This window comes from Loxodonta africana, chromosome 13 (genome assembly GCF_030014295.1).
Source record: "Loxodonta africana isolate mLoxAfr1 chromosome 13, mLoxAfr1.hap2, whole genome shotgun sequence".
Lineage (NCBI taxonomy): Eukaryota > Metazoa > Chordata > Mammalia > Proboscidea > Elephantidae > Loxodonta > Loxodonta africana.
In genome coordinates, this window is record NC_087354.1 from 49,143,601 (window position 1) to 49,287,779 (window position 144,179).

At 49.4% G+C, this 144,179-nt stretch overlaps 1 protein-coding gene across 1 annotated transcript; it reads right to left on the minus strand.

Moving 5' to 3' along the window:
* Window positions 1-27,021: 27,021 nt before the first annotated feature.
* On the minus strand, window positions 27,022-114,018 carry SMAD6 (SMAD family member 6). The gene is made up of 4 exons (XM_003418424.4): window positions 111,194-114,018; window positions 102,688-102,744; window positions 98,893-98,970; window positions 27,022-27,873 (listed from the first exon to the last, which is right to left on the minus strand). Exons 1-4 carry the CDS (start codon window positions 112,008-112,010, stop codon window positions 27,332-27,334), a joined length of 1,494 nt encoding a protein of 497 aa, XP_003418472.1. The 5' UTR covers window positions 112,011-114,018; the 3' UTR covers window positions 27,022-27,331.
* Between the last annotated feature and the right edge of the window lie 30,161 nt (window positions 114,019-144,179).

Here is a 144,179-nt window from a genome sequence, read left to right on the forward strand (position 1 = left end):
ACAAATCTTACATTTTTGAGGAGCCTGCTGCACCCAATCCTGCACCCTTTGCCAGGGAGTATGAAGCATCCAAGGGAGAGTACATCCTACCCTTCTCCTGGGAGCTGATCACTGAGGGCAGCAGCCACTCCATATTCCCATTACCTGGAGCCTGGAAGCCTGAGGTGTCTCCCCTGCACAGTGGGAAGGATCACAACAGCAAACTCACTGACCCCTCTCTGTACTCCTCACAACAACATGCATTGCTCAAGGGAAGTAATGCAGTTACTGCTCCCATTTTACAGAGGAGGAAACCGAGTGACTGCTAAGTGATGAAGCAAGCCAGTTCTGCGCCCCACAGAAATAGCCAAATAACCCGCCCAAACCAACCCAGGTGATGGAATACTGAGCAGCACCGAGCTCTGGGGTCAACCGCTCTGTGCATGGCAGAGAAGTTAGGGGAAAAGAATCTCAGGCTTGAAGGGTGGGCAGAGATGTCTCATCTCAGGTTCTTAGAGCCATGATGGGCCCCCAGTGTCTGCAGCGTTCAAAGTCCCCCATCCTGACCATCTCTCAAGACTGGAGTTGCCAATACTCATGAAGCCAGCTCATTCGCCGCCTCAGCCTGGACTGCAGTCACCCCTAGGGGGTGTCTTGGTTATTTTTGCTGACCACAAATGTTGACAGATAGGCATGATGGTCTTGGATTATTTAGAAATAGGAAATGAGGATTTAATCAATAAGTCTGGGAGTAGCATTAACTGGCCTCTATTGAGCCTCTGCTCCACCCCTTTCATGCACAACTTATAGCCCCTCAGGTGAGGATCATTATTTCCACTCGGCAAAGGGGAAACCTCAGGCTGGAGATCTTAAATCATTGGCCCAAAGTTACCTAATGTGATGGTTAAGATTGTGTGTCAACTTGGCTGGGCCATGATTCTCAGTGGTTTGGCAGTCATATGATGTTGTGATCACCTCCATGACGGGATCTGCTGTGAGTAGCCAATCAGTTGAAAGGGAGTTTCCTTGGGCGTGTGGTCTGCATGGAGTATAACTGACATTCTAGAAAGGCTCATGGGCCTTTTGCTCATGCTCGATCCTGCAGCTGCCTCCCATTGATCTGACTTCTGCTTCTTGGGACTTGAGCTAGCAGCTTACCTGTGGTCTTGTCAGCCGATCTTGGGATTCATCAATCTTTGGAGGCTGTGAGCAAAAGCCCTGCTCTCTGACCTGCCCATCCTGGGTTCGCCAGGACCTGTGGCTACATGAATCAGGGGAAGCTTCTGTATCCTGACCCACAGACTTGGAACGTCCCAGCCTCTACAACTGTGTGACCCATTTCCTTGAAATAAATCTCTATATATTTATACACTGTACCGGTTTTGCTTCTCTAGAGAACCCAGCCTGAGACACACAACTAGGCAGTGATGGAACCTGCGGTGTCATAAATGTCAATGACTTTGGAACCATTTTTTGCTCATTTGTGCAAATTTAGTTACTTGGGGTAGGGAAAGAGCGCATTCCCTTTCAGTGGAATTTTTCGTCTTCAGTTTGCTTGGCAGGCTTAAAGTTTTCAAAATCATAGCTCACATGTAGGGGAGAAAGATAAAATGGCTCCTTGGTTGTTGTCCAGCCCTCACTCCATGCTCAAGGCCATTTGTAAGAGCCTCACTACTAGGCCCCTGGCCTCTGCTCGTTTACTCTGGAAACAGGAAGCCCACCACTCCAAGGTCATCCCCTCATTATGGCCATGTCCCCTGGACGTGCTCTCCCTGAGGCTCCCACACACTGTCTTAAGTGGGGCGGCAAACATGTTCTCCACAGAGCCAGTGGCCTCAAACGTCCCTCTCATCTCCTGAGGCCAGTCGGCCTCTGTCCTCCCAGGGAGATCATATGTGCTCCGTAACAGAGCTGTGGTTTCCACTCTGGGCTCCAAAGCCAAACTCTGTGGAGTTTCAAATATCGCCAAGGCCTCCAAGAGGAAGGTCTCTGAGTGTGTCGCGGGAAAGGGCTGCATCTGGTCTGCGTTAACTGGTAGTGGCTGCTGCCTCGAACCCTGTCAGGGACCGGGACCCAGATTGTGGGGAGCCTCGAGGGAGAGGGCTCAGTTCTCTGCTCACCCTCCTCCAGCTGTCTCAACCCGTCCCGTAAGACCAGAAAGCTGAGGAGGTCCTTTGAGACCAGATAGGCCTAAAGCCCCATTTCACAGGAGTGGAGGCTGAAGCCTGAGGTGGCACAGTCAGCTTCATAGCAGACCCATGAGGCACTTGGGACTTCTGATACCAACCAAGAGTTTTTTCCACCACCCCACCCAGCTGCTTAAACCGTGGCAAACCCAGGGCAGGGCCTTCTCTCCAGAGTGGGACATGGCTCCGCAGTTTCCTCATCTCGCTGACTCAGATGTACAGAGACCAGCCTGGGAGGAAGCAGAAACTGGCACCAAGGGTTTACATGACTTCAAGATGAGGTGGGGAAAACATACGCCAATACTGCCAGAAGACGAAATAGTTCACAGAAGGCCTGAGCTTCACAAGCCAAGAACGGAATGAGGGTTTCTCAATACACATGCTTTGTGACCTGCAAAATCTCCCTGTACCCCAGGTCCATCTTCGAAGACTGGGCTCAGCTCACACTTCCTCAGCTCCCGCCCCAGCCTGCTTGTCCCTCCCACTGGACCCACGTGTCACCCCAGTGGATGGGTACACACAACAGCCTCCGTTCAGAGACAACGGAAGTGAGGCCTTCCTTGCGGAGCGGGGACCCTGTGCTGGGTGGAAGGGGAGGGACAGCATCATAGGCCTGGCTGTGGGCATCTGGCTACTTGCCTCAACAGCTCGCCTGTTCTTCTGAGCCAGGGCACAGGGCACAGGGAGCCCCCCATGGTGTATGCTGGCTCTGCACCTTGGTACCCCTCAGGACTTTGTCCTGGGGCTCCACCCAGGGTCAAGCTGGGTAAGCAGAATGGTTATGACCTGGTTTTGTTTCTGTACTTGTTCATTGGCCCTGAGACGCCTTCAAAACAAAGTTTTATATAAACAAGAAGAAAGAAGATGTAGTTTCTGAAAGAAAGGACGTATTCTTTCACCTCCCAATCCACACCCCACCAATCTAATGACTTAATCTTTAAGTGAAAAACTGTAAGCAGTGCTGAGAAAATTTAAGCAATGCTCATTCATTATTCTTGCTTTCTAGCAAAGTGAAAAAAAGAAAGATAGAGAGGAGGAAAGTAGGGAGGGAGGGAAGGAAGAAAACAAAACAATGAATGAAAACTTCCTGAAACTCATGAGAGCACAGAACAGAGAATAAGGGGATCAGGAAATCTCGACATTGTGTTGTTCAGGCTGCATGTTTGGAGTACAGAACTACACATGCACTCCCCTAACCCCAACGCACCTCCCCCCCATCCCCACTTCCCCCACCTCTACCCCCAGCCACCCCCAGCCTCAACCATAGGATCCTTTAAAAAGTGAGGCCTTCTCACTAGGGTGGCTAAGATTCAAAAACATCTTGCATTGGTGTGGTACATTCCTTACAGTTAATGAACCAATAGTGATACACTATTATCAACTAAAGTCCACAGTTTACATTAGGGTTTGCTCTTTGTATTGTACAGTCCTATGGGTTTTGACATTGGTATAATGGCATAATGTCATCTGTCCGCCATTACAGTATCATGCAGAATTGTCTCACTGCCCTGAAAGTCCCCTGTGTCTCACCTATTCATCCCTTCCAGGCAACAACTTCTCTTTTTACTGTCTCTACAGTTTTGCCTTTTTCAGAATGTCATATGCTTGGAATCATACTGTATGCAGCAGCTTCAGACTGGCTTCTTTCTCTTAGCAATATTCATTTAAGGTTCCTCTCCATCTTTTCATGGTTTGACAGCTCATTTCTTTTTACCGTTGAATAATACTCCATTACATTGAGTTCCTGGGTGGTATAAGCGGTCAGTACACTTGGCTGCTAACTGAAAGGTTGGAGGTTCAAGTCTACCCAGAGGTATCTTGAAAGAAAGGCCTGGAGACCTGCTTCCCCAAAATTAGTCATCGAAAACCCTATAGAACATAGTTCTACTCTGACACGCATGGGTCGCCATGGATTGGAGTCAACTTGAGGGCAACTGGTTTTTATATGGATGTACCACAGTAAAAGAGCTGAACAGAAGATTTCAAAGGGCAGCTCGAGAAGACAAAGTAAAATATTATAATGAAATGTGCAAAGACCTGGAGTCAGAAAACCAAAAGCGAAGAACACCCTTGGCATTTCTCAAGCTGAAAGAATTGAAGAAAATATTCAAGCCTCAAATTGCAATTTTGAAGAATTCTATGAGAAAATATTAAATGACCAGGAAGCAGCAAAAGCAGATGGAAAGAATACACAGAGCCACTGTACCAAAAAGAATTGGTCGATATTCAGCAATTTCAGGAAGTAGAATATGATCAAGAACCGATGATACTGAAAGAAGAAATCCAAGCTGCTCTGAAGGCATTGGCGAAAAACAAGGCTCCAGGAATTGATGGAATACCAATCGAGATGTTTCAACAAATGGATGCAGCGCTGGAGATGTTCACTCATCTGTGCCAAGAAATTTGGATAAGAGTTACCTGGCCAACTGACTGGAAGAGATTAATATTTGCGCCCATTCCAAAGAAGGATGATCCAACGGAATACAGAAATTATCAAATAATATCATTAATATCATGCTTGGTAAAGTAGAGGGTCAGTGAAAAAGAGGTTGACCCTCCACAAGATGGATCGACATGGTGGCTGCAGTAATGGGGTCAACGTAACAAGGACTGTGAGGATGATGCAGGCCCGGGCACTCTTTCATTCTGTTGTATGTAAAGTCATTATGAGTTGGAGTCAACTCGACAGCACCTAACAACAACATCATTAGTATCACACACAAGTAAAATTTTGCTGAAGATCATTCAAAAGCAGTGACAGCAGAACATGAACAGGTAACTGCCAGAAATTCAAGTCAGACTCAGAAGAGGACATGGCACAAGGGATACCACTGCTGATGTCAGATGGATCATGGCTGAAAGCAGAGAATACCAGAAATATGTTTACCTGTGTTTTATTGACTATGCAAAAGGCATTCAACTGTGTGGATCATAACAAATTATGAATAACATCACAAAAAGTGAGAACTCTAGAACACAATTGTGCTCACGCGGAACCTGTACATAGACCAAGAGGCAGTCATTCGAACAGAGCAAGGGGATTCTGCATGGTTTAAAATCTAGAAGGGTTGCATCCTTTCACCATACTTATTCAATCTGTATGCTGAGTCAATAATCTGAGAAATTGGACTACATGAAGAAGAATGTGGCATCAGGATTGGTGGAAGACTCATTAACAACCTGCAGATGATACAACCTTGCTTGCTGAAAGCGAAGAGTACATGAAGCACTTACTGATGAAGATCAAATACCACAGCCTTCAGTATGGATTACACCTCAACATAAAGAAAACAAAAATCCTCGCAACTGGACCAATAAGCAACATCATGATAAAGAGAGAAAAAATTGACATTTGTCAAGGATTTCATTTTACTCGGATCCACAATCCATGCTCATGGGAGCAGAAGTCAGGAAATCAAATGACACATTGTATTGGGCAAATGTGCTGCAAAAGACCTCTTTAAAGTGTTCAAAAGCAAAGACGTCACTTTGAGGACTGAGGTGCACCTGACCCAAACCATGATATTTTCAATTGCCTCACATGCAAATGAAAGCTGAACAACGAATAAGGAAGACCAAAGAAGAATTGATGCCTTTGAATTACGGTGTTGGAGAAGAATATTGAATATACCAGGAACTGCCAGAAGAATAAACAAGTCTGTCTTAGAAGAAATACAGCCAGAGTGCTTCCTGGTAGCGAGGGTGGGGAGACTTCAGTTCATGTACTTTGGACGTGTTATCAGAAGGGATCAGTCCCTGGAGAAGGACATCAGGCTTGATAAAGTAGAGGGACTGTGAAAAAGAGAAAGACCCTCAACAAGATGCATTGACACAGTGGCTGCAACAATGGGCTCAAACGTAACGACTGTAAGGATGGCGCAGGACTGGGCAGTGTTTCATTCTGTTGTACATAGGGTCGCTATGAGCTGGAACCAAGTCAATGGCACCTAACAACAGCAACGACACAGTTTGTTTATCCATTCACCCATTGAAGGACACCTTGGTTGCTTCCCGTTTTTGGTGACTGTGGATCTTGCAATAAACATTCTTGTGTAGGTTTTTGTGCAGACTGAAGTTTTCAGCTCAGATGGGTAAACACCTAGGACAGTGATTGTTAGATCATACAGTAAGACCGTGTTTAGCTTTGTGAGAAACTGCCAGGCTGCCTTCCACTAAAGCGGCAGTACCGTTTGCATTCCCACCAGCAATGAATGAGAGCTCCCACTGCTCCTCATCCTCGCTACCATTTGATATTGTCAGTTTTTGGATTTTAGCCATTGTATTTTTAAATTTTTTTATTTTAGCCATTTTAATAAGTGTGTAGTGATATCTCATTGCTGTTTTAACTTGCAACTCCCTAATGATAAATGATGTTGAACATCTTTTCTTATGCTTATTTGCCATCTGTGTATCTTCTTTGGTGAGGCTTCTGTTCAGATCTTTTGGCCATTATTCAATTGGGGTGTTTGTTTTCTTAATGTTTATTTTTAAGAGTTCTTTGTAAATTTTGGATACACATCCTTTATTGGATATGTGTTTTGCAAGTATTTTCTCCCCATTTGTGTCTTCACTCTTTTTAACAGTGTCTTTCACACAAAGCAGAAGTTTTCCAATTTAATAAAGTCCAACTTGTCAGTTTCTTCTTTGGTGTATCAAAAACCATTCTCTAAATTCAAGGTCACCTAGATTTTTCTCCTATGTTATCTTCTACAGGTATTATAGCTTCTGTTTTACATTTAGATCTATGATCCATTTTGAGTTAATTTTTATGAAAGGTGAAAGGTCTGTGTCAATTTTCTTTTTTTTTGCATATGGATGTCCAATCTTTCTAGCACCATTTGTTGAAAAGACTATCCTTTCTCCGTTGAATCGCTTTTGCTTCTTTGCCAAAAATCGGTAGACTACATTTTTGTGGCCTATTTCTGAGTTCTCCGTTCTATTCCATCGATCAATTTTTCTATCTGTTCCCAGCACCATGTTCTTTTGGTTACTGTGGCTTTATAGTAAGTCTTGAAGTCTGACTTAAGCTTTAGCTCTTATTTGCTGAATGGATAACCAGTCAGATGTGGGTTTGAACTTAACTTACAGGGATCTTCAAACTTGAGTTTGCATCAACCTCACCCACAGGGCCTGTTAAAACACAGATTGCTGGATCCCACCTTCAGAGTTTCTGATGTCGTACACCTGGGGTGGGGCCAAGAATCTGCATGTCTGACTAGTTCCCCGGTGATGCTAATGCTGCTGGTCCAGGAAGCAACTTTGAGAACCTCTGATCAAGAGACAACTTCTGTCCCTGACCCATGAGGAGAAGCCTGAAGGTCAGAATGGGCACTGCTAGGCCAGGTCATACAGGGAGTTAGGTGCCTTCCCAGTAGCCTGAGCTCCAAAGACCACAGAGGGTTCATCTACAGCCCAAGGCCCCTACTCCGGGCCTCTCCTCTAGGCCAGCTCCTCCTGCCTGGCCCACAGCTCCAGCCCTCAGAAGGCCCCTCCACCCAGCTATGTTTGCATTCCTGGAGCCTGTGTCAGCCTGGGCAGCGGGCGTGTCTATGCAGGCCGGCCTGGCGTGGACCTCAAGGCTGTCCCTGAGCTCCAGGCCTCCTGGGCCTTGGCTGCAGTGGCCATGCAGGGCGCACTCAGCAGGCCCAGTGATTCACGCTTCCTCCTGGATTCGGGGAGATGCCTTCCCACTGCTGCTGCTATTTTCTTATTTACTGAGAAGTTCTCTGCTGACTTCCACAGCAACCTAGTGATGGGGAGGCAGGGGGAGGAGGGAGAGCGGTCTCTGGGGCCAAATCCACTCCCAGAGGGACCCCAAGAATCCCATCTCTCTCTCAAACACACACACAGACATTCCACCCTCTTGCCAGCCCAGGGCTGAGCCCCCAACCTACCACGGAGCACTGGTCCAGGAGGGCCAGCCCCAGAAATGCTTGCTTTTATTAAAAAGGAATGGCCTCACAAAGGCACGACTGTAGGAAAGGTTGTAATTTGCCCAAATAAAACTTAATTTGATCCATGAAATAGCTGTGGTTTATTGTGTAATAGATGTGCTATGTGTTTCAATTTAATAGAACCCAATATAATAGGGGTCCAGTTGGGTCCTCGAGAGGCCGGCTGCTTTCCCACCACAAACAGTAGGGCCACACAGCCCGCCTTGACAGTGGGACCCTCCACCAGGAGAGAATGAGAAGGCTGGCTGCAGCCCCCTGGCCCAGACTACACAGGCTCGTGGGAGAGACAGTCCGGGGAGACAGTGAGCAAGAGAGCTTGAAGGAAAAAAAAAGGAAGAAGGAAAGAAATGAAAACCACCCTTTTTCCAAAGCAAGGCTTCGGGCATGTGAGTCTGAGCAGGGGACTGTGGGGGCTGAGTCACTTTCCTGTCCCCTGCTGGGATGGGAGGGCCTCTGCCAGGGGCTATAGGAGAAAGGATGGATGGATGGGTCTGTCACCGGGAGTGCATGGTGGGGGCACTCCCTCTGGAGAAGGCAGCCCTCAGCCCCCAGAGCCTCTCCGTGAGACTGTGCTCAGGCCCAGAGTGAAGGCAGTACAGGCCACAGGAGAGCGAGCGACCAGGGATGGGGCTCACTTGGGTATGGATGGCGAGGTCGCCAGAGATCGTGCACCCTTGCTCCCAGCTCGCCTAGCAGTACAGGCATGTCTGAGGCCCAGAGAGGGTAAGAGTTTGTACAAGGTCAGTGTCCCTTCATGTTCCATAAACCCTGACTGTGCACCATGCGGCATGCCAGGCTGGTCTTATAGATCCCCCAGCAGTGGAACCCGGTTGATAACTGCCAAGGACCAGTAGGGAAAGGAGACGTGGGTAGGAGCAGAGGGTTCTCCCAAGAGTTCGGCTCTACTCTAGGCTCGTGTGCACTATTATCTCATTTAATCCTTGTGACAACCCTGAGCTTTATCCGTGAGCCCATTTTTCAGATGAGGAAATTGAACCTGGAGTGGTGACTTGTCCAAAATCACAGTGACCCCCCCCTTGGCCCTCTGCTGCCCCCTATGGGTAGAGACAGTATCCACTCAGCAGCCCCATTCAACTCCCAGTCCAGAAAGGCCCTGCGGCTCTGACACCTTAGGTCCAAGAGCTTCTCATATTATTCTCTCCATTGTTGCTTCCCTAAGAAGAGATTTATTTGGCTCGGTGTGACTTTGAACAAATTTCTGAGCCTCAGTTTTCTCATTTCTGAAATGAGGATCATTATTCATACCCCCAAGGAGCCCTGGTGGCACAATGGTTAAGCAATAGGCTGCTAACCAAAAGGTTGGGAGTTCAAACACAACAAGCTGCTCTGTGGGAGAAAGACCTGACAATCTGCTCCCAAAAAGATTACATCCTAGGAAATTTTATGGGACAATTTTACTCTGTCACATGGGGTCGCTATGAGTTGAAAATCTACTCAACAGCACCTAACAGCAACAACATACATACATACCCGTCAAAGGCTGTTCTAAACATTAAAGCACCTAAGTCAGGGCTTGGCATTCAGTAAGTGTTCCTTAAATCCATCTATCTCAAGCAACCCTCGCTGAGAAGACCATGTGCTAGGTAAATTCTGGACCTTAGTTTGGGAGGGAGAACAACATGGACTTGCATTTCAACTCTGCCATTTACTTGTCATGTAACTGAACGGGTAATTTCACCTCTCTGAGTCTCAGTTTTATCGTCTGTAAAATGGGCACAATACTACCTCCTTCACAGAAATGAGATAACGGATGGCACATAATAGGCAGTCAGTATGGTACTTGTTATATTATTCTCTTTCTACACTCCCTTCCATGCTGTGGCCTCCAGTGTGTACACCGACTCGCCTATACAATCCTGCCTCCATTGCCTTGCTTATGCTGTACCCCTGTCCTCCCAAAGGAAGAGTCTTAGTCTATGTGTGAACTGGGGTTTCTGCACTGAGGCTCAGAGAACCCTCTGGGCCCCAACCTGTCCCAGTAACAAATTACACATGAAAACAGCAACTGAAAAAAAACAAAAGCAGTTCCTCCTGAAGCATTTACAGGACATGACCTTCTCCTTTGTTCTTCCAAGGATATGCCACTCATTGCCAAACTCACTGAGGGGCTGAGAAGAGTGGGTGTGGGGGCTATTAGGAGGGCCAGGGCGCCTTGTTGGTCAGGGTATAAGGTCTTCTGGGGACAGCAGCCAGGAGGCCTTCTCGGACAGCCAAATGACAGATGAGTTGCACCTATCACCTGGGCTCTGCGAGGGCTGTGGGGGGCTCCTCACCTCCCATTCTGCCCTCCCAAATTCTGCTTGGACCTACTGCACCGCGAGGAGGCCAGGAAGCCCAGTTAGAAAGCCCTGCTGCAGCCTGTTCATCTAACGCTGCAAAGGAGGACAAGTACCAGCTGGGTGCCTGGGGTCCTGGTTCAAGGCTTGGCTCTGGGACTGGTGGCTTGTATGAGGTTGGAGCCCATGAGGACTATGACTTGTCCAAGGTCATAGCAGGTCTGCGTTTGCAAAATCCTGTACTTTTTCCATTATGTCTTGTTGACTTTCCTTAATCTCAGGACCTGGACAGGGTGCTAGAGAGATCAAGGGAGGTGGTCAAGTGTGAAAGTACAGAATTAAATGATACAAGTGTGAGGATTCATTATTGTCATCTAATACAGTCGAGCTTCCACTAAGCATAACACTGGCAGTTAGAAATGTTTAATTGAGGCTTAACACCAAATCCTTTTTGGTTCAGCATTTATTGTAGGTCATCTGTTTTTATAATTATAAAGTATAACAAAATTTAATATAACATAATACAACTAATACATGTTCATTATAGAAAACTTGGAAGCGTGGGCAAGTATAAAAAACTCAAAAATCATTCATAACTTCACAACCCAGAAATATTCGCTGGTATTTTGTATATATACAACCCTATTTTTTTTTATATATAGGACAGAGTAGAATAGAACTGCCCATAGGGTTTTTAAAGTTATAATCTTTATGGAAGCAGACTGCCACATCTTTTTCCCACAGAGCAGTGGGTGGATTCGAACCGCTGACGTTTTGGTTAGCGGGGGAGTGCTGTAACCACTGTGTCACCAGGGCTCCTCATTATATGCATGTATGTATGTATTAATATTATATATATATGCATCAGTATGCATGCATGGATTCAGCCCTTTATATGTGCCAGGGACTGAATTCAGTGCTTTCCTGCCTTCCAGACCCAGTGCTGTCGATTCCGACTCTTACCTGTGTGTATATGTATAAAAGGTATCACATTATATACAGACATGTGCTGATTCATCGCCTGCTTTTTTCCATTCATCATTATACAATGATAAGTTTTACGTGTAATTAAAAAATTTCTAAAATATGATGCTTTTCTTTACAAAAATAACGGCTAATTATGGTAAGGTATTGAAATAGTGCAGAAAAACAGAAACGGAAAAGGAAAAGACCCCAGTGTGTCCGCAACTCCCCTCCCGTTCCCTTGGAGCAATTGTTATTAACAATTAAGCGTGATTTTTAATGGATGCGTAATATTCTGTCATACAGATATGTCATTCCTTCTGTAAATAATTCCCTATCATTGGACATTTGAGGAGCCCTGATGGCCTAACGGTTAAGCCCTGGGCTGCTAGACAAAAGGTTCGTGCTTTGAAGGAACGCTAAGGCTCCTCGAGAGGAAGGTCTGGTGCTGTCAGGGGCCTAAGGAGAGTAGGGAGTCCCCAGGGGCAACAGCCCTTCCCTCAATTCAAGTGCCCAAGGGCCATCTCTAAGTAGCGCTCCCCCCTCCCCTCCGCGCGCACACACAGTTTCAAGGTGAATAGACATTGATTGCAGCTACGGGTCTGCAGAAACGCCTTCCCTTGTCTTGCCCGGCTGCCTCCCTCAGGCACCTTTCATATTTGTGACACTTCGGCATGTCATTCCGCGCCCGCCTTAATCCCCTCCCCTCGCTAAACCTCTGGATTCTGTCAAGATTACAGACAAGAAAACCCTATGAGGGTAGTTCTATTCTGTCACATGGGATCGCTGAGTCAGAATCAACTCAACGGCACCCAACAACATTTGACATGTAGGCCGTTTCAGAATTTTTGCTCTCATAAAAGATGAACATATCTCAGGGAAGATCCCCAGAGGCAGGCTTGCTGCAACAAAGGGCAGAGACAACTTTAAGGCTCTAGATCCCTACTGAGAAACTGATTTCCTAACAAAAAAAACCCCGTTTATGGTCTCATCCGCATGGAAGGAGAAGGCTCCGCTCGCTCTTCTCCCTGCATCTCAGCCACACCACACCATCTTTTTTGTTTTTTAAGTTTGGCCAAAGTGATAAGTGAAAAATGACACTTTGAATCGTTTTGTTTTCTAATAAGTTTAAACATTTTTCCATAGATTTGTTTACCCGTTGCCATGGAGTCGATTCTGACTCATAGCGACCCTGTAGGACAGAGTAGAACTGCCCCATAGGCTTTTCAAGGCCATAATCTTTACTGAAGCAGATCTCCAGGCCTTCCTCCTGAAAAGCTGCTCTGGTGGGTTTGAATTGCTGACCTTTTCAGTTAGCAGCAAAGTGCTTAACCACTGGTGCCATCAGGGCTCCTTATATACTTGTTTGCCATCTAAATTTTACCTTTTGTTAATTTTCTTTCTTCCCTTTTCTTAATGGACTTTATTTTTAGAGCAGTTTTAGGTTTACAGAAAAATTGTGCGGAAAGTACAGGGAGTTCCCATATACCTTCCTCCCTTCTGCACACAGCTTCTCCTACTGTGACCATCTTGCATTTCTGTCCTAACGGTACATTTGTTACAACTGATGACCCAGTGCTGATACATTGCTCTTAGTGCATAGGCCATAGTTTGACAAACATGAGGGCAACTATTGTCTGTTGTTTACATTGTCGTTGTTGTTAGCTGCTGTGAAACCCATCCCCTGACTTATGCCAACCCACACACAGTGGGATTGGACCGTTGTGAACCACAGGGTTTTCATTAGCCTGTTTTTCAGAAGTAGATTGCTGGGCCTTTCTTCCTAGTCTCAGTCTAGAAGCTCCACTGCAACCTGTTCGGTGCCACAGCAACACGAAACCCCCGTTGACAGACAAGTAGTTGCTGCACTTGAGGTGCCTGAGCCGGGAATCAAACCCAAGTCTCTGGCATGGAAGGGGGGAATTCTACCACCGAACCGCCACTGGTCCTTCTAGTTTACATTAGGGTTCACGATTTGTGTTGGGCAGTCCTATCAGTTTCAACTTAATTTTCTTTTCCTGTCCACCGCCTATTTTTTTTTCTATTGAAGGTTTTTTCTTTTTGATTTGTAAGTGCTCTTTACATATTTGTTTTTATTTTATTTTAATTCTGCTTATCGTGTGTTTTGATGTTCAGAAGTTTCACCTTTAAGCACACAAATATATAAATATTTTCTTTTGTAATGTCTTCCGTTACTCTTGTGCTGAGAGAGGTCCTCCCCACCCAGAGATCAAAATCACGAACATTTATTCTAGTTATTTTATGGTTTTATTGTTTTCACATTATGTGCTCTCACCCACCTGGAATTTATTCTGGTTTATGGTGTGAGGTGAACACATGGCTATGCTCTCCCCACACACCACCACTGACACCGCGTCAGTCTCCCCAGCGCCACTTGTTAACAAGCTATTCTCTCGAGGGTGTTTATGATGTGCACAAGTCCCTGGTTGGTGCAGTTAACACACTCAGCTGCTGACCGAAAGGTTGGAGGTTTGAGTCCACCCAGAGGTGCCACAGAAGAAAAGCCTGGGAATCAACTTCTGAAAAATCAGACATTGAAAACCTTATGGAGCACAGTTTTACTCTCACACACAGGGGGTTGCCATGAGTCTGAGTTGGCTGGACGGCAACTGTTTTTGTTTGTTGTTGTTGCTTATGAAGTACAGCAGCCCCAGAGCACTGCAGCCTCACAACCTGAACACACCCCTGATTCTCTAGCAATACCTTTAGCCCATATTTACTGAGCACTCACTATGAGCCAGGGACCTCTCCAGAAACCAACAAAACACAACAGAACACAGTCACCACCCTCAAGAAGTGCCTAGGCTAGGAAGAAAATCAGACCCTAAACAACCAGTCACAATAAAAGGTGCTGAAGACTATTCTGAAGAGGGATGTCTGGGGCAGGGATGCTTGAGCTGTAGCATTGATGAGTGAACACATGAGAAAAGACAAAGGTGTACCACAAACAGGTAAGGGAGTACCTGTGAAGGGGAGGTGCCGGCTGGGACCTAGAGGGAGGAGACAGTCTCACCACACGCCATTTTGCATCATGGGCGGGTACTTCCCATCTAACTGTCTTAGTTATCTAGTGCTGCTATAACAGAAAGACTACAGGTGGGTGGCTTTAACAAAGAGAAATTTATTCTCTCACAGTCTAGGAGGCTGGAAGTCAATTTCAGGGTGCCAGGTCTAGGGGAAGGCTTTCTCTCCCTGTCGCTCTGGGGAAAGGTTCTTGACATTAATCTTCCCCTGGGTCTAGGAGTTTCTCAGCACAGGGACCCCAGGAGCCGCTCTTCTTTCTTAGTAGTACAAAGTCCTTCTCCTCTCTGCTCACTTCTCTCTTTTATATCTCAAAAGAGATTGACTCAAGATACAACATAATCCTGTAGATTGTGTCCTGCCTCATCAACATAACTGCCTCTAATCCTGTCTCATTAATATCATAGAGGTTAGGATTAACAACACAGAGGATAATCACATAGATCACAAAATGGAGGACAACCACTCAATGCTGGGAATCATGGCCTAACCATTTTGTGGGGGACACAATTCAATCCATAACACTAACCAATCCGTGAAGTATTAGTAAGAATTACTACTGTGAATGGACAGAAAGGAGTTTGACAAGTAAGCAGTAGAGCGAGCGAAGGGCATTCTAGAAAGAGGGAACAGCATAAGCAGGGACGTGGGGTCACACATCAGTACAGCCTCTTCAGGGATCACTGTTGGCTCAGCCTGGGCAGCACAAGGGGACTGCAGACCATGTAGGGCCTTATAGGTCCATAGGGACTTGAACTTGGATGGGGAGACAAGGGATGGTTTTACACAGGCTGATGACTTCGCCAGGCCTGCATTTTAGGAAGACCCACCTGGCTCTGGGGGAGAAAAGACCTGATAATCTGCTCCTGTAAAGATTACAGCCTAGGAAACCCTATGGGGCAGTTCTACTCTATCCTATAGGGTTGCTATGAGTTGGAATCAACTTGACAGCACCCAACAAACAACACCTACATCTGGCTGCAGTGTAGAGAGGGGAACAAATAGACAACGGCAACCTGAAGGGTTGGGTGGGAAGTTTAGGGGGCAGTGAGTTTAAGAGAACAGTAGTGGAATAATATGGAAAAGGATAGCAAGAATGGTAGCACAACTCGAAGAATATGACCGATGTCACAGAATTGTACGTGTAGAAGTTGTTAAAATGGTGTATCTTTGGCTGCATACACTTTCACCAAAAAAAAGGAACCCCTGGAGAAAGGAGGAGCAACCCATAATAAGACATCTGTGATGATGTCTCAGAGAGATTACAATGTACCCAGAGCCCTGGTGGTCTGGGGCTGCCCCTTCCAGCCTGGAACCTCCTGGGAGAAGCTGAGCTGTGTGAATCCATCCATAGGAGAGGATTCTGGGTTCCCTCTGCCCAGCCTCCCCCCTAACCCTGCCCGTGCTTGGCTTCTCTGGGGGTGAAAGCCAGGATATAAAAAACCCCATTTGCTCTGAGGTACTCAAAGACAACCAGACCTGTAGCCAGAGAGATCTCAGTCCAAACCCTGTCTCTGTTCCTTACTGCCAGTGAGGCCTGAGCCTCGTTTTTCCTTGTCTATAAAATGGGATAAAAGGGATTAGTGTGAGTGCCTGGGGTGAGTATTCCATTAGATACTGCATGTATATTACATGGTAGGGTCTCATTATATGTAAAGTACAATGTCATAGCTCTGAAGATGTTGTTTTAAAAGGAGATTGTAGAAAAGGCACTGCTTAGCCCGAAAGAATGTCCGCCATGATGGTGGAATTTCAGGCCCAGGAAAGCGGGAGGTATAGCAGCTGACAATCAATAGCTCATCAGGGAGCCCTGGCCCAGGCTCCCTGTCTGATTGGTCCTTTCCACTCTGCTCTCTTTCCAGACTCTCTAGCAAGCCCCTCCATTCATTCTGTCCTCCTGGGCCATGTCTCAGACCACATCAATGTTCACCAGCACCCCTGGTTATCCAAAGCACTTTTTTGCTCCTGAGTTCTTTTGTTCCTTGCAACCACACTGTTGAAGCAGGTCTTAGACCCATTTTACAAATGAGAAAACTGAGACCCCGATATGAGGAGAGAGTGTTAGGTAGCCCACTGGTTGTTTGCTCCATGATTTTCCAGTCTTCTAATTCTCCGAACCAGAGTATCCAGAACCAGGGCGCAGACTGAGAGGCATGTAACTCTCTACGGCAGGGCCTGTGGGGCACAGGAAAGAACCTAACGCCTTGGAGGAGGAAAAGCTATCCAGCTGGAACCTAGAGAGCATTGGAGAAGTAGCCAGACAGACCTGGTCACAATCAAGCACCACCACTCAGGTGTGTGATCCCAGCCATTGCTTGCTTTCTCTGAGCTTCTGCTCAGAAGCTTTCGCGTCTTATTTGTAAAGCAGGCATCAACCCACAGATGATAAAGTATTGCTGTAAGCATGGAACGAGAGAATTTATGGTGTATTAGTTAAATCAACTCCATGGCAACGGGTTTTTTTTTTGTTAGTTATCTATCGCTGCACAACAAATTACCTTGTTTTGTTTTGTATGGCCTAAGGGCAGTCCTGGACAGAAAAACAACATTCTGATAAATGAGGAAGAAACTGAAGTTGTCAATGATTTCATTCTACTTAGACCACCAATGAACTTCCATGAAAGTAGCAGTCAAAGAATCAAATAATGTAATGCTCGCAATCGCTAGCCATGAAAGAAATGCAAATCAAAACTACGTTGAGATACCATCTCACCCCAACATTACTGGCACAAATCAAAAAAAGAAAATAACAGATGTTGGAGAGGTTGTGGGGAGACTGGAGCTCTTATGCACGGCTGGTGGGAATGCGAAATGGTACAACCATTTTGGAAAACAATACGGTGCTTCCTTAAAAAGCTAGAAATAGAAATACGACCCAGCAGTTCCACTCCTAGGAATATATCCTAGAGAAATAAAAGCCATCACACAAATAGACACATACACATCGTGTTCACTGCAGCATTATCACAATAGCAAAAAGATGGAAACAACTTAACTGCCTTTCGACAGATGAACGAATAAACAAACTATGGTACCTGTACACAATGGAATACTATACAACAATAAAGAACAATGATGAATCTTTGAAACATCTCACAGCATGGATGAATCTGGAGGGCAGCATGCTGAGTGAAATAAGTCAATCACAAAAGGATAAATACTGTATGAGACCACTGTTGTAAAAACGCATGAAAAGGTTTACACACAGAAAGAAACTATCTTTGATGGTTACAAGGGAGGGGAGGGGTAGACAATACACAAGTGGTAACTTTGGTGAAGGGTAAAACGTATACAATACTGGGCAAGTCAGCACAACTTGACCAGGGCAAAGTCATGGAAGCTTCACAGACACATCCAAACTCCCTGAGCGATCAAGCTACCGGGCTGAGGGCTGGGGACCACAGCTCGGGGGACATCTAGCTCAAGTGACATAACACAGCCTATAAAGAAAATGTTCTACTCTGACTGTGGTGAGAATCAACTGGGGTCTTAAAAGCCTGGGAGCGGCTATCTAAGATACATCCACTGGTCCCGTCCCTGCTGGAGTAAAGGAGGATGAAGAAGACCAAAGATACAAGGGAAAGATTAGTCCAAAGGACTAATGGACTACAACTACCACAGCCTCTACCAGACTGAGTTGGGAACAACTAGATGGTGCCTGGGTACCACCACTGACTGCTCTGGCAGGGATCACAATAGAGGGTCCTGGACAGCGGGAGAAAAATGTAGAACAAAGTTCAAATTCGCCACAAAAAAAAACAAAAAACTAGACTTGCTGATCTGACAGACCCTGGAGAAACCCCAAGAGTATGGCCCCCAGACACCCTTTAACTCAGCACTAAAGTCACTCCTGAGGTTCACCCTTCAGCCAAAGATTAGATAGGTCTATTGGGCCAATAATAACACATGTGAGGGATGTGCTTCATAGTTCAATCATGTATATGAGACTAATGGGGACACCAGCCCAAAAGCTAAGATGAGAAGGCAGGAAGGGACAGGAAAACTGTACGAATGGAAACAGGGAATCTAGGGTGGAGAAGGGGAGAGTGTTGACACATCAGGGGATTGGCAGCCAATGTCACAAAAATAGTTTGTGTATTAACTGTTTAATGAGAAACTAATTAACTCTGTGAACTTTCACCTAACTCACAATTAAAAAAGAAAAGAGAAGAAATCAAATCATGTGTTGCATTGAGCAAATCTGCTATAAAAGACCTCTTTTAAAAAGCAAAAATTTCACTCCGATGACTAAGGTGTGCCTGACTCAAGCCATGGGTCGGAACAGACGCAGTTAGTAACCCTGCTTGTAAGACATGCAAATACATGAGAGACCCATGAAGGATCATCTCTCAAGGGTATAGGCTGTCTCATTTGATCCTTACAAGATAGAGGTATCATCCCCATTTTACATAAAAAAGAGTCAAGGCCCAGAAGTAGATAAATGCCCAAGTTTGTGCAAACTGGAAAAGGATGAAGTCAGGATTCAAACCTATATCCACAGGACTTGACTCTTCTCCAAAGCTGGCCTCCACCCTTGCCAGCAGCAACTCAGGAATAAAGCTTGGTTCAAAAATGGTTTTCAGAGGTTCTGTAAACTTCATGGATTGGCTCCGATTCTTCATAGGTTGAATTGCATGTCCTAAAAATATGTATCAACTTGGCTAGGCCATGATTCCCAGTATTGTGTGGTTGTCCTCTGTTTTGTGAGCTGATGTAATTATCCTGTGTGTTGTAAATCCTAGTCTCTACAACGTTAATGAGGCAGGACACAATCTACAGGATGAGGTTTTATCTTGAGTCAATATCTTTTGAGATATAAAAGAGAGAAGTGAGCAGAAAGGAGGGACTTTATTACCACTGTCTTAGTCATCCAATGCTGCTATAACAGAAATACCACAAGTGGATGGCTATAACAAACAGAAATTTATTCTCTCACAGCCTAGGAGGCTAGAAGTCCGAATTCAGGGTGCAAGATCCAGGGTAAGGCTTTGTCTCTCTGTTGGCTTGGGTGGGGGGGAGGCGGGGCGGGGAAGGTCCTTGTCATCAATCTTCGCCTGGTAGAGAAGCTTCTCTGTGCAGGAACCCTGGGTCCAAAGGATATGGTATGCACCCAGTGCTTCTTTCTTGGTCATATGAGCTCCCCATGTCTCTCTGCTCACTTCTCTCTTTTATATCTCAAAAGAGATTGTCTTAAGACACAATCTAATCTTGTAGATTGAGTGCTGCCTTATTAACATAACTGCCACTAATCCCATGTCATTAACATCATAGAGGTAGGATTTATAAAAAAAAAAAAATAGGAAAATCAAATCAGATGACAAAATGGTGGACAATCACACAATACTGGGAATCATGGCCTAGCCAAATTGATACATATATTTTGGGGGGACACAATTCAATCCACGACAACCACCAAGCAAGAAGAACCAGGAGCCGAGTGCATCCTTTGGACCTGGGGACCCTGTGCTGAGAAGCTCCTAGACTAGGGGAAGATTGATAACAAGAACTTTCCCCCAGAGCCGACAGAGAGAGAAAGCCTTCTCTTGCAGCTGGCCCCTGAATTCGAACTTCTAGTCTCCTAAACTGTGAGAGAATAAATTTCTGTTTGTTAAAGCCATCCACTTGTGGTATTTCTGTTACAGCAGCACTAGATGACTAAGACACTCCCCAATCATGGAAAATTCGAGAACAGGCTCACCTCAAAGTCTTTTGATCTGTCCTGATCACTTGGAAGTCCACCCCCAAGACCTAGAAACTGTCACAGAAGATGTCTGATGACATCACCTGCTCAGCCTGGGGTCAGGCCAACAAGAGTCCTCCCAAGCTGAGCACCCCTGGGAATTACCAGACTCAGACTAAGACTCAGACAAAACAAACCCTTCCAGACATATGGACAGATAATTCCTCAATGTAAAACCCGGTGTGGCCCAAAGCTGACTCTTCCCTGCCAGCTGTGGCAGGACACCCCTCCCCATGGCGGTGGCAAGGCAGGGATGCTGGCTGTGGGCCTGGATTGGGCTGTGGCCCTCAAGTCAGCCCTGGGCCCCCTGAGTCCCAGAGTGAAAAGAGCCCAGGAGCAGGCAGAGGCCCCAGCACCACCCGGCTTCCTGGGGATCTGTGTGGCTTTTGACATTCACCAACATTATATTTTGGGCAGCACAAAGCAGGAGAGCCTTAAAGAATTAAAATTGTCATCCATTGGGGCCAGGAATGGCAAAGATCCGTGCTGCATGGGTAGAGGAGGGAAGGAAAGAAGGAGCCGGGAGTGGGGTGGGATCGCCATTTGCAAAGGGTCAGTTTCTAATACCCATACTTACGGAACACCAACATGCTGCTTCCTTTAGGCAATGTAGGGAACTTGGCCAACATGGAATGACCTATTTTGGAAGAGTCTTTTCTTCTGTCCTCTACAAAAACTCATGAATAGATGTGTTTCTGTTAAAATGTTAATGAAAGCGGATCTTGGGCTGCACGCACATATGCAATGGTGTTTTGCGTGTGTTTTTCCAGGCATCCCGAAAACTCCAGTTTGTTCATTGCTCAACGATGAGAAATAGAAAGCGAAACTATTAAAAATAAACATTTCCAATTAATTTGCTGGCTCAAACAAAACTGACAAAAAGAAATAAGTGGCAATAAACATATTTTTTAAACATTCGACAAATATTTAAACAGCACTCACTATGGGCTAGGTCTTGTTCTAAATGCTTTGCAAATATTAACTCATTTTTTTTTCTCCATAACAACCCTATGATGCAGTTGCTTATGCCCATTTTAACAGTTGAGGAAACCTAGGCTCAGAGACCTTAACTTGATCAAGGTCACTCAGCTTGAGGCAGAGCTGGGCCTGGAGCCCTGGTAGCTGGCTCCAAAATCTATGTATTTGGTAGGTTAAGAAGGTCAAGTTCAGCAGTGGGGAGTGGGGGTGGGAGTGGGGGGCAGGGGTGTGAACCCCAGCTCTGGAGCCAGAGAGATCCGGGTGCGGATCCTGGTTCTGATACTTACCAGCTGTGTGACTTCGGTCAATTTCTCTGAGTCTCACCTATAAAATGGGGATAAGGATGAAACTAGCTGATCTAAAGCACCTAGTACATAATAAGCACCCCAGAAAGTGATAACTATTATGATTATTACTAAACAAACAAAGCAAGAATTCTGTTACTAGCAATTGTCCTGGCTTCTCTCAGCAGGTTCAGCAGGAAAGCCCACCCTAAGTGCCTCTCTCAGGGTATTAGATTTTTGGGTGACAGGCAGGATCCCTGGTCTCCCCCAGAAGGTACCACCCCGTCTTTTGATTCAGACCTTTCCTTTTTGACGGGAGATTGATACCCAGAGAGGGAGCAGACTCTCCCAGCAGTACACAGTCATGTCTCCCGTGGCGCCCCCGGGTGTCCCAGAGGGTCAAGTTGGAAACTGACTCTCCTCTTTGCTCAGACCGGGGATGCCCATCCTCAGGTGCAGAAATTCTGGGCCCTTCACAGCCCACTAGCCTCACTCTTGCTTACCTTGAAACAGGGAGGCTGCTTCAGCCTACGTCCCTAGTGATAGCACTCAGCCGGAATGGAGAACCCTTCCCCATCACCTGCGCCGTCCCCGCAACTGGGTCAACAGAACAGGCAGCCTCCTCTGATTGTTTGAGCAAGGGGCTCAACATCCCAGGTGAAAAACACTTTGTCTGCAGGCCCCTTTTATCCAGAAGCAGGATTCTGCACCGATACCCTTCTTTGCCACTAAGCTGCTCAGCCCAATGCTGGCTTCACAGGAGCCTTTACAGCACCCTCAGTGAGCTGATTCTGGAAGGAGCCCAAAGTCAGAAATTAGCCCCCAACTTCACTGTCTCGCTGTGTGACCATGGCTCGTTTCTTGCCTTCTCTGGGCCTCAGTGCTGTGATAGTGACGAAACTGGATGCACTCTGAGGGCCTTCCCAGCTTGGTTGTCCCTTGAGTCTGTGTTCTAGGCCATCCAAAGGACTGCCCTCCAAACCAGGAATTCTTGCTACCACAATCCCGAAAAGAAGACTAAGACTGCAGACCATGAGTCCCAGAACCTGGGGCCTGAGGATGGGGGAAAGGATGAGGGCTTTTAGGGCCTGTAGGGAGACGCCATCTGGGGGCTGTCATGCAGACACATGATACTAATAAATAGTCTGGATGCCTGCTTGGTCCTTTAGAGTTTATAAAGCACGCCTACACCCATTACTTCTGTGACCCTTCATTCCACAAACATCCTGGGAGCCCATCCTCTGTGCCCAGAGCTGGGCTGAGCTGAAGCCAAGAAGGCGAATGGAACGTGGAACCCCCCTGGCCTCCAGGAGACTCCATGGAGTCCTGCAGTGTGGTCAGAGCTTGGATGGGGCCAGCAGGCTGGTGGTGGTCAAGAAGAGGGGGAGCTTAGGCCAAGGCCTGGGGGGTGGGGGAGGGAGAGATCTGGAGTGTAGACTTTGAAGGGAGTTGGCCAGGGAAAGACAGGACAGGGCCAGAATCTGCCAGATTTAAGAGGTAGTTCTCTATTTTAAGACGTCCCTTAGTGGTAAAAACCTTTAATACACTCAGCTGCTAACCGAAAAGGTGGCAATTTGAATCCACCCAGAGGTACCTCTGAAGAATAGCCTGGCAATCTACTTCCAAAAAATCAGCCATTGAAAACTGTAGGGAGTACAGTTCTGCCATGACACACACGGGGTCACTGTGAGTCAGAGTCGATTCGAAGGCAACTAGCTTGACGCTTGGCTCTATCTTAAGCACAGGGGGCCATCAGAGGGTTCCCAACAACCCTAGGAGGTAGATACTCTTACTATCCACTTTTACAGATGAGAAAACTGAGGCACAGAGAGGTTATATAACTTGCCAAGTTCACACAGCGGGCAAGTGGTAGAGTCAGGATAAGAACAGGGCAACTGGACCCAGAGGCAGCTGGAGCATTTCAGCCCCTGAGATGTGTGGGGAGGGCAGAGAAGAGTGGTAGTGGACATGAAGGTGCAGAGCTTCCAGAGCTGAAGAAAGTATCCACTCGCTTTCCTGAGTGCTTGTGGAATCTGTCCGGACAGAGAAAGCGGCCAGATCAGGAGCCTGAGAGACAGGTTTTACATTGCAACAATGGGCTCAAACATAGCAACAACTGTGAGGATGGCGCAGGACTAGACAGAATTTCGCTCTGTTGTACATAGGGTCACTATGAGTTGAAACCAACTTGACAGCACCTAACAACTGCCCTGAACCTGCTGTGTGACCCGGGGATGCTCACACTCTCTCTCTGTGCCTAGGGTTTTCTCTCCTGTGGCATGAACACAAGATTTCCAGATCCCCTGTCTCCCAGTTCTGCTTTCCTCACTGCTAGATGTAAACCCAGAGACCAAGGCAGGACCAAGGCTGGAGGTGGGGGTGGGGAGTGGAGGAGAGAAGGGGACAATGGAGGAACCAACCCTTTTCCTCCCAAAACCTACTCAATTGCAGGAAATTCTCCCAAGGTGCCTTTGGCCCAGAGCTTGGGTTTGGGGGCAGTAAGCCCCATCCACCCCCTTCCCTCAGTGTCCACAAGGACCACGCTCTACAGAGACTTGGCCTTGTTTAGAAAGTGTCTCCTCTGGAGCCTGAGTCACCGGATCCCTGGGTGGTCTGGGGAAACCACAGAGTTACAGACAAGCACCATGACTGGGAGAGGAGGGGGAACTTCAGCTCCTGCTATGGCTTGTGCCTCAGCAAGTCAGCTTTGCTTGCCTGAGACTTGGTTTCCCCATGTGTGAACAGAACGGTTGGAACTGGAGAGTCTCAGGCCCTGTCACAGGTTGAATTGTGTCCCCCGAAAATGTTTGTCTACTTGGCTAGGCCATGATTCCCAGTATTGTGTTGTTGTCTACCATTTTGTGATCTGAAATGATTTTCCTACGTATTGAAAATCCTGCCTCTATGATGTTAATGAGGCAGGATTAGAGGCAGTTATGTTAATGAGGCAGGACTCAACCTACAATATGAGGCTGTGTCTTAAACCAATCCCTTTTGAGATACCAAAGATAGAAGGGAGCAGAGAGACATGGGGACCTCCTACCACCAAGAAAGTAGTGCCAGGAGCAGAGCATGTCCTTTGGATCCAGAATCTTGCGCTGAGAAGCCCCTCGAGCAGGGAAAGATTGACGACAAGGACCTTCCTCCAGAGCCGAGGAGAAAGCCTTCCCCTGAAGTTGGTGCCCTGAATTCAGACCTCTAACCTACTAGACTGTGAGAGAGGAGCCCTGGTGGCACAGTGGTTAAGAGCTTGGCTGCTAACCTAAAGGTCAGCAGTTCAAATCCACCAGCCTCTCCTTGGAAACCCTATGGGGCGATTCTACTCTGTCCTATAGGGTCACTGAGTCAGAATAGACTTGATGGCAATGGGTTAGACTGTGAGAGAATAAATTTCTCTTTGTTAAAGCCATCCACTCGTGCTATTTCTGTCATAGCAACACTAGATAACTATGAATTTGGTACTGGGAGTGGGGTGCTGTTCAAGAAGATACCTAAGACATGGAAGTGCTTTTGAAACCGTGAATGGATAGAGGCTGGAAGAGTTTTAAAGTGCCTAATAGTAAAAGCCTAGATTGCCTTGAAGAGACTATTGGTGGAATTATGGACGTCAGACAATTCTGGTGAGGACTCAGAAGGAAGTGAGGGAAGAAATAGCAGCAGCAGAACCAGGAGACCAGCGTGAGACAGCACTGGAGCCGACAGAGTCTTCCCCTGGAGCTAGCACCTTGAATTCAGGCTTCTAGCCTTCTAGACTGTGAGAGAATAAATTTTTCTTTGTTAAAGACATCCACTTGTGGTATTTCTGTTATAGCAGCACTAGATGACTAAGACAGACCCCCACAAACAAAGGGGCTCTGCTTGACATCTGGGGCCACCCAAAGGCCTCTGGGCAGGGCAGGCTGGTCAGGCCCAGCATGGGGAGCGGGTAGCACTAAAATGCCTGAGCAAGGAAATCAGGACCCTCACAGCAAGATGGTTTCGAAGTGGATTACTACCTTCTCCCAGTTCAGCCCCACAGGCTCTCAGACCATCCCCCTGGGACCTCTCCAGTCCAGCTTACCCAGGCCTGCTCCAGCAATGCCAATCACAACCCGTACCAGGACCCACCCCCAGACTGGGTCACTGGCTTAAGGGTTGTTTCTTCCCCCAGGGCATTTGGACAAAGGACGTCATTAATGTACACGTTAGTTTCTCTACCTGTAAGATGGGAATAACTGAGAACACCAACTCCAGAGGTTCTTGTGAGGGTTAGATGAGATGGAGCTGGAAAGGCAGCTGCAGTATAGCCCTTCAGAGGTAAGGCTATGAAAGACTGCAGCATTACTCTAGGTCTCTCTCATGTCACTTGCTCTGGGGGAAGCCACACTCGTGAGCAGCCAGATAGAGAGGCCCGTGTTGAGAACTGCAGCCTCCTGCCAGTAATCACGTGAGTGGGCTTGGAAGAGTATCCTCCAGACCCAGTCAAGCCGCAGATAACTGCAGCCCCAGTTGACAGCTTGACAGCAACCTTCTGGGAGACCCTGAGAAGAAACCACTCAGCTAAGCTGCTCCCCTGGCTCCTGACCCTCACAAGCTGTGTGAGATAATATAATACATGTCTGTTGTTTTAAGCTGAATTTGGGATAACTTATTATGCAGCAAGAAGGATTTCTCAGAACATTTAATATGCTAACGCAAATCTTCAAGAACGAAGATACACAATGTAGCCTTCCCCATATTTATTTGGTCAAGGAGGTCTTCTTTCTTGAGTATTCTGAAGGAAACTCAGATCTAATGACACAGCTCTGGCAATACAATGAAATGTAACTTCTTTGATTTTGTCTCGAGAGCTGGTCATTTACCCTTTCAGAGTCTCAACTTTTCCCTTTTATAAAGTAGAAATAAACCACCTGCCTTCACTTCCCTCTCTCCCTGGGCATGAACTCAGCCCCAACAGGTAGGTTCTCAGCTACGTGATGGAGGGGGTGGGGGGCAATGGAAGAGGGAGCCTACCCCTGGGGCTCAGGTGGGTTCTACAGGTGGTAGGTGGGCCCAAGGCCCACTATCTGTTTTTCTCCCTCAGGCCAGCTCCCCAAAGTGGTGAGGAATAGTGTTGTCTTCTAGCTTTTTTGTATAGGTCAGAGGTGAGGTGCATGGTCCTGCCTCCCCCATCAGACTGGGAGCTCCTCCAGGGCAGGGCCTGTGCCTTCTCCATCAGACTGCGGGAGCTTGTCCAGGATGGATGGCCCATGTACTTCTCATCCTATAGACAAATCAAAGCCATGGTGAGGAAGGATCAACAGAGCCTTCTCTGGCCTTAAGGGTAAACATATGTTCTTCCTTCTCAGCTCATTCTTTACCCAGTAAAAGACTGAAGTCCAGTTTCTGGGTACCTGACTGGTTAGAAATCCACTAAAGCTCTGCAGGTCCCTCTTTATAAAAAGAAGACAGTTAAAAAAAAAAAATCTATAATGCGAATACTTTATTATCAACGAGTGACTGGTATTAGCTTTTTGTCTGGGTATTAATATTTCAGAAACCATACACCAAACCCAGGCTTTTCCACCTAGCTCTGCTGTATCATTTTCTTAAAAAATAAAAATAAAGAAGAGGAAGGAGGAAAAGAAAGAAAATATATCTGTATTGAAAGAATTATAAGCCAAAGTGCGTCTTCTTGTTTTGTCCATATACACACATTGCACCATACATAAATAATTACATTGTAAAAATGACTCCATAATTACAAGTATAATATATATTTCCATATAATATATAAAACTTTATATTAAATCTAGGTAGATGATATTTGGGGGGTTTCGTCCGTGGGAGCTGTGTCTCTGGGCACGGGCCCCTCTTGCGGTGGGCACACAGTGGTGGCTGCCCTCCATGTCTGGCCCTGGGCACAGGGCCATCGCCTCTGCAGCCACCGCTATCTGTGGTTGTTGAGGAGGATCTCGAGCCAGCAGGGACAGGAGGTGATAAACTGCCGGGAGTAGCAGGGCCCCCAGCCCTTGGCAAAGCTGATGCGGACGCTGTTGGGGTCATAGGGGCCGTCGGCGGCATCTGGCTCAGGCCCATGCTGGAGAAGGCCCGAGCGCTCAAAGTCGAACACCTTGATGGAGTAACCAGGTGGCACCTTGCGCACAACGAGGGCGCGGCCACCGGGCGCGTCCAGCGTGGGGGAGTTGACGAAGATGGGGTGCTCGCCCCGGTTGTAGGCCCACACACCGTCAGGCTCCTTGCTGAGCAGGATGCCAAAGCCAATCTTGCTGCGCGTTCGCTGCACCGACTCGCTGCGCTGCTCCAGGTTGAGCTGGCCCAGGCAGAAGCCGCTGCCCTGAGGTAGGTCATAGAAGATGCTGACGGCCTGGTCGTACACCGCATAGAGGCGGCCCACTCGTGTCCGGTGCTCCCAGTACGCCACGCTGCACCAGTGGCTTGGCTTTGTGGCATCGGGAGACATGCTGGCATCTGCAAAGCAAGCACAGGGCACAGGGCTGTTACTCGGGGTAGAGAGATGGGCACCGCAGCCTGGATAGTGGGGGCTGGGGGTCTGTAGTATGCAGCAGACACGCAAGCACCTACTGTGTGCCAGGCTGTCCTCACAAAATTTAACACACAGGAGAGCTCTCTCCCCCACCTCAGAAATACACACAACCTCACACAAAGGAGAAACAAATGTTATGAACCTGCAGTGTGCGAGGCAAGGCACCTACTGTGTGCTAGGTACTGGGGATGTCCACCCAGACACATGCCCACAAGAATTTCACAAGCCAGCAGGAAAGAGAGAGTACAGGCAGGCAGATACTCACACGCACTCTGAGGAGGGACTAAATGCTGAGCACCAACAACATACCAGGTGTCATACACTCTATCCTTATAAGCACTTAGCCCTCATGAATACCCTGTAAGGATGAGACTCAGCAGAGACTGGCAGCTTACCCAAGGTCACACAGCTGATGAGCAGCAGTGGCAGGATTTGAACCCAGTCAGTCTAAGCATCAACCTGACTAGAGTTATAGGGTTAAACTGTTGCTGTCAGGTGCCCTCGAGTTGATTTGGACTCATAGTGACCCCATGTGACAGAGTAGATTGCCCCGTAGGGTTTTCTAGGCTGTAATCTTTACGGGAGGAGATCACCAGTTCTTCCACGGAGCCACTGGGTGGGTTTGAATCTCCAACCTTTTGGTTAGCAGCTTAGCACTTAACCATTACGCCACCAGGGCTCCTTCAAGGTTAAACTATTAGAGAGACAAACCACCCCTTGGCAGTGACTCAAGCATAGGAAGTAAGGAGGAGGGCTGGCCCCTTGGGTCCCTTCCAGCCCAGAATTGTGGGATTCCTGTGGTGGCCTTGTTGTACAGAAATAAGGCCGTCCAACTGCTCCCAGCCTCAGCTTTAAACATTTCACCGAGTCCCCCATTGCTCCCTTGAGTGCACTGCCTTGGCAGGAAATAAAGGTTTTCACCAGAACTGCAGACACCTCAGAGAGACAAGGAGCTGAGGATCTCTAAGAGCTTTAAAAAAAAAAAAAAAAAAAAAAAAAACTGCTCTCCAAGGGGCTCTGGAATTTGCCAACTCTCCCAGTGTGTGCTGTCCCTCTCTGGGCCTCAGTTTCCCCACTGTGCAGGAAAGGGGTGGCCTGGATGATGACTGGAACCCCTTCCCACTCCAACTAGGGGCCTCTCCATGTGTCTGAGGAGTTTAACAATTTCCTAAGACCAGGCTTATGACCAAACACGGGCCGGGCCCTCCTGAAGGGTGGCCTCCTTCCTACCTCACGTGTGGACTGTGTCCGGGTCTGAACCTCTGACACTGGTCTTTCCGTTCAGCTCGCAGGCAGGCAGGCACCCATGATGGCCCAAAGAGGCAGTGGCTGCTGCGCCTGTTCCCACCCAGGCCCCCACCCGAGAGACCTCTCAGAGGGAGAGGCTCTGCTCCAGGTCAGCTGAGAACAAAGCAAAGCACTTTATGGTGCAGCTTCTCCAAGGAAAACGGATCAAAGTCTAGCCAAACCTGAGGGAGAAACACTTCTCACAACTTCACCTGGGAGCCTGGGTGAGGGCAGCTCTGCCAGCCTTCAGCCTAGCTCTGCCTAGAAGCCCTGCAAGAGCTGGCTGACAGGCCCCGCCTGGGACCTAGAAGGAAAATGAGGACATGGAGTTGGGCGCGGGCGGCCCAGACGCTGCAGCCTTGGGCTGCGCACAGGCTTGATGGACGTCTCCTTGCCCTCTGCCTGGCAATGGGGTTCCAGACACAGGTCCCCAGGCCGGCTGGGGGAATCCAGGTCCTCAAGTCAGCCCTGAAGGACACATCATTTTGCCTCACAGTCTCCATCCAGCCCCCTCATGGTTCCAGCTGGGGGTCAGGAGGGAGATGAAGAGACCTTGCTTCCAGCCCTTGACTGAGTGGCCAGGCATAGAGACAGCTCTAGACCACCTCAGGCTACCAGGCTAGGGGCACTAGTCCAGTCCCAGCAGGTAGGCAGCCCATAACAGCCCAGTGATCCTGAGCTCCAACACCTCCAGCCGCTGCACCCTGTCCACCCATCTGGCACCAGTGGAAGCCCCTGAGGGCCAGGAAAGCAGTGCTGTGCCAGCCTGGCCATAGCAGTCCAGCATTGTCCCTCTTCACCAACCAGTGGGACCTCCTTTAGTCCACCAAGTGCAGCAAAGGGGGCAAAGAAGCTGTATCCAGAGTATGCTGGGAGATGGGCAGGCAACAGGCATCACCAAACACCTTCTATGAGCGAGGCACCTTCCGTAAAACAACCATGAGTAAGGTACTATTATCACCCTCATTTTACAGTTGAGGAAACTGAGGCCAGGAGGTGCCATAACTGGCCCAGGCTACACGTAGTGAGTGCTGGGCAGGCGCCTCCCTGAAACCCATGCACTGAACAAGCCCCTCCCTTCTCTAAGCCTCAGTTTCCCTATCTAAAAGTATGACTGCTCTCATGGTCTATGAGTCTCACAGGTGCTTACGCATCAGTTGGGGAGGCTCCCTTCCCCCACAAGCTCCGCCACCCTGAGAACTTCATTGTCTTCTTTGTTCCTGTTACAGAGCAGGCTCAGAGAGCACCACCCAGCCATAACGTGCTCTGCCCATGGTGGAGCCACCGGACGTTAAAAGGAAAGAAGCAGGCCTGTGTCCCCAGCTTTTCCCCAGTGCCCCTCACAGGAATGGCCTCGTGGTTGGGGCTGAACCCCCAGAGCTGCTCTGGAGCCCAGTCTGCTCCAGCTGTCTGGCTCAAGGACAATGCCTGGGACAGGCCTCATCCCCTGCAGCCCTTTGGTTGAGCAGACTGTAACACCTCACCAAGCTTGGGCACCTACCCAAGTCTTCTAAATTCCAAGAGACAGACTGCTGCCTCTAGAAGCCCTTGCTGTCCTCTGCCCCTCCCGGGGCGCCTACAGCCCTAACCGCATCTGCCTCCCAGGGTTTGGGGAGGTGCCTGTGCCTAAGCCAGTGCCCCCCGGCTGGTCGAGACTCTTCTGCAGTGGTCCTCTCTATCCAGAAGACTGCATCTATCTCTAGGACACTCAGAATAGGCTGAAAGGGAAAACCAAAACAAAACCAAAAACCAACCCAATGCCATCGAGTTGATTCCAACTCATGGCGACCCCACGTAAAAGGAAGGGGCAAGTAAAATGCATCCTAGTATCTGCACAGTCCTTCCGTTCCCTATTCAAAGCCTGTCCGGCAGGTGGGGCTGATGGCTCAGGGATCCCTTTGCAGCACCCCTGGAAACTGCCCCCCCATCCGCCAGGGCAGTGAAGAGGTAGTGGGTAAGGATGCAGGCCCCAAGTCTGATCCTGAGAGTAAGTAAGCAAGCAGGCGAGCCCTCTGCCCCCCACCCCCAATCATCTTGTCCAGGAGGACACAACATTTCAGGCTTTCACAAGCCAATGTTTTTTTAAAAGGCGGTGGTGGGAATGACAGAATTACCATTGTCTCATTTTGTTCTGTAGTTCTTCTCTGTCCTATAGGGTCACTATGAGTCGGAATCAACTTGAAGGCAGTGGGTTTTGGTTATTTTGTTCTTTACAGACTTATTAAAAACTCCAATATATCTACTATCAGTATCACAAAAGGGTGATTTGACACCAACAAAATAGGTAGGACCCAAAGCAGAAATTTAGATGATGAAAAGTTCTCTACCCACTAGGATAGCTGTTACCAGAAAAACAGAAAACAACAAGAGTCGGCAACGATGTGAAGAAGTCAGAGTCCTCGTGCATTGTTGGTGGGAATGAAAAATGACGCAGCGCTGTGGCAAACAGCTTGGCAGTTCCTCAAAAACTAAACACAGAATTACCATATGACCCAGCAACTCCACTCCAAGGCATACACCCAAAAGAATTGAAAATAGAAACACAAACAGATACTTACACACCAAGGTTCATGGCAGCAGTATTCACAATAGCCAAAAGGTGGAAACAATTTCAATGTCCATCAACAGATGGATGGACCAACATATGGTAGATACATACAATGGAATACTACTCAGCCATAAAGAGAAATGAGGTTCTACAACATAGTTGCACCTAGAAACCATTATGCTGAGTGAAATAGGTCAGTGACAAAAGGACTAATATTGTGTGATCTCACTTATATGAAAGATTCAGAATAAGAAAATGCTACAGATCAAAGTTTATCAGGTTTATCAGTGGATGCCAGGGGCTGGGGTAGAGGGAAATGAGCAGTTATTTATTGTTGGAGGGGTAATGAGTTTCTGTTAAGGGTGGAGAAAAAAAAAAACTAGAAATGGATAGTGGCAATGGTTGTACAACATGGTGAATAGAATTAAGGTACACAGAAAAACAGTTGAAATGGCAAATGTTTTGTTATATATATTTTACCACACAAAATTCTTTTCTACCTTGTCTTGGGTTCTTTCAATGAAAACTTAGTCCTGAGACCGGCCTGTGGGAAACACTCTGAAGTCCAATGTCCTCATACCCCAAAGACGGTGGCCTGGGAGTGTACAGTGACTTCACCAAGGATATGCAGCAGTAGGTGGTGGGATTGGGACCAGAACTTGAGACCCTGGAATTCTAACCCAGAGCCTGTCACATGGTCCAAATCATTTCAGAGTGAGACAGACCTAACAAGGCTGCCACCATTGACAGGATGTGTGGCACAGATAAGCCCCGGAGCATCTCCAAGTCTCAGTCTCCTCTTCTGTAAAACAGAGCCATTAGTAACTGAATGCCTCACTCACACAGTCCATCTTCGGGGTTTTCTGGAAACTCTGGTGGCAGAGCAATTAGGTGCAGAAAGAAGGAGCTGTCTCTTTATTGGTTCCAGCCTCGTTCTTACCCTTTAAAGACCAGGGCTCAGAGGGTCACCACCATGGGAAGTTTCAATAGGATGGTGGACAGCAATGCCCTTTGCAAATTGTACAGCACTTTACACATGTTAGGGTTTAGTTCCTAGCCCGCTATCTGAGGTGAGAAGAGGTGCTAAGTGAAGGAATGAAGGGATGAAGAAATGAATCACTGAAAGTCTGAAACAGAGGTGAGATAGAGCAAGGCTCCATGCACGTTATGTGCACACACGTACATGTGGATTTCACACTGCATGTCCCACGCAAGCTGATGCACTACCTCAAGTGAGAAGCCCCAGCACTGGGCAGGCACCACAAACCCAGGTCCCCCTGTACTTCCCACAGCTGCGGAGCTATCCGCACCCCCTATGCTTCTAGTCTGTTGTCTGGGTTGTCACTCAAGGTGCAAGGGGACAATCTCTTGCAGAAGATCCTTTTCTCCTCGTGGCTCCAAGGCTGTGGTCCTGCCATCTCCCACAGCCGTCAGCCTAATTAGGAACCAGCTCCTTAATTGCAAATAAATACCGGGGAGTCAGACCCAAGTGAGCAACATCAAAGATGACCGCGCTCTGACGGAAACTTCTGCTTACTACCCCCTGCTCAGGGCCTGGCCTAGTTCCCAACCAGACTCTGGGTCCCGGCGGAGAGGGCTCTGGGCGGGGAGAGGACAGGAACGACGCAGTCTCATGCTGTGTCTGGGGTGGACCTGGCAGTGTGGCACTAGCCTGGGAATCAGGAGACCTGCCTGCGGACCCTAATTGGCTAAGTCATCTCTTCTCTCCTGGCCTGTCTTCCCATCTCAACCACAACATCACTCCTTTCTGCAGCCCTAAATGTCTGTATTTGGTGACCGTTTATAGCAGTTCTAGTCATGATCACCAAAACCCAGAAACAGCTCAGATGTCCTTCAACGGGAGGCTGGGTAAACAAAAATAAGGTGCACCTAGACCACAGAATACTACTCACCAAGAAAATGGAACAAATTACTGAGACACACGACAACACAGATGAATCTCAAATAAATGATGCTGAGTGAAAGAAGCCAGGCACGAAAGAGGATATCCTGTTTGTTTCCATTTATATGAAATTCTTGAACAGGCAAAACAAATCTATGGTGATAGAAATCAGAACACTGATTACCTCTAGGGAGGCGGGTGTGTTTGTGTGTGGGGGGGGCAGGATGCAGGAAAGAGGCCAGAGGAAACTTTCTGGGGTGATGAAAATGTTTGATATCTTGATGAGAATGATGGTTACTCAGGTGTACACACTGACAAAAGTCCTGACCCTGGATGGTATAAACAGTTCACGCACTCAGCTGCTAACTGAAAGGCAGGAGGTTTGAGTCCACCCAAAGGCGCCTTGGAAGAGAAGCCTGGTGATCTACTTCCAAAAATCAGCCCTTGAAAACCCTACAGAGCAGCTCTACTCTTAACACAGGTGTGGTTGCCATGGTTTGGAACTGACCTGATAATAACTGGTTATACACTTAAGAGCTGTGCACTTCATTGTGTCACTATGTACAGTATACCATGAAACTAAAAAATAAATACATAAAGCGGGAAGGTGCTGCTGGCCCAGCTCCCTGTGGCTGTCCTGCAGTGGCCTGAGAAGAGCTCCAAGGTAGCCCAGAGCACAGAATCTAGGCCAGCCAGGGGTGGCCTGCCCTCCTGGTGGTGACCACATTCCTGCCACCAGAGGGCGCTGTGACAGCCAGGGCCGCAGGAGGAAACTTGGCCCCAACAGTAGGCCCTCTCCCCTTGCCCAAGAGCCAGCCCCTGGCCAAGGATTGGAATTCCTTCCTCTTGGCCTCTCTGCCCCATGAGGGGTGCTGGGAACCCAACGTATAATTTTGTGGGGGTGCTGGGGCACCAAAGGGCTGACTGCAGTCTGGGGGAGGCAGGGGAAGCTGAAGTCCCAAGAAAAGCCTTTAGCTTCTTCGAATCAGCAGTTTTCTGTCAAAACAAAGGGCAGAAGCGTCCCTGCATGCTCCCCCTTGGGCTGCGCGCTCCAAGATCCTGAGCACACGCAGGCGGCTTGTTTTGCTGGTGCTCCCCCTTTCCCGTTGGCCTGCCAAAGCGCCCTGGACTCCACCTGGCCAAAGGAGTCCTCAAAGGAACCAGAAATGTGCTCAGATTAATGTCTTCGTCTCTGGACTGGAAGAAATTTAGACTCAAGGCTTAGGCATTCACAAGAGGCTCGGCCCCAGGTGCTCCTCCACGTTCGAAGCCTTCGCTGCTGCTTCATACCTACTTGGGCCAGAGCGGCGTCTCCCCATCCGGGGCTGGATGGAAAGGGCCAACAGAGCCTCAAGCCCAGACCCTGGGCTTGCCCAGCCACCGGCCAATAAGCATGAAGGAAGGGCAGACAGAACCAGACCCCTGAGATCTGGGAAGAGAAAGAGGCCCAGAGAGGTTAAGTGACTTGTCCAGGTTCACCCAGCAAGTGGTGGAAGAGCCGGTCACCTTTTCACAGGGCTGTGCTGGGGCTCCTGCCCTCCTGCAAAACTTTCTTCTGGTCCCCTGTCATGCCTGTGGCTTTAAGATCCCATCCAACCGGCAGCTTTTTCATCTGCTGCTCCCAGGCCTGGGAGTAATTATGCAGCCCTGCATCTGGTTAACCTAACACCCCTTTTAAAAGCCCTGTTTGCCCATTAGATAAGTAGTTTTTGTTATCAAACAGGGGGAGAAAAGGAGTTTACACTTAGCCCCCCTTTGTCGATTTAAGCTGAAGAAATGGCTTCAGGTTTTGCAGCAAGCCCAGAGATGTAGCATTAATTAGAGGCTTTTTTTTTTTTTTTTTTCTTTGTTAAGGGAGGGGGAGGCCAGTCCCTCACCCGCTGGCTCTGGCAGTAAAAGCAGAGAAGGAATGTGCGCGGGGCCATGTTAATGGTCAACAGCTTAGAGTGAGGCTCTGCTGAAGGCGTTCCAAAAGCAGGCGCTCAGCTGACAGGAGTTTCCTCTTACTCCCGCCCACCGGCCCCTCCCCACCCCCACCTCGACTCCAGCACCTTTGGCTCCTGGAGGAAGCTGGGCTTCCAAGAGGAAGTTCCTAATCGGTCATTACATCACGGGCGGTCCGGCCACCACAGCAGTCTGCCCACGGCCGACCTCACGGGCTCTTTCAGCTGCTGGGGCTGGGACTGTGCTCACCACCACGCTCGAGACAACTCAGCTGCTCTGCTCGGGTGTTTCACAGGGAGACCAGTGGGAGGGGGAAGGGAGACAGGAGGAGAGGCCAGGAAACCATGCAGTCCACGTGGCCTAAATTCACGATTTTACAGATGCAAAAACTGATGCCCAAGAGGGCAAGTGACTTATCAAGGTCACATCGGAAATTAGCGATCAGGTTGGGTGTCTCCTACAAGGGGGGTGGCGGGGGTGGGGGTTAAGACACAGGCTCTAGAGCAAAGCTGCCGGGGTGTGAACGTAAGCTCTGCCACTTAGCAGCTGTAAGATCTTGGGCAAGTGACTCTATTTCTCTGGGCCTCAGTTTTCTAATCTGTAAAATGGGGATACAGTCAGTGGTTACTTCATAGGATTGTTGGGATTAATTTACAGTGCCTCAAATAATGCTGGCTCAAAGCCAACCCCATTGCCATCGAGTCGATTCTGATTCATAGTTACCCTACAGGGCAGAGCAGAACTGCACCATAGGGTTTCCAAGGCTCTAAATCTTTATGGAAGCACTTTGCCACATCTTTCTCCCACAGAACGGCTGGTGGGTTCAAATTGGTGACCTTTTGGTTAGCAGCCAAGCGCTTTAACCACCACAGCACCAAGGCTCCTTGGCTGAAAAGAAGCATTCCATAAATAACTATTATTATTATTGTTGTTGTTCCTAGTTGCCATCAAGTCGATTACAGCTCATGGCGACCCCACGTGTGGAGAGTAGAATGGCTCCATAAGGTTTTCAAGGCTGTGCCCTTTCAGAAGCAGTTGGCCAGGCCTTACTTCCAAGGCACCTCTGGGTGGGTCTGAGCTGCCAACTTTTCAGTTAAAAGTTCAGCACTTAAACTTTTGTGCCACCCACCATTATTGCCACCATGCAGTCTTATCATATATATTATCATATATACATCCAAACCAAACCAAACCAAAGGCGTTGCTGTTGATTCTGACTCATAGTGACCCTACAGTACAGAGCAGAACTGCCCCCATAGGGTTTCCAAGCAGCACCTGGTGGATTTGAACTGCCAGCCTTTTGGTTAGCAGCCATAGCTCTTAACCACTACACCACCATATATATATAAATATACACATATATTTATATTATTTGTTATTTGTATAAACTAATAGACTAACGCTTGTGTAGTTCACAAGGGTATTCATATTAGGTAATAATGCCTTCAAAGATAAAATGTGCCAATGGAGTTGAGAATCAAGGGGAGATAGTAAAACAACCAGGCCACGTTTACCAAGGCCGGGCAGGGTATGAAGCGCTTACGATGCACTACTTCAACTTACTGCTGATCTACTGGATTGTTTCCATCTTAGGATGAGGAAGCTGAGGCCTGAAGTCAGGTAAATCCTCCAAAGTCATCCCTCAGGAAGTGGCAGAGTTGGAATTTGAACTCAAGTCCCTCTAGTCTTGGAGACAGGGGAACCCTTTGTATGACTTCCAAGGTCGCAACCTGGGGGATGCAAAATCCCAAGGGGATGGTGGGGTAACTGCACAGGGATGGTGACCCCATCACCCAGCCATGTCCCTTCCAGGCCGTCACAGGGGAGGAGGTGCTAGGGAAGACTGGATGTTAAAAGGGGTCCCTGGATGTGGCAGTGATGCCTGACCACACGCTGCCCACCTTGCCAGGAGGCCGGTGAGTTTCTCCAAACAACATGCCTCACACAACAACTGTCTGTGACCCCCAGGCACCCTGTGCACACACACTTCTTTGGTTAAGTGTAGTTTCTCATGCCCCTCCACAACGCAAACACAAGGGCTTTCTAGATGCGCCACGATATGAACATTAATCTTGGGAAGGGGCTGCTGACGCTGGAGGGTGGGAGGTACTGGGTGCTCTGTGCTCTTCGTTACCCCTTTTGAACTTAAAGTCCAGGAGGTGAGTCATCCCTTCTTAGAGGACAGCCCCAGGGCCCGAGTACCACCCAGCAGCACAGCTCCAAATCTCCACCAGGCCCGATTCTGACCCTCCCTCTCTCTGCTGGGCCCCTCCTGAGGCCTCATCAGCTCCCTCCGCTCTTTTGGGTGGTCCTCAGAGCCACTCGCCCCAGGAGGGGTCTGGCAGAGGTCAGGAGTATAAGGACAGTCAGCGGCTGCCTGGCTGGGCAATAAATGCCCTTCGCTGGGGAGAGACTTGCTCGGCCCTGCAAAATGGCCTTTCTTTCTGCCCCGGTGCCTTGACCCCAGCCTGACGGGCCCCAAGTCTCCAGTGGAACAGATTGGAGGCCTGGGCTGCAATGGGCGAGGTTTCCATTCTTTTATCTCGTGCACTATTCAAACAAATCCTGAAAAGACGAACTCACCCTGCAACCCTGACATAAAACAAGCTTTCCTTGGCCCCTAATACGTAGGCCTGCTCAGTGTCTCACACACAGAGCTCCCCAGGAGCTATTAGGCCCTACCACTCTGGTGGGCAGGGGGACCCGCCAGAGGAGGAAACCCGGGGCTCTGCTTCTGCCAGCATCCCTCCGCCTGCAGCACCCCCAGTTCTGCCAACAAGCCCTGTACTCTGCAAGATGCAGATTCCTGCCAGGCAAGATTGTTCCGGGCTCCCTGGACCCCAGGAGCGTCAGCGCCTCTCCCCAGGCCTCAGCACTCTATGGTACAAGCTACCTTTTTAATGACACTCTGCAGGCAGCTATAACTTCTAAGAGCCACATTGAGAGGCTGGCGTCAGAGCTATCTTCTCCATCAAAGCACTGATCGATTAGACTCCACACTCCATACCAGAAAGGCTGGTGTTGCCCGCCTGGCTCGGCCCCATCCTGAGTCGCCAGTCCCCCCAGTAATTGAAGCCCAATAAGAGAAAGACCCATAGGAAGCAAGACAGGGAACCTACTCAGAACCCCAGGGAAGGTCGGGGGACGAGCCTAGGTGGAGAATTCTGGCTCCCCGTGTCCGTGTGGGGAGGGGGTACGGTGAGAGTGTCTGAGAAGGGAGAAACTGGGATAAGCTGCTTATACAATCAGCCCACATTCTGAAGCAGGAACCAGTTTCTGCAACAAAAGGCTCTGAACTTTGCTCCCCATTCTCAGTCTTCTTTGTTTTATCACAAAGTCAGACTCTGGAGTGTTTGTGTTCCTACCCAGAGACCACCCGTGGTGGGAAAGCCTAGCTTTTATTATTGCCCTTGGAGACAGTCTAAAATGACACTATTTGTACAAGGTAAAGAAGCTGGTACCTCAGTGCCCAAGTACCTCGGTGCCCAGGAAAGAAGTGGCAGCTGTGAGATGTGAAGGGGTCCCCAAATCCTTCTGCTGATGGCTGAACTCCTGAATTTACACGCAAGCCAGGCTCGCGCCGGTCTTTGGGATTCTTGTTGTGAAGTCACAGTAAGCTTGTCTTTTCATCTCAGGCTCTAAGTTCAACCTGACCCTGATTTCCCTGATGAACCCAAACCCAGAGAACTCAATCGGCCCTCTGGGGGTTCAGATGGGGAGAGCCTGGGCGTGCTTCAGGGGTGCAGAGATGCTCGTCTGGGGCAGGAAGATAGCGTGTGCTTCAAGGAAGCCTATCCGGGCACACTGCCCACTCTGCAGGCTCCAGAGCGGGCGAATTCAGGGCACCTCCATTTTTCTTTTACTTCCCAAAGACAATGGGTGCTTTATCCGCAAACCTCCTGCCTCAGACCTCTACTTGGACTTCTACTTGGACCGATGTAAAGCCATAAAAGCAAAGGACCTAAAAACCAGTCTATCATTGCTCTCAGCGGCAGCAACTCACACTGATGGAGAAATGTTCCAGGGATAACCAGGTGAACACCTACAGCACACCCCCTGCCCCCACCCTGCCATAAGACAAAAAAACTCTTAACTAGTTGCTGTCAAGTTGCTTCTGACTCATGGTGATCCCATGTGTTGCAGAGTAGAACTGTACTCCTTAGAGGTTTCCAGGCTGTGACCTTTCAGAAGCAGATCACCAGGCAGTACCTCTGGGTGTGTACAAACCACCACCATTTATTTCAGTTAGTTGAGTGTTTAACTGTCTGTACCACCCAGGAAGCCCTCCAAACACCCAAACCCAAACAGACAAAAAAACCTGTTGCTGTCCAGTCGATGACGACTTATAGCAACCCTATAGGGCGACCCTATAGGACAGGGTAGAACTGCCCCACAGGGTTTCCAAGGAGCAGCTGGTGGATCCGAACTGCTGACCTTTTGGTCACTATGCCACTACACCACCAGGGCTCCACCTATAGGCCAGGCCCCCTCAAATCCCTGTATACCCCACTCTGTGTACCTTGTCCAGGCTGTTATCGCTTGATCTGGAAGGCTCCCAGGGACTGCAGAGTGATGTGGGGGAGTGGGGACCTGGTGCAGATCCTAACAGCTGTTTTACCATGGGCAGGTGACTTTACCTTTCTGAGCACCAGGACCAGCTATACGATTTGTGGAACCCAGAGCAAGATGAAAATGCATGGTTCCTTCTTCAAAACTGATCAAGAATTTCAAGAAGGTGAGAGCAAAGCATTAAAATAAGGGTCGGGGGGAGCCTGGCTTCTGAGCACAGGGCCCTGAATGACTGTACTGGTCTCCTGCCCAGGAAGTCCGTGCAGGGAAGATAATAGCTAACTCTGAGGGGTGCAGGGGTTTAGTGACGTACCCAACAACAGTAAATGGCACTAAACAAGTATAAGCTTCATCTCCCATTCCCCAGCATTTATCAGAATCTTAACTTCAAGAAAGACCCCAATATTACCTGCTTTGGAATGTCCCCGGGTCTGAACCACATACCCCTCCTTCTCTCACAGCCCCTCGTGCCCTCTAACTTACATGGCCATCATGGGGAGTACCTGTCTCCACCCGACTCACCTGGAGCAGGCTGGCCTCATCTCTGCCCCCTTCCTCTTGGGCCTGGCATAGGGCCCGACAAAGAGTGCTGCTCTTAGTAGAGGGGTCTCACATTTGAGGGCTGTAATGATGACTGGAGAGATCATCTGGTCTCCCCTGGTTTGCAAAAGATGCAGTGGTAATACTGGTCCCACCAAAGAGATGACATCACCGGTGCCAGGAAACAAAGGCGGAGAGGGAGAAGCACGGTCCCTCCTTGCTAATCCTCAGGACACAGCCCAGGCAATGGCTTACCAATGAGCTCCCTCTGTCTAAGGCTGGTTTTAGGGGCTCAGAAACATCACCTAAAGCCTACAGCCATCTTGTCTGGCAGTGGAGGTGGCCTTAATTTCTCTGGCTTTCTGAGTCAAATGAAGGGGACCGGGAACACAGCTTTGAATGCAAGAGCTGAAGAACAGGCTGGTCCAAGGTTGGGTGCTGGTTTTCTTATTTGCAAAGTTCTCAAAAACAGGCCTCGTCTAACACCAGCCTGTTGTTACTTACCAACCAGTGAGTACCATGCGGCCTTTCCAAGCCAAATACACCTGTCGTGCTTTATACAAAAGGTGCATTTGGGATCACCCAGTGCCGTCGAGTCAATTCTGACTCATAGCGACCCTATAGGACAGAGTAGAACTCCCCAAATTAAAGTTCCAGAGGTAGGGACATTCAATTTGAAAATAATCCTTGCGTTAAATTCTTTCTTCTAGAAGATCCTTTTGTAACAACCAAATATACATAACCCATGCATCCTTAGTGAACTTGGGGTCCCACATAGTGGATTTTCTTTAAGTGATGGTTGTCTTGATCATTCTCGTGCAAGAGACATGCATCTGCATGCACAGACCCAGTAAACATTAGCAGAGATCCGCAGGTGATGACGCTGCTTTGAGTTGCCACAGGTGCCCCTGGTGATCACAGGGGTTGTTCCTGGGCCTCGGTCTCCAGCTGTCCCACAGGAATCCAGCCGCTGCTGGGCACCAACTATCCTTACGCCCCGTCTCATTCAACCTTGAGAACAATCCTAGGAAACAGGTATAATTTTACAGATGAGGAAATGGAGGATTGGCGAGGTTAAGCCCCCTGCCCAAGGTCACACAGTCGGTAAGTCAGAATTTGAATATAGGGCAGCCTGACTCCACAGCCATTTTTCCTTCTATTCCTCCTTACAGAATGCGCCTTGAAGGGTGGTCAACTTCTAAGCCTACCCCTTGTTCCAAGAGGTGGTCAGCATAGCCCCTCTCCCGGGGGGATGAATCCCACCTTCCTTCACAGAGGCTGGTGCCTGCCAAGCTGGCGCCCAGCCCTTCCTCCTCCCTTTCCTGTGGGCACAAGTGGCCCTGCAGGCTGCCAGCATCTCACTCAGGGAGCACATGCCCGTGTCAGGCCCACTGAGGAGGATCCCAAGTCATGCAGCCCATAAATCATGGCCATCGCGGATTTCCTTTTTAGCCAAAGGCAAAGTCAAACTTTTCTTTCACGCACTGTAGTTAACCACTCTTTGTTCACTGTATCTCTCCAGCTCGCCTGGCTGGGGGCCAGCTCTCAATTATTAATTAATCTGGGAGGCGCAGGTTGCATTCCTGGCCACCTAACCACTTCCTCCTCGGGGGTGGGGGTGGGGGGGGGACTCACTGTCCAGGGCCTTTTAGTTGCACCAAGCCTGTCACAACATCCCAGCCCTATCTTGTTGCCCCAGCTGCAAGAAGGGACGATTAAATGCAGAGTTACAAACAACAGCAGAAAAACCAAATACCCAGAAGCGCCTTTTCCCAACTTTACCGCACAGTCAACCCAACCTGTACATGCAATACTGCCTCAATTCTCTCATCTGTGAAATGGGAACATGGTCCCTTACCATATAGGGCTGCTGTGTGCGTACAGGTGGAGGTGACTGGTGAGCCCTTCTCTCTGGTAACTCTCACTAGCCAGAGGAGAGACCAAGACTTTAAACAAGGCTATGAAGCAATCCTGTCCTGGAAGAAATACAGCCAGAATGCTCGTTAGACATGAGGATGGTGAGACTTTGTCTCATAGGCTTTGGACATGTTATCAGGACATGTCATATCAGAAGGACATCATGCTTGGTAAAGTAGAGGGTCAGCAAAAAGAGGAAGACCCTCAATGAGATGAACTGACACAGTGGCTGCAACAATGGGCTCAAGCATAACAAAGATTGTGAGGATGGTGCAGGACCAGGCAGTGTTTCTTTCTGTTATACATGGGGTCGCTCTGGGTCAGAATTGACTCAGGATACCTAACAACCAAAGAAGAAGCGATCCTGAGGCTGGGCTGGAGAAGGTGCTGCTCCCATCTTCCTCTGCTTGCTCTGCCCTCACTGGACCAAGAAAAGTGCCAGGCAGCTGGGTTAGTAGAGGGATGGGGAGCTTGGAGCTGCAACTCAAGTGTATTACAAAAGCTTAGTGGTGGCGAGAAAGAGGATGGAAGTGTGAGCCCCTCTTTTGGGATATGTCTTCAAGAAAAGCACCCCAAGAAATTCGGGGATCAAGAGAACAAGGTGACAGGCCCTGGTGTGAATGCAACCCTAAGGCCGTGAAATCCAACTGTGAAATCAAAGCACAACTTCCCTCCTACGGTCAGCAATGAACCCTCGGGCTACACAGTATCTTCAATTCCTACAAGTGATAAATGTCTTTCCCTCCTTTAGGTTACCATGTAGAATGGGCTCCTTGTGTCAGCAGCAAAGCCAAATGGTTAATGTCAATGCTCGCAGATGATCAACGTCACAATTAGGCCACAAGACCATGAAGGGCTAAATGACAGAGGGGGTATGTTTGATCACGAACAAGGATAAACACATGTTGGAAACTGCCATCAAGCATCCTTTGAGTCACTTTTCTCCTTCCTCCACTGGTCCCACACACCCCCCACAGGATCTCAACCTCACCCAAGCGTCCACTGAGCCAATCCATCCATGTGCTCCAAAGGCTGAGGACCTTAGGGTGGAGCCTTGGAAGTATCTGGAATCTCATGCTTGATCTACTCCATAGGATGTCTGCTTTTGTGCCGATGGAATGAACAATATGCTTCTTCCCCTGCCTTCACATAACACTGATACTCCACAGAGGAAGGGACACACTTGTCTTTTGACTCCCTATACCCTGTGCACTGCGGCTTTTGGATAAAGCACGCACATTGCCAAGATAAATTATTGTGCGCACAATGCCAAAAAAAAAACCCAAACCAGTTACCCTCAAGTCAACTCTGACTCATGGTGACCCCTGTGTGTCAGAGTAGTAATGTGCTCCATAGGGTTTTCAACAGCTGATTTTTTAGATGTAGATAGCCAGGCCTTTCTTCTGAGGCACTACTAGGTAGACCCAACCTGAAGGTTAGCAGTAGAAGGGTGTTAATTGTTTGCACCACCCAGGATACCATTAATTAGGACTCACGAATCCAAAGTTTGTAATAATTCCAAAAGCAGCTGGGTTGGAGTTAAAAAAAAAAAAAAAAAAGAGGTTTAATAAACAAATGTAAAATATAAATAAGGTTCAGGAGAACTGTTTATCCTACTAGCACTGTATAAACAATTGGCATACCAATTACAAATGTTCTTATCTGTTCACTCAAGCAGATCTCCTCAGGGCCACTAACAGGAAACAGTATCAGTTAGCATCATGGCCTATGGTATTTGAAAATCACAAAACTGGATTTCTTAGCCCAGTCCTTTCCGATCATCCACCAGCAATCAGTCCGAATTGCTGAGGTGTCCCTGAGTTGTCTGTGTTCTTGGACCACTGAGCCTCCTCAGCCACACTCTGGCAACCAGTGCCTCAGGCCCTTCAGCGGCCGCCCAGGAAGGAGTGGCAGCCCTTGGCTCGGGCCTGCCAGCAGACCACCCAGTTATCTCTGTGCCCATCTTAAAGAAGCAGCATTTCCGAGGGCATTCTGCCAGGACACCCTGCCCAACTTGGGCAGGCGTTTCCACGTGAGAGCGGCGAGGAGGGGCCCCATCCCTGTGTGGTAACCCCTGTGTGGCAACAGCCTGTTTATGACCTCCATGGTGATTTACAGATTAGCCGGGCCTCAGGTTTTCTCCAGGGGAGGACGCAGCATTTTCCATACTGGGGGGTCAATGGTGTTTCTGGAGGTGCAAGTGAGGCAAGTGGCCCAAGGGTAAGCACCCCGAGTCCAAGACAGCAGGAAGAGGCCCCGGGTGAGGTGGTGAAGCTGTCCAGCTGAGAGGGTGTGTTGGTCCTGGCCCGCCAGGACAGACTGCAAGGCCCCAGAGAAGCAGGCAGGGCGCCAAGCTGGAAATACCGAGGGCTGCTCCAGTGTGAGGAGTCAGCCCTGCCAAGTAGAGGAGGCAGCGCTGAGGGAGGAATGGCAGGTTCCGGCCAGACGGGTACCCGAGGGCACCGAGTCAGGAGCAACCGCCTGTGTCTCTGGACACATGGGGGCTGGAGCGGAGCCAGGGAGACCCAGGGCCGCCAGTCTCCCCAGGGTATCCACATCGTGCCGCTACCCCGCAGTCCGCCGCCTTAAAACCCTGAGGAAGGCAAAGCCCCTCAGAATGGCGTGCTGACCTGGGGCAGGGAGTCAAGTGGGCCTCCAGGTGGAAGACTGCTCTTTTCCCCTCCACCTCCCAGTTCTGAGTGTTCAGCAGATCCTGCCATGATGGCTGCCCACTGCAGAGCCCTGGTGGGCAGCTCAGACATTTTCTAGATCACTAAGATGCTGGGCGATGGGACCCATGTCAGAGAGAAATAGTAAGCTCTAGGCTGGGAGGGACCTCTGCCACATCCCTTGGGGAGCACTCATCTTTTGCCACAGGAGCCACTGTGGGGCAGGAAAGCCAGGTGTATTGGCGGACACTTTTTCTCCATCTACTGACCAACCCCTCTGCTCCCTGCCTGTGGGCTATCAGGTCAAACCAACAAAAACACTGAGGTTGGAGATGGGTGCCCGCCACAATGCATGCATGCTGCCACCAAATGTATATTCTGCTGCATAGGGGTTTTCAAGAGCTGATTTTTTAGTAGATAGCCAGGCCTTTCTTCCAAGGTGCCTCTGGGTGGACTCAAACCACTGACCTTTTGGTTAGCAGTCAAGCATGTTATTGGTTTGCACCACCCTGAATCAACTAAGCAATATGTTTGGAATCTGAACATCCACTTGATTCAACCCTCACCCTCCTAGCATTTACCCGAAAACAGGCAGATCGACGCACTTATTTGTAAAGACCCACCAAGAACCACATCCTAGCAGGTCGCTCTTGCCAATCCTACCATCTCTAACTTCCCAAAACACTGCCACCCGCCCCCCGCAACTGCTCTCAGCCAGCCACTGAGAGCTGCCCTGTCCAGGCCTCCAACATGTGGGGCTCCACCCTGAAACCCTGGAAGCAAATTCTCTGAGGGGAAAGAGTGGGTAGGATGTTTTCAAGAACCACTCATTGTGGGTTTGGGCTCCAGCCAATAGAAGTGCCACAGAAATGGGCGAAGTGCATTTTCCTAGGAGGCTGGGCACTTCCTCACTCTCGCTAAGTGCCTACTGTGTGCAGGGAGGCACCGACATAAGTTAATCGGGGGATTAATGATTCTGCGGCAAAGGAAGCGTTGGAGATTGAGGTGAGGAGAAAATAACAAAATGTCAAAGGGAATCAGGCAGATGCTTTTGCAAACATTATTCTTTCCAGGCAGTTCCAAGTTACTTAGTGGGCTACACACATTTTATTTTTTTCTTTAAACCCAAATAGCCCTCCCTAAAACTTCCAGTCTAAGGGAAATAAAGGAAACAACATGAATATTCTTTGCTACTGGCCTGTAAGAGGAGAGCACTAGCCTGGGCCTGTAGCTAACTGCAAGCCTACAGAAAGTTCCATTCCCTCTGAGTTCTGAGGTTCAATTCCCTGCTCTTGATCCAAAATGGATTCTGTCACCTACAGAATCCACTCACCACCCCAGTGGGTCACGTGAATGTCTCAGAGTTGAGGGTGAGGGGGACACGCCACTCTCAGATTAGTGGAAAATTAAAATTACAGGGTGCTGTAGAACACACTGTATTATAGCAACATCATGCCTTATTTTCAAAGAGAAACTTGGAAGAAGCTAAGGGGAATCTGAGGAATTCTTGGGGAATTGCTGACATCAGGGCTAGAAATCATTAACCCCAACCTCCTCCCTTTACAGAAGGGGAAACTGAGGCTCAGGGAGCAGACATAGCTTGCCTGAGGTTGGCCTCACAACCAGGGCCCCCATCTCTGAGGAAGACCTTGTCCTCGATACCACCCAGCCCAGGAACTGAGGCAAATAATCCCAATGAACCCAGCCAACATAAATTATTTTTGCCAAGGGGTCTGTTTGTTAATGTGAGTAGCAGGGAGAGAGTCCTTCCTCACATGGCTGTTGGAACAGCTCCCCACCTCTGCCTGAGAAGTGACCCGCCCTGGCTGGCTGGCACCGCCATTGACTCTCAGGCAAAGGATGTGCGTTGCAAAAATGGGGCAAAGTTTCCTATTCCGAAGATAACATTGTAAGACACAGGAAGTCCACGACGAGAGCCTGCGTTTCCAGAAGGCCGCTGTACACCCCTTCGCAACCACTTCCATTGTACAGGGTTTCTAGCGGTTCCGTGGCTGGGGGAGGGGGCAGGGAGAGACAGTGCTGGGAAATGGCAGAGGCTGTAGCCCAGGTAAGAGTCCCTCAGCTTAATGGGCCTCCTGGCCACTGGGACCCCTCTCTGAGTCCCAGCTTCCTCAATTGCAAAATAAAAGGGTTAAAAGAACCAGCGTTTTCCCTACTTTGGGCTCTTGTGTCCTGATTCCCAGGCCCCACCCGTGGAGATTCTGATTCATGGGTCCTGGGTGGAGCCCGGGAATCTATGTTTTTAACAAGATTTAAGAGGCCCCTTTTCCTGGCTCTGGTATCTCCTGATGCCGTCAGTTGGTTCAACAGCCTGGCGTGGAGATGTGAGGGCTGGCTTCCTCGAGGGAGGAATGACAGGGCAGGAAGGTGACCAAAACCAACCCGACTTCCGAGCATTGGATGGACGTGGTTGATCCCAGCGCCAGGCCCGGGAGGCCAGCAGGACAGGCGACACTTTGGAGCCACGGCAGACGACCACGACTCAGTGTGTCCGGGCGCATTTGAGGACAGGCTCTCGGGACAGTGTGTACCTCTGCGTGGGATACAAAACCAAGGACTTCAGTTCAAATCTCAGCTCTGCCATTCCTAGCTGTGCGTCTGGGATGAAAGGCCTTAGCCTTTCTGGGTCTCAGGCGCCCCAGCTGTGAAACAACATCAAGAGCACCGATGACAAAGAATCGTATGACAGGGACTATCATATTACCAGTCGACATGTCCTGCAAGCTCACCATGAGCCAACAACCACTGTTCCATTTTGTTGTTGTTCGGTGTGGTAGTCGACTTTTCACTCATAGCAACCCCATGTGACAGAGGAGAACTGCCCCACAGGGTTTGCTAGGCTGGAATCTTTTTGGAAGCAGATGGTTAGGTCTTTCTCCCATGGAGCCACTGGGTGGAGTTGAACAGCCAACCTTTCAGTTAGCAGCTGAGCACTTAACCATTATGCCGCCAGGGCTTCTTAATCATCCCATTTTACAGATGAGGAATGTTTACAGAGAAGGAAAGTGAGGCCTCCTGACCAATCCAAGGTCATCCACTCACTAAAGTGGGGGCACACGGGTTCACGAACATTCAGGCCATGGCTGGGTGTAGCACACAGAGGGGTTCTGCGCAGATGCTGCCACTGTTCCCTTCCTGGGATTCTACAGTGCTACCTAGTGCTTGTGGTGTGCACAACACCGCCTGTGCGGGGCCAAGGAGGTGGAAACAATCTTGGTCCTCAAAGCTCCGAGTCCAGCAGGAAGAAAGGACACGAGCACAAAAGTCCTTACAAATGAGGAGCGGTGAGGCAAGGGATGGCGGGACACCAACATCCACCCTGGAAGGGGGAAGTCTCCATGATTAGGACTTGAAGGTTGTGAAGGAAGGAAAAGCAGCACCCAGGCTGGGGCACGGCATTGGCAAAGGCACAGAGGCAGGAGAAGACAAGGCCCAAATAGTCTCGTTTTCCCAGATCACTGCATTGTGTAAGGGCTGGTGGACAAGGAAGTCTAGAGAGGCTGGTTGGGACCACATCACGTAAGACCTTGAATATCCCACTGGGGGCAAGCACTATGTGATGTGGGCACAGGAAGCCAAGCCAAAGTGTTGAGCAAAAGAGTGGCAGGAGCTGGGTCAGTTCTCTACTATTTCATGTGAGCACACCACAACAGGACCCAACAGGGTGGGACCCTGCCCCACACTTCCTCCAGATCCCACCTGGTGCCTACAACTGTATTTGATTAATACTAGAAGACAGGTTGATTTCGTAAGTGGGAACTCTAGGATTGCACAAAAGTCCAACACTGAAGATACAGGACATTTTTTCTTCCTGGTCTTTGTCCGTCAAGGCCATTTACAAAAAGACAGACTACTCTAGTTACAAAAATCCAAAAGGTGAACAGAGACCCATCCTCGTGCAGTGGGCCAAGCCTCTACAAAACACACACACACACACACACACACACACACACACACACTCTCTCTCTCTCTCTCAGCAACAGGTTTACTGCACTGTTCATATTCTGTCTCGCTCTAGCGGATCTGCCAACTTCGGAGAGCAATGTGTTATAAACTTCCACACTTTGGGGGGCTTGTAAATTCTTTCATGTCCATCCATCTTTGATTTGATATTTCAAAGCTATGTTGTTAGGTGCATAAAGATTCTTAATTATTATGTCTTTCTGAGCGTTTTAGCTTTGATCTATGCAAGCCAAACCAAACCCGTTGCCGTGGAGTTGATTCCGACTCAGAGGCTGAATTTGGCCCGCCACTTATTTTTGTAAATAAAATTTTATTAGAACATAGTCATGGTCATTTGTTTATCTATTGGCTATGGCTGTTTTTGTTCAACAACAGTAAAGTTGAGTAGTTGTGAAAGACACAGCCTAAAATATTTACTATCTGGTCTTTTACAGAAAAAGTCTGCCAACACCTGATCTATGTAAAATATGCCTCTTTGTTCCTTTTAATGCTGTTTTGCCTGAAATTATATTACCAGTTGCCGTCAAGTCAATTCCGACTCACGGCAACCCCATGTGTTTCTGAGTAGCACTGTTCTCCATAGGGTTTCCGATGGCTGCAATCTTTCCGAAGTAGATTGTCAGGCCTTTCCTCAGAGGTGCCTCTACCTCATATTTATATTGCTGCACTTTCTCTTTGTTTAGCATTTTTCCCATCCCCTTTTGTTTTAACTTTCCTATATATTTTTGTTTAGGTGCATCTCTTCTAGAAAGAAATGTAGCTGGATTTAGAAAAGCAGTCTGAGAGCTTTTATCTTCTAATAGGTTATTTTAGCACATTCACGTTCATTGTTACGAGTGTTTGGACTTTCCGTACTGTTGCATTTTATTTTATTATGTTTTGTTGTTGTTTTCATCCTGCCACGTTTTAGAGTAGTTAACTTGCAGGAGGGAAGTAGGTTGGGAAAGAAAGAATTGTGCTTCATCAGTATTTTTTGAATTTTATATAAAAAGAATATAATCATATTACTTGTATAATCATATACTCCTCCGTATTTAATAACAAAAAAGATGGTTTTAAACAACCAAGAGTCACAGATATACAAGGATCCCCATGATGAATTTTTCAGTAAACAAAAGTTTCTTACCCACCACCCTCCACCCTCAGACACAAAGACAAGAACAACTTTATATATGGAGAAAACATGGCGTTTGCTTGAAGGAGGGTCCCATGGACCCTCTCAGTCAGACTAACAAGCCACCCTCTACGCCACTCCTGTCCACTGGGACACGTGAACTGCTCTCCGAAGTAACCAAGTATGCCTGGAGCAGGCCCACCCCTCCCTGGCCCCAGCATCAGGCCATCACCACATTTACAGAGAACCTAATCCCCAGTGCCCAGGCTGATCGTGTTCCGCCCGCAGCTCTGTTGTCCTGCCAGCACTTCCTTCGCTCGCTGGACAGACATTCCTGCATCCAGGGCGTGTGTGCGGAATGCGGTGCTCCAGGCAGCCCCTGCCTCCCCCCTCCCCTTGCAGGCCCCACCTCCAGAATTTCCTTTAGCCCTCTCCAGAATGTCAGAGCAGGCAAGACCTCCAAGAGACTGAGGGGTGAGGCCCTGAAAGGGGCCAGAATCAAGATGGACCAGCTCTCAGTCTGAGAGAGCCCAGGAGAGACCTTGCCTGAGGGTCCAGTTCTCCCCTCAGAAGCAATCTGGAGTGATGCAGTGAGCCAGGTTTGGGGAGCCTGGGTTCAGTCTCTGCCCCTGGCAAGTCCCACACCATCTCCAGGCCTCTGCTCCCCCAAGATGAATTTGTCCATGATCTTCCGGCTCCACTTGAGCCTGCCTCTGTCACTTCGGGTGTGCTCCTATTATCTATTTTTTTTTTTTTTTTTTTTTATGAAAAAGGAGAAATGGAGGCTGGAGGAGGCCCCCGAATTAAAAGGAAAGGGGCATTTCCTGCTGTATCTGGCAAGAATGCTGGGCTCCCATAGACCCCGATTCATCCCTTCAGAGATGACCCAGGATGCACGCCACACCCCTCCTCCCGCACAGACCCTAGTGTCAGGGTGGGTGGTCTGTGAGGATTTCAGGAAGCACTCACTGGACACCTGTTGTGCTGTGCTGGACCTTCTCATACAGGCCACCTCACTCGATCCTCACAACAAGTGAGGAGAGTGGCCAACAGTACAGAGGGGAAAGTGAGGCTCGAGTCAGCCCCTCTACCCCAAGCCTTAGGATCCCGAGTCAGGGTTTTTTTCCACAATGCTACAGCTGTCTCAGGTAGCGCTCAGGTGGACAGGAAGTAGAACTACCCTCCCAACAAAGTGCCAAGCCCAAAGCTCCCTGGGGGAATGAGGAGAAAGAAGGTCACTTCCTTGGGAAAAGAAAAACAGCCAAAACAGCCACAGGCAAATACTCCTCAACCTTCTCTTCTGTACTGAGAACCCAGCTTGTGCCCCAAGCTACTCTGCTCCTAATTTGCTGTGTGACTTTAGGCAAGTCACTTTCCCACTCTGGGCCTCCCTTTTCTCAAAACAAGGGGGTTGGACTATAAGAAAGTCTGGTGTCCTTTCTAGTTTGATCAGCCCAATCCCTCGTTCATTACAAACCTGATTGACTCTCCACTGGAAGATTCTGCCATTTGTTAGGTTCCCCTCCCCTTTGTGTGCATGCTGGGTGGAGGGGCGGGGGGGGACAGACAGAGCAATGGAAAACAAATATTTTCAAGGGATGGAAGTAAACACCGCTTTGGCATGGCACAGCCAGTGGAGTGGCTGAACTAGAATCCTGAAACCGTTAAAAATAGGAGAAAAAACGGTACAGTTCACATATTTTGCAAAGCTAAGTTAAATCAACATCTGCAAAAAATATCCCCGTTAAACGGAATAGCAGGATTTCATTAAGTAAATTGCAAGTTGGCAAAAATTCTGAAAGAAAGGGGAAAAGCCACAGGCTGGCCTGTAATTTAAACCTTATTTTAACTGTGGCAGCATGACTGCAAAGAATTCCGTTTCCAAAAGAAAGGAAAAAAATAAAATCTAAAAAAAAAAATTAAAAAAAATAATAAATAAAGGGCCTCCTGCTTTGCCAGGCACCCCCTCCCCCCAGCTTCCATGGACCCATAATATTTTCAGTAATTATAATGTTACCTAGTTTTCCCATGGATATAACAAATGAGGGACAGAGAAGAGGGGGAGGTGTGGGGAAGAGGGAGGAAAAAGTGAACATACAGACAAAGTCACCATTGTCACCTCTAATTAGCTTTTTTTACCAAAATGGCTTGAAGCACAGAACTCTGGGAATCTTTTCCTTCCTCCAGGAGGCCTTTCTGTTTAACCCCACTGTGGGTTCCCCTGGCTTGAAGCCCTGTTTGGAGGGGCAGGCCCAGCCCAGCCCAGCCCAGGGAGGGTGAGACTCTCCCCCTTACCTGCCAGGACTACCCTGCCACTCAACGAGCTCATCACCTGGGTGATCACAGATCCTCCTTCCCTGAGCCCCTGCTGCTCATCTCCACAATAGGTGCTACCGGCGCAGTCCAGGAAACCACAGAGCACCAGCACAGGCCAAGCCCAAGGCGTGGGCTCTTCTACCTGCAACCCAGGTAGGGCCATTTCTACAGGTAAGCAGATGGGTGTAGCAGTAACTTCAAGGACTGATAACCAAGAGGGGACAGAGGATGCAGGGCGCTCAGGATCCTGCCTGATGTCCTCTACCCACCAGGGGGTACCTGCAACAGTCCCTTGGAGGGGGGGTTGTCGATGATGGTTTAAGACCTTGAACACTCTTATCATAAAAGAGGCTTGGGCAGGAAGCGATTGTTTACTCAGTTTTTAAAACGGGTTCTCTTATTTAGCAGCGGAACCTGCGTCCCCCACCCCCCCTTTCTCCTTCCACACAGAATCTATTAACCTCAGCATCTAAAATAGGTCAAAGTAGAGCCTCCCCCAGCCCTCATGCTTCATAGCAGCACCTGAAACAATCTGGAAGCTACAGATCCACGCTGTCTCCTCTCCTGGTACAAACTGGGAAACTGAAGTCTAGCAGCGGGGAGTGACCTGGTCCACACCCCATGGTGACATGGTAGGGCAGGCTGGGGTCTTTGGGAAGTGTGGCTCTGCACTCAGGCTGGTGGGGCCTCTGAGTCCACAAGGGCCTTTCTAGCACCTTCCTGTGAGCAAATATGAGATCCTCAGCTAGGTGGTGACTCTGTGGGCTGGGCCGTGGCCCCGACACTCCTAAGCAGCCTTGGCCTTTGAAGGGCAAGGACAGTGCTGAAACGATAAAACAACTCCTTTTTCTGCACCGAGCTGATCTGCTTCAAGAGTTTCCAGAAAATGCAAAAATAGACTGTCTGAATGTATAGCCTTTACAGGCCCAGAGAGGGAAAGGGCTTGCCCAAGGTCACACAGCAAACCAGTGGTGGGATTAAGAACGAGAACAGAGTAGCGCATCTGTCAGTCCTAATTGGAGTTTCACCTCCTTGGTGAGCGACACATTGCACCCCCAACCCACAGAGCCTTCCACTGTCACCCCAGCTCCCCTCCGCTGCTTCTGCAGGGAGCCACAGAGCCTCATCTTGTCCCTCACACTGTCATCTTACATGGACTTTTAACACTTGCACTGTTACTAAAGGTGACATGTGCCTTTTCTCTGAGGCTCAGTGAATTCACTTGTAAAATGGGGACAGCCCGTCAATCATACCCCCCTCTCAGGATTGTTATAAGGACTATGGGGACAACTTGTGTAAAACGTCCAGCTCCGTGCTGAACAGCTAGCAGGCACTTGTTCTGCACACCCCTACAATGCCCAGCCCAGAAGGCACCTGCAAGCAAAAACGCTAAACGTATGAAAAGGAGAACAAACTAACGCCCACCCACCTGGTAAAGTTAATGCTGAAGGAACTCAGGGAAAGGGAAAAAAAACAAAACAAAAAAGCAAATGCATTTACAGAGCTCCTACCAAGTACTTCACAAGAGGAGTCTGGGTAAACTTAGTGTCTGTGTGCAAAAGAATAGAGATCAGGGAAGGCTGCCTGGAAGAAGTGACCGTGAAGGTCTGTATATTGCAGACTGCATCCCTGTGTGTAGTCAGGTCTTTCTGCAGCACAGGTAGAGGCCCGCCCACACTCCAGGCAGCGTCACCTGGAGAATGAATTTTAGCCTGACCCCTGCCTTTAACCTAACCTTTAACCTAAGAGAGTACAAGCCAGAGGCCAGCCCACTAAGAGCGGCAGCAGCTGAGGGAGTCCAGAGACCATCAAGGAGTCTGCTGGAGAGAAAGGAGGGATGAGAAACGCCCCTTTGTCTCCGAGGGCTAGGTGACACTAGTGTCCATTTGTGGAGTATTTACCAGATGTTTTTTGCTGTAGCGGTGTTGTTTGTCACCAGTGGCTGTTGAATCAGCCCCCTGCACGGCAAACCCATGCACAACCGACAGAAATGCTGCCTGGTCCTGCACTACTCCCACGTGATTGGTTGCAGATTCCACCACTGGGATCTATAGGGTTTTCGCTGGTTGAATTTAGGCGGTAGATCACCAGGCCTTTCTTCCTAGTCCATCTTTAGTCTGGAAGTTCTGCTGAAACCTGTTCAGCATCACAGCAACACACAAACCTCCACTGACAGACAGGTGGTTGTTGCATGTGAAGTGCACTGGCTGGGAACTGAACCCTGGCCTCCTGCATGGAAGGCAAGAATTCTACCACTGAACCACCACTGCCGCCTCAGGTAGGGGCTATCATTATTCCCACTTTTACAGGGGAGGGAAAATGAGCCCATGGCCACCCATGGAGAGTGTGCAGGGCTGACATTTGAACCCAGGGCTTGAGCTCCCAAGCACTCTGCATGCTGCCTGCTTCCTGGGCCTCTGATGGTGAGAGCAGGCAGCGGGCGAGGAAATGAGGCCTTCTAGCCATCCAGCTGAGGCGTACCCAAGCCACCCCAGGACCCAGGTGTCCTGGCTCACTGTTTGGGGCTCTTTCCCCTCAGCAAGACCCTGTCCCCACAAGTCCCCCAAAGAGTGAGGAACAGCTACAAGAGAAGACCTTTTTTGTTTGTTTCCTCCTCAAGTTTGAGGCAGATTTTCAGGGTGGGGAGCCTGAACTGTGCAGGTTGGGAAACAAGTCCTAGATCCAGTTTCCCATCCTACCACGATGCTGATGGACAACTAAAGGGCTCCAGAGGGTTTAAATAGCTCCTTACCACGGGGTACCAGGATGTGGCCTAGTCCCTGACTTCTGTGTGACACTGGGCAAGTCACTTCCCTTCTCAGGGCCTCAGTTTCCCCATCTGTGGATCAAAATCTTCAGTTGGTGACCCTGATGTCTCAGGCTCATAAAGTACAACCCTTAAAAAGGCTGTCCAGGGATGTGAAGAGGAGCAGCCCCACAAGGTCCACCCTGGCCAGGCTGCTGCACCCCGGTATATGTCAGAGGCCTCCCAAGGCGGCGGGAGGCAGGGAGAGGAGGCAAGATGGTGCCCAAAGGGGCAGTGCTGAGGGTTATGGAAACAAGAAGGAGCCGACTCACAGAAGGTCCTGATATCTCCTGGGCTGTCGCTGTCCTGGAGCCCTGTTGGCGTAGTGGTTAGAAGCTCAGCTGTTAACCAAAAAGGTCGGCAGTTCAAATCCACCATCCGCTCCTTGGAAACACTATGGGGCAGTTCTACTCTGTCCTACGGGGTTGGTATGAGTCGGAATCGACCTGACGCAACGAGTTTGGTTTTTTTGGTTTTATCACCGTCCCATACCAGCCGAGATGACCTGAGGGCAGGCTGGGGGACAAGAGGATGCTGGCACTGAGGTGGGCACTGGGACCGTCCTACTACAACACACACCATCTCACAGGTCCCTCAGTCTCACCAGCTTTCAGAGGCCCTAAAAGCGCCAGGAAGTTCTGTTCAGGCCTCAGGGGCCCTTGTGGTGGATGTGTAGGTAGCCGAGAAGTGGAAGGAAGACAAGGGGCTTTAACCTGACCCACGAGACCCCAAACAAGCTATCTCCACTCTGGGGCTCAATGATCTCATCTGCAAAATGGCAATAATTAAACAACCTTCCCAGGGTCGTCTGTCATGGGAATTCACTAAGTCAATGTACTCGACTCATGGTTACTGACATCCCCTGTGTCTCCTCCTGGAGGGCCCCTCCCTGTGCTCTACCCTAGGCTAAATGCCACCTCCTCCTTGAAGCCCTCCCATACTCCCCTAGTCTTCCCTTCAGGAATCCCACAGCAATTTGTTCACACCTCCACTATAGAGTTCTCTACATACTTCGATTTTATTTTTTGATTATTTCATTTTTATTGTTGTTGCTGAGAATATACCCAGCAGAACATACACCAATCTAACAACTTCTACATATGATTCAGTGACACTGATTACATTCTTAAGGTTGTACAACCATTCTCACCCTCCTTTTCCGCATTGTTCCTCCCCCATTAAACCATTGCTGCTGTCAATTTGATCCCATATAGATAGTTCAAGAGAGCAAAAGGTGCAAGGCAGATATACTTATTTTTAAGTAGCTCTCCGATTAAACTGAGCATTTTGAGAGAAGGAGGCTAGCACCAGTGGGGTGATGGGAAGCCCCCCTCCAACAATGTCTCTAGCTTGCCAGAGCTGGGGGAGCACAACCTGGAGCCAAAGCTTCCGACGCTGCACCTAGTCCTTCTGACCCAGTGGGCCCGTGACCCAGGCACACTTACTGAGCCTCAGTTACAGGCAGTGCCTGGACTACAAACAAGTTCTGTTCCGAAATTGGTCTTTGAGTCAAATCTGTACGAAAGTAGGCACAGTTAGGTACAGTTCACACGTAACATCAAATGTTTGTCTTAGTATGTAGTGTTCCTTTCTGTGCATAAAAAACATTCAAGAAGCACTTCCAGGTACCCTAAAACATCTTTAACATAATAACACAGTAATAACAACGTTTCAACGCATGTCACAAAGTAGCTCCTGTTCGTCATTTCAAACCATTGTATGTACCTCAGACTTTTAATGTAACAGGCTTCACAGGGGTTAGCTCACAACTATGGCTTATATGTAAATCACACGTAACTCAGGCACTGATTGTACTCCAGAAAACGGAGCGATGTCTCTTGGGCCTTCCTCGGTGATTTTCCTGAGTAGCAAGTGAAAAGCTGGGTTGTAAACTTCTTCAAAAAATATAGGCACCATCAAACATAAGGGATTTTCATTATGTTTATAAGCTGTTGCTGGGTGCCGTCGAGTCTATTTTCAACTCATAGTGACCCCATGTGACAGAGCAGAGCTTCCCCACAGGGTTTCCTAGGCTACAATCTTCACAGCAGCAGATTGCCAAGATTTTCTGCCCCAGACCCCTTGGGTAGGTTTGAACTGCCAACTTTTCAGTTGGTAGTCAAGCACTTAACCGTTGTGCCACCAGGGCTAGTAGAACATAATTTACGTAGCAGTTCCCTGAAGGAGGAGAAGGAGGGAAAAAAGCAGGCTAACCATGGGGCTGGACTCCAGGTCAGATTGTCATTAACTCACTGTGTGACCTTGGGGAGGTCACTGCTATCTCTGGAGCCATTTTCTCTTCTCAAGAAAAGTTTGGACTGGCTGATCACCAAGCCCCTCCAGCTCCGATACCTGCCGTAGGCCCAGCACCAAGCCCCTCCACCAGCTCTCATATCTGCTGTAGGCCTAGCACCGAGCCCCTCCAGCTCTCATACTCTGCCATGGGCCCAGCACCAAGCTCCTCCAGCTCTCATACCCTGCCATGGGCCCAGCACCAAGCCCCTCCAGCTCTCATACCCTGCCATGGGCCCAGCACCAAGCCCCTCCAGCTCTCATACCTGCCATAGGCCCAGCACCAAGCCCCTCCAGCTCTCATACCTGCCGTAGGCCCAGCACCAAGCCCCTCCAGCTCTCATACCTGCCGTAGGCCCAGCACCAAGCCCCTCCAGCTCTCATACCTGCTGTAGGCCCAGCACCACCAGGACAAATCAGGATCTCTGCCCTCGGGGAGGCCACCTTCTAGTGAGTCTAAACATCTGAAGCAACAAAGCAACGACCTGCTCAGGACACTCTGAGTGCTGCAGCCAGGATGTGGCTGTCCATCTGCAGTTGGCAAGCTTCCTCCATGCCTGTTGGCTTTGCAATTAGCTTTGACCTTGACACGCACCTGTCCTGTCAGGAAAGCAGTGTGGCCACAGAGCTCGGGTGATGCAGTTTGGGTCTTAGTTCCTCTGAACCTCAGTTTCCTATTGTGAAAGAGGCAGCAACATACCTTGTCCTGCTTGCCACCCCACAGCCTGTCGTGATGGCCACGGAAGGGCACACACTGCTGCCTGCTGCCATAGGGATGGGAGTTCAAATGAGTGCCTCTTGAGTATCTCCCTGTGCCAGGCACCAGGCTAAGCACTGTACTTGGGTCATCATTTAGGGTCACAGTAAACCCACAGGTTCCCCCAAGGCCACGGGCTACCCAGAAGCCAAGCTAGAACTGGACTTGGTCCTGATTCCAGAGGAGGAAGGTAAATGCCTCTATACCTGGACTCTCTGTGCTGCGCTAAGGTGCTCACCGTCATCATCCTCCTCCTCACAGAACAGGACACAACATTTTGCAGAGCACTTTCACCCAGAGAACCTAAAACATGCGGGCTGCCTCGGTGGTGGCTCTCCAAGGGACGGGGCGGGGCTCGAGGGCTTCTCAGTGTCTCTGGTACGAAGAACAAGCAACTGCTCCAGGAGGCCAGTGGCAACGTCCCCAGTGCCTTAGCATATGCCTGGCAAATGGGGGGTGCCGGGTAAGCACTGGTTGAATGAACAGAACCAGCACCTGTCGGCGCTCTCTGGCCACATCCCTCAGCCATCACCATCTTCGTCCATGTCCTGGCTTCCAAGTACTGGCGGCACCTGCCTCTCTGCCTGCGGACTTTCCCTGGCTCCCGGGGGCTTGCTCTGCCTGAGTGCTGAGAAGTACCAGGAATGAATGTTCCAGAAAGGGTGGTTTAGTACCCCAGCTCCCTCACCTCTTGGGTGGGATAACTCTGAGGCGAGTTCTCCAGCAGGATTAAACTCCAGTTGCCCATACAGGTTACTGGTTAGGCCATGCTCCCTGCACTGGCTTCTGTCTCCTTCCTGTCTCACCTACCCACTCTCCTACCGCTATTTCCTATTACCACTCTTTCCACTGTTAACCCCTGTCTTAGTCATCTAGTGCTGCTACAACAGAAATGCCACAAGTGGGTGGCTTTAACAAAGAGAAATTTATTTTCTCACAGCCTAGTAGGCTAGAAGTCCAAATTCAGAGCATCGGCTCCAGGGCAAGGCTTTCTCTCTCTCTCTCTGCTCTGGAGGAAGTTCCTTGTCGTCAATCTTCCCCTGGACTAGGAGCTTCTCTGAGCAGGAACCCTGGGTCCAAAGGATGCACTCTGCTACCAGTGATTCTCCCCATTCTCTCTGCTTGTTTCTCTCTTTTATATCTCTAAAGAGATTGGCTTAAGACACTATCTGATCTTGTAGATCTCATCAATATAACTGCCACTAATCCACCTTGTTACATCATAGTGATAGGACTTAAAACACACGGGGAAATCACGTCAGATAACAAAATGGTAGACAATCACACAATATTGGGAATTGGGATCTAGCCAAGTTGACAGATATTTTGGGGGGGACACAATTCAATCCATGACAATCTCCTTTCCCAAATAAACTATACACGCTTGAATTTCTGTCTCAGGGTTTGCTTCTGGGGAAACACAAACTAAGAAAACCTCTAACTCAGCATCAAGCAAATCTTACCATCCAGTAGATGTTATCAAGCCCAAGTTCCTAGAGAAATGGGAGACACCATGAGAACAAGGCTTGGGTCTTACCTGCTTCATATCTCTGCACCTGGCACGGGGTCGGCTCCTGAGAGATGTTCGTTAGTGGAACAAAATGAATGTAAGACGATTTATCCTGAGTATTCGTTGGCCACGTTAAAAAAAAGCTGCAGTCGAGGTGACTGCGACTCATGACAACCCCATGCGTGTCAGGGTAGAGCTGTGCTCTGCTCCACAGGGTTTTCAATGGCTAATTTTTTGGAAGTAGGTCATCAGGCCTTTCTTCAGAGGCACCTCTGGGTAGACTCGAACCTCCAACTTTTCAGTTAGCAACCAAGCAACATCGTCAACCACCTGTACCACCCAGAGACTCTGCCGGCCACACGGAATGTTCTGATCTTCTGAGCATACAGAAGAACACTTGTCCTTGTCATCAAGGAGTCTCCAGTCTGCCTGGGACATAAGACAAAAAACAGTCCCTGAAGGTACCCACAAAGAAAGAGGTATTTAGTACCAAGGGGTTTTTTCTTGGCATCTAGAGAAAGGACGTGTGTTCTGACATCCTTGTCTTACTGAGAGATGACTCGCCCAAGGTCACATGGCTTTTTTCCTCATCTGCCAAGCAGATGACAAGCTCCCCAATGGCAGGGTCGAATGAGCAGAAGTCCCTTTGTGCCCCCACGGCAGTGCGCCTGGTGCCCCAGACGCTGCAAGCAATCAGTAAAGGGCCACTGGTTAATCTTTTAGGGGGGGCCAGGCGTCTGGCCGTGCGAGCTGCCCATGTGTACACATTAACCTCGAAGGACCAAACCTGGCCAAGGCTGGAAAACGTGCTGCGGACACATGATTTTCCTTTCTCTCTTAGGAGCCAAACCAAATCTGTCAGCAGGCCCTCGCCTGGCTCTGCTGTTCCGGCAGCTCTGAACAACTGTCCACACACAGAAACTCAAGCTCCTGCTTTCTGAACCAGCCACCACGTGGGGCTGGCCTCCTTCAGTAGGAACCAGCCCAGTTAACTTCCAAGAGTAGAACGGCAAAGTCCCTGAATCTAACAGGATGCAGCGAGGCAATTTCCACGGAGTTCCGAGCACACAGCCTGGCCCACAGGAAGAGCCCAGTGATCACTGTGTCCCTGTCCCTTCCCCCCTGGTTTCCTAGACCTGGAAGGGCCCTTGGAGAGCTTTTACTACAGGAAGTTTTAACCAGGAAGGTACAAACAGAAGCTCCCAGGGAGCCCACTGACTCAAGACTGGGCACTGGCCTTGTATACTGTGATAAGTTCTCCGGGGACTCTAATTCAAGCCCATCATGTCACATAGGAGAAAATGAGTCTCAGAGAGTGGCAAGGACTAAGCCAGGGTTCCACAGCTCACACCAAGTCCAGCAAATAAAGCATTTAGAAAAGCTCATCTCAAACCAGCCTCTCCCTATGGCTTAACAAGCAAACTCCCTCCCAAGGCTCCTTTTCCTGACTGCAAATAAGTTAGGGCATGAGCAGCTTAGGGGAGAATCCTTGAGAGGGCAGCAGAGGAACCCCTTCCTGTAGAAGAGCCTTGCCATCTAATGAAGCGAAGAGAAAGATTCAGGTGGCAGTTCAAACGCTCACGTTTTAAAGATGAAAGTATGCAATTCAATTAAATGTTTAAACAATGTTTTCTCATACTAAATCACTGAAACGTTTATGCATTCCTTGAATTTCTTAGGGCACTGTTCATTTTTATTTATTGTTGTAACCCAATGCCCTTAGCAGCGTGAATGGTGCTATTTGAAGGAAACTTGTTTTGCAAAGGGGAAAATTGTCCCAGGTCTCTTAAAAGGTTCATTATGTACATGGTAACTCAGCTCTATTAATAATCCCAGACTATATAGGCAGGGCTTACTTTCCATTTAGCATTATATTTTCCACAATTCTGTAAACAGCTCCACCACACAAACTCTTTTGATATTCAATTCCTCCCTGTTTTTTCCTAACCACTCTTCTCTCTGGTACGCCTTATAAAAAAAAAAAAAAAAAAAAGAGGAAAGAAAGAAATCACCAAGCACACACTTTTTCAATTAAGCCATGCTTGGTGCCAAAATATATGGATCCCGCTAATAGCCATAAGTAATCTTAAGGTCTTTTCCCCAAATATTTTGATTATTTTACAAATCTCCCAAGGAATGTGCTCTTAGGGTGATTCACAGAGCCCAGGGAGGAATACTGACGGAGGCAGGGGTGGCTTGGCTGCAGTGGGGCAAGTTAGGAAATGGGGGTGACTGTGTTTACCCCCCCAACACCACCTCTTGCTAGGGCAAGAGGGAGGGTGACCCAAAGGGCTCTCCAGGAAAACTTTAGCCATCTCTGCAGAGGGGAGAAGGGTGAGGGAGGGTAGCCAGTTTAGGGCTGGCAGTTCCTACATGGAACAGGTGTCTCCAGTCAGCTCTCCAAGGAAACTGTGGCTGAAGCAGAAGGATCACTGTAGATAACCCTAACGTCAGATAATCTCCAAAAAAAAAAAAAAAAACAAAAACAACCTGTTGCTATTAAGTCGATTCCGACTCATAGCAACCCTATAGGACAGAGTAGAGCTGCCTTCCCTGTAAGATCTCCAAGGAGCGGCTAGAGGATTCGAACTGCTAACCTTTTGGTTAGTGGCTCAGCTCTTAACCCCTGCACCACCAGGACTCCAGGTAATCCCCAAGTCACTGCCATTTGCCTTGCATCCTAAGGTGGAGTGTACTGTTCAACCTCTATCAAATCTATACTTCACATTTTTTAATCATTGATAACTTTCATCTACTTACCTAAAGGTTTGCAGTTTGAATCCTCCCCAGGAAAGCCAAAGAAGAAAGGCCTAGCAAGCGGCTTCTGTAAACATTACAGCCAAAAAATCCCTACAGAAAAGTTCTACTCTGTAACACATGGGGTCACCATGAGTAGGAATTGAACCAACAGCGAGAGGTTTGGTTTTTCTAGGGGGATATATGACTAAGGAAGGCACCCTGCTAGTGCGATGGTTATATACCTGGCTACTAACCAAAAGGTTGGTAGTTCGAACCCACCCAGTAGCTCTGAGGGAGAAAGAGCTGGTGATTTGCTTCCGCAAAGATTAAAGTCAAGGAAACCCTATGGGGCAGTTCTCCTCTGTCACATGCAGTCATGTGAATCAATTTGAAGGCACCTAACAATAACAACGACATAAGACTGAGGGGAAGCCATGGAGGAAGTGTCAGAGGAAAGCTACCCGGAACTAAAAGCTACCTGTGAATAATCTTCAGGTGAGAAGAAGCAATGCTGGAGGGTCAGTGGGGAGATGCCAAAGGCCTGGGATGGGCTCTGCAAACAGCATCTCCCATCCCCCAACCAGGAAGCCCCCCACAACCCACCACACAGCAATCCGAGCAGAGGAGTCTGGCCAGAGCCTCCCATGGATCCAGGGAGCCCACATCAAGGGCGGGCTTGTGAGAACGAGCAGATAAGGCTTTCCAGAGATGTGCAGGTGTGGTGGGAAGGGCCAGGCCTTGGCAGCCAGAAACCCACAGCCCATCCACAACCCTACTCACTGACTTCGTAGCCTTGGCAAACCATGCAACCTCTGGCTGAGCCTGTCTCCCCACTTGCCAAGCAGGGATAAGAATTTCTGTCCTCCTGGCTGGATCCTTTCCAGGAAGATCAACTGGATTGTTCTTTGTAAACTGAAAATCAGGCCAGAAGGGATTTTGTGTTATAGTAGTTATACCAAAACCAAAAAACCAAACCCATTGCCACTGAGTCAATTCTGACTCATGGTGATCTCAGGCATTACACAGTAGAACTGAGTACCATAGGGTGTCCTTGGCTGTAAACTTTACAGAAGCAGATAGCCAGGGGTTTCCTTCCGCAGCACTGCTGGGTGGGTTCAAGCCACCAACCTTTGGTAAGTAGGACAGCACAAACCATTTCTGACACCCAGGGACCTCTACCATTACACCTACCTGACTCATGCTTTAAAGCAATATAAGGTTAACCCTTGAGAGCCTGTATCTTCCCATCCCTGGATCATCATCTCCCCCTGACCCTAACCCCAACTCTGAGGGATTCAGTTCTTCACACCTAACTCTGATAAGCCCTGATGGCACAATGGTTTAGAGCTCGGCTGCTAACCAAAAGGTCAGCAGTTTCGACCCACCAGCTGCTCCTTGGAAACCCTATGGGGCAGTTCTACTCTGTCCTATAGAGTTGCTATGGGTTTTTTTTTGAACACTGATTGGAATATTCCATGAACAGCACTGGCGGGGAACTGCAGATTCACTAGTGGGTGAGGGTGCACACTGGTCTTTGTAACTGTTCAGTCTGGAAGCAAGCCCTCTCACACTACGTCTGTCAGCTACTCTCAGATATAACCTCGACCTTGACTGGCCACCTGAGCTGTTTAATTCTCATGCCCACCAAGGGCACGAAATTAGCCAGAAACAGTTGTGCCTCAGTTTGACAAAACTCAAAATAGAAACACCAGAGCAGTCACTTCTCGGACTGCTCACGTGCAATGGGGTGTCCCAAAATAGTATTTTCTTAGGATAAGGAAATGACTTTGAATAAACAGGTATACACAGACCCCCACCCCCACCCCCCCGCCAGGACCCCCCACCCCCAGCCCACTGACAGAGGAATTCGGAGCCTCTGTGTCAGCAGCAGGAACAATAGGCTGAAGTCAGGGTCCTTGAGGATGTGGAACAAAGAGCTGGCTCATCAGGGAAGGAGACCTTTAACTTCCAGAAGCCATGCACACCCCAACCCACATGCTGTCCCCCACGCGGGGGGTGGGGTGGGGTGGGGGGGTGTGGGGGGTGTGTCACATGGCCTTTGGAAGGCCCCAGGTTGGTTGGGGCCAGAAAGCCCCAGCCTCGCAAATGCATAATAGGACAAGAGTCACAAATGCTGCAGGGTGCTGCTTCCTTTTCTCTAGGAAGCCCAGGATTTGTTTGGGGAGGCTCCCCGGTGAGGGGAGCAGAGGCTGGTGAGCTAGTGCCAGCCTAGTCTATGTCCCCTGATTCACGGGATGCCTCGGCTCCTTATCAGGGCCCGCCAGCCAGGCACCAGCATGTAGCTCCATAGCCACACCTTCCGCCCAGACCTGGCCTTTGTCTCTGGCTCCAAACTGGCTGAGTGAAGTAGGGCGCAGGGGAGGGGTGGGGGTGCCACAGGGCTGCAGAGGGACTGTGAGGGGCTGTCCCAAATGATGCCCCATGACCCCACTCAGAGCCAGAGAAGCAGAGGGGGAAGGAACTCAGAGATCATATACCACCCACTCACTCTGAGGACGAGCAGGCTGAGTCCCAAAGAGGAAGTACGACTTGTCCAAGGTCACTCAGCAGGCTAGAGGCTCGGCTGGGCTGCAGCCAGCTCTCCTGGCTCCTCTGGGCCCTACCCTAGGCCATTGGCAGGCCTTGAATGCTTAGTGAGTAGCTTCATTTTCTGGTGCTTAGTGTCCTCACCAGTAAAATGGATTTGGGACTCAGATCTAGAGGATACAAGTGTTTTTGCCAAAGGCAAAGTACGTTCCATGAACAGAAAGTCTTCTCTGGGCCCAAGCGGAAGAGATGCTTAGGAAAACCATGGAGAAGACTGGGAGGGAAAAGGAACCCGAGCAGTTTTATTGTGGGGCCCAGGAAGGGGCGGGTGTGAGGAAAGGCCTCGTAGGGAGTGGTCTGGGGCTGAGCGGGCAGAAGGCATGCCTGCCTCAGAGGGGCCGGCTGGAACTCCGGATTTTAAAAGCAGGATGTTTGGCTGGGGCCTCTCTTCTCTCAAATAAACAACCCACAACCTTATTCAAAACCAAGGGGCACCACTGGGGATGTGCTAGATCCCCTTATTTCCATATTTCCTCCCTGGAGGAAGTGCCACCTGGCCACCAAGGAGGGCCCTGCTTGAAGGGGGAGGAAAGTGGCAGGGACCAGGGCTGGGCAGCTGCTACCTGGGGCCTGGAGGTCACTTGGCAGGGACAGCCCAGTCTTGCTGGACCTGTGGGGCCAAAGTCTTGCCAACTGATACCCTCCCTGCCCCCATCCTGACCACAGACCCAGATTCTTGGCCTGAGAGCCAGAAGGGGGCCTGGGAGCAAAGACAGTGATGCACTTAGCCCAGGTCATGCAGGATTTGGGAGCAGGAAGCCAGAGCCCAGGCTCCCAGTCTAGCACCTTCCACCTCCTATGAGACCTGCCTGGGGGCACCTTGGCTCATCCCACTTCCCTGCTGAGATCTGGACCACTTGTTCACCACTTCCTTGGAGACCTGCTTCAGGATTCACTTCTCCCATGAGCATCCGTTCACTCAGCAAATACTTAAGGAGAACCAATAACATTCTGGGCACTAGGGGCATAGCTAGCTGTGAGCAAGACTCAATCTCTACCTCAAGGAGCTCTCCATCGGCCTGTGTGGGTAACAAACTGCTTTCTATTAGTCAACACATGTTCCCTGCACATCTCCTCTTCCCAGGCAGATCTCAGCCTGGACTCACTCTTGTTCTGGTTTTGGCCTCAGACTCACTCCTGTTGCCTTTGAAGTGTTTGCAGGCTGCCCTGACATGCTCTTCTTCTTCGTCCCTGTGGATGGTAAGCCGCCTGAGGACACAGACCAAGCTTAGTTGTTCTGCAGGTTCCAAGACAGCCTGCTCCTGGCCCGGCCGCGGAGCGTTCGTTCACTCAAAAACTGGGAGTGGACTATTTACCAAATGCCTCCTTCCTCTGGCAGGAAGTCGCTCCCACAGCAGCGGTTTTGATTTTTTTTCAACTCTTTCTGGGCTCGTGGTTTGGAAATAGCAGAGGATTGTGAGTTAGAGGATCCAAGCCCTCTTCTCCACGGCTGCAAACTGATCCAGGCTTTCTGGAGGGCATGCTGACCTCAAATGTGCACAGCCTTTTACCTAGCAATCCCACTTCTAGGAATTGATCCTAAGGCAACAGCCAGTGGTGCCCACCAAGACGTATGCACAAGGATGCTTGCTAAGCAGCAGTGCCCTGTCTATGATAGTAAGAAAATGGCTACAACAGCCTAAATATCCAGCCCTGGGGGTTGGGTAAGTAAACTACGGCACATCCAATGAATCGAATAAAAGTAGCCATTGGAAATCACACAGGAGAATATCTGCTTAAGTAGGAAAATGTTCTCAATGTCAGTAAGTGAAACGAAAAAAACAAAAACAAAAAAAAGTCGCCATGGAGTCAACTCCAACTCACAGTGACACCATGTGTGTCACAGTAGAACTGTGCTCCATGGGGTTTTCAATGGCTGATTTTCTGGAAGTAGATGGTGAGGCCTTTCTTCTGAGGCACCTCTGGGTGGACTTGAACCTCCTACCTTTCAGTTAGCAGCCAAGTGTTTTAACAGTTTACACCATCCAGGGATTCCGGAGGTGAAAAGAGCCGAGCGACATAACGGCGATATGTACGGTTTTACAGCCCCTCTTCTTTTCTCTTGGCAACGTATACATGGAAAGGACATTCCTGCTTCCCATTTTTTGCCAAGAGAAGGACAAGAAAAGCAATATTCCAAACTGTTAAAAACTAATATTATCATGTTTTTCAGCATGGTAAAGTTAAGGGAAATTTGTTTTCTTTATGCTTCTGTTTTTGAAACGTTCTGTATTAATCGTGTATTAACTGATAAAAGGAAAGAACGGGGAAAAGGAGGGAGGGAGGAAAACAGAAAGAGAGCAGTGAGGAACAGTATTGGGATGGGGCTGGGCTGCCCCTGCATTAACTCAAACAAGTCATTTAACATACTTGGGATCCTCCTTTACTCTAGGTATGTAAAGAGAGCATCAGTGATGAAGGTAACTAGGAAGATAACAATACCTGTCCAGGTGTTAGTATATACCATCTCGTTTCACATTCACAAAAGCCCTTTCAGGTAGATGCCCATTTTACAGATGCGGAAACTGACTCCATGCTACCCTAGAGACTCTAGTTCACCACCCAAGCCCCGCCACCAGTCCCCCCAGAAGGCAGCCCAAGTCAGCCTTGTAGGATTGGTTAGTGATGGCAGGGCCGGGTAGAATGCTGGGAGAAAATGCTCTACCAGAGAGCCAATGGCCCTTCTAAGAAAGCAAATGCTCAGCGGCCAGCCTCACCGTGCACACACCACAGAGGGCGAGGGGCTCTCAGAGATCCTCTGGGAATAAGGCACACCACAGGGTCTCCAGCTGCAGTGCGTCCATCCCTTCACTCACCCTCCCCAGGCAGCTGCCACGTCCAGGGCAGTGTGTGACACCTGGGAAAGGCAGAGCAGCACAGGGCTTGTCACTTTACAAGTGTGGAAACTGAGGCCCACAGAAGAGAAGATCACCCAGTCAGGGCACAGGGCGCCACCAAGTGCTGACTGCGGAGGGGCAACCGCTCCGGAATTCCAGACTCCAGGTGGAAGGCTCCAAGGAACAGGATTCCAGGACTGAGGGTTCAGGCAAGAGCCAAGTACAAGCCCCCAGGCCTAGAAACAAAGCCCAATGTCAGGCAAGGGCGCCTAGTGGGCAGTCCCCAACACAGGCCACATCCACCAATGTGGGGGAGGCTCCTTGAGTAAGGCTGGGCTGTGGAAGGGGCGCTGACTGTGGACAGATGATTCAATGGCAGCGGTGATTCCAAGAGCTAGGAGCTTCACCAAGATGGGGTTCCAGAGCCAACCAGCCACCTCTTCCCTGGGGGAGGGGTCATCAACAAGAGCACTGTGGCTGAGTCCCATTCCTGGGGCTCCTGATGACCATCCAGGGGCTGATGGAAACCCCATGGGGCCCAGGACCACATCGGAGCTGCCAGGGACCTTGTCCAAGGTCTGCCAACTATCTCGTTGTACGGAAGAGCTGAGGGGAGTAGCATGCCTTCAGCCAGGTGGGGGCCCCTGTGCCAGGTGCAGTGAGCTGAGACCAAAGCGGAAAGAACCTGTCCCTTCCACTGACAAGGAGGGGACTAAAGTAACTTGCTCACACCAAGACCCTGTGACCTTCACAAAGGTCTGTCTGTCAGTGGGTAAAGTTTCTGGATGCTCTTTAAGTTGCCTTAAGAGAAATTTTCAGAGGACGGTGTGCGGCATCGGTGGGATTAGGACCAATGCCTCGGCCCCTAGTTCCTGCAGCAAGGGTGGCTGTTATGGGTAGTAAAGGTGCGGGGTGATGGATCGCTTTTATATGGCCTTTCTAGACATGGTCTTGTAACTCCCACCAAAAGACTGGGTAAAAATGCAAATAAGGTGTTTTGTGGCCCCTAAGAGGATTGGACAGCCTGATAAGAATGCAAATAAGGTGTGTGGAACACCTGTGGGGGTGGGATCATGCAAATTAGGTGCATGGAACCCTAAGAAGGGGATTAGTCAGTTTTGCCACCCTAATACGCTTAAAATGAGCCATCCCGAAGGCAGACTGGGGGACCTCATTACCACCAAGAAAGAAGAGGTAGGAGTGGAGCGCATTCTTTGGACCTGGGATCCCTGAGCTGAGAACCTCCTAGACCCAGGAGACAGAGGGAGAGAACTGTAACACCAGAGACGGTGAGAGATGATGAGAAGCAGCAGCAGAGGAACTGTAGTAGCAGAGGTAGAAGACCAGCAGGAGATGGCGTGGTGGCCTTCCTGGCCCACAGAGCAAGGCGGTTACAGTGGGTGTGCCAACCCATGGAGAGAGCTGAGCGCCTTTGGGCCTAGGCTTACTGGCAGAGTGGGGTGCCCCTGGACATTTATTGGCAGAGCTAAAAGAGCTCTGTAACACTTGTCCAAGCAGGGCAGAGGCCTGGCTGGCCCAAGAGGCCCAAGGGGCCGAGGGCAGGAGAGGCCTGCCTGTGGCACGGTGAGAAGAAGCTGTCCTGATCAAAGAACTCTACCCTGAGCATTCCTGAACCTGGGTTGTAACCTGTTACTTCCTAATAAACCCTAACCGTGAGTATGGTCTGTGAGTTGTGTGTGGCCATTGCAATTAATTCCAGAACCCAGAGACAATGTTGTGGGAGGGACGGTTGGTGTCAGGATTGGTAAAAAGTTTGAAGAGAGACCTCCTCCTCATAGGGCTCGGCCTTGGGCTGTTGATCTTGATTCCCCACCCCCCGAACCCCTTGTGAAGTTAGAGGAGGTCAGGTGCCTCTACCATGCCATTTTTACAAGGAGATGATGACATTTGCTAGAGGGGGGCTGAGAAAGGCATCCTTGGGGATAGGGGGAAGCCCTGGGTCATCACCATGCCTATGTCCTGGCTGTGAGCCCAAAGCCATGGCTGCCCAGGAATCCCAGGCAGGGGCTGAAAGGGCCATCAGCCCAGAGAAAGTGACCACTCGCCAGCTCACACTGTGTGGGGAGCTTTGTGCTGGGCTGGGGTGGGCAGGCAGACAGGGCAGAGCATCTCTTTCCCTGAAAAGGGTAACCTCTCCCCCTAATCTGGCCCCCTCTCAGGAATTCCTCATGTCAATTCCTGACGGTCCTAAAAACCTGGCTCTCTCAGCCCAAGGGTGTGAATCAGCGCCACAGGGACACACACTTGCAGAAGTCCCCAGAGGGACAGGCGGCATGGGAATCTCTTGAGGCTCTTGTACAAAACACACGTTCCTTCTGGAATCAGAGAGTGGTGATAACTGCACAACATTGTGAATATGCTATAAGCCACCGAATGCTACCCTTTAAAATGGTTAGTTTTAAGTTATGTGGATTTAATCCCAATTTTTAAAAACTGCTTCAAAAATGTATGCTCCTAAGCCCCCACCCCAGAGAGTCTGACTTCATACAGGACTGGGAATCTGCGTTTAACATGTGCCCCAGCTGATGATGGCTCCCTGCCAGGGTTGAGAGCCTGCAACCCCAGGACCGCGGTTTCCATACAACGCTGGGTCTGAAAGTTTTAAGTCCTCACATCCAACCTCCTCCCTCATTTTACATATGGGGAAACTGAGGCTCAGAGCAGGAAAAGGACCCAGAGCTCTTGAAGTATCCTCCTGAGATGCAAATGATCCTTCTCCAGCTAAAACCAGGGCCTGATACAGAGGGTCCCTCCGCTTGAAGCCCTTTGGCCACCCCACATGAAGCCCTTTGGCCACCCCGCTCAGAATGGGTGTATGGCCTGAGCTTCTAGCAGATGAGGTGGGGTTGGGAGGCAGAGGGGAGCGGGAGCCTTTCCTATCTGACTGCCCCACATAGGGCTCAATGGGCAAAGATATCCACCATCTCCCCACCTGGGCCCGAAGGAACCAGAAGGCCAGAGGAGATGGAGTTTTTTTTTTTATTGTTATTTTTTAAATACGAATTATTTCCAGCCGGAAGGCAGAAGGATGAGGGCCATTGGAGGCCTCCGGCCGCCGGCACCCAGCCAGCCTCGTAAATGTCTGGCAGCTGGAGGGAGACTCAGCTCATTGCTATCGAAATGAGCTCGTTACTGCTAATTTCCCTGGCTCACCAGCTGATGTATCCAGTGTGTTCCTGAATCTCCAAAGCCATCGTCTAAGGCAGCCTTCAAAGGACCAGCCAAGAGTCACGGGGTGCAGGCAGAACTTTAGGGTGGCCTCAGTTTCCCCAACCAAGGTGTGGGCAGAAGAAAAGGGAGCAAAGACAGTTCGTTCAAGCACGGTTGAGTCAACTACAGTTCAGGTGTAACCAAACCATTACTTGCTGGGCTGCTCATTCCTGTGAACCTGGGTGGGGGTGAAGGGGGAGAGGACCAGATAGTACAATCTCAGCATCCACGCTCGTTATGACCCCACCACTTAGGAAACAGCCACCATGTCCCCGACACAGATCTAGGCACCTGGCATATATTAACTCTTTTCAATTTCACAACCACCACTCTCATTTTACAAAATGGAGCCTTGGTGGCAACAATAGTTAAGTTCTTGGCTGCTAACTGAAAGGTCAGTGGTTTGAACACACCTGGTGGATCCATAGGTGAAATACCTGGCGACCTGTTTCCGTAAAGGTTACAGCCTAGGAAACCCTATAGGGCAAGTTCTACTCTGTTACATGGGGTCACTCTGAGTCGAAAATTGACTTAACAGCACCAAAGAACAACAAGGCCCCTCCCCCCACCGCCCCTTCTGGTGTCCTCTGCCTTTGGAACCTGACACTTTGGTTTCTTTGCCTAACTGAGGGCCTTCCCTGACTGCTTAAGGCTCCCTCAGGCCACCTTCCTTTGTGACATCTCCACCCTCTCTCATTTCCTAACAACAGAAAACATTTTACAAAAGAAACCAAGACTCAGAGAGGCTAAGGAACTTACCCAAGGTCACACAGCTAGCAAATAGTGAGGCTCATGTGGCTTTACTCTAAAGCCAGAACTTTGCGAAGCAAGCAAGACAGAGGAGCCAACACATGGCAGCGACGATGCCCACCCTGCAAAGTGCACACAATCAAGGCCATATGTGCTAAGGGTCAAGTGTTTGTTAAAGAGGGTTCAGAGAGGACAGCAAACACCCACCCGCTGCCCGAAGATGGCCAGAGAAAGCTTCCTTGAAGAGTTATACAGTTAATACCCAGTGCTGTAGAAGCTCAGAGGAGGCAGTGGTCAACAGCACCCATGCTGGGTGTTCACATCCTAGGACCAGGCCAGTGCTGGGTGTAAAACAGCCTGGAGGAGTGGTGGTGGTGGTGGAGGGGGTGCTGGTGGAATAAATGGGCCACAGCCTGCTCTGTGAGCAAAGCCCCACCTCCCGGCTATGGTTCATGCTGAGCCGCCCACCTGGGAAGCCAGGTGTCCAACTTACGAGCTAATAAGTCAGCCCTAGACGATGCATGGGCCAGAATAGAGCGCAGCCATCAAAAACAATGTTTACGAAGAGTGTTAATGACAAGGGAAAATATTTACGTAATGCTGAGGGGAAAAGGCAGGATGCAAAATTGTATTTTTTAACAGAAAAAATTTTTTTAAACAGAATGAGCCAAAATGTTAACAGTGGTTATCTCTGGAGAGTAGGATTATGGGAGTCTTCCCCACCCCGATCCCTTTGCATTTTTCTATGCTTTCCAAAGTTTCCATGAGCCATGAGCTACTCTGAAAAACAAAAGCAATTAAGTATGTTTTAAGCAAGCCAGAAAGATGCAATCCAATCCCCCCGCTATATCCCTCACCAAGGGCCATTATTATGATCCACCTGAGTCCCTGAGCAGAGCCTACCTGCCTGCTCTGGTCCCCATCCCCACCCTACGCAGAGAAAGGGAATAAGATGGTCTGGGTAAGGTTCTCTCTCCAGGAGGCCCTGGAAGTGGCAAGTGGAGGTCCCAGGAAGATGGACACACAATGCCAGATGTTCACTGGCCACCTGAAGTGCCTAGAAGGCTGGAAGGTTGAGCGATCCACTAGTGGGGTCCATGAGCAGCTTACCTACTCACAGGTGACAGAAGACCAAGAGAGGCATGCCTAGGATCACACCTCATGGACTCAAAGATGTCAGATAATTATTATCAGCTTCCACTGGCCACTACCTTGCTCAAAAAAGGTGCCCTGCAAACCTCCAAAGTGTCCTCACCTAGCTCCTTTTACCTGTTAGCCCAGACACCTGTTCTCTGAGCCCTAATGCAGTGGGCACTCTCACACCCAACCCACCTCTTGGAGGGGCTTTCCTGGCAGACCCGCCCCTGGACCAAGCAGGGTTACCTGTCAACATGTGGCAGCCTGGAGGTCCAACTATAGCGTAACATGGAAAAAGTGCTTCTAATAAGGCGTTAGGTGAAGAGGGGGCACCGCTTCATTGTCTCATGTGCAGTAGACAAAATTCTGACGGGCATAGAGGAAACTGAGCATGGCAGCTGGGTAACAAGCGATTTTTTTCTATTTTCCAAATTTCCTGGATTATTGGGATATTCGTTTTACGCAGGTTTTCAAGCAGATGTGGCTCACATGCATCATTACCCACAGCTCCCTGTGGAGCCTGAGACCAGCCGTGTCCACCCATCACACACCTTCAGCAGTGCCCTGACCATTCCGTTGTCCCCAACTTTCCTTAGCCTCCTATCATGGATTGAATTGTGTCCCCCAAAAACATGTGTCAACTTGGCTAGACCATGAGTCCCAGTATTATGTGGTTGTCCTCCACTTTGTGAGCTGATGTAATTATCCTATGTGTTGTAAATCCTATCCCCTGTGATGTTAATGAGGTAGGATTAGAGGCAGTTATGTTAATGAGGCAGAACTCAACCTACAGGATTAGGTTGTATCTTAAGTCAATCTCTTTTGAGATATAAAAGAGAGAAGTAAGCAGAGAGGAGAGTGACCTCATACCACTCAGCAAGAAGAACCAGGAGCAGATTGAATCGTTCGGATTTGGGGTCCCTGCACTGAGAAGCTCCTAGACCCGGGGAAGATTGATGACAGGGACCCTCACCCAGAGCTGGCACCCTGAATTCGGACTTCTAACCTCCTAGTCTGTGACAGAATACTTTTGTTTGTTAAAGCCAACCACTTGTGGTATTTCTGTTATAGCCTGCAGCCCTAGATAACTAAGACAGCTCCTATCTCACCTGGGTCTGTCTGTCCCACTAGGAGGAAAGCTCCCTAAGGGCTACCCACCACCATTTGCTCTCAAGTCAGCTCCTACTCATGGCGACCCCACATGCATCAAAGTAGAGCTATGCTCCATAGGGTTTTCAATGGCTGATTTTTCTAAAGTAGATAGCCAGGCCTTTCTTCTGAGGCACCTCTGGGTGGACTTGAACAGTCAGCCTTTCGGTCAGCAACAGAGCACATTAACCACCTGCACCATGCACTGACTCCTCCCAAAGGACAGGAGGCTGCTTTCTTGATCTCTGCATCGCAGCCACTGAAGGAAGTAGCTGCTCAGTGCACGCTTTCAATAGAACTAAACACTGAAGGTTTAAAAAAGCCATCCTCTTCACACCAAAAGAACAAGTGCCCTGGGCTGTCTCTCCTATCTGGGGTCCTCTTTCCCCTTCCCTCCTTCTCAGCCCCTCCACCTCCTTCTTAGCCATGGCCCATTTCAGAAGGGGGGAGGCTGTGTTCCTCATTTCTGTGTTTATCCAGAGTGGAGTTCTGGGAAGCAGCAGCTCAGCTAGGCTGGCTAGGGCCTGGCTCCAAGGCTCTGGTTTGCCATTGGAGCCTTTTTCCACCTACCCAGGCCCAGAGCTGGCATTCCATGACTTCCTGGCTCACTTGCTTTTTTTTTTTCCCCTTCAAGTTGTTATAAACCTGTTTACCTTTGGGCTGCACAGGGCCTAAGCTCCAGACAAACAGAACTTAAGCACCACCAAGCAAGAAGAGTGTCGGCGTGGGGGGACCCTGCTGTGACAATGAGGTGAGAAGGGAAGACTGCACCCCCTCCCCCAACAAAATCGTTCCTTCTCCCTCCAACTCAACACCCATTTACCAGGTGCCCACAACATGTCAGTGCCCCTGCTGGGCGCTAGGGATACAAAAGGGACTCAGACATGGAGAAGCACAGAGCCAGTGCAAGGGGCAAGCAAACCTCTCATACACTTCAGCCAAGAATGAAGTGCTATCGCTGAAGTCTGTGCCAAGTCAATGGGTGTCGAAGCAACCAGCCCTGCTGGGAGGAGGGGTGAGGGGGTCACAGCAGGCTGCAGAAAGAAGGTGTCATGTGAGTTGTACCTTGAAAAGGAGTAGGAGGAGTTAGCCAGGTGGTCAAAGAACAGACAGGCAGGGCATTCCAAGTAGAGGGAACAGCAAGGACAAAATTTGGGGCAGGGCCTGTGTGCCAGGCTGGTAGCAGCGAGTCATGGGAGGATGCTGAGTTGGGGTAGAGGCTCACTGCCCCTCCCTAGCACCTCAGGGGCTTGAGCCAGGGCTGGGGCTTCTGGCACTTTCTAGGTGCCATGGGGATCCGGCTTTGCCTCTGGTTTATTCCTTTCCATGTTCATGAACTATGACAGCTGGAGACCCAGGCCAATGACTTGTGGCCCTGGTCATGTATTACCCACTGCTGTCGAGCAGAATTCCAAATCATAGCAACCCTATAGGACAGAGCAGAACTGCCCCATTGGGTTTCCAAGGCTGTAAATCTTTATGGAAGCAGACTGCCACATCTTTCTCCCACAGAGCAACTGGTGGGATGGAACCACAGACTTTCGGTTAGCAGCCACGGGCTTAACTACTTTGCCACCAAGCTCCTTGGTGGCACATTAGATTAGGACCCAAGAGAGATTCAGATTTCATTAATCTGGCCCAGGATCTGGCCATCGGTCCTTTTTCAAAGCTGCCCCAATGATTCTAAGGGTCTCCGCTGTCAGGCAGTGCCCTAATGAGATCCTGGAAAGACAACGCCTCCAAAGTATTTTGTTAGTGCCGGACCCACCCATCAGGGCTAAAAAGCACAGACTTTGGTGTCAGCCCCACCTGGGTATGCATCCCAGCACCACTGTTTACAAGCTATGCGACCTAGGAAGGGTTGTCAGATAAAGCACAGGATGCTTAGTTAAATGTGAATTTCAGATAAACGATGAATATATTTTGAGTACTAGTATACCCCAAGTATTGCATAGGATATACTTATACTAAAGTTATTTTTGTTGTTTATCTGAAATAAACAATGAGTAAGAACAAAGAAGAATTGATGCACCTGAATTATGGTGTTGGTGAAGAATACTGAATATACCACTAACTGCCAGAAGAATGAACAGGTCTGTCTTGGAAGAAGTACAGCCAGACCACTTCTTAGAAGTAAGGATGGCGAGACTTTGTCTCACTTACTTTGGATATGTTATCAGGAGGGATCAATCCCTGGAGAAGGACATCGTGCTTGGTAAAGGAGAGGGTCAGCGAAAAAGAGGAAGACCCTCAACAAGGTGGACTGACAGAGTGTCTGCAACAATGGGGTTAAACACAGAAACAATTCTGAGGATGGTGCAGCACCAGGCAGTGTTTCGTTCTGTTGTACACAGGGTCACTATGAGTCAGAACCGGCTCAACGGCACCTAATAACAACAACAATCTGAATTTCAAATTTAACTGGGCATACTGTATTTTATTGGCTACTTCTAGGCTCCTTATTTAACCCTGAGTTGCAATTTCCCCACTTTTGTCAGTAAAATGGAGTCCCTGGGTGGTGTAAATGGTTATGGTGCTCGGCTACTAACTTAAAGGTTGGAGTTTCAACCCCACCCAGAGGTGCCTGGGAAGGATCTAATTCTGAAATATCAGCCACTGAAAACAGCGAGCACGGTTCTACTGTTATATGCACGGGGTTGCCACGAGTCAGAGTTGGCCAGACAGCAGCTGGAGAATGGACATCAGTGAAATAGTCCAGGTGAAAGAAGGCGGCAAGTACCAGCGCTAAGTGGGTGTGAGTTCCCTTTTTCTTCTTTCCTTCTTAGAGCCTTGTTTCCATAGAGATTTTTCATTATGAAAGATTTCAAGCATAAACCAAAAGTAGAAAGAATGGCAACAGTAAACCCCCATATGCCTATGAAGTAGACTCAGTAATGTGCCCTGCCCAGAGATCCCTTTGATCCCAAGCTACCGGGAGTTTTGAGCTGCTAATGGTTCACCAAACTGAAAAAAAAAACAAACCCGTTGCTGTGGAGTCGTTTCCGACTCATAGCGGCCCTATAGGACAGGATAGAACTGCCCCACAGGGTTTCGAAGGAGCGGCTGGTAGATTCAAACTGCCAACCTTTTGGTTAGCAGCCAAGCTCTTAACTAACCACGGTGCCACCAGGGCTCACAGATGTCCCTTTATCAGGAGAATTGTCCTGGGCCAGGCAATTTTAGCCCTCCAGCGTGTACCCGTGCTTGTGAAGACCTACAGCCAATGACTAACTGACATGGGAATAGAAGGCTGCCCTCCCACCAGGGTGTGACCGACTCTGTGGTGATTTCACGCTTCAGAACTCCCCTCAGATGAGGCTGAAACTGACTCCAGCTAAGACCACATCCTTGTTGCCCTATAGGGCTTCCTCCACCCTTCACCTCAGGGCACGCCCCCACTAACCCACGTGCATCCCATCCCAGCTCAGGCTCTGCCCCTAAGAACTGGACCTAAGCTAACTCTCACCCAGATTCAACAATTACCACAAGTTTCCCACATTTGCTTCATTTAGCTCCCTCTTATGTAGTTATCTGCTTCTTTGTTTTCGCTGAAGTACCTCTTTTCATTTCCCTCTGCATCCTTCATTAGGCATCCCTAAAAAATACGGGCAGTCAGGTTTTTAATTCCTTCCCCAATTTCTCTCCCAAAGGGGAAGGCTCTTATGGGGCAGAGTCTTAGCTCCCAGCAGTGCCAAGGGACAGAGACCAGAAGCCAACCAGGCCATGCACTCTGGCACCAGCCCAGCCCTGGACTATGGCGTGGCTTTGGTGGCCAACAGACCGTGGTCACCCCAGGTCCCACCTCTTTTGTGCGGATCAAGAGCTCTGGGATGGTGTCCCAACATCTGCTTGGTGATGCTGCCGGGGTCTAAGCTTCTCTCGATCCTTAAATAGGGGGATGGCATGGAAAGGCTACGCTGCTGGCCAAGGCCCTGCCCCTCTATGTGGACCCTGGGCAACCCCTACCAACCAGGGGGCACACCCACAAAGGCCCATCCCGCCATGCCAGAGCCCACTACAGTAGGAGGCATGGGCATGGACAGGAAGAAGGGCACACCAGCTTCCTTTTTTTAAAATTGTGGTAAAATACACATAACATAAAATCTACCATTCTAATCACTTTCAAGTGGTATTAAGTATATTCACCCTGCTGTGCACCCATCACCACTATCTAGTTCTAAGCTCTTTCCTCACCCCAAGTGGAAATCCCGTGACTCCCCATCATACCAGCTTTTAAGTTCAGAGAAAACTTGATTTCAAACTATAGCTCCTTCAACTTGCTCCCAGTAGCTTTGGCAGGTGAGTGAACCTCTCTGAGCCTCCATGTCTTCATCTGTAAAATGGGATGGTAACTCACAGGTAATTCATGAAAATGAAAGCTAGTGGGGTATTACGTGCTTAGAGCTGACCCTGGCACTACTAAGTGACGGCCAGGTGTGGCCTCTGTGCCTGAGGAGGCCCTCTCCCTTACTCAGTCTTCCCTGCTCTGTGACCCTCAGGGTCCTGGGCCGCTAAGGGGAGTGGAGTTGCTTCCTTGTCCAACAGGTAGAGAAAATGGAAAGAGCACTAAAGGTGTTGCAGTGTTTTTCCCAGCCATTCCCAGAATCCAATTCCAAACCAAAGAGTTACAAAGGCCTTTAAACTTCACACTCAGTACCTTGGGCGAGGTTGGCCAACACCCGCATTTCCAGGTACAGGTACTGTGTGCTTATATGCTTTCAAAAACGGCCAAAGGTGAGCAGGCCACTCCCAAGGTCACGGCTCCTGGGAAAGCCTGGGGCCTTCTGTCTGCTACCTCTTCAGCCTCTCCCTCCCTCCCGTCTGTGTAGCCACCTCCCAGTCCTTATCCTGAGATACCTTGCCTGGTCCCAATCAGGGGTACAGGGCCTGTGGCTGTGAACACCGCTAGTCAGCCCCCGTGCAACCCCAGGCAAATGCCCTGCCCTCTCAATTCTGTAAAATTGGGAGAGGGTTCCCCACGGTGATGACTCAGTTCTCTTCCAGTTCTCCCATTCTACAGTTTATATGAACATCAGTCTGTGCTAACACAGGCTGAACACTGGACGGACCTCACCAGGTTATCTAATCTAGTTCTCTCCACTGCCTTCATTTACAGGACAGGAAACTGATACCTATAGGCTGAGGTAACTTGCCCAAGAGGGCCGATCTGTCTCAGTAGGATACGTTCAACACTCAACTATCTTAAGAGAATGTCACCAGGCAGAGGCGATGTTTCTGAGAGTCCAGGGGCAAAAAATTCTCTACTTTGAAACTCTTCTAAAACATGGAACTAAACATCAGCATCCAAGCCATTAAAATCCGATGCATATAAGGCCAATATATAAAAATGTAACTGTATTTCAATAATAGCACCAAGAAACACGAACTACATAGGTGCAAATTTAACAATATATGTTAAGATCTGTATGCTGAATATATGGAGAGATATACCATGTTCATTGATTGGAAGACTCAATATTGTCAAGATGTCAATTCTGTCCAAATTCAATTCAATTCCAATCAAGATTCCAGCAGGCCCTTTTGTATAAATCAATAAGCTGATTTTAAAATTTATATGGAAAGGTAAAATACTTAGAATAGCCAAAAGAACTTTGGGGGAAAAAAAAAGCTGGAGAATTCACGCTACCTGATTTCAAGACTTGCTATAGAGCTATAGTGATTAAGACAGGGTGGTATCAGTGAAAGGACAGACACAGAAACAGTGGAATAGAATAAAGAGGCCAAAAGGAGACCTACACATATGTGATCAACTGACTTCTGAAAAAGGGGCCAATGTAATTCAAAAGAGAAAAAGCAGTCTTCTCACCAAATGGTACAAAAACAACTGGATATTCATATGCAGAAAGATGAACCTATATCCATCCCTCACACTTCATACAAAAATTAACACAACTATAAAACTTCTAGAAGAAAACATAGGAGAAAATCTTTGTGACCTTAGGTTAGGCAGAGTTTTAAATATGACACAAAAAGAAAACATCTGTAAACCGGACTTCAGCAAAATCAAAACCTCTGTTCTTCAAAGGACTCCATGAAGAAAATGAAGGGACAAGCCAAAGACCCTGAGAAAATACTTGCAGAATATATATCTGATAAGGGACTGATGACCAGAATATGAAAAGAACTCTCAAAACTCAATAATAAGAAAACAACCCAATTTTTTTAAATGTGCAAAGATTTGAACACACATTCCACCAAAGAAGATATGTAGATGGCCAATAAGCACGTGAAAAGATGCTCAACATCATTAAACGTTAGGAAAATACAAATGACAACCACAATGAGATACCACTACACATCTATCTATCTATTAGAATGGCTCAAAAATGGTAAGCTGACCATACCAAGTGTTGACAAGGATGTGGAGCAACTGGGACTCTCAGCTGTTGCTGGTAGGATTGCAAATTGGTACAGCCACTGTCTTAGTTATCTAGTGCTGCTGTAACAGAACTACCAGAAGTGGATGGCTTTAACAAAGAGAAGTTTATTTTCTCACAGTAAAGTAGGCTAAAAGTCCAAATTCAGGATGTCAGCTCCAGGGGAAGGCTTTCTCTATCAGCCTTCTCATCAATCTTCCCCCAGACTAGGAGCTTCTCTGCACAGGGACCCTGGGTCCAAAGGATGCACTCTGCTCCTGGTGCCTCTTTCTTCGTGGTATGAGGTTCCCCTGTCTCTCTCCTCCCTTCTCTCTTTTATATCTCAAGAGATTGCCTCAAGACACAATCCAGTCTTGTAGGTTGAATCCTGACTCACTAACATAACTGCCACCCATCCTCCCTCATTAACATCACAGAGATAGGATTTACAATATACAGATAGGAAAATCACACAATCCTGGGAATCATGGCCCAGTTCAATTTATACACACATTTTTGGGGGGACATAATTCAATCTATGACAGCTACTTTAGAAAAAACAGTTTGGCAGTTTCTTACAAAGTTAAACATACCCTTAACCATATACCTAGCAATCCTACTACTAGGTATTTACCCAAGTGATTTGGAAAATTATGTTCATACAAAAACCTGAATATAGATGTCTATAGCCAAAAAACTGGAAACAACCCAAATGTTCATCAACTAGTGAATGAATAAGCAAACTGTGGTACCTTTGTATAATGGAATACTACTCAGCAATAAAGAGGAACAGACTACAGATACATACACAACATGAATAAATCTCAAAGCATTAAGCTGAGTTAAAGATACAAAAGGATAATTACTGTATGATCTCATTCCAGAAAAAGCAAAACCACAGGGACAGAAATTAGATAGGCAGTTGCCCACAGCCCAGGGTAAGGGTAGGGGTTGCCTACAAAGGGGCTCCAAGGAACTTTCTGGGGAGACGAAAATGTTCTGATCTGGGTTTTAGGAGCATGGCTACATGACTGTTTAAGTTTGTGAAAATTTATAGAGCCATATAATTTCAAAAAATTTTGCTGTGCATAGATTGTATCTTAATAAACCCACCCAAACAAAAACAACCTAAAACCCTATGCAGCCTCATGAGGGTTTGTCTTATTTCTCCAACAGGTCTGTGAACTCACTCACATCAGAGTGTGGGGGCGATTCCAGGCCAAAGAGATAAAGCAACTTATCCCAAGACACAAGCTCCAGAGTCAGATAAACCTGGGTTCAAATCCCAGCTCTGCAAATTACTAGCTTGGTGCCTCTGGGCAAATTATTTCTCCCCTCTGAGACTCAGTCTTCTCATCTGTAAAATGGGGATGAATAATAGTAGAACCTACCTATGGGGACTAAACAAGCTTAAGCAACAGGAAATACTTAATGTCGTATCTGCCACATGTTTTTGTCCTCAAATGTTAGTCATTATTATCACTGCTCCTACTGCTAATGTTGTTATTATTGTGAAAGAGCCAGAACGGAGCTGTGGGGAATGACTCCAAACCACATCTTCCTGCTCAAGGTAGGCAATGCAAGGAACCAGGGTCACTGGTTTCCTGGTTACAACCCCAAGGGGCAGAGACAGACCCAGCTCCAGTCCAGAAGGCATTCAGTCTGGTTGGGGACAGGAGATAAACTCAATGCAAAGTCAATCCACTGCTCAAAAGCTCACTGCTGTCAAGTCAATTCTGACTCACAGTGACCCTACAGGACAGAGCAGAACTGCCCTATAGGGTTTCCAAGCCTGTAAGTCTTTACGGAAGCAGACTGCCACATCTTTCTCCCGTGGATCGGCTGGTGGGTTTGAACTGCCAACCTTTCGGTTAGCAACCTAACTTTAACCGCTGCACCACCAGGGCTCCTTCAATCCACTGCTAGGGTTCAATACAGAGAAGGAAAACCAGATGTCACCGAGTCAATTCTGACACATGACAACCCTATGTGCATCAAAGTAAAACTGTACTCCATAGGGTTTTCAGTGGCTGATTTTTTGGAAGTAGACTGCCAGACTTTTCTTCTGAGGTGCCTCCGGGTAGACTCAGACCTCCAACCTTTTGGTGAGCAGCTGAGCATGTTAACTGTTTGCACTGCCCAGGAACTCCAATATAGAGGAGAAAGACACCGAAAGTTCAGAAAAGAGAGAGGCCACTGCAGACTGTGGCAACCCTCGAAGGCTTCCTGGAAAAGAAAGGTTTTTAATGGTCCTTGAAGGGCAAATCAGATACAATTAAAAGGAAAGGAACTACTGGGAAGGGGCAAACCAGAAAAATCCCTCTACACCTAATTTCTCCCCCATGATCTAGCCCATCCCTCTATCACCACTGGCAAAGGGGTAGCAAACCATAAACCAAACCAAACCCATTGCTGTCGAGTCGATTCTGACTCATACATAGTGACCCTATAGGACACAGTAGAACTACCTCCACAGGGTTTCCAAGGAGCAGCTGGTAGATTCAAACTGCTAACCTTTTGGATAGCAGCTGAGCTCTTAACCACTTCGCTACCAGGGCTCCAAAGAGGTAGCAGGCTGCCCCAATCCTTGGCGTTTCCCTCTAAGGAGCAGCACTGCGAGGGGGAGGTGCGGGCATGACAGCAGAGGGCCTGGGCACCGTGCATCAGCTGGGCACCCACATGTGTCCCCATATCTGGGCAAGGTCTGATGGAGGGCTGGCCTGGGATCACGAGCTTTAACATTGCCCTTTTTTTCCATGGACCTGAATTTGGGTTTGTCTGGGGAGTGTTTTCTTAAGCCCAAGTGTTTTTCCTCCAGCCAGGTCCCACCACCTCACTACCCCTCCTGGCTGCCCTGGCCCCTGCCTTGAGCACCAGGCTGAGTGAAATGCTGACTGGGCTCGGCCGGCCGCGGTGCGGGCTTTGATGCACACCGCCCTCCGGACTTCAATGTCGCTGTGTGCACGGCCCCTTTAATAAGTTATTTCCGTGGAAAACCCTGGTAACTCGGTTGTGAATCAAGCCTATAAACACCTCAAACCCATCAAAGCACCCAAGAAGGGAGGGGGTGGGCAAGAGAAGAAAATCTCTTACGGTAACTCATATATTACCAGGGCACAGGACTCTAGGCTTGTATAAGAGGCCAAGCGTCCCTCCACCTGGGGCTTAGCCAACCCACTGAAGAAAGGACCATGTCACCCCAAAAGTCCAGGGATTCAAAGCCCCAGAGGACACTGCCTGTCTGTATGTGTCCCAGGGGCACTGTGAGTGTCCCGACCCAACTCCCAAGAAGATTTACAGCTCCAAGACGCAAACCTGGCCACCGCTCCCGGGGTACAAGAATGTAATGTTTTGGCTACCGGTGAAAGGCCCAGTTTATTGGAAACACACTTCTTTTCCAATGTTTAGTTTCCTTTCACTCTTTTCTCCTTTTTGTTTTTCCCAGAGTGTACTGCCCAGGGCCTCAGAAAAGGATACAGAGCTACAAATCCTGCCTCAGGGTGAGCGGGTGAGACAGGGACACAGGACCCAATTTCTTCTGGGCAGTGAGATGGGCATCATGTTGCCGTGTGGGCAGAGGGCCCGGACAGTGAGGAAGGAAGAGACCCAGGTCTAAGCCTAGCTCTGCCACCAGGGCGCTGTGGGGCCAAGCTCAGGCATTGTTCTTCTAGGGGTCTCATCTGCAAGATGGGTGGAACGAACCAAAATTCCCCTAGAAGTGCTTCTGACTAAAATGATGTGGTTTTGGAAAACAGCCTGGCAAGTTACCTAATAAAGCTGAAAACGCATATAATGTATAACCTAGAAATTTCACTCCCAGGTAGATACTCAAGAGCAACGTGTCCTCATGTCCACAAAAGGGCATACACATTTATGGTAACATCATGAGTGGGAGCCCCAAACTGGAAACTTGTACATCTCTGTTCATTGCAGCACTACTCACAATAGCTAGGTGGAAAGGACCCAAGTGTCCACCCACAGGTGGGTGATAAACAAGATGGGGTACACACATACAATGGAACACCATTCAGCCATAGAGAGAAATGAAGTTCCAATATGTGCCAGGACACAGATGAACCCTGAAAATATACACTGACTGAAAAGGACAAATATTGCATGATCCCATTTACATGAAACATCTAGAATAGGCAAGGCACAGAAAGGCCAAGTTTATCAGTGGTTACCAGGGGCCAGGGCAAGGAGGAAGTGGGAGTTACTGTTGAAGGGAGACTGAGTTTTCTGTTTGGGGTGATGTAAAACTTTTGGGAATGGATAGTGGTGACGGTAGCACCACGTGGTGAAAAGGAACTCATTTTACTGGATTGTCCACTTAAACAAGGTTAAAATGGCAAACTTTTTGGTATATGTACTTTATCACAATAAAATTTAAAAAGTGAAGCAATACAAAAAAAAACTGGAAACCAGTCAAGTGCTCATCCATGACAGCGAGCCTATGGGACAGAGTAGGACTGCCCCATAGGGTTTCCAAGGCTGTAAATCTTTACAGAAGCAGACTGTTGCAGCTGTCTCCCACGGAGTGGCTGGTGGGTTTGAGGTGTCCACCTTTCGGTTAGCAGCCAAGCACTTAACCATTGAACCCCTATCAATGGCTCCTCCCATCAATGGCAGAATGGATATATTAGACAGTAAAACAGAATATATGATACTAGCAGAAGTGCACTGTAGTCACACAGTGGGACATTATTCAGCAGTGAGAACGAACAACAACCGTTATACACAACAGACAACATTCTGCTGAGTTAAAGAAACCAGGCCTTCAAGAGTCCACACTGCATGCTTCCGCCTGCATCAGGTTCAGAAACGAAGCTAGTCTATGGTGTGAGGAGTCAGCACAGAGGTTAGTCAGCCTAGGAGAGGGAGGGAGTGGTGACTGCAAGAAGGCATGGGGGGCGGGGGGAAGGAGGGGTCACATTCTGTTTTTTGATCTGGGCTGTAGTTACCTGGGTATGTTCAGTTTGTGAAAACCATACATTTGTGATGCGTGAATTTTTTTTTGTACACACGTCATATCAATAATCAATTAAAAGTTTACATAGCAGAAACAAAAAAACTCTACCTTCTTGGCTACACAAACCTGGTCTCTAAGGCTAATGTCAATCCATCTATCAACCAAAAGTATTTCCGGGACACCTGGCCCTGGGCTACAACAGAACAAAGTCCAGCCCTCCCGGAAGTGGCATTCAAGGCCCTCTCCCAGTTGGTCTCATTTCTTACTGCCCTGCCAAGCCCACTCTCCACTCCCCAAACAAGCATCTTCACACCTCCCTGCCTTGGCCCACAGTGAACCTAGGCCTGATGCCCTCACTCCCAGCCTGGTGAAGCCCTCCTCCTCCTTCAAGCCCAGCACCATCGCAGCAGCACCCCTGGGCAGCAGCTTTCCCCCAGCCCACACTGCTCATCTAGGCAGCAGCACTTACCCTGTCTCTCTACTAAGTGATTCTTTCCCCAATGTTTTCTACTAGGTTCTAAGTTTTCCAAGGACATCCTACCTCCCGGGCATCTTCTCCTCCTTAACCCTCCCAAGCATAGTAGGTTCCTAGCGGTCAAGACTTGCTCACTGAGAGATTTCAGCCTCTTCCCACATTCTATTCCTCAAGCTATTACTTGATCAGCAGTTCGCTTAATTACCATTGTCTGAAATTAAATGTGTGCCAGGCACTGCACTACAAACTGTCCATGTACCACGTCTATGACGTCCCATGAACTGCCAAGCCACTTCTGAGAAGCCCACTTTTTCTGCACATTAGGGTCCTCTGGGGAGTTAAGGAGCCTTTGTGGTGCAGTGGTTAAGAGCGGCTGCTAACCAAGAGATTGGTAGTTTGAATCCACCAGGAGCTCCTTGGGAACCGTATGGGGCAGTTCTACTCTGTCCTATAGGGTCGCTATGAGTTAGAATCAACTTGACAGCAATGGGTTTTGGTTTTGGGAGGGAAGTTAAAAAAGGAAGAGGAAGCTAAGGCTGCAAAAGGGAAGCTGAGCGATTTGGGTCAGAGGTCCTTCTGGTCCCAAGTCTGGGCTTTTTTTTTTTTTAACCTCTGCCCTCGTGGGTCCCTTTTACCCCTCCTTTCATGTAGGGAGTACCTGACCATACTCCAAGGTACAGAAGCATTTTATTTTTTGGCAAAGCTATGGGTGAGAGCGTTCTTCAGATTCAAGAAAAGCATCAGGGCAGCAACGAGGGCAACAAGGCTCTGGTGGCACTGCCCTCAGCTTTCCTGAAGCCACAGAAGACCTATCTTCTCGCAGAAGATGAAAATGGCAACATCCTTATGGAGGAGCTGGTCAGATGCTCAGCTGTAGCTAAGTGAGCTGCTCTGAGCAAGTCACTTTAACCACCTCCCAGACTCAGTCTTCTCATCTGAAAAGTGGGAGTCACAACACCCACTTTACCAGGTTGTGGTGAGAATCAAATGTGTAAGTGCCTGGTGATCCCCATGGCGCCGCTAACCCCTAGGATGACCCACTATACAGCCGAAGGGACTAGAACCAGGCAGTTCACAAAGGGGACAGGCTGTCTTAAGATGCCGTTCAAACCTGTCCCTGGAAGTAATCAAGTACAGGCTAGGGGTCCATCTGAAGCACCAAGATAGAAAACCCTCCTTCACTGCGGGGGATGTGGCCGCAATGCTCTAGTCCCTGCAGCTCCATAAAGATCTGAGTTCTTAGCCCTGGCTGGACATTAGAATCCCTGGGGGAGTTAAAAAAAAATCCCAATCTATCCCAGCCCCATCACAACCAACAAAATCAGCATTTCCAGGAATGGAATCTAAACTTTTTAAAAGCTCTTCGAAAGCTCTTCAGGGGGCTCTGGAGCCCTAGTAACACAGTGATTAAGAGCTAAGGCCAATAGCTAAAACACTGGCAGTTCAAATCCACCAGTGGCTCCTCGGAAACCCTGCAGGGCAGTTCTACTGCCCTGCAGGGTTGCTATGAGTCCGAATCACCTCAACAGCAAGGGGTTTTTCTCCAGGGGACTCTAATGTGCAAAGAGGGTTGAGAACCAATGAATTAGACCAAGTGACCCATTTTACAGATGGAGGAGCCAGGAAGTAGGTTGAGGCCCCCAAGAAACGTGGGACAGAGACAAAACTGGGACTCAGGTCTCCCGGTTCCCAGGCTAGGGCTGGTGCCACCTTTAGGCTCAGTGGAAGCCCTGGGGCTCTCTCTGGCCTCTGCCCTGTGAGGGAGATCCTGGGGAGCCAGGGGGAGTTAGATCGGGTCCCTCTCCCGAAGAACTTACGCCCTCTCCACCCTCCTTGTCTCCTCTCTCAGGTCAAACAGCAGCAAAGGCCTCAGAGATTTTATCGTAGTCTGATCCCAGCTCCCCCAACTCAAATTAGGGTCTTCTTGGGCCTGACACAGAGTTCTTTGGGCTGTGTAAACATTTAACACACTCAGCTGCTAACTGAAAGGTTGAAGGTTCGAATCCACCCAGTGGCGCCTCAGAAGAAAGGCTTGGCGAACTACTCCTGAAAAATCAGCAGCCATTGAAAACCTTATAGGGCACAGTTCTACTCTGACACACGTGGGGTCACCTTAAGTCGGAATCAATTCAACGGCAACTGGTTTTTTGGGGAGGGGCTGAGACATACAACACGAGCTGACCGTCTGAGGGTGCAGAGCAGCCTCAGCCTCTCTACTCCATCTGTGGTTTTGTTCTGAACCCTCTGGGGGCCCCTTCTGCGAACCAAGAATGTAATTTTCAACACCTACTGCATACCAGGCCCTGAGCTGGGCACTGGGTGGGGAAGGCCCAGGCCTGCCCTCAGAGTCAAGCCCCCAAGACCTCATCCTGGCATCCACCCTCTGAGAGCAGCTTGGAGGACTGGCTTCGGAAACGGTGTCTCCACTTTCCAGCAACCCCGAAGACATAAGTCCTCAAGGCACCGCTAGCGCAGAGCACAGGGTACTGGAAGGCAGGCCTGCAAGTGACCTGCACAGCCTCGGGCCCAGCACCCTCGTTCTTCAGGGCAGAACCTAAGGCCTAGGGAGGACCCACAGTTTGCAGGAGACCACACAGCAGATGGGTGGCAGGGCCAGGACCTGACACCTGCGTTGGGCGCATCTCCCCTCAGAGTCCTGGAAATAAGGCTGCAGACAGGAGGGTTGAGGAGAAAGGTGAGTTAAGACAGAGAATTCTGGCAGTGGAGGAAGGCAGAGGGATGGCGGGGGGCACAATCCTGGGCCTTCTGGGGCACAAATAACTCTGAGAGGCTGACAGACGTGCCTGCGGGGTGTCCCATTTTATCTCATTCAGCCAAGGAGGCCAAAATCAGGACAACTATGGCCGCCCAATCCCTCTCCCGATACTCCGCACTAAGCACATTGGCCCAGCAAAGCCCCTTGCCCTTAGCTGCATCCCAGGGCAGTGAAGAGCCATATGGTGCCCCCAGCCAGTCGCGCCCGATTTCAGGCTATGTTACGGAGCACCCTTCCTGCCCTCTCCCTCTGGCACACGAGGCCCGGTGGTCAAGCTACTCCCTGCTCTGTCCAGAGCTGGCACTCCCCCGATTTGGGTGGGGAGACTGAATGAAATGACTTCCAGGCTCCTATCTCTGAGCTCCCCACCTCTCATTTCAAAGGTCAGTTGAAGTCTCAGCAATGATTCACCTAGCAGTCTGGGATGGTGGCTTTGATGTCTGCTCCAGACACGGGACCTCTGTTTTTCCAAGCCCAGAACTCCTACCGTGGGGTGAGGGGAGCATCCCCCCCCAAGACCAGGTCACTCCTGCTTTGCAGAAGTGCCACTCCCGCCGAGGCCATACCCTCTCTGCTGGGCATGGCAGGCCCTGACTGGGAGCAGGACAAGGGGCCTGTGAATATCATGAATTCTTTCCACAAGGGGCAACTGGAAAAGCCATGCATCTCCGCTTCCCTTGGCGGCCAAGGGCTATGGAGGGAAAATGTTTAATATAAAAACATCTGACAAAGTACCTTCAGGATATATTTTCTGCATCAAAGAAGTAGCTCTTGGCAACAGCAGCTCTACCCTGACAAGGAAACTTTCGACCGTGGCTCCCGATTGTTACAGACACCCAAGGAAACCATGCCGGCAGGGCTGGAGTCCCTGGGACAGGAGGAGGGTGGGCCATGGGCCGGTAGACAGATGGTTGTGATTAGGCTGGATGCAACCAACTGTCTTTTCTGGAATTCCAGGTCGCCTCAGAAAACCTGCCGGTTCCCCCAGTGACGCAGGCCAACAAGGTGTAGTGAGGGGTAGGGGCTGTCGGCCTCCAGCTCAGAGACCAACAGCCCAGGACAGGCACTCGATTCCCACTGGGCCCAGCAGCCTCCTCTCAGAAGCCCACCCATCTGCCACCTCGCTGGTCAACGGCAAGCTTGCTTCCTTGCACTCTTACTGTTTATTTATTCTGCAGCAATCCAGTGAGCAGAACTGCTCTGGGCCTCAATGACAGTTGTTCATGCCAAATCCCAGGTACCCAGGGACACAGAGGCCCTACAAGTGCAAGGACCGTGTGTGAGCCCTGCGTCTTCCAGAGGGCAGAGAGGGCCTCATGCCAGACACACTGGGGGAACCCAACTGGCCTGGGCTCCAATCCCAGTTCTACCACTTTCTAGCTGGGTGACCTTAGGCAAGTTACTTAACTTCTCTGAACCTCAGTTACCTCTTCCTTTAATTTGGCTAATAAAAGTAGCTACTCCCTAGAGTTGTTGGGACGATCCGATGAATGAACGCATGCATAGCACTTTGTGCCTGGCACAGAGCCATTATTATTCAATGCGTGACCTTACGGTCTTTTGTCTTTATGTCTATGTGTTATCTCCCTGGATCTCTGGACCTCTCTTTGTCCCAGGTGAAAATCCATTCATCCATTCCACAATGACCCTCAGCTATGGATGAGGTCCTGTGCTGGATGTCAGATGAGATCAGGAGCCCCTTCAGGACCAAGGACATCCCAGGATTCCCCTGGCCCCAGTGACCACAATTCTCCTGTTCCAGCCCATTTCTCCAGTATTTCGGATAAACTCTGGATCCATCTTTCCCCATCAGATTAACTCCCTAGCCATGACCAAACTCTCAAAACACACAGTGCTACTACATGCCTCCCTGCTTCTGTACAAGCTGTCTCTTCCATCTGGCAGGCTGTTTATACCCGGTTGTCTTCTTGGTGAACTCCTGGTCATCCCACAAAACCCAATTCGGAATCACCTTTTCCTTGAAGCTTTCCCTGAACACCCCCAATCCCTGCCCCAGTGTAGTTTCCTGTTTTGTCTCTGTACTGGTGCTATGCCTTGCCTACATCTTCAAGGCAGTACTTAGCATAATTGCTCACCATTCTTTGCTTGCTATCTGCCTCCCTTTCTAGATCATCAGTACCTAGAGGGAAAGGCCCAGGCTTTCTCCACTTTGTATCACCTGCCACTTCCATGCAGTAGGTTCTCAATAAGTGTTCAATACATTGACTTGTCACCTGAAAGACTAATGCCAGAAAACATGCAAGCCTGGGGGTCCTTTGTCAGGGGCTCTGGGGGGCATAAGAGCTGTGTGGCCACTGGCAAGTCAGTTGTTCTCTCTGGGCCTTGGGTTCTTCATCTTTCATGTTTATCCCCACTCCAGCCCCCAAGCTCAAGTACTGTGGGACAGAGGGATCTGGCACACTGGTCCCCCCTCTCCACATGGCCCTGTTCCAGGCCAGAGTTTTGCTTTGGGACAATGATAAGAAGCAAGATGCTGCAGACCAGCATCCTCAGCTCTCTGCACAAACCCCCAAGGCCCAGACGCCCCACAGCCTAGATGACATCAGCACTAAGGAACCCCTGAGATCACTGGCCTGAAAGACCCAATATACACCTGAGCAAACTGAGCCCAGAGAGGTGAAGATCTTGCCTGAGGGCACACAGCAGGCGAAGGGCAAAGCCAAACCAGGGCCCACCCGATGGGCTGCCCACTACCCCACTCTGCCTCTAAGACCCCTGGGTCCCCTCAGAACTGCTGTGGTCACCTCTGTCACTCCCCCTACCTCTGCTTCAGCCTCAAACAACCAGCTAGAATGGGTCCCTCTGAGGTACCCAGGAGGTTTTAAGGGGGAAGAAGACAACTTTTTTTTCAGTCTGTCAAAGTTAAAAACTCATGGTCAGGGGCTTGATGCGAGTTCTAAAGAATGAGGATTTTGGAGCTGGAGGTAAGTGCCACACCCTCCCCTGCCCCACCCCAGAGAAAAGGTGGGGAGGCTGGAGCTGGCAGGCTGGTCCTGGCCCATGAGTGCAGCATCAATCCAGCAGCCCATCCACCATTTCAACTGGAACCTGACCCCGGGGGAAGGGAGAGTGGGCATGGACCCCACGCAAGGGCTACCTCTTAAGCTCATCGGACCGATCTAGGGTCAAATCTGATAGTTTTGGGGCACCATCTACCCTGAGCTCCAGGTAACACATCCTTCCTCCTCTTCGAAGCCAGAAGAAACCTTCCCTTCAGCTAAAATGTTAATACCTGCCCTTCCCCTGCACCTTCTACACCACTCAGCATGCAGCACCCCCAGACCCAGGGGCACTGCCATGGGCAGGACTGAGCACCATCGCATGACAGGAACAGTCGTCCAGGCCCTGGCACCCGGGTGTGATTTGTTTGGGAAAATTCAATGAGCCGGTCACCTGTATGCACACTCTGTAGACATGTTACATTTCAGTAAAAAGTTTAAAAAAGATTTCCTTTCCTTTGCCCCTTCTCCCACAATACCTGCTGCTTCACATCCCAAACAACAATCAAAAAAAGCCCATTGCCTTCAGGTCGATTCTGACTCATAAAACCAAAACCAAGCCCAGCGCTGCCGAGTCAATTCCGACTCATAGCGACCCTATAAAAAAAAAAAAAAAAAAAAAAAAAACCAGTGCTGTCGAGTCGATTCCAACTCATAGTGACCTTATAGGACAGAGTAAAACTGCCCCATAGGGTTTCCAAGGAGTGCCTGGCAGATTCGAACTCCCGACCCTTTGGTTAGCAGCCATAGAACTTAACCACTACGCCACCAGCGTTTCCAGTGACCCTATATGACAGGATAAAACTACCGCATAGGGTTTCCAAGAAGTGCCTGGTGGATTCAAACTGCCAGCCTTGTGGTTAGCAGCTGTAGCTCTTAACCACTAAACCACCAGGGTTTCCCTTTGCATCCCAATTTCTCAGCCACATGAGGCTGTCTCCATGCCTCTAAGCCTCTGCACTTGCTATTCCTTCTACCTGGAATGCCTCTCCCACCCCCAGGTTTATGTTTGGCAGACTCCCATTTGTCCTTCAAAACCCAACTCAGATATCACCTCTTCTAGGACGCCTTCCCAGGCAGCCTGCGCCGCACCCCAAGAATTGATCACTAATCCCCTCTTTTTCAAAATTGCCTTTTAGACCACTTTTCTCCCTGTTATTACTGTTTGTATTTTTACCTGACTGTGAATACCTTGAGGGCAGGGATGATGTAATTTCCACCCCTGAACTCCAGCCCTAGGCGGAGTGCCTGGCACCCTGTAATGGCCACACCTACCATGTGCCATGAGCCAGGTGTTGGCTAATTTGCAGGCATCATCTCATTTAACTCTCACCACAAGGAATATGTTGTTACTACTGTCCCCATTTAAAAAAAAAAAAAAACCCACTCCAGTCAAGTTGATTCTGACTCATAACGACTCTATAGGAGAGAGCAGAACTGCCCCATAGAGTTTCCAAGGAGTGCCTGGTGGATTCGAACTGCCGACCTTTTGGTTAGCAGCCGTAGCACTTAACCATTACACCACCACGGTTTCCATCCCCATTATACAGGTGAGAAAAACTGAGGTACAGAGTGGTTAAGTGACTGTCCCAAGGTCACACAGCTAGTAAATGGCAGAGCCAGGACTTGAACCCAGGAAATACTGGTGCACAGCCCACGTTCTGCAGCCCCCCACTGTTGCAGAGGCTCAGTACACTGGCCAAACTGAAATAAGCAGCTCAGGGAATGTGGAATTCTAGAGTCTGTGTCAGATTACAGCGTCTGGGGCGAGAACACTTGGGCCCTATAACAAGGAAGCAGCAAGAAACAATACTGTACAAATGCACACCCCTCCCTACTTCTGCATACACCAACGATGAACATCAGCCAGCCCCGACCCCAAGGGGTACCTCTTCAGGGACCACCGAGAGGAAAGGGCAAACAGGTGGACACCATTCCTACCAGGCGGGAGGTGGGTGGGCAGCATGGATGGACCCAGGATGTAACCTGGCTCCACCTACTTAGGCTTGCTGTGTGGCCCTCACAAGTCTCCTAACCTCACTGAGCCTCTGTTCCCAAAAGCTATCCGTCTATAGAATACAAGAATCCTACAGAATGATCTGTGCCCTCAAGGAGCTTATGAGCTGGTTGGTAGAGGGAAGACACCCATATCCAGCTCTGTCTCCCAACTCTCCCGGTGGTCTTCTGTAGCTCCCTTCCTGGGGCTTTCTGTTCTGTAAATGGGGGGCTCACCCTCACTGCTGCAGCTCTGGAGAACCCAGCACACTCTGAGCACTGAGATACAGGCACTCACACAGCCAGGGCCATGGGAAAGGACTCCCCAGTCCCCATGATATGCCGCTTACGCACGTGGCAGTAAGCCAACAAGCAGGAGACTAAGATACCAGAAGGGAGCCACTGGTTCCCAAAGAAACTTGTCCAGAGCCCCACCACCTAAGCCCACAGCTGGCAGGCCTGGGCTCTATAGCAACCCACCGCTTCAGGCTTTGTTAAATGACCCAGAGCTCACCCAACACTGAGCTTGCCTGCCTGGGGTTTCTTCTCTCACCCAGGGCATAAAACTCAGTGTCATGCTCCTTCCATTCTTCTAGCTTAGAGTGGGAGGGGCCGAGAGAAGTCAGTCCTCTTCCACCAGCCCTCCTTAGAACCACCAGCCCATGCGGCCCCTCCTTCTGCATTTCTTTGAATTATGCATATGGCCACACCTACAAAGAATAGTTGCCCACCAGCCACTCACACCTTAGTACAAATTTCTTTAATGAGCTAATTTTCTTGCTTTCCTCCCTAAACTAAAATCAAGGAAATGGGAGAAGGTGGAGATGCTGCAGAGTGGGACGGCACGAAGGGGCTTTAGGCAGTCAGGGGCAGCACCCAAGACTCTGAGTTAGGCAAGGAAACCAGAGGGTCAGGTTCTGAAGGCACAGGACACCAGAGGGGACCTGTGTTCTTAGGTGCCATTGATTTTTGACTCACGGCAACCCAACAGGAGAGAGCAGAACTGCTCCCATAGGGTTCCCTAGGGTGTAATCTTTGCAGAAGCAGATCACCAGGTCTTCCACCCCTGGAACCACTAGGTAGGTTAAACCACCCACCTTTCGGCTAGCAGCCAAGCAGCCAACCACTTAACCACTGCACCACCAGGGCTCCCGAAGAGACCTGTAGCCTTTTAATTTTACCCAAAGCCCATTGAAGACTCTAGGTATAAGGGTGTTCAGATTTGGTGAAAGCCCCACATTCTCCTACTCACTGAGTGACCTTGGTCAAGTCACTTGGCCCCTCTGAGCTTCAGTTTTCTCATCTGTTCAGTGGGGATTCTGTATTTCAATGTGAAGTTGATATAGAGACCAAGTAAGGGTGTTCTGCAAACTATTCAGCAGAGCTGAAGCAAGTCTCCTCTCCTGCTGCCCCTCGCCCTGCCCACCGACGTGTCCTTGCCTGCCCAGGCCTGTGACTGAGCCTCAAAATCCCCATCATTCCCCAAAGTGGCCTCAACAACAGGACCGGAAAGTGAAGCAGAGACCTTGGAGCAGGATATAAATAGAAAGCTCCAGGCTGGGCGCTGGGATTGTCATTGTTCAAGAGAAACAAGGGCGGTCTCCGTCCTGAGGCTGTGGACACCCTGCACGAGCAGGACACCGTCCCAAGGGACATCGGGAGGATGGGGTAGAGGGCTGGTGTGGTCTCTGGGGCCCACCAGGTTTGCCCAGTGGTGGCTTGGATAAGCATGGAGCCCGGGCCCCCTTGTCAACCACCTCCCCCCAGTCACAGACACTTAAACTAGGGCAGGCTGCCTCCATCTTACGCCGCCTCACCGCCCCCCCACCCCTCCAGAGTCTCACCTGGGTAGGGAGATCCTGGCCGGGAAACGCTGGGCAGGACCCGCAGGGTGGACGCTGGAGAGTCACACTAACCAGGCTCATGTACCTGGCCTGCACTTACAATTTGGGAATTTGGGCTAGAGTTAGTCCAGCTTTTGGCCTCAGTTTCCTCATCTGTAAAGTGGGAAGAATCACACTGCCTCACAGGGTTGCAGTAAGGAACCAATGAGATGGAGAATGGATGGCGCTTAGCAAAGTACCTGGCACGTAGCGAGTGCCAATAAATGTCAACTGTTCCATCGTTATTTCCTATCCTTGGCCCTGGGCTGCCCAATGCATTCTGCCCACTTCTGCCCCTCACCTTCCTGATCACACCTCCCACCCCGCCCTGCTGCATAACCTTGCATTCGTTCACTATCTTCCGAGACTCTCCAGGGCCTCCCTCCCTGAGCCTGCCCTCCAGTGTGACAGCCACCATAACCACAAGTCTGTAGCTCCCAGAGGGCTAGGATCAGCTCTAACCACAGGGCCTCAGATGCCCACAGAGCAGAGTAAGCTGCAAAGGCTGAGCAATGAGCCTGGGAGGTCAGGGAGGCACATGGGCTGGGGAAGGGGTCCGGATGACCATGATAGGGAACGTTCTGTTCACCTACCGCATCCACCCAGAACTCAGACCAAAGCCCACCAAGACCCCATTCTATCTCTCCACCTAGGAAATTCCAAATTTCCTCCCCAAATCCTTCAAGCCCTTAGAATCCCAAGCTACTGGGTATGACATTTTCACCTGAGAGCCACATGGTCCTCATCCACAGTCAGGAGCAACCGGGGCTTCCCCCCGACAGACAGCAGGGACTCTGCTCTAGGACACTTGCATGGAAATTCCGCACACAGGCCCACTGGCCCCAGGGTCTCTGCAGACCTCCCAGCCTGCAGAGGGCACTCTCTGCTAGAGACCAGATTAGGGGAGGGGTCTCCTGCAGTGCTCTGGGTCCAGCTCACTCCAGCCTGAGCAGCACACCAGCTTCCCTCTGGGATGGCTGTAGCAGCTCCATACTCAGGGGGAGAATGCAGATGTCATAAAGTTACCCAGACAACCAACGCCAATGCATGCCACCTAAATTAACCTACTCTGGGGGCTGGCGGTGACAAAGAATCATACATTCAGAAATACTTGTGAAGCCTCTGGCGTCACATTTTACGTGGTTTATGTCCACATAGGCACAAAGGAAAAAGAATGGATTGAAATATGAACTTTTAGTGTTCACCTGGGTCTTTTGGGGAAATAGTTTATAACTAAATAGAGCCAAAAAGCAGAGGAAACCAAAAAAGCAAATCCATTGCCATCAAATTGATTCGGACTCGTAGCAACCCTACAGGACAGAGTAGAACCGCCCCATAGGGTTTCCAAGGAGTGGGTGATGGATTTGAACTGCTGACCCTTTGGTTGGTTAGCAGCCAAGCTCTTAACCACTACGCCACCAGGGCTCCAAAAGGCAGTGAAGGATATGGCCCACTTACCGAGGGGCCACCAGAGACCAGAAGGCAGGTAGGTTAGAGTAGGATCCAGAAGACCTGACCCCAGCACCAGCTGTGCCATGAGCCCACTGTGTGACCTTGGGCAAGTCACATTTCCATTCCAGGTTCCGGTTTCTCCGTCTTTGAAACAGTCACACTCTCAGTGACCTCCCACAGTCGTGGTGAGAAAGGATGGGGAAGGGCTCTGGAAACAGGAAATGGCCCAGGAGCCTTAGACTACAGCAAGAATGACACACAGAACTCCGTGGTAGACAACTGTCTCAAAGGTACTCCAGCCCCTGTGGAAAAGTGGGGGACAGAGCAGTGGTTAACAGCACACACAGACCCTGCAGGAGACAGCTCTGCCACCATGTGACCTTTCTGAACCTCTGGGGCTATTCTGAGATCATGCATGTAGAAGGGGATGGTGCAGGGCCCACAGCAAACACTCAATAAACAGCTATGATTTCTGGCATTGTTACTGCTGTTAGGAGACGGGGTAGGGGAAGGATAACTCATATGCAGACAGAAACCGGCTTCACCACACATCAGCCATGCCCACATGGGACTGGGACGCAGCCCCAGCCTGAGCTGATGGCCCCACTCAGCAAAGTGCTAGGCCGCCAGCCACAGCCATCCTCACAGTGTACCCAGCTTGCCATGTCCCAAATGGCCCCCCAGACCTCGATGTCCAAGTCTGTTCCGGCATTCACACCCCTCCAGTTCTCAAGAAAAGCCCTCATTTCTCCAGGAAAGCTTGATCTAGGCCTTGCCCCCAATGTGGGAGTCTTTAACTACAGGAATAGGGGACTCCAAACCAGGGTCCTCTCTGCTTCCAGTGCCAGCATCAGGCCAGAGGCACGAAAACCAATGGCCCTTGGCACACTCCTCACTCTGCAGACCACGCCCACACGCTCCTCCCACCCACTCCTCCTCTCCCCTCCCCTCTGGCCCCTCACATGGTCCCTCCCCAAGAAGGATCGGAGGAGAAACCTGTGAAGATAAGTGTATGAGGATCCACCTGCTGCTTCTTGGCAGCTGGAGGAAGAGGGTCCCTCACTCAGGTGAGGGGCTGAGAGTTGTGCTGGGCTTTTTTATCAGCAGGGGAGGCAGAGAGGGCTGCTTCCAACATGGGCTGAGAGGTATTTTAAAAAGAATCATCTTTAGATTTTGCTCACACAGATTCTTCTTAACCCCAAGAACACTAGCGATGAAAACATTGGCAACCTTTCCACCCAAGAGATGGGAGGACAAGGGAAAAGGAATGGGGGGGGGAGGGGGGGAATTAAAAAAATAAAAAACCTCCACCGGCCCCCCCACCCCACCACCTGTCCCGTTCTATAAGGTTTCATGCCACAGTTAACACACAAGGAGAAAAAACGCCAACCTGATAATTCGCCTGGAGCAGTGATGAGGGAGTTGGTGGCCTCCGTTTCAGTGTAAGACAATGTGGAATCCGATAGATCTGTGGGAGGAAAGAGAAAGAACGTGGTTGGCTGCAGGGCACTTGCCTCCTGTCTTTTCTTTCTCATGCATATGCGTGTGCACGTGCTTGCTTACAAAGGACACATGTCCCTCACAACTTTCTGAAGCCACCCTGCCACCCCATGCCATCCGTGATCACCAGAGACCAGACCAGCCAGGCCTGGGACTCCTCTGGAAAATGCTGACTCCCTGGCTGCTGGGGCCATAGCACCTGAAAAAGTTTCAATTGCTCTGACCACAGAAATAACCCACGTTCAGGGGACTGAGCAAGTAGCAACTTGGAACCTCCTTGGGTAAGGTTAAATTAAGCCTCTAAACAATTCATAGTTGCTGTACTTAATTACAACCATTAAAATTCTTGAAGTTGTTCCTTCTTGCTTCCTTCCTTCCTTCCTTCCTTCCTCCTGCTGAAGCTGGGAAAACTTTGTTTTAACAAGTTACCAGCCATCCTCGCCCTGTCCCGTTTACACCCCTCTAATTAAGGGCTCAAGCATTTGCTCCCAGATTAACTTTATATTTCTCTCTCCCCTCCCCAGCTCCCTAACATCCAAACCTGCTCACCAAGCAAGTGTCAATGCTTGGGACCTTTTTTTTTTTTTTTTTAAAGTAGTTTTAAGTACTTCATATGGCCTGCATCGTTTTCCCGTCTGCAGTGCAGTTAGACGGGGAAGGGAAATTCTTTTACGTGGAAGCTTCATTTGCTCTTGAATATTAAGCTGCTAACTTGACAAGCCAGTGCCTTTTGGGGCGGGTACACTTGGAAAATTTTTCCTGGGCCTGTGCCTCTGCTCCCAGCAATGGGGTGTTATCCCCGCTAAGGGAGAGGTCTGTCCAGGAGTCTGAAGGCATGTTCTGTGAAGCCTGCAGCATTTTCACCGACATCTTCTCGCCCAACAGGACCCAGGTCGGGCTCAGCTGGTCCCACCTGTCCTAACAGAGCCACTCAGTGCTTGAATTCCTGGGGCAAAACCGTTATTAGCCTGGGCCCTCGCTAGCTAGAATTCCATTCGATCCTGCAGGAATTTTTTCCTTTTACCACATGGCTTGGGGAGCGGGAAGATGAAACATTAACCAATTTGGCCTCTTTTTTTGTTGTTCCATTTCCTACTTGCCAGATGCTGACTGGGTGTTCTGGGTTTTATTTTGTTTTTGGGTCTCATGTGATCCCAGAGGCTTAGGAGTGAACTGACTTTTTGTTTATGAAAAAGCAACAATGCAAGGAAAAGAAAACAATTCAAAAAATAACTCGAACTATTCATCAGGGCATGAAAACGCTATCTGCTGGTAAAATGTGTTGGGAGGGAAATACGAATATGTGGAAAATCTTCTTTAAAAAAAGAATGATCACATCAGTGCCTATGTGGGAACGTCTCAGAAGACTTTTGCAGTTCCAATGATCCCAAAGTACTCAGCACCCTGGGCCCTTGCAGCCACCTCTCCTTTGAGGTAGCAACATCACAGGCCTAATCCTATCTCTTAGTGAACCGCTGTGGCGTACACAGCATTGCAACGTTCTCCCAAGGAGCCGGAACAGCAGGCAGTTTCCACCTTCCACAACTTGTAACCCCCTGTTACACAGTGTTTTCAGTGACGGCCTCAAAGTCTAAAGCCCACAGTGGCCTTCATAGAAAAGGAACGCTTCCAACCTCGATCGCTGCTCAAGCCCCAAGGAGGGACTCCCACTCTGAAAGTTGTAGCCCAGGTTAAAGTCCCACCTCCATCAGTCAGCTATATCAGGGGTCGACAAACTTCTCCGACAAAATGCCAGATAGTGAACGTTTTCAGCTTTGCAAGCTATACAATCTCTCTTATAACTACTCAGTTTTGCTCCCGCAGTGCAAGGGCAGCCACAGATAGTATGTAAATGGATGAACGTGGCTGTGTTATAAGAAAACCTAATTTACAGATGCTGAAATTTGAATTTCATATCATTTTCAGGTGTCACAGAAGTATTATTCTTTTTATTTTATGTTTTTTAAAACCATTTAAGAACGTAAAAACCAGTCTTAGTTGGTGAGCCATATAAAAACAGGTGGTGGTCTGTAGTTTGCAGACCCCTGACCAAGTGGTACTTCCTCTTTCTGGGCCTCAGTTGTCCCATTCGTAAAATAACGGGGACACCTATTGGTCTCAAATGGTCACTCTGCAGGGCTGGGCAGTGTCCTGATTTCTGCTGCTTTACCACAGGCTGACCAATAATCCCTCAGGGCGATGATCCCTGACATTCAAACAAAGGTGCTATGTTTACTTAGAACTTCTGAATTTTTTTTCTCTAATGGAACTAGGGACCTTCTAAGTGACTAGCACAATTATATTGACTTAGGAAATGCTGAGACAGGCCTGGGAAGGAAAGATGCGGAACTGTAGACCTGAATTGGGGGCTACTCTGGATTTCCCCTTCAGCCCAGCTGCTCATGAGCTAGGCAGCCTCTCCCCCTCACTCAGCCTTAGTCTTCCTCTATTAAGTGACAGGGTCCTACCAGATGACCTCCCCAGTTCCCCAGGGAACTAAGTAAAGTTCCCCCATCCACAGGATGATGACACTTCTGGAACAAACAATGGGGAAGCCATTGTCTTTGAGCCAGACTCTCCCATCCTCATGGGACGGCCTCTGTCCTCCTTGCCTGAGGAGGTCAGACTCCTGCAGGGACCCGGTGGGCACTTCCAACCCCACAGGGAGCCTGGAAGGACGACTGGACTGGATGCCTAAGCATCTACAGCACTAAGAAGTGACCTCCCAGATAATGCTGACACACTCGACTGGGAGGAGACCTTCATCCAAAACCAAACAAAACCCACATCTTATGGTCACAATATGGAATGTACTAGCCTCACCGCCACACTATCTGACTTCTAAAGCTTGAGTCTCATGGGACCTGCCTGGGCCACAAAGCTGTTCTCCTGGTAGCTCCCAGCCCTGGGATTCTACAAACCCCATCACTTCTCTGGCCCCAAAATGGTGCTCTGAATCTCCACTGGAGGTATATCCATGGGCAGGAACACAGAGGCACCAGCAACAAGTGATCTTGACTTTGAAAATGACACGTATCTCGTATTCTGGAATATGAGTTAATCATGTAGCCCCCTGGGTTTTATAGAAAACCTGTTCTATCCCTGAATGGGACGTATCTAAAACGATACTACCACCTCCGCGAAGCTCACCTAGCACATGGTCCATGCCAGGGGCTTTGTGTACCAATCCACATTCTTTCTAAACATTCCAATTGTTGTTTCTGCTCAGGTGAACTTCTTGGCTTAAAAAAGGGGAAAACATACTCCTCCTGACAAAGACTTCATCCCCAAACTATTTGTCATACGACTAACTAAGACAGGCTACAGGAGAACAACCCCAGGGCTGGGGCAGTGGGGGAGAGGAAAAGAGATACAATTTCCAACCCAACTCCAATGGGATGCTTCAGTGAAAACCCATCCATCTCCGACAGGCCCACATTGAAAGGCTGCAGGGAGGTTAAGGAGGAATAGTGGAATTTCAAGACGTAAACAGTCCACTACAGAGGCTGGGTCTGCTGTGGCCCAGCTACTGGTGTGTTTGTAAAACTTTAACCCATTTCAAAGACAACCAGCCCAGCTTTCACCCCACCCCTCCAGCTCAGGCTGGGAGCCTGACTGAAGGGGAGCAGCGGGTGGACACATCTCCATAAGTGTGGGAAGGGGGGCCCAGGAAGAACACACTTACCCAGTGGCTTGTACTCGTCACAAGGAGACAGCCGAGAGTAGGGAGGTGGTGGTGATTCTGGAAGACAGGAGACAGCATGTCACTGCTGGGGTAGGGAGAGCTCACACCCTGGTCCACACCTGTGGGTTCTAGCCCACTGTGGTCAAGTCGATTCCAACTCATAGCAACTCTGTAGGACAGAATAGAACTCTGCCCCATAGGGTTTCCAAGGCTGTAAATCTTTACAGAAGTTGACTGCCACATCTTTCTCCTGCAGAGCGGCTGGTGGGTTCGAACCACGGACCTTTTGTTAGCAACCCAGCACTTTAAACGTTGTGCCATTAAAAGCATGTAGAATGCAAATACCGGTGGGTTCTACATGCTTTTAGCTACTGATTTCCTCAAATAATCAACTCAGTCCCCAGGGAGCCCTCCTTTTCTCCCACTGCCTCTGCTGCCGAAATTCAATGGCACAGCAATGACCAATAGCTAAGTCCGAAGGCTTGGGGTACAGATAGACCTGGGCCCAGTCCCTACTCTGCCACCTTTGGCTGTGCGACCTCAGACAAGTTACTTCACTTCTCTGAGCCTGTTTTCTCAGCTCTAAAATGGGGATGATAATCATACCAACCTCCCAGGTTCGCTAGGAGAGCAAAAGGAAGTAATACACATAAAGTGCTTAATACAGCTCTTGGCACTGTGGAAAAATACCTCCATAAACAGAAACTTGTTATTTTAGGAGCCCCTGAGCAGTGCAAACAGTTAACGAGCTTGGCTGCTAACTGAAAAGTTGGAGGTTCAAGTCTATCCAGAGGTGCACGGAAGAAAGGCCTGGCAATCCACTTCCCCAAAAACCAGCCACTGAAAACCCTATGGAGCACAGTCCCACTCTGACACACGTGGGGTCGTCATGACTCTGGGCCGACTCCACAGCAACTGCTTGTTTTTATACCAAGAGAAACTTGTGTGCAGGGCAAGTCAGAGCCAGAGCAAGCAGATTAATGCTGGACGCCCAGTTCAATCTGAACGGCAGATAAATTATGCACCATCTTTTTAGTATACACATGTCCTTTGCGATATTTGGGACATCCTAAAAAATGACGGGCTGTTTGACATTCAAATTGAACTGGGCGTCCTGCATTTGTATCTACTAAATTCAATAACCCTAGTCAGAGCCGAGCTGTGTGCACAGACCCCGGACGCTGAAACCGTTTCCCAAATAAGCAGCATTAGAGCTAATGTCCTGCCATGCAGGGAGGAGAGTGAGACCCTGCTCAGCTCCCCGGATTAAAAAAAACCAAAAGGAGACCAGTCACTTGGGGTTCTCTGCCTCAGTCTCCGCCTTTCTAAAGACCAGGGATGGAATACAAGGTCTCTCCCCACCTTCCAGCTCAGATCCTCTGTGATTCTTTCTTGTCTATGGTATTTTTCTTTTGGTTTCCTTTCATTTGCCTAAAATACTCCTCCTTAAAAACATATACTTTGCCTTCAGAAGAATTCCTTAGCCTCTTGCTTTAGGGGAAGTAACAATTTGCTAAACTAAGTAACAATTTGCATGAATGAAATGACCCTTCATTTTCCATAAATGAAACTAAACACCATCAAATCGCAAACTAAAACAAACTCGCAGTGGTAATAAAGCGGTAATAACTGTCATTAGGCAGGTATCAGTAATGACACAAGGAGTAATAAGTGTTCTTCACAATTATAATAAGGCACAATTAGTTGGAGAAGCATTTGTTTTGCTCCATACACCTGATGAGGCTTCACCTCCCCTCCATCCCAGTTCTTCCAGCAAGAAGTTACTTCCCCAAGTGAAGGCTCTGAGGTCTAGAAACAGGGAATTTTCTGTGGACAATGAGTTGGGAAAAAGGAAAAGTGAATCATCGAGTAGACCCTGGCAGAGAAGCAAACATCTGCTGAATGCCAACCGTGTCTGGCTCCATGCCAGGCACACTTAATTCTATTTATTGTATTTTATTCTTTTGGACCTCAGGTACAGAATGGCTAATCATACTCATCAGGCACCTATTTTTATTTAATCCTTCCTCAAAAATAAATAAGATGGCCATTACTATCCCCATTTTTCAGATAAGAAAACTGACTTGCCCAGGGCCCACCCCCTGCCGATCATGGTGGAGCTGGGATTTAAGCCCAGGCCTCACTTAATCAGCTCTACAGCCCAATTAGAGAGAGAAGCAAGAGCCCCGCCCCCCTCACAACACCCTTCATCCCCACTGGATCCAGCACGTTGCATACAGCAGGAAGTGCTCGCTAAACACTTGTAGACAAAGACCACAGTGATGAGAATAATGGTATAAAGTTGGGCACGTCCATAGACAAAAGTGTGGAGCAAGAGGACCAGGGGGCCAAAGGGTTGATCCAAGGGAAACCCCAAACAAGATTCCAGGAGGGAGGCTGCTTGCCTTCAGGAGAAGCCACCTTATTCACCAGCCCCCAGCCCTTGGGGGGGGCTAGAGGCCAGACCCAAGTGAGGATCATGCTTCTTAGGACAAGAGGCATGACACAAGAAGGCCTGGCACTCCATGGGGAAAGGGAATTGAGGCTGGTGGTCCCACTGTACAGAGGAGTAGACTGAGGCCTGAAGAGTGGAAGTGCCTCTCCAAGGCCAGCTGGTTGTGGAGTCAGACCAGAAGTCAGGTCTCCTGACCCCTAGCCTCACGGCCTTTCCACTACTCCACTTATCAGAAGGCCTGCAACTCCTGGATTAGGGTTGTTGTTGTTGTTGGGTGCCATCGAGTCATTTCCTACTTCTAGCAACCCCATAGGGTTTTCTTGGCTATAGTCTTTGCAGGAGCAGATCGCCAAGTCTTTCTCTCAGGGAGCAGCTGGGTGAGTTCAAATCACCAGCCTTTCTTGGTTAGCAGCCCAGCACTTAACCATTTGCATCGGGTTAAAAAAAATAGCTTTGCAAAAATCTGATTGGCTGAGGCCCAGGCCACATGTGGCAGGGAGCTCTGGACCTCTGCCCCAAGATCTGTCCCCAAACATGAAACTAGACAGTGATAGGCAGTGGCAGCTACAAGTCAAGCCACTGTAGTCAATCCCAGCATCTCTTCCAGGGGCTGCTTACCTGGGACCCAAAAGGTGAAGGGCAGGAAGAGCTCACTAAAGCCCCCAGTAGCTAGAGCCACCTGGGATTTGAGCTGTGGCACCAACCACCTATGGCCACACCTGAGCTGGGGGATTCGTGAGTGAGACACAAAGAAAAGCTAGAAACCTGAAATGTCAAACACCCTGGCTACTGGGGAACTATAAAGCTTTCAGGAGGGACTCCCCCAGGACCCCATTTGCTCCCAGAAAAGTGTGCACAGAACTATTTGCTAACTGTAAAGACTGGGACCCAATCACTAAATTCTTCCTACTGGAAGGCTTATAGACCCCACCCCGCCACATGGGGATTTAGAACGTCAGAGTCGAAGAGGCCTTGAATATATCCCAACTCAACTACTCAACTGATGGGGCAACTAAGGCCCAGCCAGGGAAAGGGGTTGCCAGAGGCCACAAGTCCACATAGTTGCAGATACCATCCTAATTTACCTCAGCAAAAGGAAGAGGCCAGTCATGGACCAATACCGAGCCATTTTTTTTAATGAGATATCATTCGCATACCCCAAGATTCGCTCTTTTAAAGTGTACCATTCAGTAGGTTTCAGCATATTCAGAACTGTGAAACCAACACCACTATCTAATTCTAGAACATTTCCATCACCCCAAAAAGAAACCTGTCCCCATTAGTAATCATTTCCCATTCCCCCCTCACGCCGCTCCCTAGCAACCATTAATCTGCTTTCTGTCTCTATGGATTTGCCTGTTCTGGGAAACCCTGGTGGCATAGTGGTTAAGTGCTACGGCTGCTAACCAAAGGGTTGGCAATTTAAATCCACCAGGCGCTCCTTGGAAACTCTACGGGGCAGTTCTACTCCGTCCTATAGGGTCGCTATGAGTCAGAATCGACTCAACAGCACTGGGTTTGGTTTGAGTCTTGGATATTTCATACCCATGGAATCATACACAATACATGGCTTTTGTGTCTCGCATCTTTCACTCATCATACGGCTTCAAGGTTCTATCCATGATGTAGCATGAATCAATACTTCATGCCTCTTTATGGCTGAATAATATTCCATTATATGGAAATATCACATCTTTTCACCCAATCATCAGCTAATGGACATTTGGGTTGTTTCCACTTTTTGGCTATTATGAATAATGCTACTATGAACAATACCCTGTAACCCTTAACTGCCACCCCCACTTCACTCCCACACAGCCAGGCCCCATGGAGAATGGAGACACAGGACATTAACTCAGGTAGGCAGAGTGGGATGCTCGGTGAGACAGACAAAAAGTCAGAAGAAAAACTTAGCAGCCAACAGGCCCTTAGGTCACTCCCAGTACTTGCAAAAGTTGTGTTGATTCTTAAATAATAATTCACGTGAGGCAAACTTTGAGGGGGAGAACTCCTAGAACCCAGAAGGCACAGGAGAAAGAGAGAGAGAAAGAAACAGAGACACAGAAACCCCAATCCCTTCTACATCCAACCTCAGGCATCAACTTCAGGAATCGCCTCCAACTTCTTCAGAAGCAAGAGCAGTCAGCCAGGGGCCGAGTGTACCAGAAGGCTAGCGCTCAGTTCAGCTCAGCCCAGCCCAGCCCTGACGAGGCTCTGGTTAGCCCCCAGGGAGTACCTCGGCCTTTTGGGAGCTAGACCTTAATTCTAAAGCCAGAAAAAGAGTTCACAGCCTCTCCCACTGCCTGGAAGTTTCCATGTGGGACGTTTCCCTCCACCCTCATCTCTGCAGCCCAGCATCTTGCTTGGTTAAGGATCCCCCCTGGGCCTCTAAGTTTCACTTCTCTCAAGCAGTGGCCACGGGTGGGGAGGGGGTTCCCGGCACCCATTCCCTCCACCCTGAGACCTTAAGGTTCAACCCCAAATCCGGGGTGGGTGATGTGAAAAAGCAGCCCCTGGCGCTTTAAGGCCGGCTGAGCCTAATTGCCCAGATTCCCCTGGCAGCCAGATAAACAGCGCGGCCGGCTGGCGCCAGCAAGAGGCAAACTGCACATTATCACCGCTTCCTCACCTCTGAGGAGCGCGGAGGAGCGGGCGGGCGGGCAGGCAGAGGGGCCGCCGGAGAGCCGGGCGGGGCGGGGCGGGGGCTTGGAAGACCAACTTGAAATTGATCTCATTTCAAAGGGATAATGCCAGGCCAAATAAAAGGAAAACTTTCTAGCCCATTCTAATTCCTATAGTCCTGCCTGGGAACCCTGTGTTTTCCTAGGCGGCCTCCTCCAGTCATTTAGAAGTTCTCTCTCTAGCTCTGTCTCTTTTTCCCTGGCGCAATTTGGATAATAGTAATTTACTGAATATAATTACAGAAAAAAAAAAGTGGTAAAGCCAAGAGCAGGAGATTTATTCCAAAGTTAATGGATACTTTCAGGAGAAAGGAGCTCTATAAACACACGTTAGGGCTGTGATTAAAGTATTTCTCCACATTTCCGTCCACATAGGCACCCACAAGCTCAGGGAACTGGCTTTTCCCCGGACAGAAAGACACACAGCAGGAGGGGGGCAGAGATGGAGCCAGGGCAGAACTTCCACCAGGGTGGGGAAGCCAGGAGGCTGCGGCGCAGTGCCCAGGACAGAGCCTGGCACAAGAGGGGGTCCCCTGCGCAGGACCTCAGTTTCTGAGGCAAGCCTAGGGAGAGAGGGCAGGGCAGAGGAGGAAGGCCTGTGTCTCCTGGAACCCTGTGTGTCAGACCTGTCTCCTGCCTAACCCCTCACTTTACAGATAGGGAAAAAGGCCCAGAGAGAGGAGACTTGCCCCAAGGTAAGCTGAAGGATGGAGCAGGACTGGCTTTCTGGGAGCACAAGTCCACACTGCCCAGGAAGGGACCTCCTGTCACTGGGGCTCCCTGAGAGGATGGGCTGAGGTGACTGGTGCCTGGTGAGTGTCTCTCAGTTGATCTGCTTGGCACTCTCTAGCTGTGTGCCTGCTCTGTGTGTATGTCCGTCTGTCTGTCTGCCCGCTGCCCCAGCCCTCTCCCCCAGAGCCCTGGAAGGAGCAGTCTCCTTATCAGGACGCGCACGGCTGAGCTCCAGCTATGCACCCGCCCAGCAACGGGAGCCAGGCTGGCGGCCAAGCGGCAGGGGCGGGGTGGACAGCGAAGGGCTCCCCCAGTTCTCAGTCCCCAAGGCCCAAGCCATCAAGCAGGGGATGAAGCAAGAAGATCAAGCTGGCGCCTACTGGAAACTCCTCCCAGACCATTAGTGCTCCCAGATGCCCCAGGGTGGCCTGAATGGAGGCCCACGGGCTAGTGAAGAGGTAGGGGAACAGACTTAGGGCGCTGCAGCACCTACAACAGTGCCTCCTTCTGGGGGAAGGAGCCAGTCAAGTCCCAGTGCTTGGTCTAGAATTAGATGAGTATTCCTAGAGGCACCCCCACTGACCGACAGGGAAACTGAGAAGAGGTAACTTGTCCCAGGTCAAGGTGCCGGTTACCGGCTGGGCAGAGCCTAGGACCATGTCTGCAGTTAAGGACCGTTCCACTGCAGCATGCCATGTCTCCCTCAACCTCTACTTCTCCAAGTCCACCAAACTCAAACCAATACCCAAAGAGACTTCTAGAATTGGCAGCGTGGTGGTGAGGGAGGATCCTGTTTATCAGTCTCTAACTTCTTCACTCCTCCCCTTCCAGCCCACCCACCTGAACTTGCCTGGCACCTTGACTCTCAGCTGGCCCTCTCCTCCTCCTCCAATTCCAGGTTCCAGGGGTCACCTCTCCTGGAGGTGATGCTATTTTATTACACATCCCATAGTGTTCCTGGTAGTTCAGACCCACTCACCTGACCTTGATCTTCTCCCCCATCAGATTAAATTTCCTGAGGGCACAGATCCTACTCATATTTCCACTCTGCCCCATACAGCACAGTGCCTGGCACAGAGTAAGTGGTCAACAAATATTTGCTGGCAGACTGAAGTGGCAGAGATTAGATACCGGTCAGGGCCTTCTAAAAGAGCAGAGTGGGCCCCACTACCCATCTCCCACTAAAAAAAATTACCAGGGACAGGGCAGTGACAAATAGGGCCCCTTCCTCAGAGTCAGGGAGGAGACAGGTAGCAGAATGGAGGAAGCAACTTCCAGGGGAAACAGAAAAAGAACACGGTGCAGAGACAGTCTGGTGTGGGCTATGGGTCAGGGACTGCCCAAATCCCCTAAGCCCAGGCCCGGAGTGACCATCGGCACTGCCTCTCCGCACTCACCTCCATCAGTGCCCTCTGTTCAGGAACCCCCACTAAAGCATGCTCCTTTCTCCTCCAACTGCTAACCCCCACACAAACAAAAGACACCTAAGATAAATCCATGATCCCAGGCCCTGCTCCTCTTCCATACTAAGAGCTAGGAAATCTGTGATGGGATTCTCTATGTGCCCCCAGACCTGAGGAACTCAGAGCCCTCCCAGGGCCAACAGCCTGTAACTCTGTGACAGTCCCCTCTGCTCCCCTGCCCTCAGAGCCTCCAATGCTGCCCAGAGAATTCACGTACACCCCTAAGATGTTACTGGCTAAAATGTGTGTTCACTGTACTGCACAGGTCAGAGCAGGCCTGCCAGGGGCCTCGCTGGTCCTCACCTCTGCTCCAGCACCCAGAGCCTGCCCAGGTAAGCAAGGCGGGGGTAGGGAGTGTGCAGGAAATCCCAAGAGGAGAACAAAGAAAGCAAGGGGCAGTTCTCAGAGGTAATCAAGTATCTGGCCTCCTCCCATTCATGGGTGCCTCCGGCCCGTTCGGGGGTGGGGAGATCCACGACCTATAAAAAAGCTGGAAACATGAATTGAGAATGATGCTGAGGGAGGACCCTGGCATTTGACACCCAAGGGATACTGGGCCCAAGTTAGGCAAGAGGGTGGTCTCCACTTTTAGAGAGGTTACCCTGCAAAAGCTTTGTTCCTAAGTATGCAGAGAACAAGTCGGCAATTTACAAGCACTTTTGACTCTGGCCATGGTTTGTCTACACGCGTTTTCACTACTTGTATCTACTTGGATACAGGAAAGCACAGCGTGGGTGTAGGCACACGCACACAGACGCCAGAAGCCTGGACACGGACTGGTGGCCAACGCATGGGCGGCAGGGGTGCCCATGGTTAGCCTCTCCTAGGAGAACCTCAGAGCCTTCCCGGGCTCAACAGCTGGGAACTCCGAGGAGTCTATTCCCCTGCCCTGTCTATGAAATTGGAGCCTGCATGAGGTCCCTGAAGCTGCACAGAGAAAACGCCAACGTGGGCCTTTTTAAGTTTGCTGAAGCTTTAGTTGTCATTTGATGTGTGGGCTCATTCACCCACTCCCCCGCTCTTCTTCCCAACACCCCTCAGCATAAGCTCCCACACCCCAGGGGTACGAGGGGCGCATCTGCAGCTCGGCCCACCCGAGGTGTCACGGGCAGAGTGGAGGCTACGGTCGGGGGCGGGGAGATCCCGGGGCTCGCAGCCGGGGGCGGCGCGCTCACCTGGCCCGCAGAGCCGGCTGAAGTGGTAGGGATTGCAGCACACGGTGGGGCCGTCGGCGGCGGCGGCGAAGCTGTGGCAGCCGCACAGGGGCTTCAGCTCCACGGCGTGCTGCAGGTCGGGCCAGCGGAAGAGGCGGCCGAGCAGCAGCTGCGGCGGCGCGGGCTGGCCGCCCAGGCGGAGGTCGGCGCGCGGCACCAGCACGCAGCCGCCCGGCACGCCGCCGCGGGACTCCACCGCCTCCAGCAGCGTGTCCAGCGAGCGCTCCTTGAGCCGCTTCAGCAGCGAGTACGTGACCGTCTTGAGCTCCTGCTCCAGCAGCAGCAGCCTCGAGCGGGCTTCGCGACTCCGCCCGCCGCCCGCCGCCTCCAGGGCAGCCCCGGCCAGGGAGTCGGCGGCCTCCCGGGGCGCGCCGGCTGCGTCCCGCTCCGAGAAGAGACAGCAGGTCACCGTCTCGCAGTCACTCTCGGGCAGCCAGCCCAGGCCTCCCGACTCCGCCACTTCCAGCGGGGAGCCCCAGGCGCTAGCCCCCGGCTCCGATATGGGCCTCGGGGGGCCCCCTGAGCGCCGGCGCCTCCCAGCGCCCTGGGCACCTCGCTGTCCCACCGCGTCCCGGGGCCGCCGCGGGGCTACCGGGCGGACTTCAGAGCGGCCGCAGCCTCCACCTTCTCGTGCCCGCTGGGCCGGCTCAGCTCGGCTGCCCAAGCTCCCATCCTCCTCGCCGCCGCCGCCGCCGCTGCCGCCGTCTTCCTCCCGGTCGGGGACCACACGACTTCGCCAAAGTCGCCGCACCAGCCCCGAGCGTTTGGACCTGAACATACGATATCCTTTGGCGCCGGGGGTGGGAGGGAGGCGGTCTCCGGTTACCGGGGGTCCGTTCCCTCAGCGAGGCGCCGGCTGCACGGGCCGCAGCCCCACATGAAGCTCCACCGCGGGGCGCCGTGCAAACCGTGCACAGCTTGTCGTCGAAGGGGCGCCGCAGGGCTGCAACATGAGGGAGCTCGCCGAGGCGGGACGGCCAGGCAGGGGCGGCCGGGAACACGCGCTCGCCGAGCCGCAGTCCGCGCCGGGCCAGCGGCTACATGGACACCGGCGGCCGGGCTGCTCAGCAACTCCAGCCCCCGCGCCTTAGGGGGGCTGCAGGCGCCGTGCCGCCAGAAAGATCCCGCATGGGCCGGCAAAGCTTCAAAAGTTGCGCGGCTGGTCCATGAGCACAAAGCTCTCGCGCCGAACACCCCAAATGTCTTTGGAAAGCCCTGCCTCAAAAACCCAAGCGCTTAACTACATGGGCTTTTCCTGCAAGACCCGAAAGGCAGGCTTGTTGTTACCTTCAGTTCCCTTCTTACTCCCTGCAAAACGGAAAAAGAAAAAGAACCCCCAGACAAAACCAAAATCCCTGCATTTGCATGCACGAAAGACCAACTCCGTCTCAGGTCCCAGGCGCTAGATGCACTTGGAGCGAGTTTCTCCTGAACGCGGTGTCAACACATGAGTGGAACTGTAAAAATCCCGAAGAGCTGCTGGGAACCCTTAATTTAAAATATGATCCACCGAGGCAGAGGTCGCAGCCTGCCCCACGCTGCGCTCGGTCGCTCCGGGCGCCGCGGCTGCCGAGGTCGCCCCCAACCCCCCTCCACAAAAAGTGCCTCCCGGTGGCCTCGCGGTCGCTGCGAGGTCTGGCGAGGCAGCGCCCGGCGGCTCTTTCTCTCGGCTTGGCTCCCTCGCTCGCTCCCCCGCTCGGCTCTCTCTCTCTCTCTTTTTTGTTCTCCTCAAACGCACACTGAGGGCCCCCGGAGGAGCGCCGCGGAGTCATTGGCTGCCTCCCATCATATGCCAGTCTAGACACTTTGGCGGCTCCGCGGCGCTGATTGTTGCGCAAACAAGGTTTCAAGTTTCTTAACTCTTAAAGGAGAACACGTCCCTTTGCAGGGCCGGAGGCTCCAAGGGGCTGGCTCCTGGGGCGGGCCGAGCCCCGGCCCCCGCCCCCCGCCCGCCCCAGCAGCGCCGTCCCGGGCCTGACAGCGCTCGCGGCCCGCTCCCTGGCTCGCGTTGCGCCCCGAGCACGGATGCGAGCTCACACACGCGCGCGCGCGCGCGCGCACACACACACACACACACACGCACAGTTACACAAACCACGGGCGGGCGCGCAAAGACCTGGCGGACCCACTGATACGCGGACTTTGCGCACACAGTTAAAAGCACATACTGCACTTGATTAGGGTTGATCCAAACCCCTATCCAAGGGAAGGCTAATAAAAGTGGGTGTGCGTGTGTGCCTTGCTGGCTTGGGCCTCCTGGGACCAGGAGAGACTGATATGTTGGAGCAGCGGGATCTTCCGTGACCGCACGAGGACTCCACACCCTCTGCGCAAAATCGGGGGCGGCTCTGCTGGGCCAACCACGGGGCCGCGAGACGTTTCGCGCAGGAGGGTTCCAGGCTCGCCCCAGGTGGGGAGTTGGGGAGGGCGGGGTAGAGGCGAGGAGTCCCTCCTCCCCGGCTCCGCTCGGTCTCCCGGCCCTCCCTCGGGCCGCCTGCTGTCTCAGGACCCCTTGCGGCCAGGTGCTTCCTCCTCCCCTTTCCCCAACTGTCTCTCGGCAGCACAGAGAAGGATGTGGGCAAGGGTCGTGATTTCCCCGGCGATGCTTCACCACAAATATGGGGGATGGTTGGGGGACTGGATCCTGCAGCGCCAGGTCGCCGGTAGGGTGGAGGACACAAGGGCAGCAGCGGGCCTCCCGGCGCGGGAAGGGTTAAGGCCGCTCCTGCCCCTGGAGCCGGCGCGGCGGGGTACCTCCTCGGGCGCTCTCGCTCGTCCGAGGGTGGCAAAAGTTCAAGCTTGTAAAGTCGGGATTGGTCCCGCGCGGAGGGAAAAAAGGCCTGGTCCCCCCTCCCCCCCCGGGCGCGGCGCCGATTGGCCGGGCCGCGGGGCGGGCACCGCCCTCTCCCCCCGGCTCGCGGCGGCCCCGCCCCGGCGCAGCGCCCCGCCCCTTTCCGGGCAGGAGCCCGGCCCCGCGCTGAATGAAAGAAATTCCGCTACTCTCATTGGCCGGCGGCTGGGCGCCTTCCCCCGCGGAGGCCGGGGGCGCCCGCGCGCGGGTCTCCCTCGGGGGTGCCCACGTGTAGGGTTGGCCGTGTGAGTGTGGTGGTGCGAGTGCCCGACCCGGCGTCTGCGTGTGCGCTGGGGGAAGGGCAGTGTTTGCTAGCAGGACTCAGAACCCTTTGCAAGGCGTCACCTGGAGCCAGGTACTGTTCGCTCCGCACTCTGGGAGAGGCGGTTACTCACCCGGATGGAGGACTGGACTGAGAAGCTTCCCCACCCCACCCCCTGCCTCTTTGGCTAAATCAAAATAGCTTTCTTGGCCTCAGTTTCTTGACTAAAAAATGGGGATAATGATGCCTGCCCTGCGGCTCGCTTCACAGAACCGTGAAGGGCCTGGGAGATCGTGCATTTTAAGTGCACAAATCTCAAAGGAACTGCGGAATAAATGTTCAAAAAGTGAACACACCTGCGTAACCATGCAGATCAGAAAACATGACCCACACTCCAGAAACCTCTCTTGTGGCCCCCTTTAGTCACCTCTTTCCCCGGGGAAATTAATGCGTTTTAAATACAGTGATAAACTGAATGTGAAGAGTTTTATCAGATTAAGCGCTGGTTAATAATGTGTATTAATGATGTTGTTAGCTGCCTCAAAGTCGCCTTGCCTCACAGCGACCCCACGCACAATGGGATCAGACCTTTGTGATTCTTAGGGTTTTCATTGGCTGGTTTTTGGAAGTAGATGGCCAGGCCTTTCTTCCCACTCTGTGTTACGCCAAACCTGTTCAGCAGCATAACAACGCTCGTGGTCAGTATGAGTTGGAATAGACTCAGGGGCATCCCCGGCATCGGGTGTAGCTTTTTTGGTTATAGGGTAGCATGAGTCAGAGTGCACTTGACTTTTTACAGGTTTATTAAATCATTACTATGTGCATGACAATGTTCCAAGCGTTACAAGGACTTAGTCATTTAATTCTCACAACAACCCCAACGGGTGTTATTATTACCTCAGTTTTACAGATGAACAAACAGGCCCAGTAACTTGCCTATTTAATTTGGCATTTAAATGAGGATACTGTTGAGAGTGCTAAAATACATAAAGGAGGATGTATACTCACCAGGAGCCCTGGTGGCACTTGGCTGCAAACCAAGTGGTCACCGGTTCAAATTCACCCAGCAGCTCTGCTGGAGGAAGACCTATTTGCTCCTGTGAAGAGTACAGCCTGGAAAACCCTATTGGGCAGTTCTACTCTGTCGCATGGGGTTGCTGTGAGTCACAATCTACTCCACAGCACCTAGCATCAACTACTTCATGCGAACCCCAACAGCTAGGAAGTGATGTGTAGGTCTGTGTTCCCCATGCACACCCTTCAAGGTGGTGGTTTTCCAAAGGTGGTCTCAGGGGCCACCTGCATTGGACCTGCTGAATCAGAGTGTAATGGGTGAGTCCTGAGACTTCACATAACCTTCTGGGGGTAGGTGTGGTTGTTACCACCATTTTACAGATAAGGATACTGAGGCACAAAGACATTAAATAATTTGCTCCAGTTTGTAGTTAGTGGCAGAGGCGAGATTTGACCCAGCCAGTCTTGCTGGGGGAAGGGATATGTATATAATAGGAAGCAAAACATTATAGATTGAATCATGTGCCCCCAAAATGTGTGTCAGCTTGGCTAGGCCATGACTCCCAGTATTGTATGGCTGTCCTCCATTTCGTGATCTAATTATCCTCTCTGTTTTAATTCCTAACCCCTATGATGTTAATGAGGCAGGACTAAAGGCAGTTATGTTAATGAGGCAGGACACAATCTACAGGATTATGTTGTATTTTGAGTCAATTTCTTTTGAGATATAAAAGAAAGAAGCAAGCAGAGAGGAGAGGGACCTCCTGTCACCAAGAAACAAGAACCAGGAGTGGAGCATGTCCTTTGGACCCAGGGTCCCTGTGCTGAGAAGCTCCTACACCAGGGGAAGATTGATGACAAGGTGCTTCGCCTAGAGCCAACAGAGAGAGAAAGTCTTTCCCTGGAGCTGGTGCCCTGAACTTGGACTTCTAGCCTCCTAGACTATGAAAGAATAAATTTCTGTTTGTTAAATCCATCCACTTGTGGTATATCTGTTACAGCAGCACTACATAACAAGTCACAAAGGAAATGGGACAGCAGACAGGAGAGAAGTTACATGCAGGGACTCCCACAGGGCAGGGATGGAGGTGCGTCTGAGATTGCTCAGCACAGACCCCTGGGGACAAGAGTGCACTGTGGCTCCTGCCTTCTCATCATACTTCCCTCTGCAGGGTTCCTGGGGAAAGGCCCTGAGGGACTGTCTTAGTTATCTAGTGCTACTATAACAGAAATCCCACAAGTAGGTGGCTTTAACAAAGAGAAATTTATTTCCTCAGAGTTTAGGAGACTAGAAGTCTGAATTCAGGGTGCCAGCTCTAGGGGAAGGCTTTCTGTCAGCTGGGAGGAAGGCCCTTGTCTCTTTGAGCTTCTGCTCCTGGGCAGCCTTCATGTGGCTTGGCATCTCTCTTCCCATCTCTGCTTTTAGTTTGCGTTTCATCTCTTTTATATCTCGAAAGAGATTGAGTCAAGATACACCGTACACTGATCCTGCCTCATTAACATAAAGATGTAACAAAGGGATGTTGGGACTGTGAGGCTTGTGCTCCTGGGGCATGGGGCCAAGAAAGACTTTCTCAGTGACCTTCCTGGGAAGGGCTGCCTTCTTCCCTGGGCAGTAACTTGGGTGAGGTCTGGCCTCAGCTCCTGCTCACCTGGAGATGTGATACTGGGGGGTGAGGAGGGTAGGCACTGGAGATGATGCTATTAAGCGCTGGCTGGATGTACTCCTGAAGCACACTGAAATGGGTCTGGTTGACTGGGCTCAGTACTGACTCTTCTTTCCTCCCTCAGTTCTATAAGCCTTGGAGTTCTCGTTTGTAAAATGGGAGCAGGAGTCTTGCTGAGTGGTTGCCAAGATTAAATGACAGAAGGGCCCAGAGGTAGCCCTCTTTACAGGGAAACTGTGAGTGGAGACAGTTTCAGGAAGGGAAGGGCAGTGACAGTCCCCCTGTCCTAGGGTTCACAGTCCTGTCCAGCCCAGCGTCGGTGTGCGTTGTGGCCACTAGAGGGTGTGATGAGCGGTGGGGCCCAGCAGGGCAGAGCTGAGGAGTGCCTAAGGACAAACCTCCAACGCCTTGGACAAGCTCCAATTCTCTGGGGTGGAGGAGGGGAGGCAGGCAGGGTCTCCCCCACCCCACCCGCACCCCCAGTGACAGGCCATCAGTCCTATCTGTTCACCCTCAGGTCTCAGCAGCCACGTTACTTCTCGCACTCAGATTCAAGCCTGCCGCCTGCCCGTGATTCCAGTATTCCCCCAAACCAGCCTGGGCTTCCCCTTTTTAGCACGTATCACAGTTCATAACTGTGGGATTCCTTGGGTCTGGCTCTGCCTCTGGAACGTCAGCACCACGAGGGCCAAACCAGAACCATTGCCATCAAGTCAATTCCAACTCACAGTGACCCTGTAAGACGGAGAACTGCTTCACAGCATTTCCAAGGCGCAGCTGGTGGATTTGAACTGCCGACCTTTTAAGTAGTTCTTAACTACTGTGCTACCAGGGCTCCAAGGATGGTGAAGTTATCAGCACCGGCCACATACCGCAGCACTGAGGGAGCGGAGTCAGAAAGCAGTGCCATTTGATGTCACCGAAGAAGCCAAGTCACACAGACAGCACTTGCCTCATCTCTTCTCCCTAACACAACACCAGTCACATGGTGGGCACTCAATAAAGATTTGTGGGTGGTTGAATTAAAACCTCTGATTTCACAGAGCTCTATGCTCGTCCCTGTGAGAAGGGATGAGGAGGATATCCAAATAATAATACAGAGCTCTTACCAAGCAGTATCTCATATAATGCCCCCCCACCCACGCACCGGCAGTAACTCAGTGAAAAAGATATTCTCACTGGTTGCTGTCAAGTCGATTCTAACTCATGGTGATCCAATGTGTTTTAGAGTTGAATTGCACCCCCTAGGGTTTTTAATGGTAGTGATCTTTTGGAAGGAGATTGCCAGGCCTTTCTTCTAAGGTGCCTGTGGGTGGATTCAAACTGCCAACCTTCCAGTTAGTAGCCCAGTGCTTAACCATTTGCGCCACCCAGGGACCCCTGCAGTATTCTTACTGTTGTTGTTGTTGGTTGCCATTGAGTTGATTCTGACTCATGGTGACCTCATGTGTGCAGAGTAGAAGTGCTCCGTTGGGTTTTCAAGGCTGTGACCTTTTGGAAGCAGATCGCCAGGCCTGTCTTCCAAGGTACATATCAGGGTGGGTTCAAACTGCAAACCTTTCTGCTAGTAGTTGAGAACTTAACTGTTTTTGCCACCTGGGAACTCCGTTATTCTTACTAGCTCCATTGTTTTTTTCAGAGGAGGAAACCAAGAGTTTAAGTAATTTGTCTCTGGTCACACAGGCAGTAGGTGGCAGAGTTGGGACTTGAACCCAGGGCTGCTTGAGTTGCTTAACACCTGGTCCTATAAAAGAAACCGTGGTCCTTTTCTCTTGGGAAGTTTCCACACTAGCTGGGGAGACACCAAACAGCAGAAATCATGTAAGGCAGAGCTTTCTTCTGGGTAATGAGAAGGGGACAAACTCTAGGGGCCGCTGCCGATGAGCAGAGGCATCAGAGAAGGAGGCCAGGTCACCTCTCTCTATGGTCAGATGGATTGGGAGGGAGGCTAACTCATCCTAACCCACTTCACAGGAGACTGATGGATAAACAAGGTCCCCACTTATGTCTCAACTGGCTGGGTGGCATAGTCTGCCTCTTTGAAAGCCAAATCTGCTTGGCCACTGTAGCCCCAGATGAGTGATTTGGGGTACCTTGGGGTGGTGGTAGACAACGCTTCTGAAGTTCTGATGAATGCTCCCTTGAAATGCTCCCTGAGGGCCATGTAAATCGGAGACTACATCAGCCTGAGACCAGAAGAACTAGATGGTGCCCGGCTACAACTGATGACTGCCCTGACAGGGAACACAACAGAAAATCCCTGATGGAGCAGGAGAGCAGTGGGATGCAGACCTTAAATTCTCAGAAAAAGACCAGATGTAATGGTCTGACTGAGACTAGAAGGACCCCAGAGATCATGGTCCCCAGACCTTCTATTAGCCCAAGACTGGAACCATTCCCAAAGCCAACTCTTCAGACAGGAATTGGACTGGACTATAAGATAGAAAATGCTACTGGTGAAGAATGAGCTTTTTGGATCAAGTAGACACATGAGACTGTGTGGACAGCTCCTGTCTGGAGGAGAGATGAGAAGGCAGAGGGGGACAGAAGCTGGCTGAATGGATATGGGAATATAGGGCGGAGAGAAGGAGTGTGCTGTCTCATTAGGGGGAGAGCAACTAGGAGTATATAGCAAGATGTATGTAAATTTTTGTATGAGAGACTGACTTGATTTGTAAACTTTTCACACTTAAAGCACAATAAAAAATTTTTTTAGTTTTTAAAAAATGCACACATACATGAATGGAACTTTGTGTTCACCCCCACATGCTTATCGAGCGCCTACTGGGTGCCAGCCCTGTTCTAGGTGCTAGGGATCCTGCAGTAAGCTAAAAACAAAATCCTGAGCTCAAGGAGTCTAATGGGAGGAGAGACAAACCATAAATAAAAAAATCAGGGTGTACAGTATATCGGAAGCAGTGCCAAGGTCAAAAATAAAACAGAGGAGAGAAGAATGCCGGGAGAAGGTAGATTATGGTTCAAAGAAAGTGGTCAGGGAAGGCTTCCTTGAGAAGGTGATATTTGAGTAAGGTCTTGAAGGTGATGAGGGGAACTAGCTATGACACTGTCTGGAGGCAGAGTGTTCCAGGCACAGAAAACAGCAAGTGCAAAGTCCTGAGTTGGGAGTATGCCTGGCATATTACAGGACCATCAAAGGGCAGAGTGGGTGGAGCAGAGTGAGTGAAGGAGTAGATGGGAGATGATGAGGTCAGAGAAATACTGGGAGGCAAATTGTATATAGGCCATTGTTGGTGTTACGGATTGAACTGTGTCCCCCAAAAATGTGTATCAACTTGGCTAGGCCATGATTCCCAGTTATTGTGTGATTGGTCACCATTTTGTGATCTGATGTGATTTTTCTATATGTTGTAAATCCTGCCTCTGTGATGTTAATGAGGCAGGAATTAGAGGCAGGTATGTTAATAAGGCAGGACTTAATCTACAAGATGAGGTTGTGTCTTAAGTCAATCTGTTTTGAGATATGAAAGAAAGAAGCAGAAGAGAGACAGGGGACCTCATACCACCAAGAAACAAGAGCCAGGAGAATAGTGTGTCCTTTGGACCCAGGTCCCTGTGCTGAGAAGCAACTAGACCAGGGGAAGATTGATGACAAGGACCTTCCCCCAGAGCCAAAAGAGAAAGAAAGCCGTTCCCTGGAGCTCGCACCCTTAATTTGGACTTTTAGCCTCCTAGATGGTAAGAGAATAAGTGTCTCTTTGTTAAAGCCAACCACTTGTGATATCTCTGTTATGGCAGCACTAGATAACTAAGACAGTGGGTCTTTGGCTTGTGCTCTGAGCAAGCTGGGAGTCCCCAGAGGGTCTGAGCAGGGACACATGATCTGCCTTCTGTGTTAACTGGCTCCCTCTAGCTGCCATGTGGAGAATAGACTGCAGGGCAGGGTGGGAGCAGGCAGCCTGCTAGGAGGCTGCTGTGTTGGTCCTGGGGAGAGGTGATAGTGGCTTGGACCAGGTCAGGAATGGTGGAGGTGGGGAGAAGTGGTCAAATCCTGGACACATTTGAAGACAGAACCAGCGTGATTTGCTGTCACGTCTTTGAGAGTGGGAGAGAACGTCTGAACAATATACCCATGTTATTTGTGGTTATTTACTTAATCTTTCCAACCAGTTCAAGATTTTTATATAGCCTTGTCATGAGCAGTAAAAACAAACAAAAATCCAAACCTGTTGCCATTGAGGCAGTTCCGACTTATGGCAACCCCGTGTGTTACACAGTAGAACTGAGCTTTGTAGGGTTTTCTTGGCTGTAATTTTGTGTGTGTGTGTGCTTTAGGTAAAGGTTTACTGAGCAAATTAGTTTCTCATCAAACAATTAATACACGTATTGTTTTGTGACATTGGTTGCCAACCGCATAACATGTCAACACTCCCCTTCTCGACTTTGGGTTTCCCATTACCAGCTTTCCTGTCCCTTCTTGCCTTCTTGTCTTTGCACCTGGGCTGGTGTGACCATTTAGTCAGTCTCATTTTGTTTTATGGGCCTGTCTAATCTTTGGCTGAAGGGTGAACCTCAGGAGTGACTTTAGTACTGAGTAAAAAGGATGTCTGGGGCCCATATTCTTAGGGTTTCTCCAGTCTCTGTCAGACCAGTAAGTCTAGTCTTTTTGTGTGTGTGTGTGAGTTAGAATTTTGTTGTACATTTTTCTCTAGCTCTGTCCAGGACCCTCTATTGTGATCCCTGTCAGTGCAGTCGGTGGTGGTAGCTGGGCACCATCTAGTTATGCTGGACTCAGTCTGGTGGAGGCTGTGGTAGTTGTGGCCCATTAGTCCTTTGGACTAATCTTTCCCTTGTGTCGTTGGTTTTTTCATCTCCCTTGCTGCACAGGATGGGACCAGCGGAGTATCTTAGATGGCTGCTCACAAGCTTTTAAAAGCCCAGGAGCTACTCACCAAAGTAAGATGTAGAGCGTTTTCTTTAGAAGCTGTTATTTGACTGTAATCTTTATGGAAGCTGACCACCAGGCCTTTCCTCCACAGTGCCATTTGGTGGGTTTGAACCGGCAGCCTTTCGGTTAATAGCCGAGAGCAAACCACTTGTACCACCCTGGGACCTTCGTATGTAGTAATAGCCATGAAATCACAAGTGGTATTGTTGTTTGGTGCCATCGAGTTGATTCCAAATCATGGTGACCCCACGTGATAGAGTAGAGCTACCCCCATAGGGTTTTCTAAGCTGTAATCTTTATGGGAGCAGATCGCCAGGTCTTTCTCCAGTAGAGCAGCTGGGTGAGTTCAAAACTACAACCTTTCAGCTATCAACTGAGCACTTAACCATTGTGCCACCAGGGCTCCTTGAAACCACAAGTATGCTAGTTATATTTATCACATGAAAATAAATACATAAAATAAGATCTGTTTATCTGTGCATCACCTGATTGTGTCCTGGGGACCACCAGGATTCATGCAATGTTGGCAACAGTGGTTTAACCAATTCCTAACCTCACCCACTTTTAGGAGTTTTGGCTTTTTGTTTGCTTTTTACTACTTTCTCTGAGAGAGAATGGCTTTGTCTTGGTCCTGTGCCTAAATTATGAGGCACCTTTCCATAACCCCTCTGCACTGGCTACTGCTTTTACTATAGTCGCTGTTGTGGATTGAATTGTGTCCCCCAAATATGTGTGTCAACTTGGCTAGGCCGTGATTCCCACTATTGTGTTATTATCCACCATTTTGTGATCTGATGTGATTATCCTATATGTTATAAATCCTACCTCTATGATATTAACGAGGCAGAATTAGAGGCAGTTAACGTTAATGAGGCAGGACTCAATCTACAAGATTAGGTTGTGCTTTGAGTTAATCTCTTTTGAGATTTAAAAGAGCGAAGTGAGCAGAGAGACAGGGGGACCTCATGCCACCAAGAATGAAGGACTGGGAAAGGAGTGTATCTTTGGGCCAGGGGTCCCTGCTCTGAGAAGCTCCTAGACCGGGGGAAGATTGATAACAAGGACTTTCCCCCAGAGCCGACAGAGAGAAAGCCTTCCCCAGGAGGCGGTACGCTGAGTTCGGACTTCTAGCCCCCTCAACTGTGAGAGAATAAATTTCTCTTTGTTAAAGCCATCCACTTGTGGTATTTCTGTTATAGCAGCACTAGGTAACTAAGAGGCATCCTGTACTTGGAAAATATGGAGTAATAGTTAGGAACTTGGGCCGCAGGGTCCAAGAGATCTGGGTTTAAATCCTGTCCAGACACCTCTTAGCTATGTGGGCTCAGGCAACTTCTTTTACCTCCTGTAACAACCCCCTGTTTTTTTTTCCTTTTTAACAACCCCCTGTGGGATGCTACTATTATTCCCAGGTTATAGATTACAGATGAGGAGCCTCAGATTTAACTGGGGATGATGATAATGTTAGGAGGTTGTTTTGAAGATTAAAATGCTTCACACAGTATCTGGCACCTAGTAAGGACCCAGCAAGTGGTAGCTATTGTTAGTGACCACCACCCGTCTGTCAGTTTGTCACACTGTGGTGGCTAATGTGTTGCTGTAATGCTGGAAGTTATGCCACTGGCGTTTCAAATGTCACCAGGGTCATCCATGGTGGACAGGTTTCAGTGGAACTTCCAGACTAAGACAGACTAGAAAGATGGGGCTGGCAGCCTACTTCCAAAAATTAGACAGTGAAAACACTATGAATCACAACAGAACATTGGCTAATATCGTGCTGGAAGATGACCCTCCCTAGGCTGAAAGGCACTCCGAACACACAGTGGCCACAACAATGGACCAATGTTCATGAAGATAGTGCAGGCCCAGGCAATGTGTCCTTCTGTTGTATGTGGGGTCACCATGCATTGGAGCTGACTTAACGACAACTAACAATAACACTATTAGCAAAATAAGCATGATGTTCATCACTACCAAGTTAAGCCACCAAACTAACTACAACCTTGCAAACTAGTTAACCTCTTGGAGACTCGATTTCCTCATCTGTAAAATGGACCTACTTGGCCAAACCAACCAACTCATCACCATTGAGTCAGTTCCAACCCATAGCAACCCTATACGACAGAGTAGAACTGCCCCTCCCTATAGGGTTTCCAAGGAGCAGCTGGTGGATTTGAATTGCCGAACTTTTGGTTAGCAGCCAAGAGCCTAACCACTCTGCCACCAGGGTTCCTTGCTTGACCAAAGGAGGGGTTGAATGAGATAAAGTCCTGGTATAATGTAGGCTTAAGCAGCTCATAATTGGAAGTGACCTGGAGAAAGAAGGTGGACTGTGTAAGGGAACCAAGAGAAACTTCCTTTCCCAGTGCTGCTGGCCGTGCCCCTTGGGCTGCACTTAATCCCCCACTATCTACAAAGACTTTCCCGAGTGAGAAGAGATTGAGGAGGGGTGGGGGCACTGGGGAGATTCTAGTACCAAGAAAGGAGGATGACTTGCACAAGATTACTGGGTCAGTTGGAGGCAGAACTGGGAACTGAAGCAGGGATTCTGACTCCCAGAGCTCCTTGATCCTTGTGTTGTTATTGTTGTTGTTAGGAGCCATCAGGTCAGTTCCAACTCATAGCGACCCTACATAGAGTAAAACAAAACACCACCAGGTCCTGTGCCATCCTCACAATCGTTGCTGTGGAAGAGCCCATTGTTGCAGCCACTGTGTCAGTCCATCTCGTTGAGGGTCTTCCTCTTTTTTGCTGACCCTCTACCAAGCATGATGTCCTTCTCCAGGGCCTGGTCCTTCTGATAACATGTCCAAAGTATGTGAGACAAAGTCTCACCGTCCTCGCTTCTAAGGAGCATTCTGGCTATACTTCTTCCAAGACCAATGTGTTAGTTCTTCTGAAGTCCGTGGTATATTCAGTATTCCTCACCAACACCATAACTCAAAGGCATCAATTCTTCTTTGGTCTTCTTTATTCATTGTCCAGCTTTTGCATGCATATGAGGCGATTTAGAACACCATGGCTTGGGTCCAGCGCACCTTAGTCCTCAAAGTGACATCTTTGATTTTTTATTTTTTTGGTCCCTTACCACAGTGCTTATGGCTTCTCACCCAGTGGGGCAATGTTGTGGGGGGAAGAGCACAGACTCTGGGTCACACTGTGTGGGTCCTAATCCTGGCTTAGCCCCTGACAGAGTAGCCTTGGTCACTTTACCTAGCCTCTCAGAGCCTCAGTTTCCCCATCTGTAAAATGGGTTTAGTAATAGGACCTGCCTCATAGGGTCATTGTGAGTGTTGGTTGAGATAATACATGCAAAGAATTTAGAGCTGCTGTTGCTGCTCTGCTCCTTACATACCCCCAGGTGAGGGCGACACCCTGCACGTTATTCATTTTTCAGAAATACCAGATGAATGAATGAATACGTAGAGGTGTGAACAAGTGAAGTGCAGCGAGTTTCCTGGCTGTTCAGAGGGATGGACGTGCACAGAGGCCAGGGTGAGGACTGTGGATTTTCTGTGGTGAAACTGGATCACCTGCACCCATCCTCAAACTAGGGTTATGTGGAGCAGGATTTAAAGTCAAAGGATCTTTCTGGAGAGATCATTTGACTCAAAAGATGTTGGGGAAATTTGTTTTTATATGTGTGATGTATTTCATTTTTGATAGTAAAACAAATGCATGTATATCAGGAACTGGAATGCAAAATCCCCATGGGTTTTTGAAAGAGACAGAAGACTTGTAAAGAATGCCACAGTCCCTGTGAGGAGCATCACACCATAATCCAGGCCCGACCCCAGCCCTCCTAGAGGGGGCTCATTTCCCCCAACCTTCAGGGGAATCCAGGGACCCCATTTGAGACACAGTGCCCAGGGATATGGCATGTTTTTGGTGCTTGACTCTAATTCAACAGGCGTTTCTACTGGGCACTTTCTACAGACCAAAGACATTTCAGTGCAGGGAGCCCTGCCATTTAAAGACTAGGAGTTTATTTCAAAAAACATCTGCTCAGTCACTCCTCCACACTATGGTGAGAGAGAATCTTCTAGCATTCCTCTCTGACCATGACACTTTCAGGTTGAGTACCCTCCAATGGACCCCAGAGCCAACAGGCTAAAACACAGCCTCTCAGCCTCTTAGGTGCAGGTCCTGCATTGTCTCCCCCTCTCGCCACCTTTAGGTTACAGCCGAGCACAAACCGTTTGCACCACCCAGGCTTCTTATGGCACACCATCCAGCTGTTGAAAAAGAAGGAGGCAGTCCTCAATATGAAATGGTCTTCACAGTATTAAGTGGCAAAAGTTAACCAACGATGTATACAGCGTGCTACAATTTGTACAGATTTATTAGAAAGCATATATGCTCACATACGCATAAAATGTCTGGCAAATGAGGGTCACACTTTAGCAAAGATTAGACAGGCCCATCAAACAGACGTTAATACACATAGCGCAACCATGTGTATGAGACTAAATGGGCACACCAGCCCAGAGGCAAGGACAAGAAGGCAGGAGGGGACAGGAAAGATGGACAAATGGAAATGCGGAACCCCCAAGGTTGAGAAGGGGAGACAGTTGACATGTCACGAGGTTGGCAACCAATGTCACAAGACAGTATGTGTATTAATTGGTAAAGAGGGTTATCTCTGGGGAGGGGAACAGGAGGCTGGATGTGGGGTGAAAGGAAGAGTAGCTTTTCACCCCGAACCCGTTGGTTTTTTGTTTGCTTACTTGCTTGTTGTGGCTGATTCTATTAGGTAGCTAATGCTTGTACCTGGTACAAAATCCAAATTTAAACAATACCAAAGAGCCTTCAGTACAAAGGGAACCTTTCTCTCTCTATTGCTTCCAGCCTTCTTGGTGTGCACCCTTCAGTACCTTCTGGATTTTTGTACCAGGGACTGTATAACCCATTCAGAAACAATCAAATATTCAGAATCACAGATGTATTATTAAAATAAAACAAACATTTGTTGAAGGAAAGAATAAATCAACAACAACAAAAAAAAATAGTTGATTGAGGAATTAAATAAATGAAACAGTTCAAGAAGCCTGCAAAGCAGGACATGACTCAGTGACAAATACAATGACAAGAACAAGAAGAGATACAAGTGAGAACTGACGCCACTTGGGGAAGGCATCCTGTCTTGTCTTGCTCTCGGTTTCCTCTGTGTATGTCTTCTCTTCCTAGCCAGACCAGACGGGCTTTACGCTCTTGTTTACTTCCCCAGAGCAAGGCATTCAGAAGATGTCTAATAAACATTTCTTGCCTTAATCCGTACTAGCCCTAGCCATGCTCTGGGAAGGGAAAGGAAAACACAGTCACCAGTACCTTCCAGGGCCCAGGACTGTGTGCATGGCCATGTTACAACTTCATGGGCCCCAGACACTTTTACCTTTGCGGGCCCCTTCCTCCATTAAAAAAGGTATTAAACATTGCACGTTATGACTATGTTGGTATAAAGACAAATGTAACTGTATGGGGCAGTTCTGCTTTGTCACATGGGGTCTCTATGAGTCAGAAATCGACTGGACAGCTTCCAACAATGAAAACAAAGACAAATACAGTGCAAGTTGGATTCATTATTGTGTATTTGTTATTATTAAATTCATTTTTCCCTCTGGTTTTAAACAAAATTAAATCATTTTCGTAGGCCCCTAAAGACTCTCAACGAGATGGATTGACACAGTGGCTGCAATAATGGGCTCAAGCATAACAACGATTGTGAGGCTGGCGCAGGACCAGGCAGTGTTATGTTTTGTTGTACACAGGGTCGCAATGAGTCAGGAGCGACTCAACGGCACCTAACAACTCAAAGGTATCACTGGCCCTAGGTACCGTGCCTGCTTTGCTTATGAATGCCAGTACCATGCCTGTTCCCTGGGCACGGCTGGTAGTCAATAAATAGGCCCTGCTCCTGGAAACAGCCTGGCCAGGGAAACATGCATGGGCTTGGGAGTTCCAAGACCTGGGTTGGCTCTGAGCTCCAGCACTTACCCACTGGGGAACCTCAAGCCAATCACTTAGGGTTTTTGAGCTCAGTTTCTAGCTGCTAAAATGCAGTATAGGGGGCAGTGGTGGTTCAGTGGTAGAATTCCACCTTCCATGCAGGAGACCCGTGTTCAATTCCTGGCCAGTGCACCCCATGCGCAGCTACCACCTGTCTGTCACTGGAGGCTTTCGCATTGCTAGGGTGCCGAACGGGTTTCAGCAGAGCTTCCAGACTAGGATAGACTAGGAAGAAAGCCCGGGTGATATACTTCCAAAAATCAGCCGACGGATCACAACAGCCAGCCGATCTGTGGGGATGAGGCAGGACCGGGCAGCATTCTGTTCTGTTGTGCGTGGGGTCCCCATAACCTGGGCCCCACTCAGTGGCAGCTAACAACAACAACAAAATGCAGTATTGCTATGAGGATTAGAAACAATGTATGTTGTGCAATAAATTGTCATTATTATTGGCTGATCGATCCCTGGGATGGATGGGGTTACCTGGATGTGGGCCAGGTACATGGTTGGCACTGATGACACTGACCACAGTCAGGAGTCGTGGCCACTTCACATAGGGAGGTACAGTTCGCTGGCCTCCTCTTGTATAATAAGTCTGGCTGTGTGTTAGAATCATATGGGAAACTTAAAAATACTAAAGCCTGAACACCACTTTAGGCCAGTTTAGTCAGAATAGGCCCTGGTGGCACAGTGGTTAAATGCTCTGCTGCTATCAGAGTAGAACTGTGCTCCATAGAGTTTTCAATGGCTGATTTTTCAGAAGGCGGTTGCCAGGTCTTTCTTCAAGGCACCTCAGTGGACTCCTTTCGGTTAGCTGCCAATTGTGTTAACCATTTGTATTACCCAGGTACTCTGTACCACCCAGGGACTCTCACTAAAAAAACAAAGGAAAAAAAAAAAAAGAAGAAGAAAGAAAACATTTGTCTGGAATTTAGGAGGGAGAATCAGGTGAGCCTTCCTGGAAGAAGGGCCCTTTGAGCTGGGGCTTGAAGGAGAGAGGAGCAGGGCACAGGGCAGAGGGTGTTGGGAGGCCCGTGGGGAAGACTTCTGTAGCAATAGTGGTGGAGGAGGCAGATGGGAATGGAGAGAAGTTTGGTTCAGAGGTCTTGTCAGGTGGCTGCGTCGTCCCCACCCAAGAACAGGGTGTCCTCAGAGGCCCGCAGGCTGCTGTGGTCAGCCTAGGTAGCCCATGTAAGCTCCCCACTTGCCTCTAAGAGCATCTGGGTCATTCTCCCCAACAAGACGGCATTGTTTGGGGTTCCAATACAGCGCAAGAGAAACAGAGAGCCCAATTGTCCCTGTCATAATGAGTATATAATTTATAATAATGTCAGCTATTAAAGGATTTTTAGTAATTAACTGACAGTGGTGTGCTATTTCACTGCATTTTTGGCTGCCATAATGATCTTGAACTCGGCAAGGCGGTTTTGAACTTGCTCAAAATAAGCCCTGGATACAAAGAAGGGTGAGATTCTTCCAAAGGAGGGGTAAGAGGGGCTGGACAAAATGGGACAGTTCTCATCCCAGGAAGAGGAGTGAGCTGTGCTGAGCCAGGGTGGCCGAGGCCCACTGCACCTAGGAAGCTCAAATGCCTGCCTGGCCAGAGCCATAAGTAAAGCAAGCCAGCTGCTTCATGATGGTATGTTAAGTTGCATTTTTTCAACACATCTTGTTTGCATGATAAACAGCTAGGAATGTTTTTCTCTTCCCCAGATATATGCTTCCTCTCTCATTTTTCTTGAAATACATGACTCTCTTGGTGTGTCTTTTGCTGTTTTGATTTTTAATAGAGACGTAACCAGTCATTGATGAGTTGATTCAGACTCATGGCAACCCCATGTGTGTCAGAGCAGAACTGTCTCCATAGGGTTTTCAGTGGCTAATTTTTCAAAAGTAGATTGCCAGGCCTTTCTTCTGAGGTGCCTCTGAGTGGACTCGAACTGTCAACCTTCAATTAGCAGTCAAGCATGTTAACTGTCTCTACCAGCCAGGGATTCCTATAGAGACATAGGTATAGGCAATGTTTCTTTTTCTTCTTAATTCCACGAAGAGGAAAAAAAAAAAAATGTACAAACCCATTGATGAATAGTAACTGACAGAGTCTTGGAGATACATTAGGGAGTGGTAAGGTCTGTGGCAAATTGGTGAGCTCAGGCAGCTGCTAGTCTACTCCAGTCAATCAGGACTACAGGCTACTAGCAGAGACTACTAGGTACCTTTGGCAATGTCCATTCTCCCATTTCTCTTTCATAGCAGAATTTCTGGGCAAATTGTGTCCTTGGGGAAAAAAAAACGCTACCTTGGCCTGAACATAACCCATTGCTATTGAGTCGATTCCGACTCATAGCAACCCTATAGGACAGAGTAGAACTGTCCCATAGGGTTTCTAAGGAGCTGCTGGTGGATTCGAACTGCCAACCTTTCGGTTAACAGCCAAGCTCTTAATCTCTGTGCCACGAGGGCTGCCTGAACATAGTCACATGGTCATCCCTACCATCCATTGCGTTTGGTATGGTCATGTGACCATTTCTGGCCAATGAGATATAAGTGGAATCATGTGCGGGGCTTCTGGAAAATGGCATAAAGGCCCCTGACTCAGCTGGGAGGCTCCCTTTTTTGCTTTCAGCTGTTACAACTCTGGCCTATAGTGTGGACGTGATGATCGGAGCCCTGGAAGCCAGGTGGTGAACTTTGCGGACCGAAGCCATATACGGAAGACATCAGAGCAGAAAGAGAGAGGAGCCTAAGCCTCAACCCCTTGAATCCACCATGGCAGGCCCGGGCTGCCTGTTTGTCTCCAGGCTTCTTTTATATAAATAATAACATCTATCTCATTTAAGCTACTGTTATTTTGAGTTTTTCTGTTATAATCTACCCAACATAACCTAATGAATACAACTGGCCTCAATGTTGCCAGATGGTCCACCTTTTCAAATCTAGCTAGATTCACAGATTTGTTTATAACATATCTTGATTTTAAATATTGGAATCCAATAAAAGTAGTTAAAACACTGAACAAGCCAAAGAAGCCATCTCTGTGGGCTGCATTCAGCCCAAGCCCCCCATTCATGCCTCATAGGCCTATACCATCAATGGTAGTCATTAGAGATTTTCTCTGATAAGTCTTGTTTCTGGGAACACGGGAGGATTGCACTTCTCTACCCACGTAAACTAGGGTGTGACCATGTGACTTGCTCTGACCAATGAAATATGAACGATGTGAGCGATTTCTGGGTCAATGATTTAAGACTCTGTGTGGGATTTGCAGAGTCCCTATGTGGTGCAAATGGTTAACTTGCTTGGCTACTAACTGGAAGTTTGGAGTTGTGAGTCCACCCAGAGGCACCTCTGAAGAAAGGCCTGGCAAGCTACTTCCAAAAAAATAAGCCACGGAAATCCCTATGGAGCACAGTTCCTCTCTGACATGCATGGGGTCACCATGAGTTGAACTCAGCTTGACAGCAAATGGTTTGGTTTTTCACTGGTGGCGTTTGCCACATTCCCTTTTCCCTGTTTCTGCCATTGAGGAAGCAGATGTAAAGATGGAGCTTCCTTCAGCTAAACCTTTGAGTGACTTTGAAGAACACAGCACCCAACAACCCACCATGTAGCCCATGGACAAGAACCAAACATGGTTTATAAAACCACTGGGAGAAGAAAGTGGGAGGCCTCACTCTACCTGATTTCAGAACCTATTATACGGCCACAGTAGTCAAAACAGCCTGGTATTGGTACAAAAACAGGCACATAGACCAGTGGAACAGAATTGAGAACCCAGATATAAATCCATCCACATATGAGCAGCTGATATTTGACAAAGGCCCAGTGTCAGTTAATTGGGGAAAAGATAGTCTTTTTAACAAATGGTGCTAGCATAACTGGATATCCATTTGCAAAAAAATGAAACAGGACCCATACCTCACACCAAGCACAAAAACTAACTCCAAGTGGATCAAAGACCTAAACGTAAAGACTAAAACGATAAAGATCATGGAAGAAAAAATAGGGACAACCTTAGGAGCACTAATCCAAGGCATAAACAGAATACAAAACATTACCAAAAATGATGAAGAGAAACCAGATAACTGGGAGCTCCTAAAAATCAAACACCTATGCTCATCTAAAGACTTCACCAAAAGAGTAAAAAGACCACCTACAGACTGGGAAAGAATTTTCAGCTATGACATCTCCGACCAGCGCCTGATCTCTAAAATCTATATGATTCTGTCAAAACTCAACCACAGAAAGACAAACAACCCAATCAAGAAGCGGGCAAAGGATATGAACACGCACTTCACTAAAGAAGATATTCAGGCAGCTAACAGATACATGAGAAAATGTTCTCGATCATTAGCCATTAGAGAAATCCAAATTAAAACCACGATGAGATTCCATCTCACTCCAACAAGGCTGGCATTAATCCAAAAAACACAAAATAATAAATGTTGGAGAGGCTGCGGAGAGATTGGAACTCTTATACACTGCTGGTGGGGATGTAAAATGGTACAACCACTTTGGAAATCTATCTGGCGTTATCTTAAACAGTTAGAAATAGAACTACCATACAACCCAGAAATCCCACTCCTCGGAATATACCCTAGAGAAACAAGAGCCTTCACACAAACAGATATATGCACACCCATGTTTATTGCAGCTCTGTTTACAATAGCAAAAAGCTGGAAGCAACCAAGGTGTCCATCAACGGATGAATGGGTAAATAAATTGTGGTATATTCACACAATGGAATACTATGCTTCGATAAAGAACAGTGACAAATCTGTGAAACATTTCATAACATGGAGGAACCTGGAAGGCATTATGCTGAGCAAAATTAGTCAGAGGCAAAAGGACAAATATTGTATAAGACCACTATTATAAGATCTTGAGAAATAGTATAAACTGAGAAGAACACATACTTTTGTGGTTACGAGGTGGGGAGGCAGGGAGGGAGGGAGAGGGTTTTTTACTGATAAATTAGTAGATAAGAACTGCTTTAGGTGAAGGGAAGGACAACACTCAATACATGGAAGGTCAGCTCAATTGGACTGGACCAAAAGCAAAGAAGTTTCCGGGATAAAATGAATGCTTCAAAGGTCAGCGGAGCAAGGGCGGGGGTTTGGGGACCATGGTTTAAGGGGACTTCTAAGTCAATTGGCAAAATAATTCTATTATGAAAACATTCTGCATCCCACTTTGAAATGTGGCGTCTGGGGTCTTAAATGCTAAGAAGCGGCCATCTAAGATGCATCAATTGGTCTCAACCCACCTGGAGCAAAGGAGAATGAAGAACACCAAGGTCACACGACAACTAAGAGCCCAAGAGACACAAAGGGCCACATGAACCAGAGACCTACATCATCCTGAGACCAGAAGAACTAGTTGGTGCCCGGCCACAATCGATGATGCCCTGACAGGGAGTGCAACAGAGAACCCCTGAGGGAGCAGGAGATCAGTGGGATGCAGACCCCAAATTCTCATAAAAAGACCATACTTAATGGTCTGACTGAGACTAGAGGAATCCCGGCGGTCATGGTCCCCAAACCTTCTGTTGGCATAGGACAGGAACCATCGCCGAAGACAACTCATCAGACATGAAAGGGACTGGACAGTGGGTAGGAGAGAGATGCTGATGAAGAGCGAGCTAATTATATCAGGCGGACCCTTGAGACTGTGTTGGCATCTCCTGTCTGGGGGGGCGGATGGGAGGATAGAGAGAGCTGAAAGCTGGCAAAAATGTCACGAAAGGAGAGACTGGAAGGGCTGACTCATTAGGGGGAGAGCAAGTGGGTGTACGGAGTAAGATGTATATAAACTTATATGTGACAGTCTGACTTGATTTGTAAACGTTCACTTGAAGCTCAATAAAAGTTAATAAAAAAAAACAAAACAAAACACTGGGATTGGGGAGATGTTTGTTACCATAGCATTTCTTAGCCCATCCTGACTGACTTACCATCTGTACCCTGGGCTCAGTGGTCTAGTCTGATCCTTGGAGTTTTAGGAAGCCCTCTCTCAGTGGGCTAAATTTTCTCTTCTCCCGGTCCCTCCCATTCATTCTTTTTATTTTTTTCATTCTTTTATACATTCGTAATTCAAACATATGGCGGGGGTCCTTCTATGTGGAAAGCCACATCATTGCTTTCAGGGAGCTCAATACCTTTCTCTCTGATTGAGTCATTTCTTCCTGCCTATGTCCCTTTGGGCCCTTCCCAACCTCCCTCACATCCAGCCCCACAGTGGAAAGGGAAGAGGGATTGAGAGGGGCAAAGTCCTTTTAGGGCAGACTCTCAGGACTAGGATATGTATCAGTTTTTTTTTTTTTTTTTAATCTAATTCAACCCTTACCACGTCCAATAAGAAAACCAAGGCTCAGAGAGGTTAACTAATATGTCCAGAGTCACACAGCAAGAAAGCAGCAGAGCTGAACTTGAAGTCAGTTCTGGCAGCCTGCAAGGCCTGTGTCCCTGTCACTATTCTGCACCACCTGCCTCCACAGGAGCCGCTCTGCTGGGGTCAGTGCCATCACCCGTCAGTAGCTACGGGCAGCATGAGAATCCAGGCTTGGAGCCAGACTGCCTGGGTTCAAAGCCCCGCTCTGCCCCTTACACCTGTGTGACCTCAGGCAGATTAACTGCAGTTTCCTCATCTGTGAAATGGAGATGATACTTGGACCTATTTGAGCTAATATACATAAAGTGTTTAGACTAAGTACCTGGCACACCTGAAGGTCGGCTATTATTACTATTATTATTATCATCTTTATGCATCATCAATGGATGACTTTGTCAGATCACCTGCCTTGCTCACCTGTACTGGAGAGAAGGATATTGAGAGAATGAGACACCAGATAGGTAAACTTTGAAAAATATTAGTTGTTACCTCATTTGAAACTCAGAATTATTTTATTCAGATAATTAGGGTTAAAGCCCATTTTACACGTAAGGAGAATGAAGCTCAGAGGCTAACAGGTTTCCCGCCCTACATCTGAGAAGTGAAGGCAGGTCTGTCTTCAGCTCTGGAGGAGCTTCCATGGCACAACTTGGGTGGAGAAAAGTTGGAAAAGTATACGGATTGTGCTAGGCCAGGCATACGCAAAGGAGGGGTGAAGCACCGAAGGCATTTTTTGGGCTCCATGTGGGCAACGTGGGTGTGATAAATCCACCATAGCGTCTGCGGACACTAAAACCACCTGTCTTAGCTATCCAGTGCTGCTATAGCAGCAATACCACACGTGGATGGTGTTAACAAACAGATTTACTGTCTCAGTCTAGGAGGCCAGAAGTCCGAATTCAGGGTGCCAGCTCCAGGGGAAGGCTTTCGCTCTCTGTCGGCTCTGGGGGAAGGTCTTGTCATCATTCTTCCCCTGGTGTAGGAGCTTCTCAGGGCAGGGACCCTGAGTCCAAAGGGTGTGCTCTACTCCTGGTTCTTGTTTCTTGGTGGAAATGAGGTCCCTCTCCTCTCTGCTTGCTTCTCTCTTTTATATCTGAGCAGAGATTGACTCAAGGTACAACTTAATCCTGTCAGTTGCATCCTGCCTCATTAACATAACTGTTTACAACACATAGGATAATTACATCAGCTCCCAAAATGGAAGACAATCACACAGTAGTGGCTTAGCCAAGTTGACACACATTTTTGGGGAATATAATTCAACCCATTGCACCGCCTCTGACTATTGAATCAGCTGTGACCTGTGTGACAGCAACTTCCCCTCCTGTCTCCATCTGGCTCTCTCTAAAGGCTCCAAGGATGGCTAACTCTCTCTGAGCTCACCCTGGCATCCAGCTCTGGGCAAATCCCTGCAAAAAGCTGGAGGGAGGGGAGACAAAACTGCACTGAGGCTGGGCAGTCCCTGTTGAAAAAAGTGGCCTTCTACCTGCCCCACGTGCGTGACCTGTGTTAATGATGCAGAGGCAGGTCCAGGCTGGATGGGGCCCAATTCACCTTTAACCGATGGATGAGAAAACTGAGGCTGAGAACCAGTTTGTTATGGGTTGAATTGTGTTCCCCCAAAAGATATGCTGAAGTACTAACCTCTGGGACCTCATAATGTGATTGTATTTGAAAATAGGGTCATTGCAGAGATCATTGGTTAAGTTAAGATGAGGCCATTAGGGCAGGCCCAAATTTCTTATGGCTGGTGCCTCTGTGGGGCCCTGGTGGCTAAGAGTGGTTAACAGTGGTTAAGAGCTATGGCTGCTAACCACAAGGCTGGCAGTCCACCAGCCACTTCTTGGAAACCTTATGGGGCAGTTTCTACTCTGTCTACTCATAGGGTTGCTGTGAGTCAGGAGTGACTCAGTGGCAACGGGCTTGGGTGCCCCCATAAAAAGAGGTTAGACACAGAGGGAGGACAGTTATGTGAAGACAGAGATGAAGATGGGAGTGTTGCTGCCACAAGCCAAGGAATCCCTGGGGCTTCCAGAAGCTGGAAGAGACAAGGAGGAAGGATCCACCCCTAGAGCCTTTGGGGAGTGTATGGACGTGCTGACACTCTGAATTTTGACTGCTAGGGTCCAGAAATCATACGACGTCAAGAAATCATACAACATACTGCACTGGGCAAATCTGCTGCAAAAGATCTCTTTAAAGTGTTAAAAAGCAAAAATGTCACTTTAAGGACTAAGGCATGCCTGATTCAAGCCACCAAAGTGTTTTCAATCACCTCATATGCATGTGAAAGCTGGACAATGAATAAGGAAGACCGAAGAAGAATTGATGTCTTTGAATATGCCATGGACTGCTAGAAGAAAGAACGCATCTGTCTTGGAAGAAGTACAGCCAGAATGCTCCTTATAAGTGAGGATGGTTAGACTTCGTCTCACGTACTTTGAACATGCTATTAGGAGGGATCAGTCCCTGGAGAAGGACATCATGCTTGGTAAAGTAGAGGGTCAGTGAAAAAGAGGAAGACCTTCAATGAGATAGATTGACACAGTGGCTGTAACAATGGGCTCGAACACAGTAACGATTGTGAGGATGGCACAGAACTGCGCACTGTTTCATTCTGTTGTACATAGGGTCTCTATGAGTCGGAACCAACTCAATGGCACCTAACATAACAGCCACCAGAACTATGAGAGAATAAATTTCTGTTGTTTTAAGCCCCCAGTTTGGGGTATTTTGTTACAGCAGCCCCAGAAAACTAATACACTGGGTCTCTCCAAACGTGTCATGCCTCCCAGGGAAGTGGGGACCATGGCAACAAGCGTTACACCTCTGATCTCTCTCCCAGAGACCCAAATTAATGCCCTCACCCCTCCCACTGCCTTTGGCTGGATTTCTTCTCAGCTGAGGGGAGGGCATTCCCATCTCCCACTTCTGACTCTTTCCTCACAGACTGAAAAAGCATTTGAAACTCCACGCTGAATCTGACGCAGCCGGTGCCAACCTGTGGCCAGCAGAGGAAAGCAGGAGGGCTCAGTCTGCAGTCCAAGGGAGCCAAGAGAACTTGCGGATTTGCCTGCCTGCCTGCCCAGCTTCGTCAGGCTCAGATCGTGGCCCCAATAGTCACTGTCTCTTGCCCCTCCCCACCATGGTTCACAGTTGGAGTTCATGTACATGAAGGACCTCTCAGCCTCAACTTGGAACCCACCTTGGCCGAGGCCCATTGCAGGTGTATTTGGAAGCACAGGCAAAGATTTTCACCTCCCTGAAGGCCAAGATGCCATCTGACTTGGTATCCCTATAAGAAGAAGTGAGACACTCTTCTCCAAGCTCCTGACAAAGCAGTAGAAGGTAAGGGTATGGGTGTAGAGTAAGGTTGGGCAAATTTTGTCCCGTGGGCCAAATCCAGCCCACCACCTGCATTTGTATGCCCACAAGCTGAGAACAGTTTTTACATTTTTAAATGGTTGGGGAAAAAATCAAAAGAATATTATTTGATGACGCGTGAAATCACTTCCTGCCAGTCTTCAAGGACCAACTCGTACACCCTGTATTAGTTTCCTTTTGCTGCTGTAACAAATTACCACAAACTTAGAGTCTTAAAACAACACAAATTTATTATCTCACAGATCTGGGAGTCAGAAGTCAGAAATGGATCTCACTGGGCTAAAATAAGGGCATCAGAAGGTCTGTGTTCCTTCTGGAGCCTCCTAGAGAGAACCTCTTTTCTTGTCTTTTCTGGCTTCTAGAGGCTGCCCACATCCCTTAGCTCCGTCTTCAAAGCCAGCAGCAGCCGGTGGAGTCTATTTTACATCACATCACTCTGACTCTATTCCGCCGCCCCTTCCACTTATATGGAGCTCTGTTGGCGCAGTGGTTGAGTCCTCGGCTGCTAACCGAAAGGTTAGCGGTTTGAAGCCACCTAGTGACTCCATGGAGGAAAAACTTGGCAATCTGCTCTTGTAAAGATTACAGCCTAGAAAACCCTATGGGGCAGTTGTACTGTGTCACGTGGGGTCACTATGAGTTGAAATTGACTTGATGGCACCTAACAGCAACAACAACTCTCACTTACAAGGATTATATTGGTTACAATGTTAGGATTACATTAGGCCCACCCAGATAATCCAAGGTAACCTCCCCATTTCAAGGTCAGCTGATTTTTTTTTTTTTTTTTAGCAACCTTAATTCTATCTCCAACCTTAATTCCCCTTTACCAAGCAACCTAACATACTCATAGTTCCCAGGAATTGAGCCGTGGACATCTTTGGGAGGCCATTATTCTGCCTATTACATACTGCACTCCTACCACCCATGAACAATGATGGCGGCAGCATTCACCAAGCACTTACTGTGTGCCTGTCAGTATAACAGCGCTTCTTTCTCAATCATTCTTCACAACCTTATGAGGAAGGTCCTGTAAGTGTTCTCACATTACAGACTCAGAGAAGTAACTCCCCCAGGTCACACAGAGAGGAAGTGCTAGATATTGGAATCTAAACTCAAGTCCACCGAACTCTGAGGCTGAAGTCTTACCACTTGCCCAGGCTGCCTTCTGTGAAGTAGCCCCGATCTCTAGAAGTTACTCCTCCTTTCTGCTCCCATTGCTGAGTAGTTGGGTCTCTCTTTTAACAGATACTCTTCTATAGTCTCGATTTTGGGCAGGCCACCTCCCCTACTCATCAGTCAAAGTAATAGTAGTAATTATTTAATGAAAATCTCCCATGTATGAGGCACTTCACATATAGTATCTCTCATACCTACTGCTAACCTGTTGCCGTCAAATCGATTCTGACTCATAGCAACCACTTCCCAGACGAGGAAACTGAGGGTCAGAGAGGTTAGGTCCAGCCACAGGGATCATTAGTGTCAGTGCTAGGAATTGAAAACAAGCCTAATTCCAAAGCCGGTTCTTCCCTTTTGCTTGGCCACCTCATGTGGCTGGAAGTGCCCATCGTATAAACATTTATCAATACATATTATCATTAGTTAGCTTCAAGCTGGCAGTGGAGCATTGTGGTTAAATCAGGGATTCTGCAGCCTTACTCCCTGGGTTCAAATCCTAGCCCTTGCATTTTCTGCCTGTGTAATTTTGGGCAAGTTACTTAACCTGTGACTGCCTCAATTTCCTCATCTGCAAATGGATATATACAGCAACACCTACCTCACAGTGCTCTTGTGAAGGTTAAATGAGTTCATACACAGAAAGTGCTTTTAACTGTCATTGTCTCAAGCAAGTAAGCATATATAAGTGTTGGCTATTATTGTGGGTTGGCCTGGTCAGCTGAGGGTCACTCAGGGTCCCCGCCCCAATGTCTGCCCATGTCACTGACCTTGAACCCAGCTTCTATCCCAACCTTACTGGGCATCTCCCTTCTGTAGAACTTCATTACCCCAAACTACCTAGATGGAAGGCTACCCAGAAGACCAAAAAAAATAAAAGCTGAGAAAATGCTTTGTAAACTGTAGAGTGATGCACCCACGTTGCCTGAGAATGACCTTTAGGAAGTACTGAACGATCAGGCCCTGAAGCCACAGACCCCATGGAGGACCCAGTGTGGGCCTCCTCGGTGGTGGCCCCAGGGGAACAGAGGCGGTTGAGGCCGCCCAGGCTGGCTGCAGCTGTCATATTTCATCCTCCCCTCCCAGCCTCACCCCGCCCCCTCCATCCATCCTGGGGTGGCTGTGGTACAGGAATGCGATGGTATCTCAGCAAACAGACAGTCTGTTCCCAGAGGAGACTGCGCCGCCCCGGGAGGCCCCACTCTCCCCAGACTCGGCCACAGTAAACACAAGGGTCTGTCCTCTTTATCAGCTTTGCTCAGCAGCAGCGGAGACAGTCTGCCCGCTGGGGAGTCGCTGCAGAGCGATAAGCTGGTCTGGCCCCTTGTTGGCTGCCCTCCTGGGCTGCCCCGGAATCGGAATGGTGGGGCTGGCCTGGGAGCCTCCTCGGGCCTGGAACACCTCGTCCAGGGCCTGGGGGACTGTGGGTGGGGGGCTGGCCACCTCTGCTCTGAGGATGTTAGCCACGCAGACGAAGAAAGCAAAGGCCCCAGGTTGTGTCAAGGGGCCAGGGGACACAGTCTGCAAGGACACAATTGCTCCAAGTCCTATGTATTATTGATTGCTTTGCAAGATACCTTTCCCATCATCATCATCATCGTCATCATCATATTTACAGACCAAACATGTTGACGATACTTTTCCCTTCAAGTCTTCCAAGTCCACTGCCACTAAGTGAGTTAATGCATGTAAAATGCTTAGCGCAGGGCCTGGGAAGGGCTCCAGTATAAGTTAGCTTACGCTAGAAGCAGCATAGTACCATCCTTGTCATCATCTTAGTGATGGGGGCAACCTCCAAACCAAAAAAAAAAAAAAACCCATTGCCATTGAGTGGATTCCAACTCATAGCAACCCTGTAGATAATAATGGCTAACTTCTCTAGGAGGAGCCCTGGTGGCACAGTGGTTAAGAGTTTGGCTGCTAACCAAAAGGCCGGCAGTTTGAACCCACCAGCCACTCCTTGGAAGCCCTATGGGGCAGTTCTACTCTGTCCTACAGGGTCGCTGTGAGTTGGAGCCGACTCAATGGCAATGGGCTTGGCTTTTTTGTTTTTATCTGGAAGGATCATGCCCACTATGTCCTCAGTTTCCTAACTCCCTGGAGGTAGTGAATACTGGAGTGAACAGTGTCTTCATTTGACAGAGGAAGAAACTGAAGGGTCCAGAGAGGGGAAGTGGTTTTCCCAAGGCTGCACAGCCTGGACATGGCAGAGCTGCGGCCAGCCCTGACCCCTTGGACTCAAAGTCCAACACATCCCTTTCCGTCCCGGTCACTGTCTAACCTTGTCCAACTGCTGAGGAGCCTGGACTGAGTTGCTGGTCTTTGTTCTGGATCCTCCTCAGGAAGGAGGCAGGTCAAGATACGTGGGGCTGGGGATTGACTAAGAGCTTCCTCACAGCGCCCTGGAGAGCAGCAGTGAATGAAACCCCAGAGATGGCCAGGACCCCATAGGATGAGCACTTGGCCAGGAACCCAACAGCTCCGGGTTGTAGTCCCAACTCTGCTGCATCCAGGCTGGTGACCTTGGGCTGGGCGCTGAACTCCTCTGAGTTTGGTCCCAAGCTCCTTATTTCCTTATTGCTAAAATAAGTCACCTCCTCTGCCTTAGCTACCTCAGAGAGTTGCTGGGTGAATTAAATGGAATGGTTAAAACTTCTTGGTTTGAAGCTCCTAAGAAAAATATTCTCTTTTCCTGATCAGCCAACTTTCAATTGCCTGCCCATCACTCAGGGCCCAGCTCAGAAGCCTCCTCTTCCAAGAAGCCTTCCCTGGACTCTCAGCGGCGCACAATCACAGCCTCCTTGCATCTGGCACACCTTTCCTGGGCCACCCTCTCCCTTGCATGGGGTCAAAGTCTAGATCCAGCACAGAGGCCAGCACGCATTAAGGGCTTAATAAATTTAGCCAGTGAGTGAGTACATGAATGAACTATCAAAGTGGGGTGATGACTCCATCCCCCTTCTCTGTCTACAAAAGAGCACGTTTGCTCCTTTTCCTTGGACAGCTGACACTGGTAAAGGCTCCTGAGTGGAAATTCTTCCTGAATACAACTTCTTTCCTTTGCTGCCTCCTACTCTCAATTCCAAAAGCCCCGGTGATGCAGTGGTTAAAGTGCTCGGCTGCTAGCTGAAAGGTCAGCAGTTTGAACCCACCAGCTGCTCCACGGGAGAAAGATGTGGCAGTCTGCTTCTGCAAGGATTTACAGCCTTGGAAACCCCATGGGGCAGTTGTACTCTGTCCTGTAGGGTCACTATGAGTTGGAATTGACTCCATAGCAATGGGTTGGTTGGTTTGTTTTGGTACTCTTAATTCCAGCTCCTCAACTGCTTCCTGGGGCCCTCAGGATCCAATCCCCACTCCTTGGCCTGGCCTTTGAGGCTCTTCCCAAATGGGCCTCGGTGCCTGCCCAGCCTCATCTCTGGCCCCCAGTCCCACAAGAGCCCTCTGGCCCTGGGCTTGCTCTCTGTTTTCCAATGCTCAGAGGCACATGTCTGCGTGCACTGGGTCTACAGTCCAGCCACCCTCACAGAGATTTCTGTTGCTTCTCCCTTCTAGATGCCCTCCCAGGTACTCCCTCCTAGGCGCAGACCACTAGGTAGCCTTCGGGGTCTCACTAACAGATCCGTCATCACCTCTCCCCACAAACCACCTAGGTTCAGCCTCTGAATGTGTCCATGGGACATCAAACCTTCAGCCGTGCCACTGGTTCTTCTCCTCCCCTATCCCAACAGGCTTGATTCTCAGAGTAGCCGAAGAAGGGATAGTCACTGAGCTGGAATTTGGGGCATACTCAGTGGAGGTCTCCAGTTTTGTCCAGGCCACATCTCCCTCCCTGTGCCTGCTGGAGTGTTCCTGCCTGCACCATCCACATCACCAACAGAGCCGACATCACTGGTGCCCCCTCGTCCACTGCTGCAGCCGCGGGCCTCCAGCCTCCCCTCTCGGGATGCCATGCCCTTACTGCCATCCAGCTGTGAACATCTGCCCCATCACCCCTATAATCACACATACTTTCTGAGTGCCCATTGTGTGCCAGGGACTTGGGACACAGCAGTGAAAAAAACATGGTCCTTGCCCTCATGGAGCTTTCATTCTAATGAGGGAAACACAATAAAATAAATAAGATACACAGCATTTTAAGTGAGTCTTATTATAAGTGACTTTATTATCATTAAAAGTAAGGGCTTTAAAAAAAAAAAAGAAGTAAGGGCTTTGTTTTCAGAAAAATGGAAAACAATAAGTGCTGAAAAATTGGAGCCCTCACCATTGGTGGTGGGAATGTAAACACGGTGTAGCTATTTTGGAGAACAGTTTGGTGATTCCTCAAAAAGTTAAACGTAGAATTACTACACCAAAAAAAACCCAAACCCATTGCCGTGGAGTCATTTCCAATGCATAGCAACCCTATAGGACAGAGCAGAACTGCCCCATAGAGTTTCCAAGGAGCATCTGGTGGATTCGAACTGCCAGCCTTTTGGTTAGCAGTCGTAGCACTTAACCACTGTGCTACCAGGGTTTCCAGAATTACTATGCCCCTGTACCCCGTGCTGTCGAGTCAACGACCCAGCAATTCCACTTCTGGCTCTTTACCCAAAGGAATTGAAAGCAGGGACTCAAGGAGAAGTAAGCCAGACACAAAAGGACAAATACTGCATGGTCCCACTTTATGAAATATCTAGAATAGGCACATGCATACAGGCAGGAAGTAGATGAGTGGTTACCAGGGGCTGGGGAGGAGGACGGGGAGCTGCTGCTTAATGGGTAGAGAGTGTCTGTTTGGGGTAATGAAAAAGTTTTGGAAATAAATAGTGGTGATGGTTGCACATACACACAAAAGTAGGGCTTTGGATAAAAACAAAGCAGGTGTGATATGGGGAGGCAGGGTGGTGATCAAGGTGACATTTGCTTCAAGAGCCAAAAGAGACAAGGGAGTGGGCCTTGTGGATCCTCAGGGGAGAGCAGGCTAAGCAGAGGGAGAAGTCAGTGCAAAGGCCGTTTGTTCAAATTCACATTTCCTCCTCTGTGGACCCACATTTCTCATCCCTTTATCTTGACCCTTAACAGTTCAAGGGTGTTCAGGGGAGTGGTTCACACAGCCACTTCGGATGTACCAGGAGCTCCATGGGGCAGGGGCCCTGTAACGGTCAACATCATGGTCACCCCCACTCCACTCCAACATATCCTAGCATGCCCAGACCCACACATTACTCCCAGACATACACACCCAGACTAGAACACAGAGACACACACACACTATGGCCAGTAGAGAAGGCCTCAGCTATGTCTACTGA

Excerpts from the sequence above, each read along its gene's own strand:
- SMAD6 (XM_003418424.4), bottom strand. The coding sequence starts at position 112,010 with ATGTTCAGGTCCAAACGCTCGGGGCTGGTGCGGCGACTTTGGCGAAGT. Across the intron at positions 102,745-111,193 it reads CAGCCGGCTCTGCGGGCCAG|AATCACCACCACCTCCCTAC; the intron begins GTGAGCGCGCCG and ends CCTGTCTTCCAG. Across the intron at positions 98,971-102,687 it reads TGACGAGTACAAGCCACTGG|ATCTATCGGATTCCACATTG; the intron begins GTAAGTGTGTTC and ends TTCCTCCCACAG.